The 140088-nt window shown below is 42.2% G+C and overlaps 2 protein-coding genes across 6 annotated transcripts; one reads left to right on the top strand and one right to left on the bottom strand.

The window, feature by feature from the left end:
* Nucleotides 1–2226: 2226 nt before the first annotated feature.
* On the top strand, nucleotides 2227–36656 carry impa1 (inositol monophosphatase 1). Of its 2 annotated transcripts, none has more exons than XM_078540654.1 (9): nucleotides 2227–2247; nucleotides 14001–14098; nucleotides 16436–16569; nucleotides 17091–17195; nucleotides 17443–17488; nucleotides 18445–18553; nucleotides 27659–27767; nucleotides 33610–33761; nucleotides 35971–36656. In XM_078540654.1, exons 2-9 carry the CDS (start codon nucleotides 14018–14020, stop codon nucleotides 36084–36086), a joined length of 852 nt encoding a protein of 283 aa, XP_078396780.1. In that variant the 5' UTR covers nucleotides 2227–2247; nucleotides 14001–14017; the 3' UTR covers nucleotides 36087–36656. The 2 variants fall into 2 exon arrangements, with proteins under 2 accessions (XP_078396780.1, XP_078396779.1); XM_078540653.1 differs by lacking the exon at nucleotides 2227–2247 and adding an exon at nucleotides 2607–2738.
* A 16012-nt stretch (nucleotides 36657–52668) lies between these two features.
* On the bottom strand, nucleotides 52669–122091 carry LOC144679827 (E3 ubiquitin-protein ligase RNF31-like). Of its 4 annotated transcripts, XM_078540649.1 has the most exons (23): nucleotides 121990–122091; nucleotides 119544–119634; nucleotides 117824–117889; nucleotides 116524–116687; nucleotides 115228–115318; nucleotides 111924–111966; nucleotides 110298–110395; nucleotides 106378–106438; nucleotides 104697–104743; nucleotides 98066–98185; nucleotides 96258–96518; nucleotides 93073–93236; nucleotides 87308–87505; nucleotides 84858–85040; nucleotides 84155–84253; nucleotides 82096–82185; nucleotides 75615–75729; nucleotides 74539–74657; nucleotides 69168–69281; nucleotides 68050–68107; nucleotides 66867–66963; nucleotides 57679–57847; nucleotides 52669–54165 (listed from the first exon to the last, which is right to left on the bottom strand). In XM_078540649.1, the coding sequence occupies exons 1-23, from the start codon at nucleotides 122032–122034 to the stop codon at nucleotides 54082–54084; spliced, it is 2577 nt and encodes an 858-aa protein (XP_078396775.1). In that variant the 5' UTR covers nucleotides 122035–122091; the 3' UTR covers nucleotides 52669–54081. The 4 variants fall into 4 exon arrangements, with proteins under 4 accessions (XP_078396775.1, XP_078396776.1, XP_078396777.1 ...); XM_078540650.1 differs by lacking the exon at nucleotides 87308–87505; XM_078540651.1 differs by lacking the exon at nucleotides 121990–122091 and having other exon boundaries at nucleotides 119563–119596.
* Between the last annotated feature and the right edge of the window lie 17997 nt (nucleotides 122092–140088).

Genomic DNA, 140088 nt, shown 5'->3' with positions numbered 1-140088 from the left:
GGCACTTACTCAGAAACAACCTGCTCACTGATGCTCAGTTTGGGTTCCGCCAGGGCCACTTGGTTTCTGACCTTAATACAGCCTAGTTCCAAACATGGACAAAAGAATTAAACTCAAGAGGTGAGGTGAGAGTGACTGCCCTTGACATCAAGGCAGCATTTGACCAAGTGTGGCATCAAGGAGCAACCCATCTACCACCTTCAACATTCACTCCCTCCATCACTGGCGCACAATGTCAGCAGCGTGTACCATCTACAAGATGCACTGCTGCAACTCACCAAGGTTCCTTTGACAGCACCTTCCAAACCCTCAACCTCTACCACCAAGGACAAGGGCAGCAGATGCATGGGAACACCGCCACCTGCAAGTTCCCGGGCCAAGCCTCACACCTTGTTGACTTGGAATTATATCACCATTCCTTCGCTGTCCCTGGGTCAAAATCCTGGAACTCCCTTCCTAACAGCACTGTGGATGTACCTACGCCTCATGGACTGCAGCAGTTAACCATCACCTTCATAAGGGCAATAAGGGATGGGCAATAAATGTTGGCCTAGCTGGCAATGCCCATATCCCGTGAAAGAATTTTTAAAAAATCCTGATTTTAATCACTACACCATTGGTAGCTGTGCCTTTGATTGCTCAGACCACAAACTCTGGAACACCCTCTTATACCTTCCACCTCTCTACCTTACTTTCCTCCTTTAAGACACTCCTTAAACCCTACCTCTTTGACGAAGCTTTTTTTGTCATCTGGCCAAATATCTCTTTATGTAGCTTGGTGTCCTACTTTGTTTTATAATGCTCCTGTGAAGCAGCTTGGGACGTTTCATTACTTTAAAGGCACAATATAAATATAAGTTGTTTTTGTTGTTCTAAGGCCACTCACAGTGCCTTTATTCCCTAAATATGTTTATTTTACAATGTTTTGAATTTAATTTACCTTTCTTAGATGTTCCATACTAGATGCTTAAATTTGTTTACTTGCTGCTGGATATGGGCTAGCTTGAGTCACTAAAAGGTTAATTACTAATTTCAATAGGTGGTGTGTTTATGTATTTTCATGTCAGCTATTTAAGACAGTTTACATTTTAGCTGGGTAAGAAGCAATAATTCTCAAGCTGTAAGAAGTCAATAGTATGTGAAAAGCCTGGCGAATATGGAGTTTAGTTTGTGAGAATAACTGGGACAAGAATACTTGAAGTTTTATTTATTTTACTGTATTTTGTGTTTATATATTTAACCAAATTTAGTTGATTTAGATTTAGTCATGGGGAGCAAAATGATGAAATAAAAGCAGAACATGCTGGAAGTACTCAGCAGTTCAGGGCAACATTTGTGGAGAGAAACAGAGTTAACCTTTCAGATTGATGACCCTTCATGATGAAGTTTGTTGATGACACAAAGGTAGATTGTTTGGCAAATTACGTAGTCTACAAATGACTTCAGAAAGGCAGGTTAGTGCAATGGGCAGGCAAGTGGCAGGCACAATTTAACGTTGATAAAAGCAAAAAACTGCGGATGCTGGAAATCCAAAACAAAATCAAAAATACCTGGAAAAACTCAGCAGGTCTGGCAGCATCTGCGGAGAGGAGCACAGTTAACGTTTCGAGTCTGAATGACCCTTCAACAGAACTAAGTAAAAATAGAAGACAGGTGAAATATAAGCTGGTTTAAATGGGGGTGGGGGGGGTGGGCAAGTAGAGCTGGATAGAGGGCCAGTGATAGGTGGAGATAACCAAAAGATGTCACAGACAAAAGGACAAAGAGGTGTTGAAGGTGGTGTTATTATGTAAGGAATGTGCTAATTAAGGGTAGAAAGCAGGACAAGCAAGGTACAGATAGCCCTAGTGGGGGTGGGGTGGGGTGAAGGAATCAAAAAAGGCTAAAAGGTTGAGATAAAACAATGGATGGAAATACATTTAAAAATAATGGAAATAGGTGGGAAAAGAAAAATCTATATAAATTATTGGAAAAAAAGGAGGGGGGGGGGGGTGGGGGCGGAATCGGAAAGGCGGGGGGAGATGGAGGAGAGAGTTCATGATCTAAAATTGTTGAACTCAATATTCAGTCCGGAGGGCTGTAAAGTGCCTAGTTGGAAGATGAGGTGCTGTTCCTCAATTTAACTTTGATCTGGGTGAGGTAATACATTTTGCGAGGGAAAAAAAACGTGGAATGGAGGCACACACTCAATAGTAAGCTGCTGAATAGTGTGGGTGAATGAAGAGATGGAGGGGATTCAAAAAATAAGTAATTATTTTGTGCAGTTTAGAGTATCCAATTATAGAAGGAATATTAAAGGTATAGAGAAGGCATTATTTTAAATTGTCACATGAGTTTGGGGAAAGTGTTGCTGGAGTGGGGAATGTTTTGCCACATGGATAGACCCCAGTACATCTGTCATGGAAAAATACTAGACTGTGGGAAGTGAGGAGGAGGGAGATGGGATTATTGTGTCAGCAAAAGAGGCGCACAGAAAGAGGATGAACCAAACGACTGACGTTTTATAAGCCTCGACAGTTTTCAAAGCAACTTGTTTCTACCTACAATTTGAATCTTCACAGCTTGCCCTTAGCTTTAGTTCTAGGATGTTCAAAGTTTGTCTCCCGCTGTAAATTTAGAGACGGTCCCTATTTTTGCACATGAGCAGTGAGCGACTCCGGAAGAGGTCGCGGAGCCGGAGCCGGTGAGGAGAAGCGGACAGGCGGCCCGGTGCAGGGGAGCAGAAGCCGGGGTTCTGGGTGAGATGACTCCCTGGGAGAAATGGTTCTCTACCTGTGTTTCAGGCTGGGATGGGCGGGTCTTTAGTGTTTCCTTGTTGCGGGCTAATTGAAAGCTGCTTCATTCTCTGAGCTATAAATAAGTCCTCAATGAAGGCCGCCTCCCCTCTGCTGCTTTTGTTTAAAACGGTCTGTTTGTCCTGGGATGGGGATTATAAAGGAAAAGGGTTGATTCAAAACCCTTGGGGCCAGCCCAATCCAGCCAATGCCCTGTGCATCTGACCATTTTACTCCTGCTCCTGAGAGGTGGATGACCTTGGGCTCTGCAGTGTTTCCTGGGCACTGACATCAGTCAAGTAAAAAAAGGAACACTTGAGATGGCTGCGCCAGTTGGTAATCTTGTATCCAAAGGTAGAAAATTCATGTAACAACTGGCATGATCTGAGGGGAAAAAAGGAGTTATATGTATACTGTTGCTTTCTATTCTTCCATGGGATGTGAGCATTGCTGGCAAGGTCAGCATTTCTTGCCCAAGAATTGCCCCTAGCAGGTGGTGGTAAGCTGTCTTCTTAAACTTCTGTAGTCCTTGTGGTCTCGGCACATCTAGAGTGCTGTTAGGAAGGGAGTTTCAGGCTTTTAGATGGCGGAGATTGTGGGTTTGGAAGGTTTTGTCAAAGGAGTTTTGACGAGTTGGTGCAGTGCATTTTGTAGATGGTATACACTGTTGTGTGGCTGGTGGAGTGAGTGAGTGAATGTTTAAAGTGGTGAATGGGGTGCTGGAGGATGTCAACCTTCTTGAGTGTTGTTGAAGTTGCACTCATCTAGGCAAATGGAAAATATTCCACCAGACTCCAGACTTTTGACTTATAGATGGTGGACAGGCTTTAGGAGGACAGGAGGTGAGTTACCTCAGAATTACAAGTCTCTGACCTTTTGCAGCCATGGTATTTATATGGCTGGTCCAGTTCAGTTTCTGGTCAATTGTGACCCCCAGGATGTTGTTAGTGTGGGATTCAGTGATGGTAATGCTGTTGAATGTCATGGGGAGGTGATTAAATGCTTTCTTGTTGGAGATGGTCATTACCTGGCAATTATGAGTACCAAGTTATGAGTTCCAATTATGGGATCTGAGTTAAGGAGCTGGAGTCCATGCTGCAGACATTGCGCCACACCAGGGAGGGGGATAGTTACCTGGACACGTTGCTGCAGGAGGCAGTCACACTCCTCAGCTTAGGTAATTCAAATTTGGTCTGTGATCAGCAGCAGGAGGGCGTTACTGCAGGTGAAGCAGTTTTGGGGACCTGGAGGTAGAGGTCGAGGATCCTCAGCCCCTGCAACTGTCCAACAGTTACAATGTTCTTGCAAGTTGTGTGGATGAGAGTGGGGACTGCAGGGATGATGAGTGAACTGACCACGGCACTGTGCTTCAGGGAGCCATTCAAGTGGGGGGAAGAAATAGGAATGTAGTTGTGGTAGGGGACAGTATAATTAGGGGAAGAGACAGTTCGGGACCGTGAGCATGAGTCCAGAAGGCTGTGTTTGCCTGCCCAGTGCCAGGGTTAAGGACATCTCCTGAGGGATGGAGAGGAACTTGGAGTAGGAGGGGGGGGGATCCAGTCATCCATGTTGGTACCAACGACATTGATAGGACAAGAAAGGAGGTTCTGCTGAAAGAATTTGAACAGTTAGAGCTAAACTAAAAAAGCACAACCTCCAAGGTAATTACAATGGGATTACTACCTGAGCCACAGGCAAACTGCCATAGGGTAATTAAAGTCAAGGAGTTAAATGCAGGGCTCAAAGATTGGTGTGGGAGGAATGAGTTTCAGTTCATGGGGCACTGGCACCAGTACTGGGGTAGAAGGGAACTGTTCTGGTGGGATGGGCTTCACTTGAACCGTGCTGGGACTAGTGTCCTGGCGAATCGAATAACTGGGGCAGTAGAAAGGGCTTTAAACTAAATAGAGTTGGTGAAGGGTTCTGGAGAGGGGATACGTAGGCTAATAAAGCAAAAGGATATGGTAGCATTGCAGGGCAGCTATTTAGGTATCGATACCCAGAGTGTGACAGGAAGGGACAGAGTGTACAAACATTAAAAAATAGCAGCAAATAGGGTCAAAGGGGGAAAAAGTGGTAAAAAGGCAAAATTAATGGCTCTTTACTTAAATGTGCGTAGTATTTGGAACAAAATAATTGAATTAACTGCAAAATAGAGGTTAATGGGTATGATCTTATTGCCATTATGGAGACATGGTTACAAGGAGATCAAAGCTGGGAACTAAATATTCAGGGGTATGTGACTTTTCGAAAGAACAGGCAGGAAGGAAAGGGTGGTGGGGTAGCTTTGTTAGTACGAGATAGAATAAGTACGATAGCAAGAAATGATCGGAAGATGTAGAATCCATATGGGTGGAGGAAAGAAATAACCAAGGAGAAGAAGACACTGTTTCGAGTAGTCTATGGGCCCCCTAACAATAGTTATACTGTAGGGCAGAGAATAAATCAGAGAAGATAATGAGGGCATGTAAAAAAGGCAGTACATTACTCATGGGTGACTTTAATCTTCATGTAGATTGGGAAAATCAAATTGGCAGAGGTAGCCACGAGCAAGAATTCATATACTGTATTCAGGACAGTTTCCTAGGACAATATGTTGTGGATCCAACCAGGGAACAGGCTATTTTGGATCTGGTAATGTGTAATGAGGCGGGTTTAATAATGATCTCAGAGTAAAAGATTCCCTAGGAAACCATGACCATAACATGGTAGAATTTAGCATTCAGTTTGAGAGTGAGAAACTTGGGTCGGAAACAGCTCTGCTAAACTTAGGTAAGGGTAATTACAAAGGAATGAGGGCAGAGTTGGCTGGAGTGGACTGAGAAGGGAGTTTAACAGAAAATATCTTTGATGAACAATGGCAGACGTTCAAGAAAATAGCTCATGACTCACAATAAAGATATATATCCCAGTGAGAAAGAAGAATTCTAGGAAGGGGATAAACCAACGAATGTTAACCAAGGAAGTTAAGGATAGTATCAATTTGAAAGAGAAAACGTACAATGTGACAAAGATTAGTGGTAAGCCAGAGGATTGGGAAAGTTTTAAAAACCAACAAAAGATGACCAAAAAAATAATAGAGGGAGAAAATAAACTTTGAGGGTAATCTTGCAAGTAATATAAAAACGGACAGTAAGAGCTTCTTTAAATATATAAAAAGGAAGAGAAAGACCAAAGTGAACATAAGCCTTTTAGAGAATGATGCTGGGGAAATAATAATGGGCAACCAAGAAATGGCAGAGAAGTTGAATAAATACTTTGCATCAGTCTTCACGGTAGAAGACACTCATAGCATTCCGCAAATACTAAATAAACAAGGGGCAAAGGGGTGGAGGAAATAAATACAATAACTATCACTAGAGAAAATATGAGGGAAACTAATGGGGCTAAAGGCCGATAAGTCCCTTGGACCTGATGGGTTGCATCCTAGGATATTAAAGGAAGTAGCTACACAAATAGTGGATGCATTGGTAGTAATTTTCAAGAATCTTTACATCCTGGAAAAGTCCCAGAAGTTTGGAAAACTGTCAGTGTAACACCCTTTTTCAAAAAGGGAGGGAGGCAAAAAACAGCTAACTATAGGCAAGTTAAGTTAACATCTGTCATTGGGACAATGTTAGAGTCCATTATAAAGGATGTAATAGCAGAGCATTTAGAAATGCATAATATATCAAGCAGAGCCAGCATGGCTTCATGAAGGAGAAATCATGCCTGACAAATATATTAAAATTATTTGAGGAGGTACCAAGCAGGATAGATAAAGGGGAACCAGTAGATGTAATATATTTGGATTTCCAAAAGGCGTTTGATAAGGTTCCGCACATAAGGCTACTTAAAAAGATAAGAGCCCTTGGAGTTGGGAGTAGTATATTAGCATGGATAGAGGAGTGGCTGACTAATGGAAGGCAGATAGATAAGATAAAGGGGACATTTTCAGGATGGCAACCTGTAACTAGTGGTGTGCCACAGGGATCAGTGTTGGGACCACAATTATTTACAATGTATATTAATGACTTAGATGAGGGAAATGAACGTACTATCGGCAAGTCTATGGATGATACAAAAATAGGTGGGAAGGCAATTGGTGAGGATGGCACAAGGAGTCTACAGAAGGATAGAGACAGGTTGAATGAATGGGCAAAAACTTGACAGATGGAATATAATGTGGGAAAATGTGAGGTTATGCACTTTGGCAGGAAGAATAGAGGAGCTGAATATTATTTAAATGGAGAAAGACTGCAGAAATCTGCGGCACAGAGGGATTTGGGAGTCCTTGTGCATGAATCCCAAAAAGCTAACATATGAGTTCAGCAGATAATAGAGGAGGCAAATGGAATGTTGGCCTTTATTTCAAAGGAAATGGATTATAAAAATAGGGAAGTTTTGCTAAAACTATACAAGGCACTAGTTAGACCACACCTAAAGTACTGTGAACAGTTTTGGCCCTCTTATCTAAGGAATGATGTACTGGCATTGGAGGCAATCCAGAGAAGGTTCACTCGGTTGATCCCAGGTATGGAGGGATTTCCTTATGAGGAGAGGTTGAGTAGGTTGGGCCTGTACTCATTGGAGTTTAGAAGAGTGAAAGGCGACCTTATTGAAACATATAAGATTCTTCGGAGGTTTGACAGGGTAGATGCTGAGAGGTTGCTTCCCCTTGTGGGAGAGTCTAGGACCAGAGGGCATAATCTCAGAGTAAGGAGTCACCCATTTAAAACAGAGATGAGGAGGAATTTCTTCTCTGAGGGTAGTGAATCTGTGGAATTCTTTACCTCAGAGGGCTGTAGAGGCTGGGTCGTTGTGTATATTCAGACAGATTTTTAATCCGTAAGGGAATCAAGGTCATGGGGAAAAGGCAGGAAAGTGGAGTTGAGGATTACCAGATCAGCCATTATCTCATTGAATGGCAGAGCAGACTCGATGGGCCGAATGGCCGCCTTCTGTTCCTACGTCTTATGGACTTATGTGGCACGAATGTTATTTGCCACTTATCAGCCCAAGCCTGAATGTTGTCCAGGTCATGCTGCATATGGGTATGGACTACTACAGGATATGAGGAGTTGTGAATGGTACTGAGCACTGTGTAACCATTAGCGAACATTCCTACTTCTGACCTTATGGTGGATTGAAGGGCATTGATGAAGCATCTGAAGATGGTTGGGTGTAGGACACAACCCTGAGGAACTCCTGCAGTGTTGTCCTGGGGCTGAGATGGTTGGCCTCCAATAAGCACAACCACCTGCCATTGTGCTGGGTATGACTCCAACCAGCGGAGAGTTTCCTCCTGATTCCCACTGACCTTAATTTTGCTTGGGCCCCAAAAGCCACACTTGATTAAATGCTGTCTTGATATCAAAGGCAGTCACTCTTGTTGTGACACCTTTAAGTGGGTATGGTTTTTTTTTCTGTATACATCACTAGAATGACATGATGCAATGTGTAATATGATTCAGACTTAGTTTCACTTTGTTCTGAGGCATGTGTACAGGTTCTCCAACTGTGCAATACTGCTACCAACTTCTCAAATCCTTAATAAATGAACCTATGTTTTTTAGTGATAACCAATCCCTTGTGTGGTTGGTGCCTTGGTGTTTAATAAGTAAGCACAAGGGGAAGAAAAACCCAACAACTCTCACCTCAACTCTCCAATTCAGCACTTTTGTCCATATTTGGAACAAGGTTGTAATGAGGCCAGGAGCCAAGAGGTCCTTATGCTGAGCATCAATGAGCAGGTTATTGCTGAGTAAGTGCCACTTGATATAACTGTCACTGTCACTGACACCTTCCATCACTTTGCTGATAATCAAGAGTAGGGGCGGTAATTGGCCGGATTAGATTTGTTCTACTTTTTGTAAATGGTACGTGCCTTAGCAATTTTCCACATTGTTAGGTAAATGCCAGTACTGTAGCTGTACTGGAATAGCTTGGCTGGGGACCTGGCTGGTTCTGAAGCACATGCCTTCAGTACTACTGTTACTAGACTATTGTCAGGGCCCACAGCCTTTGCTGTATCCAGTGCTTTCAGCTATTTCTTGGTATCACATGGAGTGAATCTAATTGGCTGAAAGCTGGAATAAGAACACACAAGAGATGGGTGCAGGAGTAGATCATATGGCCCATCGAGCCTGTTCTGCCTTTCAATATGATGATGGCTGATCTTGGGCTTCAACTCCATTCTCCTGCCTGCTCCCCATATCCTTTGATTCCTTTAAGAGCCCAAAAGTTTGTCTATCCTAGTCTTAAATGCAGATGGAGCATGCACAGCCTTTTGGCATAGAAAATTCCAAAGATTCATATCCCTTTGAGTGAATAAATTTCTCCTAATCTCTCTAAATGATCCACCCCCTATCCTGAGACTGTGCCTCCATGTTCTAGATTCCCCAGCCAGCAGAAACAATCTCTGTGTCTACCCTGTTAAACCCCTTCAGAATCATATATTTCAATGAGAGCACCTAATTTACTCAGTCTTTTATCATAGGACAACCCTCTCATCCCGGGGGCAAATCTAATGAACCTTTGCTGTACTGTCGCCAATGCAAATGTATCCTTCCTTAAATATGAAGACCAAAACTGTACACATTTCTTTGGTGGGCTCACCAAAGCATCTGTGATGCTGGGGAACCTCATGAGGAGGCCAAGATGGATCATCCATGCACTTCTGGCTGAATATGGTTGCAAATGCCTTGTCTTTTGTACTAAAATGCCGGGCTTCCATCATTGAGATGGAGAAATTAATGTGGAGCTTCCTTCTTTGGTTCATTGTTTGATTGTCCACCGCCATTCATGACTAGATGTAGTAGGACTGCAAAACTTTGATCCAATCATTGCATGTGGGATCGCTTAGCACAGTCACATGTTACTTCAGCTGTTTGGCATGCATGCAAACCCGCATTGTAGCTTCACCAGGTTGGCACCTCATTTTTAGATATGCCTGCTGTTTAGTCTGGCAAGCTTTTTGGACTCCTTGAAGCAGGGTTGATCTCCCTCTTTTTCCCCCACTGCCCATCCACCCCCACCTTAATGTTTGATCTTCATTGCTACCTTTCTGGTTTTGTTTCACCAACATTCTGAAAATAAAATTATTAAATGCTGGAAAGCACATGATGCTAATGAAGTGTACATAGATTACAGGAAGACACAGAAGTATAGAACTTGAATAGTGCTGAAAAGAGAGACATGTTGCTGAGGCTTTTCGTCTTGCACTCATCAGGACAAATGCAAGAATGCCAAATTTCAAGTGATCGCAGTTTATACTACAGAAGAAAAGCATGCTGATTGGTTAGCAAGTAGATGCTGATTGGCCGAGATATTGCCATGGAGAACTGTAGGCTTTCCAAGCTCGCTCGTAATTCAAAAAAAGGCACAAGGCTAAAACAGCATGTTCCTTTGGTTGTTTGTAATAGGCAGAGTACAGACTGTAGTCAACTAATCCACACATGCAAAACCCAAAACAAAATGTCTGCTGTTAGATATGATTCCGTGATTGGGCAGCATTTGCTGAACAATCCTGAATGCGCTGACAGCTACACCAACAACCAATTTATGATAATCAGTTGAGCTCATAACACCACTCTAGACACAACTTACATTCATATGCAGGGATCCGTTCTCTGTAAATAAAAGGAATATGTTCAAGTCTTGTACCTTTTTTGAATTACGTGAGAGCTTGGAGAGCCAATAGCTCCCTGTTGCTTTCTCCATGGCAACACCTCAGGCAATTAGAGTTGACTTGCCAACCAATTAGCACCCTTTTCTCCTCTCGTATAATTTATTGTCAACATTTGAAATTTGGAATTCTTGTGTTTGTCCTGATGGAAGCAAGACGAAAAGCTTTGGCAACATGACTCTCTTTTCAGCAATCCGTCATTGTATTTTTCTTTCTGGAGAAAAGCCTATGATCTTTTTTAGCTAAGAAGTTAATTATGATTATTGACTTAGTTAGGCATGAAATGTAAACATGCAGCTTAACTAATTTCAAAGAGAAAAAAGTGAGTAATTAAAGGTAGGTTTCCTAACCTTGTATTTAGCAGAAGTGCATGAAAGTTCAAGTTGCACTTCAACATGTTTGACAAACAACCAGCAGACTGTAAATTTGTGACTAAGCTTTTGTGAGATGCCTCAGTGCATTCAAGCACAGAATTCCCTGATAGTTTACACAGAACCTATAGGTCAGTTAGTGCATTTACCATTTGATGCTGCAGTCTGTGAAGTCGAGTAACCTGTTTACCTATTGTCAGTGGAGAATGGAGCCGATAAAACAATGTTTATGCTGCTCCTATGTCTGTTGATGGGGGACTCTGGTTTATGTACAATCTCAGCAACTTAGACAAAAGTATAGTCATCACACTTATAAACTGTGCATCAAACTTTTAGCTGTAGGTATGCATGTCCTTTATGTACAGGTAATGCAACCAACACAGACTGTGTCTATATCATAAAAATACCTGGAAAAACTCAGCAGGTCTGACAGCATCTGCGGAGAGGAACGCAGTTTTTCCAGGTATTTTTATTTTTGTTTTGGATTTCTAGCATCCGCAGTTTTTTGCTTTTATCTTTGTGTCTATATCATAGCTTTGCAGATATCACTGCTTACCACAATCTGCACTTTTGCAGTATAGATATTAATCAAATACCCTTTCTGCTGTTATACAACATTTCATTCACAAAGAATGTTATGTACGGGGTGGGTCAGCAGAGCAATTTTCCTGAAACACAACAGCTGTATACAAGCGTTAAACAAAACTATGGAACGGGTTTGTCCAGCCTGTTCACATGACGGTGACAGGGCGGGGTGGGGGGTGGGGCGGCACATCTCAATTTTTTTTTCACTGAAGGAGCCAATGAGCAAATGTTGTAAGATAAGATTTGGCATAAAATTAAACATGAATTTGAAAAAAAGGCTGAGGTATGAAAAGAAACAATTTGTTTTTATTTGTTCAGCAATGTCAAAGCAATAAATTGATCATTTTAAAGAATGAGTAATAAATAAAGATGAACATCAGAGGGTGGGAGTGTGTGTGTGTCCAGCTCACTCCCAGTCTCGGGGTGCTCACTAACTCACCCACACCCACTGTGTGAGTGTATTGGTGTGTGGGGGTGAGGGAGATTGAGAACCCTGAGACTGGGAGTGAGCCAGACTCTCATTCACACTCTCCCTCACTCCCATTCCCTCACACCCTCACGACCCCTCCAGTCTTCTCTCTCACACGCACACACTCTGACAAGCCCCGCAACAGAGCTGGAGAGAGGTGTTGTGGGCTGTGTTCTGGCCTGCGGGCCACCTGTTGGACAGGCCTGGTATGGAATGATACATGAGCAGTCATAAAGTGATTTATAACAGCCCATTGATCTTCCATTTTTATATCTTGGTTTGGTATTTGACTTGCTTCTGACTTCTATTTACACTTATCCATTGGGATACAGCATAAGATTGATGGGTAATGCAGAATCCTATATAGATATGAAAGAATTTAATGACATTTACATAAATATCGACTAAATTATGTATAACCTCAAAATGCAGAAATGGAAGTATGGCCAGTAGATTTTATTTTTGCTGAGACTTGCAGTGCAGGAAACTTGATTGCTCAGTACACAAGCAAATGTGGAAATTTACCGAAACAGCTTGCAATACGAGGATCAGTGGTCCATTACTATTAAAGTTACAGAGAAAGCTTAATATTGTGCAATATGAGTGGAAAAAGTGCAACAGGAGAAACCACTCAAACAACAAATTAACACATTTAATTGTGTGCTTAATTCATTACTGAAGTCCTTGGAAAGGATAGGAACTGTGTAAAACAAAAATAAAAATACCTGGAAAAACTCAGCAGGTCGGACAGCATCTGCGGAGAGGAACATAATTAACATTTCGAGTCCGTATGACTCTTCAACAGAACTAAGGAAAAATAGAAAAGAGGTGAAATATAAGCAGGTTTAGGGGGGGGTGGGACAGGTAGAGCTGAATAGAGGGCCAGTGATAGGTGGAGATAGCCAAAAGATGTCATAGACAAAAGGACAAAGAGGTGATGAAGGTGGTGATATTATCTAAGGAATGTGCTAATAGGTGACATTAAGGGTAGAAAGCAGGACGAGCAAGGTACTGATAGCCCTAGTGGGGGTGGGGTGGGATGGGGGGAAGGGATCGAAATAGGCTAAAAGGTAGAGATAAAACAATGGATGGAAATACATTTAAAAATAATGGAAATAGGTGGGAAAAGAAAAATCTATATAAATTATTGGAAAAAAAAGGGGGGGATCGGAAAGGGAGTGGGGATGGAGGAGAGAGTTCATGATCTAAAATTGTTGAACTCAATATTCAGTCCAGAAGGCGGTAAAGTGCCTAGTCGGAAGATGAACAGCACCTCATCTTCCGACTAGGCACTTTACAGCCTTCCGCACTGAATATTGAGTTCAACAATTTTAGATCATGAACTCTCTCCTCCATCCCCACCCCCTTTCCGATCCCCCTTTTTTCCAATAATTTATATAGATTTTTCTTTTCCCACCTATTTCCATTATTTTTAAATGTATTTCCATCCATTGTTTTATCTCTACCTTTTAGCCTATTTCGATCCCTTCCCCCCACCCCACCCCCACTAGGGCTATCTGTACCTTGCTCGGCCTGCTTTCTACCCTTAATGTCACCTATTAGCACATTCCTTAGATAATATCACCATCTTCATCACCTCTTTGTCCTTTTGTCTATGACGTATTTTGGCTATCCCACCGATCACTGGCCCTCTATCCAGCTCAACCTGTCCCACCTCCCCTTAAACCAGCTTATATTTCACCTCTTTTCTATTTTTCCTTGGTTCTATTGAAGAGTCATAAGGACTCGAAACGTTAACTGTGTTCCTCTCCGCAGATGCTGTCAGACCTGCTGAGTTCTTCCAGGTATTTTTATTTTTGTTTTGGATTCCCAGCATCCGCAGTTTTTTGCTTTTATCATAGGAACCGTGTAATACTGGATAGGTAGAGCAAATGTAATGGCTCATTATTGTCTATGGTGTTTTTTCTTTACTATTGACCCTGCTGAACTGGATAACATTTGCTGTTTGCATTTTGCAACATCTTGGTTATGCTCACACTTCTAAGTCCAGGATGAGTCTGAGCCTACACTTATGACTTTCATTTTAACAGGCGGAACAAATAACCTTATTTGCTTGAGCTGTATGAATGTGCAGAACAAATTAATTCTTTAAGATTGTGACTATTTTTATACAGGGACTCACAGTTGAAAGATGGCAAACAAATGTGCAGCATCAGATCCATGGCAAGATTGTATGGAGGCCGCAGTTGCTGTTGCCCGACAAGCTGGTGCAGTGAGTAAATAATGAAATTGGAAATGTGCATAATTTCTGTGCTCAGTAGATGTTGCCCACAAATCCTAAGCTGTCTAGGGAAGTTTGTTTTCTGCTAAAATACTATTTTTAAATGTTCAGCTGGACAATTTAGCATGGCTAAATCATTTTGAACTCATTCTTTATTTCATAAGACTAACTCGGAACGCATAGACAATCCTCATAAATTACATCAGAAGCCCAGTGTTTTTGATACGAAGATTAAGTCCTTTGTCAAACCAAAAATTCAGTGACTCTCTTGTTCTGAGAGCACAGCTTTGTGTTCCCAAGGGACTGTGTTTTTGCTGAAGAAGGGTAGAGCGTATTTTTTTCCTTCTCAGGAAATGTTGTTTTTATTTTGGTCTTTCTATTTACTGCCTGGGATTTTATGGTTCCTGCCCCCTCTCTCTCTCTCTCTCTCTCTCTCTCTCTCTCTCTCCCCCCGCCCAGGAGTGGGTGGGAAATCTGTTGGGGGAGGGGGCCATCAAATTGTGTGCCGTGCTACGAGTGCTGTTCTCTGTGCCTACCCACCGGCCTGTGGGCCGACTGAGTCCCTTAAATGGCCAAATAATGGTGGTGTAAGGACCCCCTGCTGCTGCTGTTTGAATTTAATCACATGCCAAGCGTCCAGCCTGGCAGCTTCCGCTGCTTGGGCTGGTGACCAGTCAAGATGAAGGATGGTACCACCTTTATGGAAGCCCCGTGCCCTTTGAAGGCTCCTGTCCCCAAGGCCTTCCCACACCCTTCTTCCCTATTGATGAGGCCAGGCTGGCAGACCCTACCCCACCCACCTTTGCAATCAACTACATTAACCATCATCTTTGAGGACTGTTGCAGTCCCAACTGTGGCCACTGCTCCCGGTGGTACTGCTGGGACCAGAGAGCTATGAACTATTTGATTGGCTGGCTATTCTTGGAAGTGGGACTTCCTCCCCTCAGTGCGGGTGCTGATAGCTGTTAAATGGCTGCAGGGTGAGCTGGCCAAGCAGGGCCTGCTCCCATCCTAAAATCCAGCCCACTGTCTCCAAATCCCCTATTGTACCTTAGCAAGAATGACTCTTGCTAAGAGTACCTGCGTTATAATGCCTTCTTGTAACATGACAGCCTATTTCTACACTTTTATAATAAGTCAAATGCTGTGAGACATTATTTCTCAATCTCAAAGTTATAAAGTTGTCCTTTCCACGATACAGCTTACGATCTGGTAGTGGAACGCAGGTAATAGGAACGTTTCCTTGTAGCATTGCTTGATGTGCTGGAAACTTAATACATTGACTAGGTCTAAAAACAGCACATGAAGTTTACTTATCTCCTAGCAAACTACATTAAATACAGAATTTTATATCTCATCTGTGAAAGTGTATGACTTTCATATGAATCACTGGCAATTTGAAAATTAAATTACTATATTATGTTATACATGGCCTTGGTTTGTCTCTTGATATGATTTATGATTAAACATTCTAAAGGACTGATGCACAAAAAAATTGCTAATCTGTAAACTTCACTTAAATGCATTGGCAAATAAAACGAATAGGTATCATGACTACAGCTTTGATCAAGTATCAGTTAAAAGTGTCACAGCTTTTAAGAGTCAGCTGTACCACTGATGATTGGGCGTTATTGTTCTGCATTGCACAACAAATTCTTTGTATTCTCTGCCATTATCCGCCCCCTGGAAATCTAGTCAATTTTTCTTCATCATCCAATTCCTTTTTAACTATGAAACATGAAAAATGTGAACACAAAAGCATATTTATATATGATATTGTTGTAAATTTTCTTCATGGAAGTGAGGGAGGTTTGCATAACTAGCTCACAACCCTGAGAGGTAGCAGCCTCTCACTAATTAAACTGCTAAAACTTTACATGACATGCAATTCGTACATATCCTATCTTCTCTTAGATTCCAAAATGTATTTTGAAAGTGTCTGCTGTTAATATATAAATTTACAGAGGTACCTTTACTTTTAGCAATAGCAAGAAAGCGTGGAAACATACTTTGTGATCAGTTGACTATTTGAATTTTTAAAAAAATCTGTATTTTGTTATTTGAGCAAGTGTTGGTTCATTCAGAATTTTTCTACATTGCACTAGGTTTAGTTTATATCTTTTCTTATTTAACTTATTCAAATTTTTAATTTGCCAAACCTTTAATAGATGCCAAAGTGAGGCAAAAATATTAATATAGAAAGATATATTATATCTTCAAAGAGACTGAAATGCAAATTCTTGTTCCTGTAGGAACCACAAAGTTGAACGACTGAGACAGCTTCTATTAGACTCTCTTTGTTAAGTTACTGATTTTTTTTTTTACAGGTTATTTGTGATGCTTTGAGAAAAGAGCAGACTGTTCAGATTAAAAGTTCCCCTGCAGACCTGGTGACCGAGACTGATCAAAATGTAGAAAAAATGATAATAAGCACCCTAAAGGAAAAATTTCCTTCCCACAGGTAAAGGATTATTGTAATCTTTTGAGTATGGGGTGTAATTCTGAGCACTACTGTACCACATTAATACACCACAAAAATATGCTCATCAATAAATTTCAAAATAAAATTTAGTGTATACATTGTAGTTTGGGATGAAGTGCCTTAATGGTAATGTTAATCTATCTTTGGAATATGCTCTGTGCCCTGAACAAAACTTTGCAATTGTAGGAAGAAAGAGATACTTTTCTAAAGACTATAGCAATCTTTTCCCATTGATTCTTATAAGATAAAAGCCAACTGCTGATGCCATTTCACATTCATCAAAGTTTTGTTTCAGTGAAAAACATTTGTCCTAGTATGGTAGTGAAGCAGTGAGTACTTCTAGAACGGTGTGTGGGCCATAGCTTTTGCAATACAGGATTCAGTATGTGACAAAATAGTTGTTGGTGACAGCTGGTGAAGTGTGAAAATTCTGCGGAACCCAAATAAACTACAAGATGGTTAAGAACTTTATGCCTTACTGTAACATTTGTTTATTTCAGTTTTATTGGCGAAGAGTCAGTTGCAGATGGAGCACCAAGTATATTAACGGACAATCCAACATGGATAATTGATCCCATTGATGGGACCACTAATTTTGTTCACAGGTATGCTATTTGGCTGGGAAAGACTTCATGTTATGGAGAAATGTGTACTTTATAAGCTGTGTAGATCTGATAAATTGAAGCTGATTTTCTAGAGTGTGCTTAGGGAATGTTGTCTGAATATGGTTCTGCATTTCTAAGTATCACAACAAAGCTTTAAAACATTTTTTTAAAGAGATTTGAAAATGATTGGTGTGAAGTTAACAGAAGTGTATATTGTTTATTCAACTTGGAGAAATCTTTTTTTCAGGTTTCCATTTGTAGCGGTTTCAATTGGCTTTTCTGTGAATAAACAGGTAATACAAGTATCTTGTACAGAATTTATTTTTGTGCTCTGAATATAATCTGTTACATTGAATCACTTAATGTTGGGAAGCAATTGAGACAATTGTAAACAATGAGAAAGTTGTAAAGTATGTGCTATATGGTGGGCAGGAATTGTGTTAAGATTATTGAATTGACATTCAATTACTCACATTTTAGAATTTATCTGCTGCTTGCCTACATTGGGCTCTCTGTCCAACGACTCAAATTTAAAATTCTCAATCCGGCATTCAGATCTCTCCATGGCCTTGCATCAAACTATCTCTAAGCGTTGTGAATCTTTGGAAATTTCTACCCAAGAGCCCTGTAGATACTCCATCAGTGAGTATATTTAAAGCTTAGGATAGACACATTTTTGGTTTCTCAGGGAATCGAGGGATATGGGGGAGTAGGCGGGAAAGTGGAGTTAAGGCATGGATCATACTGAAGAGCAGAGCAGGCTCAAAAGGCCATATGGTCTACTACTACTTTTTGTTTTCTTATTTATCTCTGTAAGCTCCTTCAATTCTTAAAAACCCTCCATAAACTTTGCATTCCTCCAACCGCAGCCTCTTGTACATCCCCCACTTCCTTTGTCCCGCCATTGGTGGTCATGTCTTCAGCTGTCCAATCCCTACACTCTGGAATTCCCTCACTAAACTTTACTCTTCCACTTCTCTAACCTTTTATGTTGCTTAAAACCTACCATCATGACCAAGCATTTGGTTACTTGCCGTAATGCCATCTTCTTTGGCTTGGTGTCAAATTCTGACTGATTATTGTGAAGCACCTCGGTGCTTTTGACTATGTTAAAGCCAGTATATAAATGCAAGTTGTTATTGTTGAATTGTATTTCCATATATTTTTCCATTTCAACACAGTTGTAACAGATGAAGCTAATATATTTCCTAGTGTACTGAGTATCTCATTTTCTATATCTTGCATATAGAGTGAAATTGGGATTGTGTATAGCTGTGTGGAGGACAAAATGTATACAGCTCGAAGAGGGCAAGGTGCATTTTGCAATGGCAAACAATTGAAAGTATCTGGACAAGAAGGTGAGTTAGTATCTTTGAATTGCTTTTGGTTGCGAGAATAGTAAATTAGCATGGTATCTTTGATAAGTATTTACGAAGAGAAAGTTTGAAGCTCCCTCATATTGGAGGCCTCAAGAATGAAACTTGGCCACCAGAGATGCCCACATGTGGCTCTGAGCTAAATAGTGGAAAAGAGAGAGTGGGAAGAAGTTAATTAATGACCAGTAATCTTAGCAGTCAAAAATTATGCCAATATATCAGATTTTACTATCTAGCCTTCATAAATTTAATTGTTAGAAACGCAAGTACTTTTATCAATTTTTTAAAAAGATGCTCATTTAAATTGGAATGCTGATTTTTGAATTAACATCCCAGATTTGTTTTGGGTTGTTTCTACTAGGTGACGTGAAAGCCAACAGATACATAACAGCCTGCTTGTGTAGTCAGATCCATTCTTTCTCCCATGTGGTTGTTTGGGGATGCAAAAGAATGTTTTCATTTGAAAATCTTCAATCACCAAATATACAGTCCAGCCAACTTGGATGTACCACTCAGTGACCCATTGTAAATTATCAGAGGCAGAAAGTTGGTGGAATTATGTTTTTTTTTCTCTGTGGTATGGTACCTGGCATTTTTGCAATTTGGGGTGGTGGTCATTGCTTTCATAGGATTTGAATATGTGTTGAAGTCTAATCTGTCATACATGTACATTCAGTTTTTTTTAAGTTGCAGGCATCTTTCATGAACATTATTAATTTGAGTTAATCTGTGCAGATGTAAATGTTCTTGTTCTCTTTTCACAATGACTCTAATACTAAATAATTGCTCGGTCCATAGTTGACCTTGTGGTTAGAGTACACAATTGTGTACTTCTGAGCACTTATGCCAGCATACTTTGCATCACAAATAGAAATTTATTTCAGGTGGACCACTTCCGCAATCAGCCTGTTCAAAAGAAACAAAACCTTGCCTTTATCTAGCACTTTACATGTTCCATGGCATTTCTCAGCCATTTAATTACTTTTGGCGTGCAGTTTTTATTTTACTTATTCGTTCACGGGATATGGGCATTGCTGGCTAGGCCAGCATTTTTTGCCCACCCCTAATTGCCCTTGAGAAGGTGGTGGTGAGTTGCCTTCTTGAACTGCTGCAGTCCATGTGGTGTAGGTACATCCACAATGCTGTTAGGAAGGGAGTTCCAGGGTTTTGACCTAGTGACAGTGAAGGAATGGTGATATATTTCCAAGTCAGGATGGTGAGGGACTTGTAGGGAACCTGTAGGTGGTGGTGTGCCCTTGCATCTGCTGCCATTGTCATTCTAGGTGGTGTGGAGGTCGTGGGTTTGGAAGGTGCTGTCAAAGGAGCCTTGGTGAGTTGCTGCAGTGCATCTTGTAGATTGTACACATTGCTGCCACTATGCATTAGTGTGGAGGGAGTAAATGTTTAAGGTGGTGGATGGGATCCCAATCCAGCAGTTGTAAAAGTCTGCCTTGCAATTATAGACCAGTCAATTAACTTCGGTGGTGGGGAAACTTTTAGAAACAATTATTCGGGATAGAATTAATAGTCACTTGGAAAAATGTGGATTGATTCAGAAGAATTGGCATGGATCTGTTAAAGGAAAATTGTGTCTAACTAATTTGCTGGAGTTTTTTGAAGAGGTAACAGAGATGGTCGATGAGGGCAAGGTTGTTGGTGTGGTGTATATGGACTTCCAAAAGGCGTTCGATACAGTGCCACACAACAAACTTGTGAGGAAAGTTATAGGTCATGGAATAAAAGGGACGGTAGCAATGTGGATACAAAATTGGCTGAGGGATAGGAAACAGAGTGATGATTAATGGGTATTTTTTGGGCTGAAAAAAGGTTTGTGGTGGAGTTCCCTAAGGGTCGGTATTGGGACCCTTGTTTTTCCTGATTAGATATAAATGATCTAGGCCTTGGTGTGCAGGGGACAATTTCAAAGTTTGCCGACAATACAAAACTTGGGAGAATTGTAAACTGTGGGGAGGACAGTGTAGAACTTCAAAAGGACATTGACACATTGGTGGAGTGGGCAGGTAGGTGGCAGATGAAGTTCAATGCGGAGAAGTGTGACGTGATGCACTTTGGTACAAAGAACATGGAGAGACAGTACGAAATAAATGATACTATTCTAAAGGGTGTGCAGGAGTTGAGAGACCTGGGTGTATAGGTACATAAGTCATTAAAGGTGGCAGGACAGGTAGAGAGAGTTGTTTCTAAAGCATACAGTATTCTAGGCTTCATTAACAGTGGCATAGAGTATAAGAGCAGGGAGATTATGGTGAACCTATATACGGTACTGGTTAGACCTCAGCTGGAGTATTGAGCGCAGTTCTGGGTGCCACACTATAGGAAGGATGTGAACACATTGGAGAGAGTGCAGAAGAGATTTATGAGAATGGTTCCAGGGATGAGACACTTCAGTTATGATGAAAGATTGGAGAAGTTGGGACTGTTTTCCTTTGAGAAGAGAAGGCTAAGAGGAGACTTGATAGAAGTTTTCAAAATCATGAGGGGTCTGGACAGAGTAGATAAGGGGAGAAACTGTTCCCGCTCGTAAATGGCTCGAGAATCAGAGGGTACAGTTTTAAAGAATTTTGCAAAGGAAACAAATGCAAGATGAGAAAAAACTTTTTCACACAGCGAGTAGTTCGGGTTTGGAATGCACTGCCTGGAAGTGTGGTGAAGGCAGGTTCGATTGAGGCATTCAAGAGGGCATTGTTTCTATTTGAATAATCATTCAATGTGCAGGGTTACAGGGAAAAGGCAGGAGATTGACACAAAGTTAAAATGCTCAGAGAGCCGGTGCAGACATGATGGGCCGAATGGTCTCCTACTGCACTGTAACAATTCTATGACTTAGAACCATAGAGAAGTTACCGCACAGAAGGGGGCCATTCAGCCCATTTTGTCCATGCCAGCCTGAGGACACCCAGGTGCCCTTTCTAATCCCACCTTCCTTTACCTGGCCCATAGCCCTGTAGCTTACAGCACATAAGGTGCAGATGCAGGTACTTTTTAAAAGAGTTTAGAGTTTCTGCCTCTACCACCAACTTGGGCAGCGAATTCCAGACACCCACTACCCTCTGCTTAAAAAAGTTCTTCCTCATGTCCCCCCTAGACCTGCCACTTATCTTGAATCTATGTCCCCTGGTTCTAGAATTCTCCACCAAGGGGAAACAATTTTATCCTGTCCACTCTATCTATTCCCCTCATAATTTGGTACACTTCAATCAAGTCACCTCTCAGCCTTCTCTTTTCTAAGGAGAATAACCCCAACCTATCCAATCTCTCCTCGTAGCTACATTTTTCTAACCCTGGCAAAATTCTTGTAAACCTCCTCTGCACTCTCTCCAGAGCTATTTCGGGCTTCCTGTAATGTGGTGACCAGAACTGTTGTAGCCTCACCAGTGTTTTATACAATTCCAACATTATATCCTTACTCTTATATTCTATACCTCTGCCAGTGAAGGAGAACATTCCATATGCCTTCTTTACAACCTTGTCTACTCGAACTGCTGCCTTCAGGGACCTGTGTACTTGTACGCCAAAATCTCTCACTTCATCTACCCCTCTTAGTATATTCCCATTTATTGTGTAAACCCTGTAACTGTTTGACCTCCCTAAATGTATGACCTTACACTTCTCTATGTTAAAATCCATCTGCCACTTTACCGCCCACTCCACCAACCCATCTATATTGTTTTGAAGATTATGGCTATCCTCTACACTATCCACTACTCGGCCAATCTTTGTGTCATCTGCAAATTTCCCAATCGTGCCCCCCACCTTCACGTCCAAATCGTTAATATATAACACAAACAGCAAGGGTCCCAACACCGAGCACTGTGGAACACCACTTGAGACAACTTTCCATTCGCAAGGGCATCCATTGACCATTACCCTTTGTTTCCTGTTACAAAGCCAACCTTTTATCCAGTTTGCCACATTTCCCTGAATCGCATGGGCTTTTACTTTCCTGACCAATCTGCCATGTGGGACCTTGTCAAATGCCTTGCTAAAATCCTTGTACACAACATCCACTGCACTACCTTTATCAACCCTTCTTGTCACTTCATCAAAGAATTCAGTCAAATTTATGAGGCAAGACCTTCCTTTAACAAATCTATGCTGACTATCCCTGATTAGTTCATGCTTTTCCACATGACAGTTAATCCTATCTCTCAGGATTGATTCTACTAATTTGCTCACCACTGATGTAAGACTAACTGGCCTATAATTGTTTGGCATTTCCTTTGATCCCTTTTTAAACAATGGAACTACGTTTGCATTTCTCCAGTCCTCTGGTACCTCCCCTGTATCTAGTGAAGATTGGAAAATCATCCTCAGAGCATCTGCTATCTCCTCCCTGACTTCCTTCAGCAGCCTCGGAAACAATCCATCTGGCCCTGGTGACTTATCAACTTTCAAGGATTTCAACCCTTTGAGTACTTCCTCTGTCTTTATGACTATCCCGTCCAATATCTCAGTGTTCCTCCTGGACTACTATATCTACATCCTCCCTTTCCTTTGTGAACACAGATACAAAATATTCATTCAAAACCCTTCCCACAGCCTCTGCATCTACACACAAGTTTCCATCTTCATCTCTGATAGGTCCCACTTTTTCCTTAACTAAACTTTTAGCATTAATGTATTGGTAAAACATATTTAGGTTATCTTTAACTTTACTTGCTAATATTTTTTCATGCCCTCTCTTTGATTTCCTTATTTCCTTTTTCACTTTGTCCCTGCACTTCCTATATTCGTCTAGGCTATCTGCAGTGCTTAGTTCTTTGTGTTTATCGTATGCTTTCTTTTTCTGTTTGATCTTCCCCTGTATTCCTCTAGATAACCAGGGAGGTCTAGAGTTGGCAGTACCACTCTTATTTTTGTAGGGGACATGTCTACTTTGTACAATTAGGATCTCGCTTTTTAGTGCTTCCCACTGGTTTTCCACTGTTTTATCCTCCAGCAGTGCTGTCCAGTCCACCTCAGCCAAGTCCCTTCTCGTTTCTGCAAAATTTGCCTTCCCTCAGTTCAAGACTTTTACTCCTGACTTATCTCTGTCCTTTTCCATGGTAATGCTAAATCTAACTGAATTGTGATCACTGTCCCTGATGTGGTCGCCAACTGTCACTTCACCCACTTGCCCTTCTTCGTTCCCCAGGACTAGGTCCAGAATTGCATCTCCTCTCATTGGGTTTGTCAATAATTGATTGAAAAAATTTTCCTGGACACACTGCATGAATTTTTCTCCCTCAGTGCCCCTTATATTGTTTGAATCCCAGTTGATATTAGGATAGTTGAAGTCTTCTACTATTATTGCCCTCTTGTCCTTGCCCTGGATGGTGTCAAGCTTCTTGAGTGTTGATGGAACTGCAATCGCCCAGTTAAGTGGAGAGTATTCCATCAGTCTCCTGACTTGTGCTTTTTAGATGGTGGACAGGGTTTGGGGAGTCAGGAGGTGAGTTACTCTCTGCAGAATCCCCAGCCTCTGATCTGTTCTTGTAGCCACAGTTTTTAAATGGCTGGCCCAATTCAGTTTGTCGTCAATGCTAACCTCCAGAATGTTGATAGTAGAAGATTCAGTGATGTTAATGCCATTGAATGTCAAGGGGAAATGGTAAGATTCTCTTTTGTCGGAGATTGTCGTTGCCTGGCACTTGTTTGGCGCAAATGCTACTTGCCACTTGTCAACCCAAGTCTGAATGTTGTCGGGTCTTGCTGCATATGGACACAGACTGCCTCAGTATCTGAGTCTCCTGCATAGTGTTTCCTGGAATTCTATATCTAATAACTTCACTTCAGTTCAGAAGAAGAGTCATTCGACTCGAAACGTTAACTCTGTTTCTCTCTCTACAAATGCTGCCAGACCTGCTGAGTTTTTCCTGCACTTTCTGTTTCGATTTCAGAATTCCAAAATCTGCAGTGTTTTGCTTTTATTTTGGATACTAACCTGGGACTTAATTTTAAATTAATAGAGTTGATATATCATAGAAAGAAGCCATTCAGCCCATCAAGCCGTTGCTAGTTCTTTATAAAGCAATCCAGTCAGCCCCTTTCTATTCCCATAGCCTTGTAGATTTATTTCCCTCAAATGCCTATCCAATTTTTTTGGATATAATTGATAATTTATGCGTCCACCACGCTGGCGGAAAGCAAATTCCATGTCATTTCCTCTTGCTGTGTAAAATAAAGCTCTTCCTTGCATTCCACCACCTCCCACCGTTTTTCTTGCCCAAAACCTTAAATCATTGGCACAGAAGGAGGCCATTTGGCCCATCATGTCAGCACTGGCTCTCCAATGACCATTATAACTTAGTGCCATTGCCCTGCCTTTTCCCCGTACCCCTGCACATTGTTTCTATTGAAATAATCATCGAATGTCCTTTTGTATGCCTCGATTGAACCTGTCACCACCACACTTCCAGGCAGTGCATTCCAAACCCAAACCACTCAGTGTGAATTTTTGTTTTCTCACATTGCATTTGCTTCTTTTGCAGATCAATTTAAATCTATGCCCTCTCATCCTTGATCCTTTTATGAGTGGGAACAGCTTCTCCCTATCTACTCTGTCCAGCCCCCTCATGATTTTGAACATCTCTATCAAATCTCCTCTCTGCCTTCTCTAAGAAGAACAGAACCAACCTTTCGAATCTATCCTCATAGCTGAAGTTTCTCACCCCTGGCACCATTCTTGCACTCTCTCCAATGTGTTCACATCCTTCCTATAACGTGGCGCCCAGAACTGTACACAACACTCTAGCTGAGGTCTAACAAGTGTCTTATATAAATTCAGCATAACCTCCCTGCTCTTGTACTTTATGCCCCATTAATAAAGCCCAGGATACTATATGCTTTATTAACTGCTCTCTCCACTTGGCCTGCCACCTTCAATAATCTATGCACATAGACACCCAAGTCTTTCTGCTCCTGCACCCCCTTCAAAATTTCACCCCTTATTGTATATTGTCTGTCCATGTTCTCCCTACCAAAATGTATCACCTCACACTTCTCCACATTGAACTTATCTGCCACCTATCTGCCCACTCCACCAACTTGTCTATATCCTCTTGAAGTTCCACACCGCTGTCCTCTCAGTTCACAACACTCCAATCATTCATAAACTTTGAAATTGCCCCCTGCACACCAAGATCTAAATCATTAATATATATAAGGAAAAGCAAGGGTCCCAATACCGACCTCTGGGGCACTCCACTACAAACCTTCCTCCAACCTGAAAAATATCCATTTACCATTACTCTCTGTTTCCTATTTTTTTAGCTAATTTTGTATTCACGTTGTTACTGTCCCTTTTATTCCATGAGCGATAACTTTCTCACAAGTCTGTTGTGTGGCACTGTATCAAATGCCTTTTGAAAGCCCATGTACACTACATCAATAGCATTACCCTCATCGACTTGCTCTGTTACCGCTTCAAAAAACTCCTAGTTAAACATGATTTCCCCATTAGAAATCTATGTTGGCTCTTCCTTATCAATCCATATTTTTCCATGTGATTACTAATTCTATCCCAATTAATTGTTTCTAGAATCTTGCCCACCACTGAAGTTACACTGACTGGTCTGTAATTGCTGGGCTTATCCTTGCAACGTTTTTTGAACAAGGGCATAATGTTTGCAGTTTTCCAGTCCTCTGGCACCACCTCTGAGTCTAGGGAAGACTGAAAGATTATGGCCAGTGCCCCTGCAATTTCTACGCTCTCTTTCAATATCCTTGGATGCATCTCATCCAGTCCCGGTGCCTTGTCAACTTTAAGCACTGACAGTCAATTTAGCACTTCCTCCTTATCAATTTTGAACCCTTCTAGTGACTGAGTTTCCTCATCTGTCGCCAAGGCCTGGGGAGCATCTACCTCCTTGGTAAAGATGGATGCAAAGTATTCATTTAATACCTCAGACATGACCCCTTCGCCCGCGTGTAAATTCCCTTATAGGTCCCTAATTGGCCCTACTCTTCCTTTTACCACACTTTTACTATTTATTATTTTTACTATTTATATTCCTATATCCACTAGTCTTTGCCCGATAGCTAATGGGAACAGATTTTCTTTATATGCCTTATCTAATCCTTTGATAATCTTGAAAACCCTCTATCAAATCTCCCCTCAATCTCCTTTGCTCCAAGGAGTTCAACCCCAGATTTTCCAGTCTAACCTTGTAGCTAAAATACATCAACCTTGGAACCATTCTGGTAAATCTTCTCTTCGCCCTTTTAAAGACCCTCACATTCTCATTTGAAAGATCACACCTCCAGCTATGTAGCACTGCTTCTGTCGTGCAATGACATGGTAGTGCCTTTTTTTAAGTAAACTGATAACAATATTCAGTTTTAATTTTTTCCCAATTTCTCCCCTCTCTCCTATAAATTACTGTAATTTTTTATTTTTGTTTTCCAGTTTTCTGTTGCTGGGTTATAATTGTCATGGATACAGACAGCTCGCCAGTAACTTGCATAAATGGCCAGTCTTCATGTGCAAGCTTAGATGGCGAGTATCAGCAAGCTGTTTGATAGCTGAGAGCATTACAGCCCATCCAGTCATATTCTCACCTGATGGTTTTAGCTGCACAATTCCAGTATAAGTTTTCTTTCCCTAGCAGAGGGATGTTTAGACCAATTAATTCAACTGAGATCTAAAGCACAGCAGCACCATGAGATCCTATTTTCTGTATGGCTTAGCGCTTCAGTAAATGGTGTCATCATCCATTAAGCCAATAAGGGGAGGTGATCTTAAATTTTCTCTTCCCCTTTTACTGATCTTGATCTGAAAATTGACAAACTTGTCAGCCCGTGATTTTTGATTCTTAGTAGATTTGGTTGCTTGTGGAGGTCAAATTCCACCACAAAAAAAAATCTCAAAAGATGAAGAATCTAATAATTCCACAAGGGAATCAGGGAATGTGAAGTATTGTACTCTTTCTCATATGTCAATTTTCTAGCACTGATACATGATTTGCAAGTTACTGGAGAGCTCCCCTGTATCCATGCCATTATACACTCGCAACAGATTTGCAGTTAGATGATACTAATCATGCCATTGTTTTAGTTGAGTAATTGTTTGTCTTTTACATTTTGTAGACATAAGCAAAGCTCTTATCGTAACTGAGCTTGGGTCTAATCGCACACCAGAAATATTGAGGACGGTTCTTTCAAACATGGAAAAGCTAATTTCTATTCCGAGCCATGGGTACGTATTTTAATTTACGTAAAAGTCATTATGCCATATGTAAATGTGGACCGTTGTTCGTTCAGGTACTGCTTCAGCTGCAATAGGTAAAATGTTTACAATTTCTTTGCTAGAAAGTCTTTGGATGTACTGAGGTTTCACTTCTGGGACCAGTGTTCGAGTCTAGTCCAGACTTGTGCGGTGCAAGTCTACTACTGTCTGTTGACTCTAAAGGCCCTATTTGAAATGTGCTTTAGAAGTCTCAAATCCAATATTTTGGGTATGCATTAAAAATAAGAGGGTAGAGAGCTTCAGTATGTGAGGAAAAATCAAATGGGTGATGTCAAACTTGGATTTTAAAAACTTTCAGCCTGTAAGTTCAATGTTAGAAAGTCTAGAGTTTTGACCTTGGAAGCGGGGGGATGGGGGGGTGGGTGGTGGGGGGGGGGGGGGGGGGGGGGGGGGGGGGATGGGGAAAGTGAGGTGCTGAGCCGAGTGGGAGAGAGAATGGAGTCCATCACTTGATTTCCACCTTTGCTCTTTTTTTTTAAACTTCTTTTTAACCCTCCAAGACTTCTCTCTATTGTTACACTTCCTTTCACTTCTTCTCTACTCTCACTTGTTCTACCTTCCCGATTCCCTTCTCCAATCCTTCAGTGCTCCTCAACCTTCCTGCTCTGTTGCTACCGTCCCTGGCTTGATTCCCTCTTAGATAACTCTAGAATTTCCCTCTGTAACCTGGCATCCTTTGAGGGGCACTTGGCGCTGACGTATTAAGAACAGCAAACCCAATTTTCCCCATCCCAGTCTTTCATCAACATTCCCGCCCAATGTGCCCACTGGGGCTAATCTTGCCAATCCCCTTCCTTTTCAACCTACCCTTCCCACTGCTGACTCGGTGGACTCAGCTCTCACCACCGTGCTCTCCCTCCAGAATGTTCATTCACTCATGAACAAGGCCCTTGTCATCCGTGCACTTATTGTGGATGATTGCATCATGGCTTTAGCAGAAACCTGGCTGAGGAATGAGGACACCTCCATACCTGGCTACATCCTCACCACTTTCCTGTAAAGAACGTCATGATGCTATGTGGCGCTCGTAACCAAATCTCATCTTGGCCTGACCCCCTTCTCTGGCAGTTTCTCCTTCTCTGATCTTTTCATCTTGTTCCACCTTTCTCAACTCTCTTTCAAAATCATCATTCTCCATCGCCCTCCCAAGTACAATAACTTCACTGATTTCCTTCCTCAGTCTCTTCACCAAACAACTTCTCGTCCTCCATGATTTAAACCTCCACCCAAATCCTCTCGCGCTCTCTCTCTTCTTGAGTTCACTGCCTTCTCATTTTTCCTAAATCTCTCCCTCCACATAAATTCCCCAAATCATATTCAAGGCCACCCCCTTGGCCTTGTCATTTCATGTGGTCTTGTTAGTCCCATTATATCAGACAAGGATGAGGCCATTGCTGATCACTTCCTTGTACCATTCACTCCTCACATTCCCCTTCCATGTCCCCAACCCTACCTCTTTCTGTATCTGACCCTGGAAAAAACAATCCCCCAATTAATTTACAACTACATTTTCAAAATCCCAATCATTTAGCCTTTGATCCCTCCTCCCCCATTTACCCCATTTTTTTTCAGCTAATGATTTGCTCAACTACTCCCTCATTTCCACCGTTAGTATCCTAGCCCCCAAAAAATCATTATTATGTCTCACCCTGGCTGTTAACCTGGTACAGCCCTCATTTCCTCTCCCTAAGTCCAAGGGGGACAGACTTGAAACGATATGGTTTAGCGATCCACTGTCACATCAGGCTAGAGCACATAAAGTACTATCGGGTCCCATGCCTGCCTGCTCACCACTCCAGATCTTCCTGGAATGCAAATATAAACTTGGCTTATTTTCTCTACTCCAAACTGTCATTTTAAACCTCCCTCCCCTGTCTTGCACTCCCTCACCCCCAACACACAGTGCGAGAAGGTCATGGACCTTTTTGTCACTAAGGTCGAGAACATCCAGTCAGTTGCCTATGCCATGTCCGTCCCTCCCTCATGCCCAATGATTGCCCCCTGCCCTAGCCCTGATTTTGCATCTCTCCTAACACCCCTCCTGCCCTCCCTGAGCTCATTTTGTCCATGAGACTCTGGCTCCCTCTACCCTATTCCCACTAAACTTCTGACCTTCCACCTTCCCCTCGTGATCCCCATGTTAGCTGATATTGTTATCAGATTTTTCTCCTCAGGTATTGTTCTTCTCTCCTTAAATCTGCAATCATCGCTCCTCTCAAAAAAACCAACACTTGACCCTGCTGTCCTTGCAAATTACCACCCCATCTCCAACCTCTCTTTCCTTTTCAAATCTTTGAAATTGTTGTTCCCTCCCAAAACTGTGTCCACCTTTCCTGGCACTTCATGTTTTAATCCCTCAAATCAGGTTTTTTGTCCCAGCCACAGACTAAAAGAGCTCTGGTCAAAGTCACATGACATCCTATGTTACTGTGACAAAGGATTTCTGACAAAATAAACTATCCCTCCTCATCCTCCTTTACCTTTCTGCAGCCTTTGACACAGGTGACCAAGCCATCCTCTTCCACGCCTATCTATTGTCATCCAGCTGGGTGGAACTGCTGTTACCTGGTTCCATTTTTATCTAATTGTAGCCAAAGTATCCCTTGCAACGGCGTCTCTTCCTGAAAGGCTACCGCTGGTATTCCCGTCAACGATTTATCTTTAGGCCCCTCCACACTCTCTACATGCTGCCCCTTGGCCACATTATCCGAAGGCACGACATTTGTTTTCACATGTACGCTGCCGACACCGAGCTCTACCTCACCACTACCACTCTTGACTTCTCCACTGTTGCTAAATTTGCTAAATTATCAGACTGCTTATCTGACATCTAATATTGGATGAACAGAAATTTCCTTCAATTAAATATTGAGAAGATGAAACCAATTTTTTCAATCCCCACTCAAAACTCTGTTCCCTAGATACCATTCATGTCCTGGGCAAAAGTCTAAGATTAAAACGATCTTCTGTCATATTTGACCCCAAGAAGAGCTTCTGACCACTTATTCATGCCATCTCTAAGGCCTCCTATTTCCAGTTCTGTAACATCTTCCGACTTTGCCCTGTATCAGCTCAACTGCTTGTTCTTGCCTTCATTACTTCTGGAATAGACTATTCTAAAGCACTCCTGGCTAATCTCCCACAAACTACCCTACATAACCTTGAGTTGAGAGTAATATATTAGCAAAGATAGAGGATTGGTTAATGGACAGGAAGCAAAGAGTAGGGATAAATGGGACATTTTCCAGTTGGAAGGCTGTGACAGTGCTGCAAGAATTAGTGCCGGGGCCTCAGCTATTTACAGTCTACATTAGTGACTTAGACAAAGAGACCAAGAATATTGCATCTAAGTTTTCTGATAATACAAAGCTAGGTGAGAATACAAGCTATTAGAGAGGATACAAAGAGGTGGCAAAGAGATAGAGGCAGGTTAAGTGCGCGGGCAACAAGGTGGCAGATGGAAAATAAAAACAGAATTACCTGGAAAAACTCAGCAAGTCTGGCAGCATCGGCGGAGAAGAAATCAGTCAACGTTTCGAGGGAGTTACTAAGATGGGGAAGTTACTAATTTTGGTAGTAAGAATAGAAACAATATTTTTTAAAAGATGTGAGTCTTGTAAATGTTGTGTTCAGAGGACTTGGCTCTTTCTGTGCTGTAACTTTTCTATGGTTCTAAGAATACAAAGTTAGCATTCAGGTACAGTACAGCAATCAGTGAAGAAGGCAAATGGCTTTTTGGCATTTATTGCAAGGGGATTAGAGTATAAGAACAAGGACATATTGCTACATTGTACAGAGCTTTGGTGAGACCACACCTGGAGTATAGTTTGCACTTTTGATCTCCATATTTAAGCAAGGATATACTTGCATCGGAGGCAGTGCAGCGAAGGGTCATTAGATTGGTCCCTGGGATGAGAAGCTGAGTAAACTAGGTCTATACACCCTGGAGTTCAGAAGAATGAGAGCTGATCTCATTGAAACATACAAACTTCTGAAGGCGTTTGATAGGGTAGACACTTAGAGGTGGTTTCTCCAGGCTAGGGAACCTAGAACATGCAGGCACAGTCTCAGGAGAAGTGACCAATAATTTAGGGATAAGGAGAAATTTCTTCACTTAAAGCGTTTTGAATCTTTGGAATTCTCTACCCCGGAGTGAATGGTCCATTGTTGAACATATTTAAGGCTGAGAAAGACAAATTTTTGATCTCTCAGGGAATTAAGGGATATGGGGAGCAGGCAGGAAAGTAGAGTTAGGTCAAATATTGGCCATGATCATACTAAATGGCCGACCAAGCTTGAGAGGCTGTTTGGTCTACTCCCACTCCTGTTGTATCCTTATGTTCTGTGCTTGCTGACTTACATTGGCTACCAGTCAAGCAACATTTTGATTTTTAAAATTCTCATCCTTGCTTTCAAATCACTCCATGGCTTTGCCCCTCTCTATCTCTGTAACACCACAACCCTCTGAGATGTCTGCACTTATCTAATTCTGCCCTCCCCCAATTTTAATCACTGCATCACTGGTGGCCATACCTGTGGCCGCCTAAGCCCTAAGCTTTGGAATTCAGGCCCTTTCCATCTCTCTTTCCTCTTTTAAGACACTCTTAGAACCTACCTCTTTGACCAAGCTTTTAGTAATCTAACTTAATATCACTTTATGTGGCTCGGTGTCGCAATGCTCTTGTGAAGCACTTTGTGACATATTATTACTTTAAAGGCACTGTGTAAAAATGTTGTTGTTGAAACTGTAAACCTTGCTGATCAGTAGTATTGAATGTCAGTTGAGCTGGATAACTTTTATATACTAGTATGTGCAAGATTTACTTTGACTTCAGCCTATTTTTCATTCTTTGACAATATATGGATGTCGCTGGTTAGGGCAGCATTTATTGCCCATCCCCAATTTCCCTTGAGGAGGTGGTGGTGGAGCACCTTCTTGAACCGTTGCAGTCCATATGATGTAGGTATACCCACAGTGCTGTTAGGGAGGAGATTCCAGGATTTTGACCTAGCGACAGTGAAGGAATGGCAATATAATTCCGAGTCAAGGTGGCGTGTGGCTTGGAGGGTAATTTACAGGTGGTAGTGTTCTCATGCATCTGCTGCCCTTGTCCTTCTAAGTGTTAGAGGTCATTGGTTTGGAAGGTACTGTCGAAGAAGCCATGGTGAGTTGCTGCAATGCATCTTGTAAATTGTACACACTGCTGCCACTGTGCATTGGTGTTGGAGGAATTGAATGTTTAAGGTAGTGGGTGGGGTGCCAACTAAGCAAGCACTTTCTCCTGGAAGGTGTTGAGCTTCTTGAGTGTTGTTGGAGCTGCAACTCATCCAGGCAAGTGGAGAGAATTCCATGCCATGAATAGTGGGATGGGTGGTGGTTGTGGGGGGCGGGTTGTCATCATGAGGAGGTGTCCTTGCCCATGTTTGACCTTAATTCATGAGATTTCATGGGTCCCAGAGTCAATGTTGAGGACTCCGAGGGCAACTCCCTCCCACACTGTGTTGGCATCTCTGGTGGGTTTGCCCTGCTGTTGGGACAGAACAGTCCAGAGATGGTGGCGATGTTTGAGACGTTGTCTGTGAGGAATGATTCGGTGAGTATGACTATCAGGCTGTTGCTTGACTAGTCTTTGAGACAGCTCTCCCAATTTTGGCACAAGCTCCCGAATGTTAGTTAGGAGCTCTTTGCAGGGTTGACAGGGCAGGGTGTGCCATTCTCATTTTTGGTACCTAGGTCAATGTCCAGTTTCATTCCATTCATTCATTTACATACTTTCTGAATGTGTTTCAGAATTCGAGCTCTGGGAACTGCAGCTGTAAATATGTGCATGGTGGCAACCGGTGGTGCAGACGCTTACTATGAGATGGGTATCCACTGCTGGGATATGGCAGCAGCCGCAGTCATTGTTACTGAGGCTGGCGGTGTTGTGATGGATATATCAGGTAGTTTTGAGTTATGGATTCACTGTTTTACATGTAAATTAAACTTTCTAGCATAATATCAGCACATGGATTTTCTGGTAAAAGCAAACTCCTTCATATGAATGAATTCAAAACTTTAAAGCATTACTTTCTGATCTAGCACAATTGAAGACCAATTTAAAAGAGCAATGCACACATTTTTAAAATTGAGATAAATTGCCACATTCTTTGCACACCATCTGGTACTACTTTTGGTTTCTTAGAATATGCACACTTTTAGGTTCAAATCCCCTGCACTAAACTAAATTCTGCACATGACAGGCATACAGTAAGCCTCACTTTAAGTCACCCTACTTAAGGTTGTTTAGTTTTAAAATTGATCATTCTTTAGATATTCTCTGATTTACATCACGATTTACATTTTTACATCGGCATCGCATGCTGTGCAGCAGCATCGCCGTCGGCAGAGCAATGGAACGGTGATGTTGGGAGGTTTGTCTGCAAACTCAGGAATTGGTTTGGGAGAATCCCAGATCAGCCCTGCTCCCGCCCCACTACCCATCTCGCTCCTGGCTGCTGCCCCGCTCCCCACCCTGCTTCAAATGGCCAAAAGTGCTATTGATTCGCTATTTCTAAATCCAGGTAAGAGACTGCAGAGAGACTCACTGGGGATCATGGGAGAAACTCAGTGTGGAACCTCATGCCAGTGTATACATTAATTCTTATGGGAAAATCTGGCTCACTTAATGTTGTTTCGCTTAAAGTCACACTTTAAAGAACGCAACTAGGGGGTTAAGTGAGGAAATACTGTATACCTAAATGCATTGAACTGCTGTTCCTAATGGTGGCATGCCCCCCCCTCTCTCTTGCCCCGCTGTCATCAGTACCTTCTCAAACAATGTACCCTTACCCTCTGTCTATGAAAACCACTGCTCTGCTTCCAGTCTCCCTTTCCACTCCTTGAACCATTGTCCCCTAAATCCATGTCTATCTTTCCTGCAACTTGATTAGAATCGCAGAATCTTACAGCACAGAAGACGACCATTTGGCCCATTATGCCTGTGCTGGCTCTTTGATAGTCCCATTGCCCCGCTCGTTCATAGCCCTACAATCCCATTTCCTTTTCTATTTTTATCCAATTCCCTTATGAATGTAACTCCCAGTTTAAAATTCTACCATTAAGTTTCTGACTCTCCCAAAATACCAATACTGCCTTAACCAGTCACAAATGACATTTCTGTAACTGTAACTAGAGTGCATTATTCTTTCTCAACCTCTCTGCAGCCTTTAGCATGGTCAATTAGGCCAATCTCATTCCTCCATTGTCCAGTGGGACTGTTGCTGTCATGTTATTATAATGATATAATACTTTGGGCTTATTTACTGTACAAGACACAAGGTACCAATTGCTCACAAGGGATTGGGTAAATACACGTGTTCACTTATTAAGACTAGGCACATGAGAACAGTTATACATAGGTATAAAACTTGAAGGCATCAGAGCTGTGTGTCTGCTCAAAGCAAAAGTGAAACTAAGACTGGATCACATGACACATTTCCCTTCTGGTGATGTCATGCTGATATCTCTTTAATGTATACTACAACAGTTGCTTGGTTTCACTTCTATGTATATGATCATACACAGAGCATCTCAAACAATGGCATCTCTTCCTATCCCCACACTATTACTTCTGCAATCCTCCAATTAACTATCTTTGGGCACCTCCTGCTCTTCATCTACATCTTGCTCCTTGGTGACATCCTGAGCAGACATCAGCTTCCACATTGATGTCACCCAGCTCTGCCCCTCTCTTTCAATCCCACACTGTTTTTGTGTTGTTGGCCTGCTCATCCAGTCTCCGGTCTTGGATGTGTTGCAATTTTCCACAGTTAAACATTGAAAAACTGAAGCCATCATCTGCGGCTCCCACTTGCATGATGTGCCTTGAGATTTTTTTTTGTTTAAAGGTGCAATATAATTGCAAGTTGTAGCTCGTGTAATACATTAAACAAAATATAAAATTGCAAATCCATTTTCTGATAGTTCTACAGGCAGCACACCCCTAAGTTAAAACTAATGTCACCATTTTATCTTATCAGTTTTGTGTGTCTTTAAAGGTTATGTTGTGTCAACCTATAAAATTAAAGTACAACTAAATGTAAGATGAGAACACGCTGTTAAAAATGTTATCCCTCCTTTGGTCATTGACATTTCACTTTCTCTTATTAGGAGGACCATTTGATCTGATGTCACGTAGAGTGATTGCTGCAGGTAGCAGAGCCATTGCAGAGAGAATAGCACAAGAAGTGCAGATAATCCCCTATCAGAGGGATGATCAGAAGTAATGAGAAAATGTTTTTCTCAGTTTTTTTAAGTTTACTCCAGTTTAAATAGATTTTCAAACTTTCATTTGCAAATATACTAGGAATATCTCTGAGCCTGTCAAGTGAAATTGGTGAACTGGTCAGGCCAATCTCAGTAGCTGATGTATATGGTGCCAACACTGTGTTGATAAAGCTGTAACTTGCACCAATATTTTACAATGAAAGAAGCGGAGGCTGATCACAAATTGATGGATTTAAGTGATGCAACCAGAATTTGGATCATTGCTACCAGTAGTCTTGTGGGCACTTTCTTGCTAACTATAGGGTGTGGTATATAAACACATTCTGTAATTGTTTTGATGATGAATGGAAACGAGTGGATAAATTGAATGCAAGAAATATAATATGGGATAGAGTTTCTGCATCGAGTGCAATTGGCTTTTCAGGCATAAATTTTGCCTAAAATTGCATCCATTTTGAGAACTGTTTTTCTTCTCAAATTTCTGCTCCAACTCCTTTGCATATTGGCAAACCCAAATTTTATCACAATTCAGCAAAATTGGACAGTATTTTAGAATGCAATGTTTTTTATTTAGGAAATATTCCTTTTTATGTATTTAAGAGTAATAACTTTTGCAGTTTGATTACTACTGTTGAACTTGAGTTTTTCACACTAAATAAGCATTTTAATCAGTGTTCAGTCCACATGTGAGTAACCCAAATGTAAAATGCTAAAATGACTGAAAATATACAGAATCATTTCCTAGTTATTTTGGTGTACAGTAGACAGCTTTTTTAAAAAAAATCAATGGCTTTTAAAACCTGATTGTATAACATGTGAACAATGATAGTCAGATAAATATGTTCTGATCCATCCACCCTGTACCCCACAATTAAGATATTTTGTGATACACAAAATATGCATTCACCCCAAACCGAGATATCTCTCAGGCAAGGCAAAAAAAAGATTAAAAACCCAGTCCAAATTGAGGGGAAACCAATTAAAACTAGTCAAGGAGATCACTCCACTCCAGTCATGAATTCCCTACCTTTTGTAAGAGGTAATGTCTACTCTAACCAGGTTCAGCTCTCGCTTGAACAATAAAGCCTATCACTGCCCTTGTTCCCAAAAGATTCAGCTTATTTTTTTTAGAACCTCTTCAAAGGCCTGTAAACAAATACAAATAGCAGAAACTCCCAATAGTAATGGGGGCATGGCCAGTTTTGTGGACATGACTGGTTTCTAGCATGATGTTTTTTAAACTAGGGCATAAGATCACAGAAATGTAATTTGCGCTGAATGTAATTTACACTTAAAATGCAGTGATCTCTTGTGCATTACACTGATTTTGGGTGAATTGTGTCAGGAAAACCAGTGCAACCAAGTGGAAACTCTACCTATCCCTAGATAATAAATGGAGCTGGTACAAGTGTATAATCATTTATTCCAAGTATATTACACACGGAATCACTTGCTATTTTACTCTGATAATAAGACGTATTTCTGAAACTAATGAGAAATGAGAACTTTTTTTAAAGCCGATTTCTCCTTCATTCCATCCACGCCTGTTTGCAAGTTAGAAAGGAAAAGTTGTGTTCTGACTGGAGATGAAAATCAGCCCCACTCATTGAGCTCAGAATCTGATTCCTAAATTGATCTTTTGCTTTTCTTCAACCTAACTCATGCTGCGCCAGCTTGTTAGTTTTAACAATGCCACTCGCTTTTTAGTTATAAGGCTCAATAGCCCAAATATAATTGAGTGCAGTTTTTGCATAGTCTTCAACTTGCATGCATAAATTTGGCCTTCAACCATCTGCCCTTCATAGGGAACATTAAGGATGCTAGGGGCCCCCACTTCTGAGAATTATTAGATAGCTGTTGCAAATTTTATGTTCATCTGTTGTAAGGCATGGATAGTAGAATAACATGGTGTATGTACCAAACCACATTAGCATGCTGGGCCCACATTTCAGAGAAGGCACTGGCATTGCTGGAAGCTATATCTATGTTTTTAGGTTGCAGTCTAAGAAAGGCAATAACTACACCAAATAACAATTCCAACAAATGTAGTTAGAACCAGATATCATCATGACAAGCCAAGCATTTGATGAGGTTAGCAGGGCACTTTTTTCCTTCTGCAATATTAAGCTATTATGCCTGTGTGTACGATACCAGGAGTACCTGTGATATTTTACGTTGGAATGAAATAATTTGTGGTGTACTGTTATGTTTCAAATTGACCAGGTGCTATAAAAATGCAAATTTTAGTAAAAGGCTTCTATTTATAGTTATCCATGTTACAAGGTTAGACTGCTTAGACTGCTGCTGTAACTTCATTAGTCTGGAAGACCTGGGAGAGTGGTTCATGATTATAAACACAATGCAGCAATAAACACCAATAATAACATTAAACACCAATAATAACATTAAACATCCTCTTTTATATTTAGCGGTAGTATGGCACCTTGATTCTTTAGAGCTAAGGGGCTGCATTTTCCTCCTGCTGCTGCTACAGTATTGGGACAGGATTTCTGGGTCTGTTTTCTAGGTCAGGGGTCATTATGCATTTTGAAGCATGCTCCTATCGAGATTCCCATTAAGAAATGGAAATTTGCTAGTAGTGGCCATGAGCATAATCCAGGGGTGCTACATTAGCACTACGGCTGTAGCATTCATAAGAGGTGAGAGCCACATTAAAGGACAGATGAGCTCCAAAGACTACATCAAATCTCACTGAAGGCCTTGCCAGGTAAGTGCTGGGGGAATTACATGAAGGGAGAGGAGATCGCTACAACACCCTCTCCCTACATCCATGGCTTTTTAGTCACCACTGCAGGAACTACTGCCAGACTCCACCTGACTTTTCTGGAGAGTAATGTGAATAGGAGTGGAGAGGGAGGAAATGGGCCTGGAATCCATATTCTCCTTTTTGCAGCTGCATTTGTGAGCAGTGGACTGGGAAGGAGTGGTGAGCAAGAGGGAGAGAAAAACAGACTAGGATGAGAGAGGATTGTCCTGCGTCACCCAGAATTAAAGATTAATCTCCAGACCATTGCCAAGAGGAAAATATCATAAGGATATAAAAAGTGTATTTTAAATTTTGTTTAGACACTTGTTTACTAGTTATAAAATTATTTGAGGTGAAGAAGGCAGCTAACGGTCAAGAATCATCCAATCGGGAAATGAAGAATCTATTTGCCATGGGAATGACGTGAGGGGACATGCTGGATGACAAATGACAAAAATGTGGAGTGAGGTGGATGGAGACAAAAGGTCATGGGATGAAACATCCAAGAATATGTCCAAGCAGTGTTGGCAACTCAGGATGGGACAGTGAGGTGGCTCCCTTTTCCCTGTTTCTACCCTATCCAACATATTAGGGTAAAATTCAGCATTAAATGCCCTTCGGTTTGAATACGTGTATGTTCCTACTAGACCTTCAATCGGAAAATGAGTGAGATGAACTGTAATAGAACAAAAGTGTTAATTCTACAGACACATTAATTTTGCCTGAAGTCAATTAGGTGCTTCTGTTAATGTAAAATAGTATTAACTTACTGTTAAAGTCCAAACAGGGCACCATTGGAGGAATACCCCATGTGTCCCTGATGAGTTAGGCTAACCACTACAAGAATTTGCATTTATATAGCACCTTTACTGTAGTAAAACATCCCAAGGTGTTTCACATGAGTGAAATTTTGACAGTTTGACACTGAGCCACATAAAGGAGATATCAGTACAGATGACCAAAAGCTTGATCAAAGAGCTAGGTTTTAAAGAATATTTTAAAGGACGAGTGTGATTTTGGGAAGGAATTCCAAATCTTAAGCCTTAGACAGCTGAAGGCATGACCAATGGTGGAATGAAGGAAATTGAGGATGCACAAAATGTCAGAATTGGAGGAATGCAGAGTTCTTGGAGGGTTGTGGGGCTGGAGGAAGTTACAGACATTAGAGACCTGAAGCTATGGAAGGATTTGAGCCCAAAGATGAGAATTTTTAATTTGAGACTTTACTGAACCAGGAACCAATGTAGGTCAGCTACATTGTGCATAATTGGGCTGTTAATTGACACATGTAAATGATGAGAATGTAAATCTGAATAATAGCGTAAAAATAATGTACAACTTTTCAATCTTTTTATAGAACATTGAAAATTGTAAATTAAATTATTTTTGCACCTGGACTGTTAAATGTTTGCCTGAATTTATTTAATTTTGTAATCTGTAATGTTTAATTTCTAAAATCGTTTATGTTGGGAGTGGAACAAAAGGAGAACAGGTTCCTTAAAATCCCTAAAATGGGTCAGTTGGGAAATTAACTATTTTACATTGTGACCACAACTTGGCTCCAACACACCCTCTTCCATTGTACCGCTGTTGAGCTTGGATGCTCACTGAAGTCAGGACTTTTAGTGCAGGCAGGCAGGTCCTTATTGCAGTGATTAACATTCTTTGGAGACTGATGAGGTCTTTTAAATTGAATTTAACAACATTTCTAGCATGGGTTTTTGGGCGCTCAAGAAGCTGACAAATAAAACCGAGGTGAGATTAAGCACCGTCAGGTTGGCTTTTAAACTTTTCATTTCCTCATCTTAATTAGAGTTCATTAATGGAATTGAAGTTTCTGCAGGCAAACATCTGGCAGGGAATTCTTGTAGATACAACTTTTTCTAAACTTGGATAAGATCAGGATGAGAGATGCAATGGATCTGTCTAACAGCACATGAGAAAAGAAAGATCATTACCATCCACAGCATCGGCTTGTAATGTGGTGGAATCAGCATATGCACAAGAGGGAGGTTCACAGGGGAGTAGCCAAGGTGAAAGGAGGCATAACCCAAGCAACAGTGTTTACAGACAGGCTCAGACTCCTTGATCTTCTGGAACAGCACATGTTTGTGAAGTCTGAATTTGTCACATCAAGTGGTCCTCAGACATTTGCAACCACCTAGAGGAAGACCTGCTGATCTGTGGATGGGCATTACCAGTGGCTGTGAACGTCACCATGGCCCTTAATTTTCTCTCACCCTTGTTCCATCCAGGGCACTGCTGTAGATATATTGAGGGTCTTGCAGTCTCCCCAGCACATAAATGCATAAGACAGGTGTTGGATGGATTGTTTGTTGGGAATTGGAAACCATGTAAAGTTCCCAAGTTATGACGATAGCCAGGTTCAGCAGGCTCTTGGACTACCTCTCTTGCAGGATCCCATAGGCACGGGGTGGCGTTATTTGCACACACATGGCAATCTGAGCACCACAATGACAACCAGGATTTTTTTATAAGCTGCAAGGGATTTTCTTCCATTAAGGCACAGTTGATGCACAACTATAAGAGGTTCATACAGGTCTCTGCCAGATTTGCTGGGAGCTGTTATAGCGTGTTCATACTACGGCAGGCCAACATTCCGGATCTCCCCTTCCAAGAAGCAGACTTAAGGTTGGTTCTTTGGATACAAGGATATCCCCTTCAAACTTGGATCATGCCACCTGTGAGGAACCCCATTACTGCAGGTCTGGAGTGCTACTGAGCCACATGATCACTGGGTGTGTCATAGAGTAAGCCATCAGAATGTTGAAGATATACTACAGTTGCCTAGTTAGTCTGAAGACACCCATCAGCAAGGGTCTCCTGAATAATAGTGAAGTACTACATCCTGGACAATGTTGGGCAGCAGAGAAGATTGCAAGTGGAGAGAGGCAAAGGGGGTCATCACTCCTCTTCAGAGGAGAAGGATGAAGATAACCATCAATCATCAGACTAGCTATGTACATTGCTGCCTGGAATGTCTTAATAGTGTGAAGGCTCAGCCTGTGTTGACTCACACAGGAAAACATAAATAAAATCCTCTGACCTCCAGCACCATTCAACCATGCACCCAACCAGTCAGTTACAATCATGTATTAACATTCTGCATGAAGCAAGTAAAAAGGCAAATTGATACTGGAATGCAATAATGGCCATGAGGAATTGCTATTAATCAATAAATTTTATGTGGCATAAACTTAATATTCTGTCAAAAAGCCATGTGCTGAATTACAATTGCTTCAACTTAGCCTTTCTCCTGTTTCTATCTGGTTTCTATCTGTGGTTTTTACAGAAGTAGAGCCGGGCTGTTCAGATCCTTGTTCTGACTGCTGAGAGACTCTTGGGCGGAATTCTCCATGCCCGCTGACAGCGGGTGTGATAGGTGGCATGCACAGACAATATGGTGCGATCGGTTTCATGACGGCGGAAAGGCAGGTCGCGATCATCTGCTCAGCCCACCAATGGCGGCTGCATTTCCTGCTAACGGTTGTCGGGGAGCTAATTGTAATACATCAGCATATCATTAAAAGGCCATCCCGCCAGACTTTTGAAACCTCGCTGGATCGTCCGTCCACATCAGTGGGAAAGCACGGCAATGTGTTTCACAACAGCACACAGGCGACGTGTGCTTGACGGCCTTCACTTTGGGGGAACTGGAGATGAATGAACAGCATCTTTCTGCAGAGCTCAGCAGGGTTGCCTGTTGCTTTGCAGGCTTCAGAGGGGTGGAGGTGGGGGAGGCTGTCAACTGCAGCCCTGGTGTTGGATCCCACAAGAAATCGAGGTGGAGGGGTAGAGTAGGCAAAGGAATTGACCACACAGTAGGGACACCTATATAAACTGACCATTCCTGTACAACCGAGGCAGTTCAGGCGCAGCCACAGTGACGTGGTAGGGGTCGGGTTCCTAGACTGCCCGCCCACGCAAGCAACGCAGAGGCACCAAAGTGCCACCAAGTGCTCCAGACCTTAACTCCACTCTGCCCGGCACAGACTGCGAGTCCACGATCACTTTACTGGACTGCGGAGCAGTTGGTCTGCAAACGTTTTACAATCTCCTCGCCAACGCTGGCCATGTAGCAGTCACTGCTGGAGGCACTCACAGCCCCTTGCAATCTCAGCATCCTTGTTAGGAGCAGTCTCCCCAATGTCATAAGCTGACAGGGCAGCCATGCAGCGTACTCGTGTGGCCATCCGAGGGGTGGCCAGCACTTTCCGGAAAGCGTTGAGGGGCCATCACACAGGGCCAGGAAAGATGCTAAGTACACCCATGATAACCATGTCTTTGTTTCATGCCACTGGAGAACCACATCAGGAGCATGGAGTTGGTGACCTAGCTGTATGCCTGATGGCCTAGAGAGAGAAGAGAAGACGGAGGACAGTGTGACTGAGGCACCTGGCTGCGCAAAGGCAGGAGCAGCAACCTCAGGAAGGAGGAGCTGCTGGGACTCCCGCACATGCTGCCCAGGAGTGACAGCGAGCTGTGGCTGGTCGATGCCTAGTGACATCCATGGTCTATAGACGCCGCCTGTCATTCTTGCAGATGACCGAGAACCAGCGTCGCCGACAACTATTCATGTCTAGGGACCTGGTTGCTAACATCTGCCACTTACCCAGTTACTGCAGGACTTGGTGCCAAGGGGACATGGAAGACATCACAGTGGCTGTGAAAGATGGCGGCGCTCAATTTCTACGCCAGTGGCTCCTTTCAGGGCTCCACAGGTGACTGCTGTGGGATATCACAAGCTGCCACCAACAAATGCAGCCGAGGTCACGGATACCGCCTTCAAGGGCACACAACTTTGTGCATTTCGCCCGGGACCGTGACAGCCAGGATGCAAGGGCCATTGGATCCTCCCGGATCTAGGGATTCCCACAGATGCAGGGTGCGATTGACTGCACCCATGTAGCACTCAGGCCCTAGTCGCTACAAGGTAAACTACATCAACCGCAAGGGATTCCACTACTGAATGTGAAGCTGGTGTGCGACCACCAGAAACGCAGGACGCAGGTGTGCGCACGGTTTCCAAGGACTGTGCATGACGCCTACCTCCTCAGTCGATGACAGATCCCTGCAGGGATGGTTCCCCGGGGACAAGGGCTACCCGCAAAGGCCATGGCTGATGACACCTGTGCGGCGGCCTCAGACTGCAGCAGAGCGACGCTATAATGAGGCTCATGCAGCAGCTCACAACTTGGTGGAGCAGACCATCAGGATGCTAAAGATGAGGTTCCGGTGCCTGGACTGGTCTATCGGAGCCCTTACAACAGTCTGCAGAGGGTGTCACCTCTTTACAACCTGGCGCTGCAACGGGGAGTCAAGCTGACTGAGCAGGAGCTGGAGGTCTCCTCTGATGAGGACGCCGACGGGGATGAAGCTCTCAAATTGTCTAGACGAGGCAGGCGCACTCAGGAGGCCCACATAGCTGCCAGATTTGTGGAGGATGATGATGACATGCAGCGAGGTGATCCCATAGATCTTCACACCGCAGTTGTGAACGTTTGACTCCAGTCTGGCTTATGACAGCGTGAATACACTCTGAGAATGCTCCTGTCATGGAGATGCAGTGGAGGCCCTAATAGTCGCTCGATTGCAGGAGGATGATGACGACATGCAGTGAGGACACTCCATAAATCTTCACATAGCCTCTAAGAATGTCTGACTCCTGACTGGCCGAGGGCAAATTGCTTGCGTTCCGTGATCAGGATCATATCATAGAGACGCAGCCATAAAACTAGAAGTTCTGATGCTTTGTCCGACTTCAGCACCTGAGCCCTTTAGGAGCTGGAGCACAGCATCAGTGGTCACAGCTGCTGAAGAGACGGGGGCCAGCCCCTCCTTAAAGGTCCTGAGAGCACACAGAGAGAATGAAAAACTCTGTGGCGCTTGCCCACTACATTCTGGTAGCAATGACAAGCACTGCCAAGGTGCAAGCATCAGTAATGTTTCTAGGGAGTGTGAGGTCGGACTATTACTTTGGTCTGAAGGCTGCACAGAGCACAGGGAAGAGGCCCTGGACTGAGACACCTGCCTTTATCTTGTGCAGAAAGGTTTCACCATCTGAGTGACAAGAACACTGCTCATCAGAACAAGGAGCCACAGGCAGCGAGACATTCTTGGGAGTTTATTGACAATAGTGAACAGTATGTACAAGTGATTACCACCCGTGCTCAGGCTGTGTAACTAATTCTCCTTAACCTTCCTAACCCTGCTGCTACATCTTGTTGCTCCCCGGACATCCACAGCGGAGGTGGAGGCAGCCTGCTGACTGTGACGTCCTGTCTGTGATGACTTTGGCGGGTGTCCTCCAGAGGGCCAAGACTTGGAGGGCCCCGGCCTGCTTTCGGGGTGCTGCTGTGTGACAGTGGCACCCTCCTCAACCTGTGGAGCTAGAGCTGCTGAGGTCACAGAAAGAGGGGAGTCAGATTGGCCGGACACTTGAGTCACCTAGATGGATGGGTCTGAAGTGTGCACCTGCTGATCCTCCTCCCTACGGGTGCCCCGGGGGCCCCAGGCTGACTTCTTGAGGAGCAGGGGTAGTTGGAGTGACATTGAGCTGCCCAGCACTCCTCTCGCATACACACTGTTGGAGGCCAACTATGGCATCAGCAATGGAATTGAGCCCACGCAGCACTGATGTCCTGGACTAAGGTCTCCATGGTGGCTGCCACCCTACTGGTGTTGACTTCGGTGCGTTGGCACGATCACCTCAGCCTGAAGGCGGATGGATTCCTCCATTGGACCTTGCAACCTGAGGGGTGCAGCAGACACCCCTTCCTGATGTTCCTGAGCTTGCCTTTGCAGCTCCAGCAACTGTGACATGACAGAGTCCAGAGGCTCGTCGTCTGACTCGGACTCAGCAACGTTCAGTCCTCCGAGTGCCGGACACCTGGGAAGTCCCTACCGCCGCCTGCTGAAGATCAGACAGTGCGATGTGCTCTCTAGATTGCAATCCCAAGGCTACTCTAAAGCTGGGTCCCACCGAGGTGTGTGTCTCTGTGCTGGTGGGGGGTGTGGGTGAGCACTGTGACAGGACTTCAGGGAGGGTGCCTCCAGATTCCTCACCAAAGGTTTCTTCGGGGCTTGATTGGAGGCCCTGGGTCATGGACTCCATTGGCTGTTTGGCAGATGTGCCTGCTAAAGCAAGGAGAGATAATTAGTGCATGGCAGTGGCGTGTGAAACAGGACACATCACTCACATGATGGTTGATGGCTGTTGTACTGCTGGATCCTCACTTGGTAGAGCAGCGCCGACCTCACTGTCAGCACAGGACCGGTCCCGATTGTGGCCGGCCAGCTGGATGGCTCTGTTTTCAAAGTCTGTGAGGACCTTGATTTTGGGCATTCCGTCACCGGTCTGAGACCTCTCTCTCTTGTTGTGTGCCAGCTTGTCCTGCATGGATAGAGATGGAGAAAGAGTAAGCGATATGCCTGCTAGGCCAGGTGATAAGTATGCCTGGCCTATGTGGATGGTGTGTGGTCCCATGGATGGGATGAGGACAATGAAGTTGTGTGTGTGAGTGAATGGTGATGTCCCTTGAACTGGCAGTGAGTGAGGGCCCTGTGGATGTGTGATAAGTTTATGATTATGTGAGTTGAGTGTGATGAGAAGAGTGACTTACCCTGATGGAACGGAGATCATTCATCCTCTTGCGGCACTGGGTGGCTGTCCTCTTCTTAAGGGCATTGGTGCTGACCACCACTGCCGCCGCCTCCCAAGCTGGATTGGTCACGTTGCTGCCCAAGACATCCCGGTGGGCCTCCACGGCATCCAGCAATCGCTCGAGGGACCCGTCGTTGAAGTGAGGGGCTGCGGTCTTTTTTCCTTTGCTGGCCATATCTTCCATGCAGCAGTGGTGAGCTGGAAGCAATGAGCGCTGTGCTTGCAGCTGGACTTTAAACATGGCACCCGGCTTGATGCGGCAGCGGGGTGATGGCCGACAGGTGAATGAGAGCCCGCCCGCCATGGAAATGGTGTGTTTCCCAGGAGTGCATAAATAATGAGGCGGGTTTGTGAAATGGCGTGAAAACCCGCCATTGCGGCCAGCAGGTAAAACGTTTTACCCGCCCGCTATCGCACTTCGTGCGAATCTGGGAAAATGCCGCCCTTGGTCTCCACCCTCTGAACTTTAGAGCCTGAGGGAACCACCAAAGGGAGCCCTGTGGTCTCCGCTTGCACAGAGGTAGACAAGGCAATATGCCAGGTCATGGCTGAGGTGGAGGAGGGGGAGTTTGGTTGGGGAGGAGGGGGAGTGGGGTGGCAGGGGTGTTGGAAGAACCAATAGGCAAGAAGTGCTTTGAGTGGAGTTCTCACTTTCATGTCCCCTTTCACCATCATCTTGCTGACGGGCAAAGACCACAGAGATCAGCTTGGTGCAGATCATGGACTTATTGTAAGGCAATGGACCGGGTTCCTGTCACCCTGTTTAGGATGGCAGATATATTAGTGTCCAAAGGATGCACAGCCATAATCATGCCCTGTATGGACTGATCTGAGAGCCTCGCTTGAAGCTCCAAAGAGACATGCTCTTCCTCCATGGCACACATTCTCACAATTCCCTGCTCCACCAATCATCTATCGAGCTGGGCTCCTCGATCCTCTCCCCTATTCTGAAGAACATATTTTGATGTACCTCTAGCATTCCTCAATGAACTGGGTCCAGCATCTGTGCCCGGTTGAAAGGAGATTGGACAACTTAGGACCCCCTATGTACACTGTCCACGGCTGTCCCCGCCACCAGTGTCTGCTCATTATCACTTGTGAGGTGTGAATCACCAGGTGAAAAGCCATCTAATTATTTGCACTGGCATGGCTATACATCCTGTAAAGCAATGACATTCTTTGAGAAATCCTCAGCACGTCTAGCAACCTTTTCTGTATGCATGAAGGCCCTGAAAGACAAAAGGGGTTTAATTCAGACACAGCAAGTAACAAAAACAAAAACAGAATTACCTGGAAAAACTCAGCAAGTCTGGCAGCATCGGCGGAGAAGAAATCAGTTAACGTTTCGAGCCTTCATGGCCCTTCGGCAGAACTGGAGCATAGATTAGAAGAAGGGAGAAATATAAATTGGTTTAAGGTGGGTGGGGGGGGGGGGGAAAGGGGGGGAAGAGACACATTGAGGGTGTGGTGTGATGATTGTGGAGATGAGCAGTAATCAAAAGATGTCACAGACAAAAGGGTCAAAGAGGTGTTGAAGGTGGTGGTCTTTGTCTGAGAAAAGTGCTAATTAAGAATGGAAGACAGGATATTCAAAGTACAGCTCTAGTGGGGGTGGGGTGGAAAGACTAAAGGTTTTAGTTTTAGATTTAAAAATAATGGAAATAGGTGGGGAAAGAAGAATCTATATAAATTATTGAAAAAAAAGCGGGGGGGGGGGTGCGGGAAAGAAACGGGGTGGAGATGGGGGGAGGGGGAGTTTAAGATCTAAAGTTGTTGAATTCAATATTCAGCCCAGAGGGCTGTAAAGTGCCTAGTCGGAAGATGAGGTGCTGTTCCTCCAGTTTGCGTTGGGCTTCACTGGAACAATGCAGCAAGCCAAGGACAGACATGTTGGCAAGAGAACAGGGTGGAGTGTTAAAATGGCAAGCGACAGGGAGGTTTGGGTCTTTCTTGCGGACAGACCGCAGGTGTTCCGCAAAACGGTCGCCCAGTTTGTGTTTGGTCTCTCCAATGTAGAGGAGACCGCATTGGGAGCAACAAATGCAGTAGACTAAGTTAGGGGAAATGCAAGTGAAATGCTGCTTCACTTGAAAGGAGTGTTTGGGCCCTTGGACGGTGAGGAGAGAGGAAGTGAAGGGGCAGGTGTTGCATCTTCTGCGTGGGCATGGGGAGGTGCCATAAGTGGGGGTTGAGGAGTAGGGGGTGATGGAGGAGTGGACCAGGGTGTCCCGGAGGGAACGATCCCTACGGAATGCCGTCAAGGGGGGTGAAGGGAAGATGTGTTTGGTGGTGGCATCATGCTGGAGTTGGCGGAAATGGCGGAGGATGATCCTTTGAATGCGGAGGCTGGTGGGGTGATAAGTGAGGACAAGGGGGACCCTATCATGTTTCTGGGAAGGAGGAGAAGGCGTGAGGGAGGATGTGCGGGACACGGTTGAGGGCCCTGTCAACGACCGTGGATGGAAAACCTCGGTTAAGGAAGAAGGAGGACATGTCAGAGGAGCTGTTTTTGAAGGTAGCGTCATCAGAACAGATGCGACGGAGGCGAAGGAACTGAGAGAATGGGATGGAGTCTTTACAGGAAGCGGGGTGTGAGGAGCTGTAGTCGAGGTAGCTGTGGGAGTCGGTAGGCTTGTAATGGATATTGGTGGACAGTCTATTATCAGAAATTGAGACAGAGAGGTCAAGGAAGGGAAGAGAAGTGTCAGAGATGGACCATGTGAAGATGATGGAGGGGTGGAGATTGGAAGCAAAATTAATAAATTTTTCCAGGTCCCGACGAGAGCATGAAGCAGCACCGAAGTAATCATCGATGTACCGGAGAAAGAGTTGTGGGAGGGGGCCGGAGTAGGACTGGAACAAGGAATGTTCCACATACCCCATAAAGAGACAGGCATAGCTGGGGCCCATGCGGGTACCCATAGCCACACCTTTTATTTGGAGGAAGTGAGAGGAGTTAAAGGAGAAATTGTTCAGTGTGAGAACAAGTTCAGCCAGACGGAGGAGAGTAGTGGTGGATGGGGATTGTTGGGGCCTCTGTTCAAGGAAGAAGCTAAGGGCCCTCAGACCATCCTGCTGGGCGATGGAGGTGTAGAGGGATTGGACATCCGTGGTGAAGAGGAAGCGGTTGGGGCCAGGGAACTGGAAATTGTTGATGTGACGTAAGGTGTCAGAGGAATCACGGATGTAGGTGGGAAGGGACTGGACAAGGGGAGAGAGAAGGGAGTCAAGATAACGAGAAATGAGTTCCGTGGGGCAGGAACAGGCTGACATGATCGGTCTGCCAGTAACAATCTTGACAATCACCATATTCAGTGTTAGTTCAGTCATTTATGAAGTCAGCATATGCGTGTCAGAGATATTTGTAATTCTGTCACCAGTTATCTGCGAGCTCCGTGTCTTTCCATCTCCGACTGAGGGGAAAACTGATTTAACACTTATCTCCAATGCCTCCTCCCCTCATTAATTAGCAGGGCTACGTGTGGGCAGCCCACCTCCAGTTCTGTGCGTTTCCCTTGTATTTTGTGCTCTCTTCTACAAGGGGTGAAAAAAAACCTGAGTGAGTAAATGAAGCTCAAGCATTTGCCCAATGATGTGGTACATTCGGTGAGACAGATGCATCACATTGCATAAGGATTGGGGTGAGTGGCAATGGCAAATGGGAAAGCAAAAGCATAGTCCTGCTCCAAGTTGAATGGACATGTGGAGTAATATAACGGAGTATGCTTGGCAAGACAGTGAAAGGGTGGTTGGTGCAGGGGGCACAGTGCTTAAACCACCAGATTTAGGTGAATCGGTAAACATGCTCACTTTTCCTAACCTGGTTAAGTCATTAAATTGCGTCCTGCACTGCATCCAAGATCAGGACACAATTATACATGCTTTTCACCTCCCTCAGCTATCTCCAACATGCCTTTGTGGTGAGACCCACAGGTTTCTTTCTCCCCTTTGTGCAGACAAGTATATCCCTCCTCGTCCTGACCATACCCAGCAGTAATTCCTGGGAAGCATCATTAAATCTGAGTGCTGCCCTTCCTCTATGTGCAGCACCCATTGTAAGCAACTCCTGATTCCTCCAATTTCCATTAGTATGTTGTCTCTTTGGAGTTGAGATTGCATCATGCAGGTGCTCACCATGGTCCCTGCAAACCTTGGAAACATTAGAACCATAAGTCAAAATTTATTGCTTAAGTTCTTGAATTGACTATTGGGTTTCCCCCTCAGAATTTTATCACTCGGCATGCCATCCTCAGATTAATATCAGGGCCACAGTTTAGGAACTCTGATTTTCATCTGGATTCTTGGAAAAATCCAAAAAAAGTCACTGTTGACTGATGTGAATTGTTTCGGGCCATAATAAGAATTGTGATAATCTACTTTACAAGCAGAAGTCTTTAATTTTCTGGTGCAGGCATCAAAATAAAGGGTTATGCTTTTTGAACTGCTCATCTACTAGATCTTGAGACTCTTTTAATGATTTGGTTTACAAGACTCACCTCTAGGTTTTTACCAGATGGATGTGCTAGCCTGAACTCTGGCTCTGCTTGTAATATCTACACTTTCCATGCATGACGCTTGATCCTTTATTGTAAATATGGATCTTGTTAACCACTTCCAATTCTCTTAAACTTTGTGCTCTGGCCATTTAAAAGGTGAAGTTCTGTGCGTGAGTCATAAAGTTTCATCTGTAATATTTCCACGCTGTTGTCAGTGGACTCAGTAGGTGAGTTCCTGATATTTAAAAATAAATAGATAAGCACTAGGCCTTTACTCAGATTGATTTATCTGAACGACCTATGAAAGAGATGGGATGTTGGTTTACAAATTTAATCACTTTACAATTAACATTTCTGTTTAGTGCTAAGGCTGGATGGCACATACATCCTTTCACTTCTTCACTTTGAATCCATTCTAGACTGATTGAGAAAATCTCATTTTTCTGCAATGGTAGTACAGCAGGCATATAAACTTTTATTTGTGTCTATTGCAAGCTCTGGTTATTAACCGATCTTGGCCTTTAACTTCAGGAATTACGTACAGTAGTCCTGTTTGACTTTGTTTTGTTTTAACATCATTAAGTTAATAGGGCCTGTAATCTCTAGCATCACAAGGTTTGTTTTAATGTTGTTTCCCACCTGACCCAATTGGTACCATTTTGGAGTGGCCTTTCCCCGCGTTGTAGCCTCCCCCAACATCTGAGTTGCAGCCTCTTCTCGATATCCGACCTCCAAGGTGCAGCCTCTCCCTGTTCCCCAACCTCTGAGCTGCGGCCTCTCCCTGCTCCCCGAGCTGCGGCCTCTCCCCGCCCTCCGAGTTACAGCTTCTCCCTGCTCTCCAGCCTCAGGGTTATGGCCTCCCACCCACCCCCAACCAATATGACTGTCAAAAGCTGCTCCTGCCTTGCTGTTCTTCTCCTGAGCCCTCACTCATAGCAAGGGTTCAGGAGAGGGAAGCGGCGAGCTGAAGCATTTAAAAAAAAACATGGGATGCAGTAGCCCAAGTCTGCACCATCGGGACTCACACTTCCACAATATCAGAGCTCCAGCTTCAGATTGGATCTGGATCTTGTATGGGACTTAAATCCAGGAGAGGGAAATGACGAGTGGGTGAATCGAAGAGGAGGAGGTTTGGCGAGAAGGTGAGTCGGAGGGGGAAGAGGCTGCAATTTGGAGGTTCAGGGAGTGGGGAGAGGCCACAACTTGAGGGTTGGGGAGGGGGAGGATCTGCAGCAACCAGGAGGATCAGAGATTGGGAGGTTCGAGAAGCAGGATTGACGGTAAGCAGGAGATACTGTACATAGAAAGTTACATTTTTCTTTTAAAATAAGTTTAAAAATATAAAAGTTATTTCATTTACCAATGTAGTAATGTAAAATGTTGCAACTTATAGGGTATAATACTTTAAAATTATTTTTTCTGATAAGAAAGGTCCTACAGAACCCAACTACAGTTTTAACATTAATTACTTTGGGAACCAATGTTTCACTTAAAGTCATGATTTTCAGGAACACAATCACAACTTTAAGTGAGGACTTACTGTACTAATGAGGCTAACCACCAACCCCACCCACAACATTTAAACAAGATAAATTAATAAAAAATATAAATGAAAATAGAACAAAGTTACTAGATTTTGGAGGCTGAATATGATCAACATTGTGTATTGTGGGCAGCTCTGGGATAAAAGTAACACTGGGATAAAAATATTAAAACTTATTTTTTAAACATCATCAAGAGGTTATGATCATGAGATTAACAGTATATAGCAGAACAAAAACAACTTCCAACATACAAAAATATAAAATCTGTAGTTAAATGGAAGAAATACGTCACTAAGACAAATAAATAGTAACACTGTGCAAAATCACTCAAGCAGTGAGTCTGAAATCTTCCCGTGCTCTGTGGTCACATGGCAGCTGTATGATTTACATACAAGCAGGACGCAAATTAATCCTGATTGTAAATTTAGCATAGGGGATTTGATCCAAAGCAACAATGAACAGAAACTGATTTGTTGTCAGGGACCTCATTAGAGTAATATAAGATGCAGAATTGAGTCTATGGTGTTGTAACCCCATCTCCATTACAGATATATGCATGGTGAGGCCTTGCACTGGCAGTAGAGCCTTATAATTTCTGTCCTTATTTGGAAAATTAATTTCATGGTTACTTACTGTAATGCAGGCAAATAGCTGCTCTTGTCTTTTAAAATTATAAATCTAAAAATTGCAGGATAAACTGAAAAATATTAAATTTCCCCATTTCTTTAAAGATGTGTGCAAAACATTTTGAGGGTTGCGACTGAGTTCTGCCACATTCCCCGAGCTTCCTTCTTTCAGATGGAAGATCGATTACAGTTTTCTGAAAAATATATCTCAGGAACCAATTACTGCACTGACATTGCTCTGATGCTTTAACACATTTGCACAGACCACCTATGCAGGCTCTGCTCCTGCAGCTGAGGTCACTGCCACACACACCACACTCAAACCCAGCTACATGCCAAATCCCAATCTTTTCTCTTACACACACAGCCCTAAACTGATTCCTGATCCAAACTGGCTTCTCCATTCTTTCTCTCTAGATAAGACTTTTTTTTCCCCCACCTAGAGGGTGCTGTGGTCTCGATGCCTGAGAATGTGCTAGAGGCAGAAACCCTCATCACATCTGGATAAGCACTTGAGGCACTGTAACCTACAGGGCTAAAGACCAAGAGCTGCAAAGTGGGATTAGATTGCATTGCTCATTTTTGGCTGCCATGGACATGATGGGCCAAATCGTGCCACAAATCTTTCTATGTTTCTATGAAACATTTGACTGTGAGCAATACCACATGAAATCAATTACTGTTTAAACATAATTGACATGTGATAACTAAAACAAATAAAAGTAAATGCAATCTTAACAAGACATCTTGATATAAAGCATTTTCACAGTAGGTTGCTGGCACAGACACAATCGGCTGAATGGCCTCCTTCTGTGCTGTAAATGTTCATTGTTTTTGTTTACAATCTCTGTGTCTACTTGGATATAGCTACTTCTCATTAGACATCGATAGAAGCAAATGATCCTGAATTCTTGTTGAAAACAGTTTGTTGATTGTCCAGCTTTAGTTCATTCAATATTTTCTGTTAAAAATAAACCAGACAACATGTTACTTTCACATGAAACTGTATGTGTAAAATGCACAAAATGACTTGAATGAAAGGTTTACCTCTGAACAAAGTGTTCTCCTCTAATACCCAAGAACTCTAAAATATTTTTAGGCATCACCTAGGACCTATTTAAGCTTGTAACTCCACGGTGAAAGACTCACTTAAACTGCAACCAAATTCAATGGAATTCACAAAATGGTGGCTAGTTTTTACAGTTTATTTCATTTTTAGTTTGGTCTCAAGTTATCCGGGTTATTTCTGTCTTTTCCAAAACCCTAGCTTCTAACTCACATTTGATTTAATTCAGTGGATTTAGTGGTACTGAATGAATATTTAAATTGATAAATTTTAATTCAAAATGTGTTAAGGACCAGTAACTTTTGTGTTTGAGTTTGAAATCCCAGTTATCCACTGACAGAATAAAGTCACAAGATTCCACAAACAAACAAAAAAAATAAACTTTACTGTACAAAGTCAGAAAAGTAAAACACTCTACAATATATATCTTATACTCTAACATTCTGAATTAACATTAGGTAAATGAGAATTAACAGGCAAACTGGTTGAACACACCATTAAATAGCAGATGCAACCAAGACAGATCCCATGGATTTCTCAGCAGCCCACGCAAATGTCAGTGACCACTGTGAGTCACAATATCTTGCTAAAACTTTGTCTCTCTCTCAGGAGGGATTTCAACTCTTCACTTTCGAAGATCTAGCCTCCGAATTCCCTCAAAAGCCACTCCAACTCGGAGTTCCTCAATGACTGCTTGCCTCCCGATGGTTCAATCACTTCTCCTGAATCTGCGTTCCATGGGATTCACAAAGCTGCTCTTCTGCCCCTAATTACTGGACAATTCTAACTCCTTCGCAAACTGCTAGCTTCACTAAACTGGCACTGCCCCTGGGTTTCTCTGAACTCCAGTCTCCTTGCACCGAGCTATAAATGGCTCTCAGGGCTTATCTGAGCCCTAACTGCCTGGCACGGAACCAGTGACCTTCTGCCACCTCCTCAGCTCCCTAGGGCAGCTGTAAGCTCTAAATGCCTGGATATACTAACAGGTTCCAGAGCTTCTCTATGAACTGCAAACCACACAATGTCTAAACCTCAACCAAACCCCTCTCCCAGCAAACATACAGATAAACTGAAACCAGAGAATCTTCTTAAGTGCCATCCATCTCCATGATGTTGTAGCCTTTCAGGGTTCACGGAATGCTTTTAAACTAATTTAGCTCTAACTCCCAAATCAAAACATCTCTTTGGACTGCACTTCTTTGCAAGCAGTGTAGACATCACGTCTCCAGTTCTCTAGTTAAGTAGGCCCACCTGCTTTTTTGTGGCTCTTGCCTTTCTAGCTGTTAACCTCAAGTCAACATGGCCCCAGCCCTTTAAGTGTAATAGGCTCCAAGATGCTTTAGTTGCATTCAATCTATTTTGTATTGAGGACTGATTTTCATAACTTCTGCCACTCATTAAGTGTCTTTGGACCTGAAAATTTGTGATCTGCTGATATGGAGAGATCCTGACCCTGGTGGAATTTCTGGGAGCAGGGAGTTTGAATAAAACAAATGCTGATGTCAGTATGGGTGCATCTTGAGCACCCAGTAGAGGGCAGCAAAATAAAATATGCTGCTGGGAAGTCACTTTCAGTCCAAAGCCAACAGGGCTGGCTAAAATGCCTTGGTGGTCTTAGAATCAGCAGCCCTCCTTAGCTGAAGACTGATTTCAATGTAATTGTTTTCAAACTGCAGGAGTATTCCAGACTAAGGCTTAGATCCTTAAACCCCACTTTATAATTTTACCAACATAACAATAAGTCAGGTACACAGTGTCAAGGCCAGGAAATCTGGTAGGTGATGCTAAACACCTTCCGCCTAACACATTCAGATCTCCATGAAACTTTCACATGCTCCCTGGGAGAATTCCCTGGTTATGACCTTTGTGCAGGGTCCCAGCATTACCGAGCTGCTTAGTCAACTTCTGCCAGACTTTTGCCTCCATTCTATTGCTGGCTGTAAGAAAATTTGAAGTCTGTATATCATCGAAATTAATACATGGCAGGACCAATTTTTCAAATGCTTGCTCCTGACGGTTAAAAAGAGATCTTGAAAAGTTCTCTTTCAAATTCTGCGCTTATCGAGATGATGTACATTGATGCTGCAGGGTAGATCACTAGCTGTTCCAGGCATCAAGCATTTTCATTTCAGGTATCGAATAGTTGGATGCTGAGTAAAGCTCTTGTTACACAATTTCCCAATAATGTGCCTCAGCCTGAACTTCAGGAAAAATACAAGAGGCTGAATTTTTGCATCTGGGGCAGAAAATGGAAATCAGGACTGTTTCTGGGTCCAAAACTGGGGTCAGAAACAGAATTGAGTCACGATTTTCATGGCAACAGCCCCGTAAATTGGCATGGAGACAAATTTGGCAGCTGAATAATGGCTACATTGGTGGGAACAGAGGCAGGCCAGATGAAGGGCATGCTTGATTTAAGGTCACCATGGCAACCATTATTGTGAGTGCTTTGTAAAGGGTGAAGAGGCAGAGTAAATTCCAGTAAAGCAACAATAGTGCATAAAGATAAACTCTGAGGTGAGCCAGCAAAAAAGTCAGATGAGCAACAAAATTGAGAGATGTAGTCATATACATAACTTGATTTTGTTCCAAAAGTATAATAATTTTCATAATATTTTTCTGATTTGTGATAAAGTAGGTTTATGAAGGTGAGTGTGTATGATTCTGTGTGATTAATTACACAGAATTACACCATGGAAGGTGCATTTGGGAATTTTTAGATAAGCGAAGGGATTGTTTAGATTTCAAAGGGATGTTAGTATGCTTACAACTAGCCAGATAAGCAAGGCTAAGCAGTGTGTTTGGAGGACTATGTAAGATCTAACAGGAGTGTGTGAAACAACCTTGAAGAAACTTCCAGCCATTTGTACATAAGTCTGTTGTGTCCAGTAACTGAAGTTGGAGAAAACCATTTGGAATTCCACTGTCAAGTGGGTACTGTGTTAACTTGCTGGGTCTTTTTTAAAACCTGAACTCTATCTTGGACTGTTGCCTTAAAGCAGGTGTGTAACTGTGAGTCAGGTTAATTAGGAATTTTAGGATTTATTATAGTATTAAGTAATTGTAATCTTATGTATGTGCTTGAAATCTTTTACTTTGTTAATAAATATTTTAATTTAATTTTTTAAATCTCTAAACATCTTAGTGGACTCATTACTTCTTAATTCAGTACACACATCATCTTGTAATAAATACAAATTGCAAAAGCGTTGTGATAGCATGGCCAAGTTTCCCTTATGGATTTGGTCTGCCTGGCATACATCATCTGCCGCATCATAACAATTTTGATCATTTGTACAGAATTGTCTGATTCAATTTTAGCTACATAATATATTAATAGATAATGTTTTGACAGCTAAAGCATTTAATCGTATCCAGGAGTTGACTTTGAGATTTTTGATAACTTACGTTTCTTAGTCTTTGTGTGAATTGTTCTTCTAGTTCATTCATATGTTGGTTAGGGATAGCAACACCCCAGCGTTGTAGTTCCATCAACATTTCCTCCTTGCTGTACAGCACAGCTGGGTCCAAAGAATTTTTATTAATAATTTCCACCAAAAACTGTTTAAAATGGATTCTGAAATGAAGATAACAAGAGTTGTGACAAGTATGTCTTTGGACACATTTGCTGATAAAACTTTATATTTTTCTCCCAAGCGCAGTTTTAAACTGCTAAATTTGAAAAGAAATACTTGTTAAAATAAAAATGTCTCATAACAAATACAATGAAAAACTTGGCCAGTTTTATTCTGGTTAGATATCACATTAAGAGAGCACATACTGTTTATTAGAAATAAAATGCAAGCATTTATAAGTTAAGATTAATTCTAAGAGTAGTTCAAATTTATAAAAATCAGATACTTTGAGACAATGGCTATGGTAACAGCAGCAGTATAAACACCTCATTACTTTACAAAGTGAGAGGAGATACTGGGCAGGAGAAGGGGGAAAGATTGAAGGGGATGGTTTGAGTTTCTTTTAAATGGAGAAAGAAGAGACTAGATGAACTGACTTTGAAAAAGTATTTCAAAATAAAAGAATATAATGAGTGAAGGATAAACCTTTGATGCGTAGTGAAAAATCTGTAATCCAGAGTTAAAGATGTGGAGGCCATGGGATGCAGTATGGCTATAAAATATCATTGTGATGTGATCAACATAATAGGAGGAGCAGGAGGCCATATGGACCTTTGAGCCTGCTCTATAATTGAATACGATCACGGCTAACGTACAACCTCAATTCCACCTTCCTGCACTTCCCTCTTCCCTTAATTCATTTAGTATCTAAAAATCTATCAATTTCTCTCTTGAATATGTTCAAAGACTGAACATCCACAGCCCTCTTGGAATTCCAAAGATTCACAACGCTCAGGAACAGAAGAAACTTCTCTTCATCTCAGTCCTAAATACTGATTCTCTAATTCTTAGACTGTGGCTCCCAGATTTCGACTCCCCACCCAGGAAAATAATTCTTCCGAGATCTACCCAATCAATTCCTTTAAGAATTTTATGTTTCAATGAGATAAGTTCTCAATCTTCTAAATTCCAGGGAATGTGGTCTCAGTCAACTCAATCCCTTCTCACAGGGCATCCCCTCGTTCCAGGAATCAGTCTGGGTAAATCTTTGTTGCATTCCCTCCGAGGCTAGTATATGCTTCCTTAGATAAGGAGACAAATCTGTACACATTACTCCAGGCGTAGTTCACCAAGACCCTACATGATTGCAATTAGATTTCTTCACTCTTATACTCCAATTCCTTTGCAAACAAGGCTAATATATCACTTGCTTTTTAATTGCTTGTTTACCTGCATGTTAACTTCTTGTGATTCATATACAAGGACACCCAGGCCCCTCTGAGTGTCATATTTCTCTGTCTTTCACCATTTTAAGAAACATTTGGTTTTTTATATTTTCTTACCAAGCAACAAAACAGCTTATATGTATACAATGCCTTTAACATAAGAAGATATCCTAGGGCGCTTCAAAATTCAACACTAAGCCATATAAGGTGATAAAAGGGCAGATGGTCAAGAGCTTGATCAAAGATAGGTTTTAAAGGATGAAAGAAGCGTAGAAGTGTAAGGAGGGAATTCAAGAGATTGGGACCTAGCCAGCTGAAGACACAGCCACCACTAATGGAACAACCACTCCTGCTCTTACTCCTTATGACTCTTAATTAAAATTTGGGATGCACAGGAGGCCAGAATTAGATGAGCATAGATATCTCAGAGGATTGTGGATCTGGCGATTAGAAATATGCAGGGGCGAGACCATGGAAGGATTTGAAAACAAGGATGAGAATTTTTTTTTACAAAAATTTGAAGCTTTGCTTGACTGGGAGCCAATGTAGATTAGCGAGCACAGGGGTGAAAGGGGAATAGGACTTGGTGTGAGTAAGGACTTGGGCAACAAATGGATGACCTCAAGCTTATGGAAGGTAAAATATGGGAAGCCAGCCAGGAGATCATTGGAATAGTCAGGTGTTGAGGTAACAGGCAAGTATGATTTTAGCCACAGATCAGCTGAGGCAGAGTTGAAGTCAGACGACGTTAGGGAGGTAGAAATAGGTGGTCTCAGTGATGGTGTGGATATGTAGTTAGAGGCTCACCTTGGGGTCAGATATGACATCAAGGTTGTGAACAACCTGGTTTAGTCTTAGACAGTTACCAGGAGGGGGACAGAGCTCATACTAGGGAACAGAGTCTGGTGCAGGAACTGAAACCAATGGCTTCAGTCTTCCCAACATTTAACCGGAGGAATTTTCTGCTCATCGAGAATGGGACATCAGAAAAGCTGCCTGATAAATTAAGCAACAGTCGAGGAGTCGTGTGAGGTAGTGGTGAAATAAAGCTAGGTGGCATCAGCTTATCCGGAACGGATACCCTCACACTTGCCCACATTACATTACATCTGCCATGTTCTTGCCCACTCACCCAACCTCTCTATAGCCCTTTGCAGTCTCTTTGCATACTTGTCACAGCTTACTTTCCCAACTAACTTTGCGTCATCTGCAAACTTGGATAAATTACATTCAGCCCCCTCATCTCCAAGTCATTAATAGAGATTATATATAGCTGAGGCAAAAGCAGTGATCCTTGCATTAGTTTCAGCCTACCAGCCCCAAAATGACTTATTTATTCATACTCTCTGTTTACTGTCATTTAGGAAGTTCACAATCCATGCTAGTTTCCCTAATCACATAAGCCCTCATTTTGCGCAATAACCTCTTGTGATACCTTATCAAATGCATTTTGAAAATTCGAACACACCACATCCATTTGTTCTGCCTTATTTACCCTGCTAGTTACATCTTCAAAAACAGACCTGGCAAATACGATTTCCCTTTCATAAATCCATGTTGCCTCTGCCTAATCATACTATCATTACTTAAGTGCTCTGTTGCCACATTCCTAATAATAGATTCTAGCATTTTCCTTATTATTGGTGCAAAGGATCTGGGTGGGTGCAAATTCACAAATCTTTGGAGGTGGCAAGGCAAGTTGACAAAGTGGTTAAAAATAATTGGAATAAGGATACTTGGCCTTGTAAATTAGGGCATTGAATGTAAAAATAAGGAAGTCATGCGAGACCTTTACAAATTATTGGTCTCAGCTGGAGCACTGTGCACAGTTCTGGGCATCATATCTGAGGAAGGTGGTCAGGGCCCCGGATACGTTACAGAGGAGGTTTACCAGAGTTGAAGGAATTCACTTATGTGGCGAAACAAGAGAAATAGGGATTGTTCTCCTTTGAGCAAAGAAGGTTAAAAGAGCTAATGGAGGTATTTAAAATTACAAAGGATATTTGATAGAGGAAATAGGGAGAAACTGTTTACATAGAAACTTAGAAAATAAGAGCAGGAGTAGGTTATTCAGCCCTTCAAGCCTGCTCCACCATTCATTATGATCATGGCTGATCATTCAACGCAATAGCCTGATCCTGCTTTCTCCCCATATCCTTTGATCCCTTTCGCCCCAAGAGCTATATCTAACTTCTTCTTGAAAACATACAATGTTTTGGCCTCAACTACTTTCTGTGGTAACGAATTCCACAGGCTCACCACTCTCTGGGTGAAGAAATTTCACCTCATCTCAGTCCTAAATGGTCTACCCCATATCCTCAGACTGTAACCCCTGGTTCTGGACTCCCCCACCATCGGGAACATCCTTCCTGCATCTACCCTGTCTAGTCCTGTTAGAATTTTATAAGTTTCTATGAGATTCCCCCCTCATTCTTCTGAACTCCAGCAAATATAATCCTAACCGACTCAATCTCTCCTCATATGTCAGTCCTGTCATCTCAGGAATCAGTCTGGTAAACCTTCGCTGCACTCCCTCTATAGCAAGAACATCCTTCCTCAGATAAGGAGACCAAAACTGCACACAATATTCCAAGTGTGGTCTCACCAAGGCTCTGTATAATTGCAGCAAGATGTCCCTGCTCCTGTACTTGAATCCTCTGGCTATGAAGGCCAACATACCATTTGCCTTCTTTACCGCCTGCTGCACCTGCATGCTGCCTTCAGCGACTGGTGTACGAGGACACCCAGGGTCTTGTTGCACATTCCCCTCTCTCAATTTATATCCATTCAGATAATAATCTGCCTTCCTGTTTTTGCTACCAAAATGGATAACCTCACATTTATCCACATTATACTGCATCTGCCACGCATTTGCCCACTCACTCAGCTTATCCAAATCACACTGAAACATCTCTGCACCCTCCTCATAGCTCACCCTCCCACCTGGCTTTGTGTCATCTGCAAATTTGGAGATATTACATTTAGTTCCCTCATCTAAATCATTAATATATATTGTGAATAACTGGGGTCCCAGCACCGATACCTGAGGTACCCCACTAGTCACTGCCTGCCATTCGGAAAAAGACCCGTTTATTCCTACTCTTTGTTTCTTGTCTGCCAACCAGTTTTCTATCCATCTCAATACACTACTCCCAATCCCATGCGCTTTAATTTTACACGCTAATCTCTTATGTGGGACTTTGTCGAAAGCCTTCTGACAGTCCAAATAAACCACATCCACTGGCTCCCCCTCATCAACTCTACTAGTTACATCCTCGAAAAATTCCAGTAGATTTGTCAAGCATGATTTCCCTTTCGTAAATCCATGCTGACTCTGTCCGATTCTGCCACTGTGTTCCAAGTGCTCAGCTATTAAATCTTTTATAATGGACTCTAGAATTTTCCCCACTACCGACATCAGGCTGACTGGTCTATAATTCCCTGTTTTCTCTCTACCTCCATTTTTAAATAGTGAGATTACATTAGCTATCCCCAAATCTGTAGGAACTGTTCCAGAGTCTATAGAATCTCAGAAGATGACCACCAATGCATCCACTATCTCTAGGGCCACTTCTTTAAGTACTCTGGGATGTAGATTATCAGGCCCTGGGGATTTATTGGCCTTCAATCCCATCAATTTCCCCAACGCCATTTCCCTACTAATACTGATTTCTTTCCGTTCCTCCCTCTCACTAAACCCTGTGTTCCCCAACATTTCTGGTATGTTATTAGTGTTCTCCTTTGTGAAGACAGAACCAAAGTATGTATTTAGTTGGCCAGCCAGTTCTTTGTTCCCCATTATAAATTCCCCTGTTTCTGACTGTAAGGGACCTACATTTGTCTTCAATCTTTTTCTCTTCACATACCTATAGAAACTTTTACAGTCAGATTTTATGTTCCCTGCAAGCTTACTCTCGTACTCTATTTTCCCCATTTTTAATCAATCCCTTGGTCCTCCTTTGCTGAATCCTAAAGTGCTCCCAATCCTCAGGTCTGTTGTTTTTTCTGACCAATTTGTATGCCTCTCCCTTGGATCTAATACTATCTCTAACTTCACTTGTAAGCCATGGTTTGGCCACCTTTCCTGTTTTACTTTTGCGCCAGACAGTAAAAAAACAATTGTTGCAGTTTACCCATGCGCTCTTTGAACGTTTGCCATTGCCTATCCACCGTCATCCCTTTAAGTAACGTTTCCCAATCCATCATAGCCAACTCGCGTCTCAGACCATCGTAGTTTCCTTTATTAAGATTCAAGACCCTAGTATCAGAATCAACTATATCACTCTCCATCTTGATGAAGAATTCTATCATTTTATGGTCGCTCATCCCCAAGGGGCCTCGCACAACTAGATTGCCAACTATTCCTTTCTCATTACACAATACCCAGTCTAGGATGGCCTGTTCTCTCGGGGTTCCTCAACGTATTGGTCCAAAAAACCATCCCGTATACACTCAAGGAATTCTTCCTCTATGGTATTGTTACTAATTGATTTGCCCAATCTATATGCAGATTAAAGTCATAATTACATAATTACAGATGTTCCTTTATTGCATGTGTCTCTAATTTCCTGTTTAATGCCATTCCGAACATCACCACTACAGTTTGGGGGTCTATATACAACCCCCACTAACGTTTTTTGCCCCTTAGTGTTTCTCAGCTCTATCCATACAGATTCCACATCGTCGGAGCTAATATCTTTCCTCACTATTGCCTTAATTTCCTCTTTAACCAGCAATGCAACTCCACCGCCTTTTCCTTTTTGTCTGTCCTTCCTAAATACTGAACGCCCCTGGATGTTCAGTTCCCATCCCTGGTCACCCTGCAGCCATGTCTCCATAATCCCGACTATATCATACTTGTTTACATCTATTTGCGCAGTTAATTCATCCACTTTATTGCGAATGCTCCTCGCGTTAAGGCACAAAGCCTTAAGGCTTGTCTTTTTAACATTACTTGTCCTGTTCCCACTATTTTTCACTGAGGCCCTGTTTGATTCTTGCCCTTGATTTCTCTGCCTATTACTTTTCTTATTCCCCTTTCTGGGCAGAATTTTACCGTCAGCGAGCGGGGGGCGAGGCCTACTCGCCAACGCGTAAAATGACGCGGGATGATGTCGGGCGGAACCCCCGACGTCACCCCACCCCATTTAAATTTCCAGGAAGGCGGGTGCACAGCAAAATCAGCTGCGGGCCCACCGACCTCTCAATGGCCACTTGAAGCCATTGACAGGATCAATTAAGCAATTAAAGGACCTGCCCATCCAACCTTAAGGTTGGCGGGCAGGCCAGGAGCCCCAGCGGCAACTAGAAAAAACATGAAACCTCATTCATCGGCGGGATGAGGTTTCATATAGGGTTTTAAAAATTGTAATAAAGTTGTTATGGAAATTATGAACGTGTCCCAACTCATGTGACATTGTCACACGAAGGGACATGTAAGGGATTTTTCTTTTCTCTATTTTTAATATTTTTAAAAGTCGAGGTGATCTCCCTGAGGATGCACTTAGCCTCAGGCAGATGAGTGCGCTCTTTGGTGCGCATGCACGAAACAGCGCACTCTCGATTTTAGGGATTCCCTCCCGCCCGCACAGGGAGCGCATAGCGCTTCCCAGCAGACATCACGCTGGGCGGGCCTTAATTGGCCCGCCCACGAAAAATGGTGGTGGGGCCCCGATCGCTGGTGGCGATCGGCTCCGCGCCCGCCACCCGACAAACGGAAAATTCTGCCCTCTGTCTTTTGTTCCTCCTAGATTCCCCCTCCTCTGACTCCTTGCATAGGTTCCCAGCCCCCTGCCATTTTAGTTTAAACCCTCCCCAACCACTCTAGCAAATATTCCCCCTAGGACATTAGTCCTAGTTCTGCCCAGATGTAACCAGTCCAGTTTGTACTGGTCCCACCTCCCCCAGAACTGATCCCAATGTCCCAGTAATCTGAAGCCCTCCCCCTCACACCATCCCTTCAGGCACCACCTCTTTCCCCTGGAAAAGTTGGTAATCCGAGATCATAAATGAAGTGAAGTCATGAAAGGATTTCAAGTGAGGAAGGAGACCCCGTAATTGAGTTGCTGGGGAATGGAGTTGGTGTTGCCTAACAAGGAAAGGAATAATTGGAGTAATTTATAGCACAGGAGGAGGCCATTCGGCCCAACGAGCCCATGCCAGCACTCCGCAGAGCAATGCAGTCAGTCCCAATTCTCAGTGCAATCCCAGTAGACCTATTAAGTTTATTTTCTTCAAGTACCCATCCAATTTCCTTTTGAAATCACTGATTCCACCACTCTTGTGGGCAGGGAGTTCCCGGTCATTACCACTCGCTTTTCCTCACATCATGCTGTAATGCTTTGTATTTCCTGAGGCTTGATGATAGAGCATACTAAAAATAGAAAGGCATTCAAGAAATCAATCCTCAAGCTAACTGGTTTTCAGCAAAAATAGTAGTAGGGGGAGATAAAGCAAGTCAAGGAGTATACATATAGGTGATAAAAGCAAAATACTGCGGATACTGGAAATCTGAAACAAAAACAAAAATAGCTGGAAAAACTCAGCAGGTCTGACAGCATCTGTGGAGAGGAAGACAGAGTTAACGTTTCGAGTCCGTATGACTCTTCATCAGAACTGAAGAGAAATAGAAATGAGGTGAAATATAAGCTGTTTAAGGAGGTTGGGACTTGCAGGTGATGTTTGGCAAGTGGAAAGTGCCCGTAAACACAACAAATGAAACAAAATTGGGAGTAAAAAATCTCAGTGCTCAGGTATACTCAAAACATTATGGTTGCACAACACTAATTTTAGCCTGAGCAGCCAGCTTGTAAACTTAATGCTGGAAGACAAAAAGGATTACTTCAGTATATTAACAAAGTGGCACATCCCAAGATTATGTTAGACAGGGAGCTGGGTAGTGCAGAAACAATCTTGGGTTTTATGTTGTCTGTGGACAGATGGAGTTGGGTATTACCAGTAGAGGGATGGAAGCTGACCTTATGCTTGTGAATAATGTCACTGAGCAATTGCATGTAAATGAAAAATTGGAGGGGACCAAGGGTGAAGACCTGGGGCACATAGGAGTTGAAGTAATGCTGCTGGATTGGATAGCAGTGACGAGAAAGTTAGCTGGCTCCACCAAAATTCAACTTCCAAACTACATAGTGAGGCACAGAGATGAACCTCATAACTTTAAATGACACTCAAACTTGGGTACTTACAAATAAATTGGAGTCAGCTCAGTGGTAATCTTTTGCCTCTGAATGATATGGTCTTGGGTTCAAGTCTGCTCCAGAGATGAGCACACATTCTAGGCTGACACTTCAGTGCAGGACTGAGAGAGTGCTGTACTGTTAAGAAGTGGCATCTTTAGGATGAAAAATTAAACTGAGCCCTCATCTGCCTTTTCAGATGGAAGTAATAGATCTCATTGAACTACTACTTCCAGTTTCATGGACAACATTTATCCTTCTGCCAACATCACTAAAATAGATTATCTGGTCATTTATCTAATTGCTATGGGACTGCATTTGCACTAGTGTTGCTGGTTTTCCCCATAGTTTATTACAATGAGCAAAGTTCAATAATACAGCAACATTGATACAAAACAGACATAATACATAGAGGTAAAAAGCCTATATCACCTTTGGGAATGACTTGGTGATTTCTAAACATGAGAATCGCTACAAATGGAGTAATGTTAAGCTTTTAAGTACTGTTTTAAATAAGTAGGAAATACTATAGTTGCCTCAAACATCATTCTTAATGTACGCAAGTTCAGAGCATTGCCAACTAAGATTATCATTTTACTTACTTGCAAAAGCCCAAGTAGCCTTTAACCGAACTGTGTCCACACTGATCATCTTTCAGACCATGCGAGGTTTCTCTCTGCTCCATAACCTTGCATTTACCTAAAGCAGGACAGTATTTATCATGATGAACAAAGCTTTCCAATCCAATGTTGAAGATTACATTTTCCAATATTTAAAGAAAAATCTGGATTAAATTTTACTGCCCATTACCATTAGATGCAACATAAATGCAAATAGGGCTTTCAATTTCACACACAAAATGTTAATTCAGTATTACAGGTGCTTCACATAAATCCACATAATTATTGAGTCAACATGTAAATCCAAATGATCACAAAATTGCATATGTTCAAAAACAGTTTCTCTGTTACAGCTGAAAATCTTGGTATTACATTTTCACTATGCTTCCTTTAGGGCAACAATATCTGTGTTGCTGGGTCACAATCTGCCAACTAAGATCCAATTTATAAGATTTAAGATCCTGAGGGACGTGACAGGGTGAATGTGGAAAGGGTATTTCCTCTTGTGGGAGAATCTAGAACTTGGGGTCACTGTTTCAAATTAAGGGGTCGCCCATTGAGAACAGAGATGAGGAAAAAATTTTCTCTAAGAGGGTTGTGAGACTTTGGAATTTTCTTCCTCAAAGCTCGGTGAGGCAGAGTCGTTGAGTATCTTTAAGGCAGAAGTAGATAGATTCTTGATAAGCAAGGGGGTGAAAGGTTATCAGGGGTAGGCAGGAATATGAGGTAAAAATCAGATCAGTCATGATATTATTGAATGGTGGAACAGGCTCGAGGGGCCGAGTGGCCTACTCCTGCTCCTAATTCGTGCGTTCGTTTAATTTCACAAAAATTAAAAAATGATCGTTCCTTTCTCCATCTGTGGTAAAAAAAATTCTGCAGAGCTACTACTGGGGTCGGAAGCAATGATATAAATTGAACAGTTCACTTCTGTCAATTGTATAGTTTATCTTAAGTAGTGAGTCCATAGATACACACACACACATATTATATATATTATGTACGCAAACACTGATAATCTATGCTAAACTATGTGTGAGCAGCACCATGGCCAAACTACTCCTAATTTCAAAGGACAACCAAGATTAAGAATGCACAGATATTTATACAGCCTATATTTTTATGCAGTATATCATCCCCATTATTAAAAGATGATAGTTATTACCTTCTAACTGTCCTAGACTGTTATCTGTTCCAAGGGCAGTCAAGGAAATACCCGCTCTCTGTATGAAAGGAAATCAGACATTAACAAAGTGCTGAAAAAAAAGCCAATTGTCTTTGTGTTCAATAAATTATAATGGCTCAGATTTTGGGGGTTTTTGATAGCGAACTGTCAGTGTTCACAGTCATTCCTCCTCTGAAGTTGACTGCAACATCAGATTATTACTTCAATCCCGAAGTTACAGTCTGTCATTCACTGCATCACCACAGGCTGCTTTGTGAACAGAACCAATCCCACTGCCCACTGCCAGAACCAGCAATCAATGACATCAGTTGATATGGTGAGAACTTCCTTTTCTCCTTTCTCAAATTGCTGTTAGAAACCCCATAAGAAGTGACACATGGTTCAATCCGATCTGGCCCTGAATGTTTTTTTTAAAATTTGTGTAGCAATGTTAATTGTTTGCGTTATAATTAATTACTAGATTTTTTAAACTAAATTTTTTATAATTTTTTCTGTTAATTTAGCTTCTACCTTCATTTTGTTTTGCTCTATGTAAAGTATTAAAACGTGATTTAATTTTAGTGCTTTTCATTTCCTGGTTGCTGTCTGTTGGAATTATTTAATGTGACTGGCTGCATGGACAGTTTGATAACATCACTGCAGCTCCACAGTGGGAATTCCCAAAGATTAATGTTACCTAATTCACTCACTGAATGACGAGAGGTGGTAAAGCTCTTCCCACAGAAATTGCTAAATCTCTCAGCGAAGTTTTTTTCGAGGTCAGCGGTGAGCATCCTTGCTTTGCCGCTGACCACAAAATCCAGCCTGACTCAAGAATAGTATATTGGAATAGAAGAGACAGCTTTCATTATAAAACTGGCTATTGTATTTTTAAAAAAGTGTTTAAAAAAGTAAAAAAGTTTCTTCATGTTATCCACTATAACTAATGGTGGGCTTGGGATGGAGGGTGGTGATGGTGCAGGGTTGGAAACCAAGGAGTCGTTTGTATTGAAAGTCCTCCCTCCATGATAATGTTCCCCCCTGTTGAATTATTTGAAATGCATTTAATCAAGTACTCTAGGCAGAGTAGAACATCCAAGATATTAGATATGACTCACATGTAATAGTTGCTGCAGCCGTTCCACACTCCAGTCTCTAAGGTGATAGAAGCAGTCCCGGGGATGATGTGCATGCAAACCCTTAGTATGGCAGTTACTCATGAACGCACAAGCCTGTTGTAATCAAATACATTTAAAATGTTTGCATTATTATATAAAGCAATCTGTTTCTATTATATGGCTATGGCTATTAGCAAAGTATATATAGAAATATATGACACAGTAACATAGGGTACAGGAACACAGGAACAGAAGTAGCCCCTCGAGCCTGTTCTGCCGTTCAACGGCTGATCTGCGACCTGACTCCATTTGCCTCTTTGCTCCTTATCTCTAAATACCTCCGATCATCAAAAATCTATCAATCTCAGATTTAAAATTTACAATTGATCTAGAATCAATTGTTATCTGTGCAAGGTAAAAATATTTAAATTTAATTCAAAATGGATCAATGAGAGAAACAAGATTAAAAAGGAACTAGCTGAGTGAAGTAAACCTACATTGGAGGCTACAACAAAGCCAGATCTCAGAGAAAACTAAGCATGGGATAGAAGACTGTCAAGGTGGGATTGGGCATAGATACTGTATATAGGAACCAGATCAAGAAAAGGCAGCACTAGAGACCATGGAATGAATTAAACAGACATCAAGATTTATTTACACAAATTAGACATCATCATGGCACGTTGTGAAACTGAATTGAATAAATCTAGTCATTTTTGAGTCATCATCAGAATAAAAATGACAATGGATACTTTTAGAATATCATAAAACATCAAACAGATCATTAATGCCGTTCTGGGAAGGAAACCAGTCACCCCTACTTGCTACTCCAGTACCAGACCATCCGGCTGACTCTTTAAGCCCTTAAGCTATAACTGCTGCCGTGCTGATTTAATCCAGAACAAAGAACACAAAAATACATTAGAATTAAGATGTAGAAACTGGAGACTATTATGATTAGTACAGTGCAGTGAGCAGGGCGAGAGCGAGGCAGCACGCTGGACAGAAACAGGGTGGGAGCGAAGCAGGGCAACAGTGGGAATCATAGTGAGGATAGTACAAATAAAACATACTGGTGTATAGACAGAGTGAACAGAAAAGAAGGCATAGTAGCCCTTTATGTCAGGACATGGATAGTTAAAAAAAGCAAATTCTGCAAAAGGTAGCATGTTACACAATGAATGACACTGGTTATACAATAAGGCCTTGCTTAACATTGTTTCGCTTTAAAGTCGTTTATTCTTTTGGGCCTTTTTCTCCGATTTATGTCGCATTTCCCTTTTTACGTCGTCATCATGTGTTGTGCTTCATCATGCCCATCGGCAGAACAAAGCAATGCTGTTGGGAGGTTTGTTTGCAACCTCAGGAGTTGGCTTAAGAGATTCCCAGAACAGCTCTGCTACTGCCCTGCTCCTGCTCTGCTTCCGCCCTCGCTCCTGCTCTGCTTCCGCCCTCGCTCCTGCTCTGCTTCCGCCCTCGCTCCTGCTCTGCTTCCGCCCTCGCTCCTGCTCTGCTTCCGCCCTCGCTCCTGCTCTGCTTCCGCCCTCGCTCCTGCTCTGCTTCCGCCCTCGCTCCTGCTCTGCTTCCGCCCTCGCTCCTGCTCTGCTTCCGCTCTGCTCCCGCCCTCACTCCTGCTCTGCTCCCGCCCTCGCTCCTGCTCTGCTCCCGCCCTCGCTCCTGCTCTGCTTCCGCCCTCGCTCCTGCTCTGCTTCCGCCCTCGCTCCTGCTCTGCTTCCGCCCTCGCTCCTGCTCTGCTTGCTCCCTCGCTCCTGCTCTGCTTCCACCCTGCTTGCTGCCTTGCTCCTACCCTGCTCGCTGAACCACTCGCTGGCTTGCTCACCGCCTCGCTCCAAATGGCAAAAATTAGTATCAAATTCACAGTGTCCACATCCAGATAATGGAAACTGGGGAGAGACTTGTTGGGGATAAGGGAGAGACTCGCTGGAGACCAGGGAGACAATCGCTGATGATTGGGTCGAGGTGGGAGAGAAATGTTGAGGATCAGGAAGAAACCTGCTCACTGTGGATCAGGGGAGAAACTCGCTGTGGAACTTAACTTCAGTTTATACATTAATTTTTATGGGAAAAGCTGATTCATTTAAAGTTGTTTCACATGAAGTTGCACTTTTGAAGAACGCAGCTGGGTTGTTAAGCGAGGAATTATTGTACATGTTTATGTGAAAAAAAACTAACCTGACCTTAGTAATGCTACAGACTAACCAGGTTATCATAAGGAGGAAAGACAGCTTGCTCTATGATGTGATAGGAAGGAAAGGAAAGTTAACTTAATGTACTATTTAATTTAATGAAAACATCAGAAAAGTGAAATTAAGAGCAAATATAACTTTTGCAAATCCCACATGAAGAAAAGGGGAAGGGGTACTCATTGCAGAAAATATTAAAACATATAGGCCTGAATTTTCCCATCGGCGATTTGGGGGCGGGGCCCGCTCGCCGACGGGAAAATGACACGGGATGACGTTGGGAGGAACCACCGACATCATCCCGCCCCATTTAAATATTCAGGAAGGCGGGCAGACAGCGAAATCAGCTGTCTGCCCGCCAACCTGTCAATGGCCAACTGAGGCCATTGACAGGATAATTAAGGTAATTAAAGGCCCTGCCTGTCCTGCCTTAAGGCTGGTGGGCAGGCCAGGAGCCCCAGCGGGCTTCTGATAATACATGAAACCTCATCCACTGGCAGGATGAAGTTTCATGTCCGTCTTAAAAATCTTAAATAAACTTTATGTGAGATTTATTAACATGTCTCATCTCGTGTGACATTGTCACATGAGGGGGACATGTTAATAATTTTTTTATTGTTCTATTTTTGATATTTAAAACACTCTCAGTGATCCCCCTGAGACAGCACTTAGTCTCAGGGAGCAGTGCGCTCTTTTGCGCGCATGTGCGAAAGAGTGCACTTTGACAGTTGGGGAATTTCCACCCCCCGCACCGCACAGGAAGCGGATAGCGCCTCCCATGAGGCAGACACACTCAAAATGGCGGCGGGGCCCGCTTCGGTGGCAGAGTTCGGCTGCCCGCGCACCGCCGAGCCGGTGGGGCCTGCTCGCCAACCTAGGGCAAAATTCTGCCCATAGAAACCTGTTTAAAACATAACCAGAGGGTAAAGGAGAAACCAAGAAAAAAAAGCATTGTTGCAGTTTACTTACAAAATCACAAGAAATTATTTCAGTATTTCTTGTGATTTCAGTAGTCAGAGGACAGTCAGGGAAAATGTGAAAACCTATAAGATGCAAATAGATTTGAAACGGAGCATAAGACAGTAAATATTCTTAATTATTACCTTCTCCCCAAGTGTTCCCTAAAGGCAGCACAAACGTTATTCTATTCACAAATAGAGATGATCTAACCAAAGGTAATGCCCAGACTTCCAAAGGGTATTTAACTAACTTTCACATGGAATCTTGTCAAACAGGAATTTGGGAGAATTCAAGATGAATCTTCAGAACATACTAGAAAACCTGGTGAATACTAGAAAACATTAGGTACTTGTTAGAGGAGCTATATTGAGCAGGGACATACTAAATGGGGGAACCCCAGGGATCAGTGTTGGGACCACTACTGTTTCTAATTTACATTAATGACTTGGATCTAGATACTCAAAGCAATGTGGTCAAATTTGCAGATGAAACCAAACTAAAATTGGGTAGTGGAATCAGCCGAGAAATTACAACTTTTTTATTCATTGGGATGTGGGAGTCGCTGGCTAGGGCAGCATTTATTGCCCATCCCTAATTGCCCTTGAGAAGGTGCTGGTGAGCTGCCTACTTCTTGAATCGCTGTAGTTCATGTGGTGTAGGTACACCCATAGTGTTGTTAGGGACGGAATGAGTTGGACAAAACATGTAAGTTAGCAAAACAAAGAGAAATAATGATTAATATGGGCAAGTGTAAAATACTGGGCAACGTGCATTGAAATAGCTCGGGAGGAAGTTGAAAGATACTTAAGGGTCTTGACAGATTTCATGTTCAAAATGTCTAATAAATGGAGAACTACAATGAATAGTCAATGGTGAACAGTACAAAAGAAGTTAGAAGGAATTGAGATCGAACCATAGGGTGCTGTGATCAGCTCAAATTTTGAGTAATGTGTGCAGTTCTAGTCACCAAAACAATAATATATTTTAGTGCTGGAGTTCATACAAGTAGGAGCCATGAGGATCACCCCTAGATTCAAAGATACACGAGGTAAGAGGAACAACTGATGAAGTGAGGGCTTATCACCCCCAAAAGAAGGCGTCTGCTCTTAGAGGTACAGAAGACAGTAACCCATATGAAAAAGGTAAGCATGGAAAATTCTCTGATAATAAATGCGAGTAGGATTAGTAAACTAATAAAAGTTTACGAATGATATTAAAAAAAGTTTTCAAAGAGTGATCAATAAATGGAATGGGCTCTCAGATACAACAGTGAAAGCAAAAACTTCTGAATCAGTTAAGAGACAATGGAGCATGAGAGCTTTAAAGGTTTGGATGGATGAATGTGAGTGAAATGACCACTGTTACAATATTGGGATTTTGCCTTGGATGTTCTCCATCTATGTAAAACATTGCTGTAAACAGTCTGAATGTTTAGGTGTTTTGCCTGTACTGTCCCTTATTTAACCATACAAAATTGTAACTCAAAGGTGCGGCAATTGTAATCCTTTATGATTTGAACTGGTGGTCTTATCCCATACAGGCATGCTTCTTCTCTTTGTAACCTGCTTTATTTCACAGCAACATACAAATGAGTAGTCAGGATCAAGATAGTTAAATCAGTGCAAAATATCTTTGTGTGGCAATACAAGAAAACAAAAATGCTCTGCTTCCTCACATCGGTGTGTTATCTTACACAACCACCCACGTGCTGAAACCCCTGAGCGAAGTCAAAGCTGGTCTATGCAGCTTTCTCTTTAGGGCTGACTGGAATCACAGCTCCTGCTGGACCTGATCGACTGCTCTTGTCCCTGGTCTTATAACACTCGGTGTTCACAGCCAGTAAGGCGCAGAGATTTTCCAGCACAAGGATTGTGAAATAGGCTAAGGAATTACTTATTTACAATCTATAGGAAAGCAAAATCAAAGTTCAGCTCACCGTGATTTTAATTAGCTTTTGCCTATTTTGAGAAAAAACACTTCTGTGAATACATTTGTCTTTTAAAAAGCAACTTTTAAAAGGGACTGTTTTTTTTCCAAATCCTACTTGGGGGAAATTGGTCAAAAAAGCTCTTAAAATATGATAGCTGATATGATTTTGGTCCTGAAAAAACTACCTTTATATTATAGATAAAAGTGAAAAGCAAAATGAAACACAAGTATATATTATGAACGAAAGGACATTCAAAGATCTGGAAACAACGACTTACCGATCCTAATTTAAAGGGTCTCTTACAGCCACCACAGAAGTCATAATGACATTCCGTGCAATTAAAATGTATACACCCTCCTCTGGCCAGGTCAAATCGAACTCTGCAATTAGGGCACTCTAAAGCAGACACAAAATATACAATGAAAGAAAATAAGGACTCACAAAGCAGGCTAAAAATGCCTGCATATCTATCAGTTAGATATTGTATCATGAACTGAAGAACACAGCTATTGCCCATCACACAAAGGAAGGATTTCTGCTGTTTGCTATTTACAATACAGAGAAAATCCATGCATGCAGAACATACTTATATCAATATAAATCAGAAAAAAAGAGAAATCTGTTGCCATAATGGTGAACAACAATAGCTAATTTATTCCACCTAGGAAACTCAAAACTATTTGTATTGGGAAATAATCTCATCACTTTGGTGTTCTAACAATGATTTTAGCCCTTAGCCTAGCAACAGTCCAGGAAAATTCCTGACTTTATAGCCAATAGTTTCTGTAAGGTTTCAGGTCACACACTGAACAAGACTGAAACAAATGTTATTCCAATAATGAATGCATAGGTCACAAATTGTTTTATTATTTAATGAGAATAAATTATGCAGTTTAAATAAATAAAACAATCTTAACACATGTAACGGTATCCTTTTCTCTTCTATTTTCTGTCATATTTTAAATAGTCTTTGTCTAATATAATCTTTTCCAACGTAATTCCTAAAATTTTTTACAAATGTATTTGTCTTGAATCTTCTCATGTCCTGCTCTAAGCATTCATTTTGGGAATAGGACCAATTTAAAATAAATGGCAAATTATTTGACCAAAAAATGCCTCCAATGGACAATTTTAAAAGCTAATTGAATGGCAAGCATTGACCCACCATGACATCATAGTTGCACCCTATTGTTTTCTTATGCAAATAAAATTCTTAAACAATAAAATTCTGCCTGAGGAGCAACTTTGTCAGTAGCCCACAGAATAAAGGCATAATTTGGTGACTACAGTTGTCTGTGGCATGCTAAAAAAATTCATCTATAATCTCAGTTGCTCTCAAGTGCAATTAATTACCTATTCCATTCTTGCAGAGGTAGATGTCTAATTTGCTCGCCTGATACTCAGGATTATTCTGCTGCTTCCATAATTTAAACTTTTCACAGCTGATTCCTTCATGCTGTTGCTCCCACTGAGGAAAAAAAAAACATGAAGCATCATTGTTCGTGCTATTGGGGAGGATTTAAACTAGCTTGACAGAGGGATGAGAACCTGCGCGTAGATTCAGAAATGAGAGGAGTAAAGCTGGAAGGAAAGGTAGGAAATTAGTAAGCAACTGTTGAAAACAGAGGAAACAAAAGCTAGAAAATGGACAAAGGAGTTTGGCAGTGTTTAATGGTGTATCTATCAACTCAAGGAATCTCATGAATAAGGCAGGTGTGCTGAAGGCACAGATAGGCACTAAAAGATTTGTGATATCATAGGTAATACTGCAAAATGGCTTAAAGGAGGACAGGAATGGCAGCTCAACATTCCTGGTCAGAGGGCTTTCAGATGAGATAGAGGGAGGGGTAAAAGAAATGAGTGGAGAGGTCACAATATAGGTTAAAGAAACAGTTACAGCCTCGAGGAGGGATGATCTGCTGCAGGGATCATCATACAAGGTCATATGGATTGTAAAGAAGAACAAAAATGGAATAACCATACTGCTGAGAGTATACTAAAGACTTCCAACAGCCAGAGGGAGATAGAAGAGCAAATGTGTGTTCAAATTTCTGAGAAAACACAAAAACAATAGGACAGTAATAGTTGAGGTTTCAACTGTCCTAATATTAACTGGGACAGAGTTAGTGTGAAAAATATAGAGGTGGCAGAATTCTTAAAAAGCTATCAGGAGAACTTTTTTAGCCAGCCCACAGCAAGCGCAACAAGAGAAGAGACAGTTCTGGACTCAGTTTTAGGAAATGAAGCTGGACAGGAGAAAGGAAGAACATTTTGGTGATAGAGTCACTTTCACACAGAAGGAGGCCATTTGACTCATTGGCCTGAATTTTCCCGTCGGCGATTTGTGGCGGGGCCCGCTCGCCGACAGGAAATGATGTGGGATGACGTCAGGAGGAACCCCCTACGTCATCCCGGTCCCTTTAAATATTCAGGAAGGCGGGCAGACAGCGAAATCAGCTGTCTGCCTGTCGAACTGTCAATGGCCAATTAAGGCCATTGACAGGATAATTAAGGTAGTTAAATGTCCTGCCCATTCAACCTTAAGGTTGGCGGGCAGGCCAGGAGCCCCAGTGGGCTTCTGATAATACATGAAATCTCATCCACTGGCGGGATGAGGTTTCATGTCCGTTTTTAAAAACTTTAATAAAGTTTATGTGCTTCTTATTAATATGTCCCATCTCGTGTGACATTGTCACATAAGGGGGACATGTTAATAAGTTTTATATTTTTCTATTTTTAAAGTTTTTTAGAATGTCAGTAATCTCCCTGAGACAGCACTTAGTCTCAGGGAGCAATGCGGTCTTTCGCACGCATGCGTGAAAGAGCGCACTTTGACAGATGGGGAATCCCTCCCCCCCCCACCCTTGCAAATGAGGCGCATAGCGCTTCCTGTCGGGCAGGCCAGTGGGCGGGCCTTAATTGGCCCGCCCACTCAAAATGGCGGCGGGCCTTGGTTCGGCAGCCGAGTTCAGCTGCCCAACCGCCGCCGAGCCGGTGGGGCCCACCCGCCAACCAAGGGCAAAATTCTGCTCATTGAGTCCATGTTGGCTCTCCGCAGAGCGTTCCAGGCAGTCCCACTTCCCCATTCAATCCCTGTAGCCCTGCAAGTTTATTTCCTTCAAATGTCCATCCAATTTCCTTTTAAAATCATCAATTCCACCACCCTCGTAGGCAGCAAGTGCTGGGTCATTACCCCTCACTCCATTTAGAAGTTCTTCTTCACATTTCCCCTGCATTTCTTGCCCTAACCTTTAAATCTGTGTCCCCTAGTCCTTACACTATCAGCAATTAAAACAGGTTTTTCTTTCCTACCTTATCCAAATCTGTCATAATCTTATACTTTTCTATCAAATCTCAGTTCAATCTCCTTTGCTCCAAGGAGAACAACCCCAGCTTTTCGAACCTAATCTTGTAGCTAAAATCCCCAAACCTCTTCTCCACCCTCTCAAGGACCCTCACATCCTTCTTAAAGTATAGTGACCAGAACTGGATGCAATACTCCATCAGGGGCCTAACCAGAGATTTATAAAGGCTCAGTGCTCAATGTAGTTTTGTACTCAATGGCCTGGATTTTCACAATGACAGAGAGCCTCTAAGTTATTGCAAAAATGGTGGAAGAGGCCAAAAATCGAAAGTCCTACCCCAGAACATGACGTCTACGATTTTTGTGGGGGCAGGAATGGGCCTGGATCAGAATTTGTGCATGCGCGTTTTGTGGAGGCAACTACCCATATAAAACTGCAGCAGCCTCCACTCATGTCTAATTTTGGCGACTCAGGTGTGTGAGGCACAACATGCACAGGTTAGACATGGTAGCAGCAGGTCTTTGTGCAGTCCTTTGGAGTGGTGGAATACCCTTTTGGAGAGTTAAGCTCGGCCTTATGATATGGTCCCGGGACACCTTTGGGGGAAGTCAGGTGCCCTTTGGCATTGTTAAAAGTAGGCATGAATATACATTAAAAAATGCATAGTCTCATTAACTTTCAAGCTCAATGCAACTGTCAAAAGTGTCCAAATGAACTGTAAAAGGAATCTTTCAAGTTGTCAAGACAATTAAAATTCCTGCCCTTTGAATCTTTGAAAAGCAATGTTTGGATTTAAAAACCAAATCATTGCTTGCCATTTCACTCTGTCTGTCGACATAAGCTTGAGTGTTACCATTACTGGATTAGTGCTGCATGGCTGATTTCACAACCTTCCATTATCACAGTAGGGTACCTGCCATCTCACAGTTTGATAGACAGTTCCATGTGGGATTAAGAATTCCAATGCTTGTTTTCATAAGGGAGTATGCATTTGGATGAAATGTTTGTGCTTGTAAGGGTTTATGTAGTTGAAGAAAGGTCAATGTAGTAAGGGGGTTTTTTAACAATGAGAGTTTTAAAAAAAATGTTTGCAATAGACAATTAGAACGTTATGATAAAAACAAAAAGCTAAAAGCTACTGCGGATGCTGGAAATCCAAAACAAAACAAAAACAGAATTACCTGGAAAAACTCAGCAAGTCTGGCAGCATCGGCGGAGAAGAAATCAGTCAACGTTTCGAGCCTTCATGGCCCTTCGGCAGAACTGCAGTTTTGCTGAGTTTTTCCAGGTAATTCTGTTTTTGTTTTAATTAGAACGTTATATTGTTTCATCTCAGCATGGCTCCTGAGGTCTGCCCACTGTGGATACTGGGTGAGTTAGCATAGTAGGGTGGGCAAAGGGTGGCAGATGGAGGGCATGGGTTGGCACTAAGTTAGCATATGGGCTATAAAGGGCTTTGGGGGTGGCAGATGGGCATGAGGTGTCATGGAGAAATGAGGGACAATGGGGATGGACAGAGTGGCATAGGTTGGCATGGATAGGGCATGGGGAGTATGTGGGGGCATGAGGGGTGTGAGGGCTGGAGGGCTGTTTTATGTTTTATTGTATTTTAAAACTTCAACAGTACCAGGACACTGAAGCAGATCTTCCATCAAGCCTGCCTCCACACCTGACAGCCTCTGTGCTCATTCCAGGCTCGCCTGGCCTAACTCCCAGAGAAACCCACCACCCCAGACTGAAAATCCCAACTTCTGGGGCACTTTCTCCCGGGTAAGGTTTCTGGAGTCAGGAATTGTCTCAACCTCACGCCCCCGACTCGGGAGTGAAAATCCAGGCCAATGCCTCTATTTATGAAGCCCAAGATCCCATATGCTTTGTTAATCACTCTCTCAATATGACCTGCTACCATCAAAGATCGATCCCCAGGTCCCTCTGTTCCTGCACAATTCAGTTAAATTTAGTGTAGTTATGGAAAGTGACAAAGGTAGACCAGGAGTAAAAGTTCTCAATTGTGGAAAGGCCAATGTTACTGAGCTGAGATGTAATTTAGCAAAAGTTGACTGGAAACAGCCACTTGAAGGTAAATCAATGTCAAGCAGTGGGGGGCATTCAAGGAGATTGAGTATTCAAAACAAATATGTTCCCATAAAAAAAGGGTGGAACTCCCAAATCTAGAACCCTTTGAATGTCAAAGAGAATACATAGTAAGATAAAAGCAAAAAAGGGAAAGTTATCTCAGATACCAAGAGTTCATGCTACAGAAAGCCCAGCATATAGAAAATGTAGGGATGCAAGGTGTGCAAAGAGAAGGCATGAGAAAAATTGGCAAGTAAAACCACCGATGTTTTATACATACAAAAGGAGCAAGAATGGGGACTATTACACCTAAAAGGTAACCTGTGGAGGCAAAAGATTTGGGAATCATTCGTAATGAATGCTTTGCATCTGACTTTGCAAAAGAAGAGAACTATGCTATCATTGTAGTTGAGGAGGAGGAATGTGAAATATTCAATGGGATAAACATAGTGAGAGGGATAAACATAGTGAGAGAGGAAATATTAAGAGGGATAAGCATCTGTCAAAGTAGCTTAATCACCAAGCCCAGATGAAATGTATCCTAAGCTGTTAAAAGAAACAAAGGAGGAAATAGTGGAGGCTCTGACCATCATTTTCCAATCCTCTCTGTCAGAGGATGGAGAACAGGTAACTTTGCATCATTGTTTAATAAGTGAGAAAGTGATAGACTGAGTAATTACTGGCCAGTCAGCTGAACCTCAGTGGTGGGCAAATTTTTGGAAAAAATTCTGAGGGACAGTTTATATCATAATTTAGAAGGACACAGATTAATCAAGGGCAGTCATTTGTTAAAGGAAGGTTGTATTTGACTAGACTCGATTGAATTTTTTGAGCAAACAAGGAGGGTTGATGAGGATAATGCATTTGGTGCAGTCTACACAGATTTTAGCGAAGCTTTTGACAAGGTTCCACATGGCAGACTGGTCAGCAAAGTAAAAGTTTAAGGGATCCAAGGGAAAGTGGCAAGTTAGAGCCAAAATTGTTTTTGTGGCTGGAAGGTTGTTTCCAGTGGGTTCCGCAGGCTTAGTATTAGGTCTCTTGATGTTTGTGGTATATATCAGTGATTTATACTTAAATGTAAGGGCCATGATGAAGACATTTTCAAATGATACAACTACTGGCTGTGTGACAGATAGTGAGAAAGAAAGCCGTAGATTATAGTAAGGTATCAATGGACAGCTGAGGCAGGCAGAAAGTGGCAAATTGTATTAAATCCCGAGAAGTACGAGATAATGGGTAGAATTTTCCTGCCTGCCTGTGACGATGCCCACTAGTGTTGGGCCGGAAAATCCCGCCCTATGTATTTGGACAAGGCAAACAAAACAAGAGAATATACAATAGGCCATGATTGTACAAGGAGAGGGACATTAGAGTGCATGCCCACAGAGCCCTCAAGGTAGCAGGACAGGTAGAAAAAGTGGTTAAGAAGGTGTACGGATACTTTTCTTCTATAGGCTGAGGCATAGAATATATGAGCAGGGAGGTTATGCCAAAAAACTGTATAAAAACTGGTTAGGCCACAGCCTTTAGTACTGCATACAGTTCTGGTCACTGCACTAAAGGAAGGATGTGATCACACTAGGGAAGGTACAATAAGGATTTACAAAAACGTTGCCAGAAATGGAGAATTTTAACTGTAAGGAGAGATTGAATAGGCTGGCACTGTTTTCCTTGGAATGGAAGAAATTGAGGGGAGATTTAATTTAGGTTGAGAAATTATGAGGGGCCTAGATTGAGTGGACAGGAAAGTCCTTTTTCCATTAACAGAGAACATATGAACATACAAATTAGGAGCAGGAGTAGGCCACTAGGCCCTCGAGCACGCTCCGCCATTCAATAAGATCACGGCTGCTCTGATTGTAACCTCAACTTCACATTCCCACCTACCCCCGATAACCTTTCATCCCCTTGCTTATCAAGAATTCATCTACCTCTGCCTTAGGAATATTCAAAGGTTCTGCTTCTACTGCCTTTTGAGGGAGAGTGTTTCAAAGGCTCACGACCATCTGAGAGAAAAACATTTCTCCTCATCTCTGTCTTAAATGAGTAACCCCTTATTTGTAAACAGTGATCTCAGAGAGGTCAATAATCAGGGGGCAGAGATTTAAAGTAATTGGTAGAAGCATTAGAGGGGAGATGAGGAGAATTTTTTTCACCCCAAAGGTGGTTGGAGTCTGGAAATCACTGTCTGAAAGGGCAGTGAAGGCAGAAACCCTCACAGTATTTAAAAAATACTTATTTATGCACCTGAAGTCCAGGAATCTACAAGCCCATGGACCAAGTGGATTAGGGTGGTTTGTTCTTTTTTGGCTGCCTAACAGACATGACTGGCTAAATGGCCACCTTCTATGTCACAGATTTCTATGATTAGTCATGTTCTGTGAAATTTCCACGAGAGCTGAAATGAAGATCAATTAAACATAGAGAATTAACCAGTCCAATAGATTACTTACCGGAATCTTGCACTGGAAGCATGTGCTTTTTTTACAGGAAGGGCAATCTATTCTCAATCTATCCATCTCATGCAACAGTCCAAAGGAACACTGAAAGAAACAAGGTAACATTTAGCATAGAAACCATGTTCTAAATAAAACTAAGTTTAGTGTTATTTCAAAAATGTTACTAATCCAATTTGTGTTTTGACTCAACCACATGGCTTCCATATGACTTTGGTTTCTCTGATAATCAGGAAATTAAGGAAGTCAAGAACTGTGATCCACATCGATTACTCACAGACATGCCTATCTACACAGCAGTTCATCATTTGAAGCCACAATGGTTAATGTTTTGACAGCCTCCACACATTCGATGGAGAGACCATGGAGCAATTCAAATACAACGCCCAGGTACTAAGAACCACCATAACTAATCTTGTAAATAAACTGATCTAAAAAGATGCAAGACAAGCATGGGGCAGGATTTTCCTGTAGGCAAGCAGGGGGCAGGGCCCGCTCGCTGATGCGTAAAATGACGAGCGGTGACGTCGGGTGGAACTCCCGACGTCACCGCACCCCATTTAAATTTTCCAGTAGGCGGGGGCACAGCAAAATCAGCTGTGCGCCCGCCGACCTGTCAATGGCCAATTGAGGCCATTGAAAGAGTCATTTGGCTAATTAATGGACCTGCCCGTCCAACCTTAAGGTTGGCGGGCAGGCCAGGAGCCCCGGCAGGAATTAGAAAAAGCATGAAACCTCATCCACAGGCAGGATGAGGTTTCATGTAGGTTTTTAAAATTTTAATAAAGTTTTTTTTAAAATTATGGGCATGTCCCAACTCATGTGACAGTTTCACGAGGGGACATGTCAGGAATTTTTTTTTTCTATTTTTAATATTTGTGACAGAACAGCCGATCTCCCTGACGCAGCACTTAGCCTCAGGGAAATGAGTGTGCTTTTTCGTGCGTATGCGTGAAAGAGCGCACTCTCGGGTTTAGGGATTCCTCCCCCGCCCGCACAGGGAGCACACAGCGCTTCCGTGCGGATGTCACGCTGGGCGGGCCTTAATTGGCCCATCCACGTAAAATGGCGCCATGCCCCCGATTGGGCACCTGTGCGCGCCCGCAATTCAACTTCGCCCCCAGGGGGTGAAATCCTGCCCCATGGTTTTTTAAAAATAATTCTGTCATTTTGTAACCATTAATTGCAAAACTGCAGCTGTGCCTTTCAATGGCATGATGTGACACAGAGTTAGATGGGCTCACTATTAAATCTGCAACTGTACCTAACTCTAGAGTATTGTAGAAACAGTGGAATTTTCTGAAATTTAAAAGGGAGGTGCATGGGAACATGTGGGAAATAAATAATACATTTCAATGGAGAAATTAAGTCCAGAGTTCCACTGAGCTCGGTGAATAAACTGGGCTATTGCCCAGTTTAGTACAGAGTCACATAAACTAGAAAGGTCCCGAGTTTGCACGTAGTTAGGTGAACTCAACCAAGACAAACTGGGGTACTATAAAGAGCTTCTAGACCCTAGACAAGGGAGGAATAAATGAAATATTCAGGACTCCTGCCCCTGATGATTGTCCAGTACTTCAAAACGGAATCCAAGTGTCTAGATATTGGGTAAATCAGCCAAACAATCTACCAACACTCAAGTCTTGTGGTCATGAGCAAGGTATTTGAGGACAACTAACAGCACAAAGAATACTGAATACCATCAATAGTCATCGCTTTCAGGAGGGGAAGGAAGAACACAGGAACAGGAGTGGCCATTCAACATCTCAAGCCAGTTTCAAAATTCAATTAGATCATTGCTGATCTGTATTGTAACCCCATCTGCCCACCTTGGTTCTCTAATATCCTTGCCTAACAAATAAAATCTATCAAATCTCAGCTTTGAAATTCTCAATTGGCCTACCTCAACAGCTTTTTGGAAGATAGATCAGAGAAAAGAAGTAAAAATCCAAAACTGAAAAGTACAGATGATTACAAAAATCAAATCTCTATTTATGTCCAGTTTAAAAAAAAATCCTTTCCGGATTGAAATGGGACAGTTGCAAAACATTCTTACATGTGCACACCATCTGAAGTTTGGCATTTCCATCAGAGTTCGGTCTCGAAGCTTTCTTTGAAACAACTCATGAATTTCTTCATCAAGATAGTGGCGAATCTATCATATAGATGTAAAAATATATATACACACACATATTTCAGTTAATCAAAATTAACATATTTTCTATAAAGACCTAAAAGGTACACAGACAGGGATTTAATTATTAAAAGCACAGAACTAATCCTCCCAAACCTTTGTTTTCATACGTTAAGTAAGAATAGTCGCATCTGAAAATTTCTCCCATTTCCACCCTGAAGAGGTTTGACGACAAATTTTTTAAAATGGATAATGTTCGCATTTAAGTTTCAAATCACTAGTAAGCAACTGAGTATTAAATGTTTTACAGTTTACAAAATATCTGATGAGTTTAAGTCAAGTAGATCGGTTTCATTTTGAAATAAACGTGACAAACACTTCAGCCCCTCTCTTACAAAAAAACTGCATTAACAAAAAAAAATGGATGACTTATATTTATTAATTCCACTACTATAGCTGTGGCTTTCTGAAGTCTTTTACTATTCTGCATTGTTTGTCGTGCCGTCTCCTCTGGTGCCTTCTATTTGTTACTCGTATTAACATAGTTATCCAACTTACTTCCTGAACTAAGCTTCTGATGCTATTCTCATGTCAGGACTTTTCTTCCCAGATTTTAAACTCTAACCTGAATATCCAATAAATTGAAGTATTCCATGTTATCCTCTTGGAGATGGTGGCTTTTCAGATCAGGTGTACTGCACATTGGGCAAACGATGTTCACAATATTTTTCTCCTTTATGACTGATGAAAAATAGTTCTTAAAACAGTCTTTACAGAACGAACAGCTACAGTGCGTCATTGTGACAATCTACAGAAATAAAAATCAGGATTTTAATCCATTTAATCCACTTAACAATAAACCAAAATAATTAATCTAGTTTTATTCAAGTCATTTAAATTAAATAAACTAGAGAAAGACAACTCTCACTATACCATATTCACAATCAAAGTTTGAAAAGAAATCCAGATTTTAAAAATTGCATAATGTATAGATAAGACGCATTTTATTATGTTAGAATAGCAATGTCTGCAGCTCTAAATCATACACCAAACATAATTGATAGGTACAAGTGATTATTTACCACCAGTCTAACTTGGGATTTAGAGGATGCTTAGAAGCTGCTGTAGATGTCACTGAATACTCTTACTTCCACTGCTCTATATGTATATTTTTCAAATGCTTGGAAAGTAACCATGTGCATTTTAAAACAATAGCAAATTACAATCTTTGCATCACAATGAAAAACAGAATGCTTTACAAACTGATTGATTAGGCCACTATGAATAAGCAGAGGTCTCTCAAATGCAATGAAGATCTGAAGGAAGTTTACTGATACATTCTGAGCACCTCATTACCCCATTAAATGATCTGGTGATTTTTAGTTTTAAGCAATGCAACAGATGTCAGAGCAATGAAGCTATCAATATCCTCATCACGAAATTACAGATTGGGTACAGCATGTCAAGTGTAGGTACAGTAGCTCTATTATGCCTCAATAATTTACCTTACGGCCAGCATCTTCTGGTCGGCGAGCAGGGGGGCAGGGCCCGCACGCCGATGCATAAAATGACGCGGGGATACATCAGGCATGCTTCCCGACGTCACCCCGTGTCATTTAGATTTTCAGTTTGGCAGGCCAAACTGTCAACGGCCTATTAAGGCCATTAATAAACTAATTAACCTGATTGATGGACCTGCCCGTCCAACCTTAAGGTTGGCGGGCAGGCCGCGAGCCCAGGCGGGCCTCAGAAAAAGCACAAAACCTCATCCACGGGCGGGATGAGGTTTCATGAGGATATTTAAATTTTTATCAAACGCTTAAATAAAAGCTATGGACATGTCCCACCTCATGTGACAGTGTCACATGATGGGACATGGAAGGGAAATTTTTTTATTACCTTTATTTCAACTTTTGAATCGGAGCCAATCTCCCTGAGGCGCGTATGCACGAAAGAGCGCACTCCCAGCTGAGGGAATTCCCCCCCCACCCCACCCGCAATAGCACTTCCTGGCGAATGTCATGCTGGGCGCACCTTAATTGGCCCACCCACCTAAAATGGCGGCGATCGGAGGCCTGCTCCCCCACACCTGCTCCCGCACTTCCCCCCCCCAAATGGGGGGGGAAGATTGCCCTATGGCTAAACTCAAAAGACCACCCCTAGTGCACCAGTGTCAGTGTCAATTTCTGTATTTCCTACATAAACCTTTAAAGTGACCCTGCTAAGTGGAACTGTTGACACTGTTTTTGTTTTTGTGCTGAATGATCTTGGTTAGCTTCTCTAACATTTTCATACCTAACATAAATTTTATCAAGTAAATTCACTATAATCTGATACTTTCAGTAATTATTTCGCTGGTGCCTACAATGCACAATTGAGATACATAAACCATAACAAGCAAATTACAGGCTGTGACCAATCAAAATCATTCATTTTCCAAGTCAATATTCCAACATCAGCGTAAATGAACAACTTAACAATTAGAGCAGAACGTGTGCTCTATCGTCTCAGACTTAAATATCAAAGCTGGCACTCGTGAACAGGCATTTTGGGGCTTTTTGCAAACAGGTAATTATATCAATATGCCTGGTCCCAGGGTATTGCAGCCTGGGGAAGCATTACTGCATAATGTCACACAACAATCACAGAAGGTCTCAAGCACTGTGGTGTGGTGAATTAAAAGGGGAAGGTGGATCAAAAAAATCGCCTAAAGGACTGTAAACAACTGGTGGTTTCCAATGAGGTGGTTTCCTAATGAGGACAACTTCCAGCTTTAAAGGAATTTCAGATTGCTGACCTGGCTACGTGATTTTCCTCTAAGCAGGAGGGAAGGGGATGGTTAGTGCCCAGAAATTACATCAGCCGACTGATGTGAGCAAGCACGTATGGGACTGATGATCTTTTGTATGTCCTGAATATGTAAATACATAAACCATAATGATAGAACCTAACTACTTCAGTTCTGAACAGAGTAAAAGTGTGCTGCATGGGTCATAGATTTTGCAAGAGCAAGAGGGTGTATGTACTGCTCTGTACTTCACATCAGCGCCAAGAATTCTATACATTATACCATACCTTACTAAAAGATACATGATCGCTGCAAATGGGACACTCATGAGAAAGATACCGCAAAGCTGATTCATAATTTAAACCAGACTGCACAACTTCCATCACATCCTCAGCATTGAAATTCTGGTCTTGAAGGCTCAGTAATCTCTTGAAAATTATCGATTTTTCCCTCGGCAGATCAACAGGAATCGATGACAATTCTACCTGCGAATTGAAAAAATAAAATCTTGCCGTGATTAGGAGGAAGAACTTCCTTTATAGCATAAGAAAGTCGATCTCACAATGATCCATATCGAACCTTCTATATCAGGGGTGGGGAAACCCCGGCCCGGGGGCTGGATCAGGCCCATTGCACTTTTTCATCTGGCCCGTGGCGAGATTTTAAAAAATATATCATGTGTGTATGACACATCTGTCTCTGCCATTTTACACCTCGCACTTCCCAGCCCATCTCCTGAAAGCTGTCGAATTTTGGCTCAGCCACTTTGAATCTTGGGAACCAAGGAGCTTGAGCTCCAGCCTTTGAGTGGGTTGAAGGTAACATAGCAACAAGCCCCAGTTGGTGAGGACTTTCTCCATTCCGCACACACCATTCACGCCATTTTAGAAGCAGCTCCCGCTCACCAGACACAATGAAGCTCAATCTCGTGGGTTCATTTTCTGGCTTCACTTCTCTCAAACAGCACAATCGTTGGGAGATATTGATCATGGATGGTTGATTTCGGCATAATTGTGGAAGGCAGGCAACTAGCTGTATTCTCCCTCTGACGGAGCAAAATTCGGCGGAATCGAGGTTAGTGCAAATCCCTCGGGGAGCCTGAGAGTAATCTGCCAGGAATACTGGGCAATCCTCATTACAGGTGGAATTTCTTAAATGTCCCACTGCTTCCTTCCATCTATTTTCTCCTGACAATTTGTCTGAAATCCTTTGTTCTCACACAATACACGTGTTTGGGGTTTTGTTGCATATGGTGTTCTCACAGTTTTAAACATAAAAATATGGCTATTACCAACAGAAGAAGAAAAGTGGATGTGGAGTGTCATGTCTTTCATGAAAGATGGACAAACGATTATTTTTTTGTGGAGGTGAAAGGCAAACCCATTTGCGGAGAAGCGATTTCAATCATGAAAAACATCAACGTAGAAAGACACTACAGCACGAAGCACATCAAATATGAATAATTTCAAGGACAAGCGCAAGCAGACAAAATTAAAGCACTTAAAAAGAATGTGAGCGCGCAGCAAGCCATTTTCACAAGACCGAAAAGGTGATGAACAGTGTTATGCAAGCCAGTTATGTGGTGAGTGAACTTATCACAAAAAATCTTAGGCCTCATTCAGGAGAGTTTGTAAAGGAGTACATCATTTCGACCGCAGCTTTACTGACTCCAGAGAAAATAATTTGAGCATGAGCTTATCTTGCAGGACCGTGTCAGATCGAAATCATTGAAAAGTCTCTGAAAGATTCTCCGGGTGACTCATGTATGTCACTGCATCATTCATCAGGAGAATCGCAGTCTGTGCGACTGAGCAACGTAATGTCAATAGTAGTATCGCGTACTAACTTCATTAATCGTAGAGGGTTAAACAGCCGCCAGTTTAAGGAGTTATTGAAAGGTCTTCAATCAGAGTTGGCGATTTCGTTTACTATCGTGAAGTGTGATGACTCAGCCAGGGGAGTATGCTGATTTTACGAACAGAGGGACGAAGCGAAACTTTTCATGGAGACGAGAGAAAACCTGTGGCCGAACTGAGTGACAACAAGTGGCTGCGAGACTTGGCTTTCATGGTTGACATTATGCAGCATCTGTCTGAGCTCAATGTCAGATTGCAAGGGCCTAACCAGCTTCTTACTTCTCTTTCAAATGTGAAATCATTTGAAGTCAAATTAAAGCTGTGGCAAATGCAACTGGAAAAGGGCAACATGGTGCATTTTCCCACCCTTCAGAAACAAAAATCTGCAACAACAGTGGAGAATGCCAGGGAGCATGCAAATTTACTTCAGAAATTTTGTGAGCAATTTCAAGACCTAAAAGTGAAGGAACTGGAATTAAACATTTTTGCCACACTGCTCAATATTGAAACAGCTGATGTACCTGAAACCTTCAACATGAAGTTATAGAACTGCAAAGCAACCTTGAACTTAAGGCTAAACACAATAACCTGCCTCTGCTGGAATTCTACAGACTCCATGTCGGCGTTGATTAACTTCCAAAGGAGGAGACACACACTGAAAATTGCATCGCTGTTTGGAGCTGCATACTGCTGTGAGCAGTTTTTATCAAAACTTTCTCTTGCAAAGAACCGTCTGCATGCCAGATTAACAGCGTGAATTTGGAAACCCAGTTGTGAGTAGCAACACCATCAGCGCCAGCAGACATAACAAGGCTCATTAAGGAAAAGCAAACTCAGCCATTGCCTTGGAGCAGTGGGCAAGTTGAACGTTTCTGTATTCACTCTAAAAAAAAGTAAATTATTGTGGCCCACGACTGATTTTGACTATGTGTGAGTGGCCTTGATAAGAAAAATGTTCCTCATCCTTGTTCTGCGTGATATCTACTATCACAGTAAATAAGTAGGTGTTAAAACACAATGAATTAAGGGAAACTATTACAAAAACAGAATTACCTGGAAAAACTCAGCAGGTCTGGCAGCATCGGCGGAGAAAAAAAGAGTTGACGTTTCGAGTCCTCATGACCCTTCTGCAGAACTGAGTAAAGTTAGGAGAGGGGTGAAATATAAGCTGGTTTAAGGTGGGGGTGGGGGTGGTGGGGGGTGGGGGGGGGGTGGTTGTAGGGACAAGCAAGCAGTGATAGGAGCAGATAATCAAAAGCTGTCACAGATAAAAGAACAAAGAGGTGTTGAAGGTGGTGATATTATCTAAGAGAATGTGCTAATTAAGAATGGATGGCAGGACACTCAAGGTACAGCTCTAGTGGGGATGGGGTGGAAAGACTGACAGGGCATTACAGGTATAGATTTAAAAATAATGGAAATAGGTGGGAAAAGAAAAATCTATATAAATTATTGGAAAAAACAAAAAGGAGGGGGAAGAAACGGAAAGAGGGTGGGGATGGAGGAGGGGTTCAAGATTTAAAGTTGTTGAATTCAATATTCAGTCCGGAAGGCTGTAAAATGCCTAGTCGGGAGATGAGGTGCTGGTCCTCCAGTTTGCGTTGGGCTTCACTGGAACAATGCAGCAAGCCAAGGACAGACATTTGGCAAGACAGCAGGGTGGAGTGTTAAAATGGCAAGCGACAGAGAGGTTTGGGTCTTTCTTGCGGACAGACCGCAGGTGTTCTGCAAAGCGGTCGCCCAGTTTACGTTTGGTCTCTCCAATGTAGAGGAGACCGCATTGACAGCAACGAATGCAGTAGACTAAGTTAGGGGAAATGCAAGTGAAATGCTGCTTCACTTGAAAGGAGTGTTTGGGCCCTTGGACGGTGAGGAGAAAGGAAGTGAAGGGGCAGGTGTTGCATCTTCTGCGTGGGCATGGGGAGGTGCCATAGGTGGTGGTTGAGGAGTAGGGGGTGATGGAGGAGTGGACCAGGGTGTCCAGGAGGGAACGATCCCTATGGAATGCCGCGAGGGGGTTTGAAGGGAAGATGTGTTTGGTGGTGGCATCATGCTGGAGTTGGCGGGCCCTGTCAACGACCGTGGGTGGAAAACTTCGGTTAAGGAAGAAGGAGGACATGTCAGAGGAACTGTTTTTGAAGGTAGCATCATCAGAACAGATGCGACGGAGGCGAAGGAACTGAGAGAATGGGATGGAGTCCTTACAGGAAGCGGGGTGTGAGGAGCTGTTGTCAAGGTAGCTGTGGGAGTCGGTAGGTTTGTAATGGATATTGGTGGGCAGTCTATCACCAGAAATTGAGACAGAGAGGTCAAGGAAGGGAAGGGAAGTGTCAGAGATGGACCATGTGAAAATGATGGAGGGGTGGAGATTGGAAGCAAAATTAATAAATTTTTCCAGGTCCCGACGAGAGCATGAAGCAGCACCGAAGTAATCATCGATGTACCGGAGAAAGAGTTGTGGGAGGGGGCCAGAGTAGGACTGGAACAAGGAATGTTCCACATACCCCATAAAGAGACAGGCGTAGCTGGGGCCCATGCGGGTACCCATAGCCACACCTTTTATTTGGAGGAAGTGAGAGGAGTTAAAGGAGAAACTGTTCAGTGTGAGAACAAGTTCAGCCAGACGGAGGAGAGTAGTGGTGGATGGGGATTGTTGGGGCCTCTGTTCAAGGAAGAAGCTAAGGGCCCTCAGATCATCCTGGTGGGGAATGGAGGTGTAGAGGGATTGGACGTCCATGGTGAAGAGGAAGCGGTTGGGGCCAGGGAACTGGAAATTGTTGATGTGACGTAAGGTGTCAGAGGAATCACGGATGTAGGTGGGAAGGGACTGGACTAGGGGAGAGAGAAGGGAGTCAAGATAACGAGAAATGAGTTCCGTGGCGCAGGAACAGGCTGACACGATCGGTCTGCCGGGACAGTTCTGTTTGTGGATTTTGGGTAGGAGGTAGAAGCGGGCCGTCCGAGGTTGGGCGACTATCAGGTTGGAAGCTGTGGGAGGAAGATCTCCAGAGGAGATGAGGTCAGTGACAGTCCTGGAAACAATGGCTTGATGTTCAGTGGTGGGGTCATGGTCCAAGGAGAGGTAAGAGGAAGTGTCTGCGAGTTGACGCTCAGCCTCCGCGAGGTAGAGGTCAGTGCGCCAGACAACAACAGCACCACCCTTGTCAGCGGGTTTGATGACAATGTTGGGGTTGGACCTGAGAGAACGGAGTGCAGTATGTTCAGAGAGAGACAGATTAGAATGGGTGAGAGGAGCAGAGAAATTGAGATGATTAATGTCATGCCGACAGTTCTCAATGAAAAGATCAAGAGAAGGTAAGAATCTAGAGGGAGGGGTCCAGGTGGAGGGAGAATATTGGAGGTGGGTAAAAGGATCCGTTGAACGGGGAGAGGACTCCTGCCCAAAGAAGTGAGCACGGAGACGAAGATGGCGGAAGAAGAGTTCAGCATCGTGCCGAGCCTGAAATTCATTGAGATGAGGGCATAAGGGTATGAAACTAAGTCCTTTGCTGAGCACTGAACGTTCAGCATTGAGAGGGGAAGGTCAGGGGGGTATAGTGAATACACGGCCAGGGCTGGGATTGGAAGATGGGGTGGGGACGGAGGGACAGGCAGGATGGAGGGTGTTGGTGTCGATGAGTTGTTGGAGTTTGCGTTCCTTAGCACTTGAGAGAAAGAGAAAAAGTTTCTTGTTGAGGCGTCGGATGAGACGAAGAATAAAATGAAACGGGGCACGCGCAGCTTTGAAAAAGGGTGTGGCGGTGCTGCTGGAGGGAGAGGTCGAGTGTGTTCATATGGCGGCGCATGGCACTGAGTGTGGATCTCAGAATGCGACGGGAACAGCAGTCCGAGAAACGTTTTATGTCCCGGAGATACCTGTAATCCTGGGTGGGTTCAAAACAAGAGGGATGGAATTTCAGTTGAAATCCACGTGGGGTAAATCGGAGAAGGAGACAGTCACTGAGAAAGGAAATATGGCTGTGAAAGCAGGTTTTAGTAAACACCTTGTCAAACACCAGGAGAGAAATGGAAAGCAATGAAGGTGAACAAGGCAGAAGAGAGATACGGAAATCCTGTCGGAGTGCAGAGCAGTACTTCTTCAAGGTAGGCATTTCTTGAAGAGAACCAAGAGAAACTAAGGGAAACTACTGTTCTAGTTCACAAGCACCAATATGTTGGTATTTAAAGTTACCTACCCAAGTTTCACAGGAATGCACCATATCCACAGGAAGAATTTTAGCTCCAATGTCATCTTTAGCTAACACATCATCTTTCTCATCATACAACTTCAACGTTATGGGGAAGTTTTTATTATTAATGGTCATCACATGACGTTCCTGTCGGGCAACTCTTTCTGCAACTGAATAGGAAATAAATATGTTCAATATATTTTTGGGTCAGTGAATAGAGCATAATTTTTCAACATCCAGGATGGAAAGAGAAGTTACTCTGTTCCTGTATTATTGTTTAACCTTGGTGTGCATATTAAATTTTATGTGATTTTTCTTAGTGGCTGGAACCAAAGACAATTGGATTTCTTCACATTTGCTTTAAAGTCAGTTTTCCAAGGTTATTAGAACAGTTTCCGAATAACATTACCAAACTGCCATTGTGCAATTAGATGTTTTTGCAATTTGCGTGAGGCAGTGCAACACTAACTTACATGATTAGGAAGTTGTTGAAAAAAATGCAGTTTCTTGGTGGAAAATATCATGCATGCCTTATTTATAATTCAAAAACTTTTATTGACACTTTAAAGCATATGTGTTCTTTGAAGGATAAACCATGTTCCGCAACCTTTTTAAACAGTATTACAGGATCCATTTTTGGTGGTTTATTCTTAAAAATCTTAGCTTAAAAAGTGAATATTACTTTATTATGTTACAATATTATTTAGCTTTGAGGAGTTATTAAACTAGTTGAAATAAAGAGTAGGGCCCATAAAGGACCAAGGGGGCAATCTATGGGTGGAGTCAGATGACATTGCTAGAGTGTTGAATGAATACTTCACATCTGTCTTCACCCAAGAGAATGAAGATGTAGGTATCAAACTTGGGGAGAGAGACTGCAAGGTTCTTGAGCAAATTGATATAAGGATTGACAAGTTATTGGAGGTGTTGGCAGGCTTAAAAGTGGACAAATCTCCAGGTCCGGATGATTTGTGTCCCAGACTCCTGAGGGAGGCAAGGGAGGAGATCGCAGGGGCTCTGACCCAAATTTCTAATTCCTCTCAGGCCACGGGGGAGGTGCCAAAGGACTGGAGAACAGCTAATGTGGTACCGCTATTTAAGAAGGGTTGTAGAGATAAGCCAGGGAACTACAGGCCAGTGAGTCTCACATCAGTGGTAGGGAAACTATTGGAGAAAACGCTGAAGGAGAGAATCTACCTCCACTTGGAGAGGCAAGGTTTGATCAGGGATAGTCAGCATGGCTTTGTCAGAGGGAGGTCATGCCTAACAAATTTGATTGAATTTTTTGAGGAGGTGACCAGGTGTGTAGATGAGGGTAGTGCAGTTGATGTAGTTTATATGGATTTCAGCAAAGCCTTTGACAGGGTCCCACATGGGAGACTTATAAAGGCAAATGCACATGGAACACAGGGTAATTTGATAAGGTGGATTCAAAATTGGCTTCATTGTAGGAGACAGAGGGTGATGACGGAAGGATGCTCTAGTGACTGGAAGCCAGTGTCCAGTGGCGTACCAAAGGGATCTGTGCTCGGTCCCCTATTATTTGTCATTTATATGAACGCCATAAATGACTATGTAAGGGGTAGGATTAGTAAGTTTGCGGATGAAACAAAGATTGGCCGTGTGGTTAACAGTGAGGTTGAGTGTCTTGGGCTACAGGAAGATATAGACGGGATGGCCAAATGGGCAGATAAGTGGCAGATGGAATTTAACCCTGAAAAGTGAGAGGTGATACACTTTGGAAGGAGTAATTTGACAAGGAAGTATTCAATGAACGGCATGATACTAGGAAGTTCTGAGGAACAAAGGGACCTTGGCGTGTGTGTCCATAGATCTCTGAAGGCGGAGGGGCATGTTAATGGGGTGGTGTAAAAGGCATATGGGACACTTGCCTTTATCAATCGAGGCATTGATTACAAAAGTAGGGAGGTCATGTTGGAGTTGTAAAGAACCTTGGTGAGGCCACAGTTGGAGTACTGTGTACAGTCCTGGTCGCCACGTTATAAGAAGGATGTGATTGCACTGGAGGAGGTGCAGAGGAGATTCACCAGGATGTTGCCTGGGATGAAACAGTTAACTTATGAAGAGAGGTTGGATAGACTTGGGTTGTTTTCATTGGAGCAGAGAAGACTGAGGGGCAACCTGATCGAGGTGTACAAGATTATGAGGGGCATGGACAGGGTTGATAGGGAGCAGCTGTTCCCCTTAGCTGAAGGGTCAGTCACAAGGGGACATAAGTTCAAGGTGAGGGGCAGGAGGTTTAGAGGGGATGTGAGGAAAAACCTTTTTACCCAGAGGGTGGTGACGGTCTGGAATGCACTGCCTGGGAGGGTGGTGGAGGCGGGTTGCCTCACATCCTTTAAAAAGTACCTGTATGAGCACTTGGCACGTCATAACATTCAAGGCTATGGGCCAAGAGCTGGTAAATGGGATTAGGTAGGTAGGTCAAGTATTTCTCACATGTCAGTGCAGACTCGATGGGCCGAAGGGTCTCTTCTGCACTGTGAGATTCTGTGATTCTGTGAAATACTGGAAGCACCCAAGGTTGATCATGTTCTTTACATAATAGTTGTTAATACAACTTCTTCAGCTTGTAGAATTATGGTGCTATTTTACGGCTGTTGGTACTTTTTTTTAATATGCGTTCATGGGATGTGGGCGTTACTGGCATTTATTGCCCATCCCTAATTGCCCTTGAGAACTGTTAAACAAAACATTTCAGGAGCATTTAAGAGTCAATCACACTGCTGTGCATCTGGATTGACATGTAGGCCAGACCAGATAGGGCAGCAGATTTTCTTCCCTAAAGGACATTAGCGAACAAGGTGGGTTTTTACAACAATTGGCAATGGTCATCATCAGAATTTTAATCCCAGGTTTTTATTGAATTCAAATTCCACTGGGATTCGAACCCAGGTCCCCAGAGCATTACCCTGGGTATCTCAATTACTAGTCCAGTGACAATACCACTACACCACCGCCTCCCCATACTCAGAGGTATATTCCTGTAGCATCACAAGAGGTATACAACACACCTTAACTTTATGCTCAAAGGATAAAATCTTATTCTTTTGAAGAAAAAGTAAGATATTAAGGTAAAATTATGTGGATGAGTGTACAAAAAGTAAAATTCTGCATTATTGTTTAGAAATGCTTTGTAAAAGCTAAATCATACTTCAGGAATACTGTACCTTTGGCATCATCAAATGTGATAACAGCATTCCCTGGAATTCTAGTTGGATACTGAAAATCAACTATTTCCCCGCCACCGTTTATGGCTCTTTGGAAAAATATGGTAAGCTTATCTTTCATCCTGTGGCATGGAAATTCAACAGGAATGTTGAGCACGTGCACTCTCCGTTTATCTTTATAAGTGCTTGAATTTTGAGCATCCCGTAAACTCAAAGGTTTTGCATCTTCTGATTCAATCCAATCAGAAACATCAGCCACACCTTCAAGAAACAGCATGTTACTCTAAAATCTGCATGACACAGTGTTACTAGATTTGACACAGGTAAATTCATAATGGAAAACTGTACACCTCTACACTAACAGTTATTTTTCAAAGATTCGCTTCATCGATGCAAAACTGGCAATATGATTGGCAGTCAGATCCCCATCTGACTCCAGTGTACACAATAGGAGGAAGCATTACACAAGTTTTAGTTTGCAGCAGATGCAGTATAACTCCAAGCTGATAAAATACTATGTTTTAGAATTCCCCAGGATCCTTTCACCATCTGGGCACTTTATAGAGTTTTCAGCATTAAGAAAAGGGTATTCCCACCTAAACTGTCTTATTATTGAAAATTATGAACCAGGCAGTAGAGCTCTGAATATGCATTCAAATGCAGCTGCATAGACGTTTTTTTCTGACTGACCTTAGTGCAGCCCACAGTCATGTAGCAGCTGAATGCCAACTGCACACTACATTCCATGGATACTGGTCTCAGGCTAGTGGCTGGAGCATAAAAACAGCCAAATAATTTCTGAGTATAAATTATTTCACTGGTAGGAACTTTCTAACTATTTAATAGCAATCAGCAATATATTCTGAAAGCCAGTAGTGGAACTACTTTAAACATGAAAAGGTGTTGGACCAAACTTTAACTCCAAAAAGCGAGTAGGTTGGGATTGTGTCAGAGGTTAGAATGCAAAAAAAGTTCAACAGGAGCTGAATCTGCCTCAAACTCACCAACCTCCGGCTTTAATCAAGGTGAGACAATTAATGCGTGAAAAATCGGCATGTAAGAAGCAGGTTGGTCATTTAATTATAATGACACTGTCTGCCTTTATTTTAATAATCAATTCTATTTTTAACCACAGGCAGCTGGGTTTCCAGGCTGCCAGAAATTTGGTAGCCTACTGCAGGCAAAAAGAGCTGAATCCACAACTTAAGTGTTTTTACAGCACTGCTTGTGGGCCAGGAAGAGCAGGAGTGTTTCCTGCACGGTCAACAAACTGCCCAGTTAACCATATGCCCCCATTCCTAAATGCCACTGAACACACCACCACCATAGAATTCATCCATGCTGCCTCTCTCCCTCCACTCCACCAACCCAATCAGGACCCTCAGGCCAACTCTGGATTCCCCAACTCTGTGCAATTAGGACCCCCCTGACCAATAACAGACCTCCCCAACCCCTCATTTATTATCTCTCTGACTCCCCCACATCCTCGGCCTTGTGAAGCAGGCTTCCCGTCCAAAAGGCCTCCACAGCCTCTCAACCAGGCTGGCTGTAGATGGAAACCCCACAGAAAAAAATTAAAAGGAGCCCTGCAGTTAAATTCGGCAGGACAATCCAAAACTCATTCTTCCCAAAGTCACAACAGGCCACTTACACAGAACTTGCCTTCAAGTTAAATGCCAGGCCATTAATTCTGGAACAAATATCTTGTAAGGAAATAAGCTACAATGCAAGATAAGATGAAGATAAGGTAGTTATTTAATTTAAGCACTTCAACTTTCAGGTTGATTGTTGTAATCTACAAGTGCTACCTTGTTTGTTTTTGGAAGATGTCGCCAAGTTAAACGCATTAAGCACTTTGTCCAAATGCAAGTCTTTAAAGAGATCTACAGTTTGTTCTACAGAATCCATCTTTTTCTTTACCGCATGATCTAGCAAATAAAGGAAACAAGAATATAATATTTCAAGCAAATTATTCAAAATGCAATGAAGAGTAACAGCACAGACATACTGACAATCTCATATTCAAAACTGTGTCTGTTGACACAAAGGCTTGGATTTTTACACCTCTGTTCCTGTTGGCCTGTAATTTTTCTCCAATTTACTATAATACATGAACATGACAGGCCAGCAAGCAAAAAGACAAAAAATCCTGGCCATCGTGCTGGTGCATTGCACTGTGGAGTAGCAAGGCACAGGTTCACATCCCAGATTCCCAATTTTGTTCCAAGTGCGAACGAGCCTATTTAATGAAGGTATGGGCCACACAGGGACAGGGGAAAAATACAACAAAGAGGCATAGTCAACCTCATACCACTTCCCACACCAGTCAGACTCAAACTGGCAAAATACAGGCCTAGAGAATGGCAGCCTTCCCAATCTCTTGGTCTAGCAAGCCTTATTAAGATAAAGTAAAAAAGAAGCATCATTAATAAGTTGTTTAAGGGAGGTGTCTTCTTCCCCATTTTGGGGGAAATTGTGATCCTATAGGCTATTAAAACAAGAAAAATACCTGCTAAATAAAAAGCAACACACTGGAGCCTGAAACAAAAACAAAAAAGCTGGAAATAGCAACAGGTCAAACAGCACCTATGGAGATTACAGTCAAAGTTTTGTAATTTTTCTCATTAGAGATGAGCAAGTGCACTAATAGCTACAGAATAAGGGCAGGGAGAAACAGAGAAGTATCAGTGGAATGATGCAACAGATCTTCTCAGTAATGGAAAGAAAGAGAAAACAAGTTTCTTTCCTTTAAATAAATTAGACTACTAAATGAACAAAGGACATACCAATAGCTAAGGGAGTATAAGGGATAGGGAAATGCTAAGGAAATGAGAAAGATGGAAAACACCTTGATGATTAGGTTTGATATTAAAACATAAGATGCTAGAAAAGTACAGTGGGTTCATTGGCTCTAAAAGGGAAAAAACAGAATTAACAGCATTATGTTCTAATGAAGGAGTACCACAGCCAAAACACCAACTGCTCTTCCCTCCCCACACACTAACAGCTCCAATGTATATCATCTGTATAGGAAACGGAGGATAGAGCGGAAGTATGAAACCTCTCCACTTGGCTACACCTTCCACCAGTTACTTCGCTCAGACTGTTAACTGTTGCAGTGGTGATGTGTCTCATCACCAAATCACATCTTTGTCTGTGCCCCTATTCCTCTGGCACACTCTCCTCCTTTGAGCATCTCACCTTGTTCAACCACTCTCGCCTCATTCAAAATCCTGCTTTTTTACTGTTCACCCAATGCCATAAGAACTTTAACACCAAGATACCTTCACTGCTTTCCTCCCTCAGCCTCTACAAAGAGCGACTTTTCATTCTCAATTCATCATATTCCTTCTCCTCAGAGCTCGCTGCCCTTCTATCCTTTTTTCTCCCCCCATTTAACTCTCCAATCCACATTCATGGCCACCTCCTTCACCTTGCTATTTCAAGCAGCCTTGCTACTCCCATTGAGTCAATCACAGTTAAGGACAATTAGAGATGGGTAATAAATGCTGGCCTGGCCAGTGATGCTCATGTCCCAAGAACAAAAAAAAAGCCATCTCTGATCACTTCCTTATAATGATTTCCACCCAAATTCACCTTCATTGCCACAACCCTAGTTTGACCACCCCTTGGGGGAAAAAAAAAATCATCTCCCAATTCACTTACAGCCATGCTTTCAAAATCCTAAATATCTAGCCTTTGGCTGTCTATTCACCATGACACTTCTGCAGATACCAATTTACTCAACCACACCCTCATCTCTACCTTTGATGCTCTAGTCCCCACTAAAACCATTACTCTCATCTTGGCCACTTCTTCGATAGAGCCCTCCATGTCCGCTCCCTGCAGACCTGAACAGATATGAAGCAAAGAACAAGTTTACCCCTTCATCGTCAGATCTACCTGGATCATCTAAAACATCGTCAGATCCTGCACTCGTCTGCTGCAACTGCTTACTGGTCCAGGATCATTCTGGAACGCAAAGCGAACTCCTAGATGGTAGAGGCAGAAACCCTACTGCATCTAAAAGACACTTGGATATGCATCAAGGTGCCTGGGAAGGCACAGTGAATGAGTTGACATGATGTGGGCAGGATGTAATCGAGTGTGCCATTGTACCCACCTTTCCTGCCCTGATTAGATTATTAAACTGCTTCCAGCATGTATCCAGGAGCATTGAACCACACTCCTTTTGCTTGGTTCCTCTGCAATCTTCAGCTACTCCTTTTTGCTCACTGCGGCAGGCTTCTAACCCCCATTGGCAGTGAAGAGGATCTCCCCGAGGGCCCTTATAGACTGCAAAATCAGATCTGTGCAGACTTCTGAGAAGTGCGGCCCAGCCTTGCCACACTGGGACTCCACAACACCAGTTGCTTCTGCTATTCCCCTACCTCCGCAATCCATCAACAGTATAGCTTTAAATAGTTCCATTGTAATTGGCTCACGCAAATTGTCATCACGCCCATTCATACTAACTGGTCGGGAAACCCTGAAGTCAGGTGCAATTGTGGTGTCTGGATTAAAAACCACTGCCCCTAGTGTGTCACCATGTTATAAGCTCCCCCAGATGTTATCCATTATAAATGTCAGAATTTATAATGGAAAATTCACAAAGAAGGACAAAATGTGTGACTTTAAAATGAAGACTGAATTATGTTGACACACTCTGAAATCATTTCCTGACCTCCAAATATAATTCACCTGAAGACTCCCTATGTGAACACCATGGGACTATTATTAGACCAATGCAAGGAATTTCTTACGTGTACCAGTTCTGAAATTTTGGCAAGTTGTACTTTCTACAAATAAACTACATAACCTGCTGTTTTAAGATATGATGCTTTGACAGAAAGGATCAGGAAAAGAGTTACATTTAAGGGTTATATTTTAAAGCACTGAAACAAAAGATGGTTAAATGGTAATTTACCCCAAAGATTGTTGACAATAAGCAATTTATTATCCCATATCCTTAATAGATAAGTATCTCACGTGCATACAGTCAGGCCGTCCTTGATTCTGGGTGCTTGGTAGGGGCTGTCTGGTATAGGCCCCGTCCTCAAATTGTGAACACTGAGTTAAATGATAGGTCAGACACATATATGGTCATCAGGCTCAAGGGAGAATGCAGCTGGGTGGTTAGGAGTTATTTTTGGACTCTATATATAGTTGCCTTGGAGGAGGTGCTACAAGGGTTCACTATATTGACTCCTGGGATAGGAGAGTAGTTCTATGAAGGGAGATTGTATAAAATGGGCCTATAATCTGAGTAAAATGAGAGTTGATCACACTGAAATATTTAAGATTCTGAGAGGGCTTGACAGGGTAGATGCAGAAAGGCTGATTCCCCTATATGGAGAGTCTACAACTAGCAGGCATTTAGGATTAAGAGGAGAAGAAATTTCATCAGAGGGTTGTGAATCTTTTAATTCTCCATACTCAGTCAGTGAGTAAATTCAAGGCTGAGATTGTCAGATTTTTGGAATCTAGTGGAATCAAGTTATATGGGAATTGTGTGGGAAAGTAGAGTTGAGTTTGAAGATCAGCCAAGATCTTACTGAATGACAGAGAAGGCTCAATGGAATATACAGTAAGACCTCATTTTAAGTGGCCCCGCTTTAAGTTGTTTCATTTTGATATTGTTTTTGTTTTAGGTCAGTTTTCTCCAACTTAAGTCGCGATTTCCACTTTAGTGACATTTCATGTCATCGCCTTCTGCATCATCATCAGGTAGCATTGCAGGTCACCACCATCCTCACGTCCCATTTTCATTGCCTCAGTGTGATCATGTGTCATCGCCGCATGTCATTGCACATCAGCTCCTTTCATGTAACATCAGGTCCTGAGGCCCAATTGGTACCATTGTTAAGGAGCCTGTTTGAACCATTTTCAAGGCAACATTGATTTTTTTTAAAACCCAGAGTTGTTTTTGTTTAAGCAAAAAGTTGGATTTAAATTTGATTTAAATTTTGGAGTTTCAAGAGTGTGTGCCAGAAATGCCCACTAAGTGGCAGTAGTGTGCCTGCTGCTGCCAAGCAAGCAAGAAAAGCCATCAGCCTATCAGTGAAATCGGATGTTTTCAAATGTTTTGAGGCTGGAGAATGAGTAGTCGATATTGCTAGAGTGCTTGGGCTATCCCCTACGTCAGTGCAAACAATCCAAAGCAACACTGGCAAAATTGTACAAAATATGCAAAACGTCACACCTTGTGTTAACAGTGTGAGTCGGACTAGAAGCAGCATAATGGAGTACATGGAAAGACTCCTGGCAGTCTGGATCAAAGTCCAAAACAGCCCCAGGTGCCTCTTAGTTTGATAGTCATCCAGGAAAAAGCCAAAAGCCTGTATGAAGACCTACAGAATGAGCAGGGTGAGAGTTCTCAGTCAGAAAGTTTCAATGCTGGTCGTGGATGGTTCCAGCATTTCAAGAGGCGTTCCTATCTGCACAACATTGAAATGTCTGGCGAAGCACCTGGTGTTGCTACAGAAGTGGCTGATGAATACCCTGCCTGTTTGAAGAGAGTTATTGAAGAAGGTGGCTACTCACCAAAACAAGGTTTTTAATGTTGACGAGATGGTTTTTTTTTTTGGAAACGCATGCCACAGAGAAAATACATGTCAAAAGAGGAGAAGACGATGCCAGGATTTAAAACTGCCAAAGGTCATCTGACTGTACTGCTTGGTGGAAACGCTGCAGGAGATTTTAAGTTTAAGCCCTTAGTGATGTACCAGTCCGAGACACCATGGGCATTGAAGGGTTATTCCAAGGAACATCTGCATGTCATTTCGCGTTCAAATAAGAAAGCCGGGATGATGGGGGAACTCTTTCGAGAATGATTCTCTTTGGAGAGCATGTTGCATCAGAGAAAATCTCGCCTTCAAGATATTGCTCCTCTTGGATAACTGCCCAGGTCATCCCATCATCCTTGATGAATTGTTTGAAAATGTGAAGGTCACTTTCCTGCCATTCAACACGACTTCATTCATACAACCCACGGATCAGGGAGCAATAGCAACATTCAAGGCTTACTATCTATGCCATACCTTCTCCCAGCTCTTCAAGGCAGCAGATGGTGAGAATCATCTGTCAGAGAGATTTGGCGTGGCTATCAACACCCTCAAGGGTATCTACAATATCACTGATTCATGGGATGAAGTCACGTCATCGAGTCTGAATGTTGCGTAGCAGAAATTGTGGCCTGAGTGCGTCAGTGGCCAAAGAGAATTTCACAACACTGTCCCTGAGGTTCAGCTTGAAATCATCACCTTGCTGAAGGAAGCTAGCTTTGATGAAGTGGATGAGGCTGATATGGTGGAATTGCTTGCATCCCATGGTGTGGAATTGTCCAATGAAGAATTAGTGCAGCTAGAGAGAGTCAATAAACTGGAGGAAGACTGCTCTGAAACATCATCACCTCGAGCTTTGTCAACAAAACAACTGTCAAGAGGCAACGGAAATCATCATGGAAGATGACCCATTCAGAAAGTGCAGTGCCAAAGTGAACAGGGTGATCAATGATTTAATTAACTGCTACAAAGATATCTACTGGGAGAAGCAAAAGAAAACTGTCCAACAGTCTTTGGATAAGTTTTCAAGGTTGTTGACTATCCTGGCTCTTCATCCCATTAACTCCACCAGGACCTGGCTGTTGCACACCATCTTCAATTCAAAACCAAATCACTCCCACAGTCATTGAGCTTCTCAGAAGAAGAGGGCCAGGATCCCAAAGACTTAGGTCATGGTACCATGCAGGCAGCTCAAAGCACCACCTGCAGTGTCTTCCAAATCAAGTGGTAAGAAAGACAGTACAACAGCCAGGTCTTCCTCCAAGCCAACATTCCCAGCATCAAGGCTCTAAATCTTTCCTAACCACCTCTACTGAAACGCTTTAAAGATGTACTCAAATCATCCCTGAAGGGGTCAAACATCTCCCTAACCCATCAAGTTAGAGTGGAAGCAAGCCATCCCTGAACCCGAGGGACTGCCTAAGAAGATAGAGACTGGTGAGTTTAATCTAATTTGAATTTATACAGGATTTGTTTTATATTTAGGGATTTATTTTATTTTGCAAGTTATTTCAGCTAGGAATGAGCACTGCTGCACATGTATGGAACAGTATTTCAATTTGTACATTGATTTTTCTGGGCGAGAGGTGTCCGTCGGAACCTAACTCCAGCTTTAACATTGATTCCGATGGGAAACCATGATTCGCATAAAGTTGTTTCACTTAAAACCAGGAACATAACCACAACTTAAAACTAAGACTTACTGTATGACCTATTCCTGCTTTTTATATTTGTTTAAGCCAAGGAACGTGACCCACTGATGTGGGTAAACAAAGTGTGTTCATTATTTTCACATTATTACACACAGACAAGTTGTACTGTGAATTAAATGTATCTGATCAAAATAATTGTTGGATTATAAAATGCTAATACATACCAGATTTTCCCTTGACAGCTTCACGCAAAGATCTGGAAGGTAACAGGCTACAACTATATAAGAAACAAAAATAAAACATTTAATGCTACAACTTCAAATCTATTATGCAACTATACCAACAATTTTAACAAACTATGAAAAAAAATGAACCTAAGGCCTTCACTGCACTACTTACAAAAAGATTCCCTAGACTTAATCCAGAAAAAACAAACTGGCCCCAGTGTCCAGATACTCTTGCAGCTAAAACTTTACTGATTCAATCCTCTGCTGAATACTGTTTTCAGCATCTTCTTTAGAATCCATTGACATTACTTTTTAAAATCTTTAAATTAATTTTTGTTTCATGATACTGCCAGTCATATAAGAGGCACTTATTTTAAAAAAGGCATCAATAGGCTTGCTTACACAGATTTCCCCACCCGGAGGTCAGCCTGATTGAAAGACTTGGCTGCCTGTTGCGCGGGTAGCACTTGGGATCAGACCACAGGGTAAGGTAGCTCAAATTCCTGCCAACGGGTAGAGTGCACAATCCTGGCAGGATTCTGATCATCAACCTCAGGGTGGGGGGATGGGGTGGGTGGGTGAATGGATGGGGGGTGTGCAGGAAAGATATTGGGTGGCCATGAGGAAGCACTCCTGCTCCTCCTTGCCTACAAGTGCTGTAAAGGGTGCTAAAATCCAGTCTGTTAACTCTGTTTCTCTCTCTACAGGTCGTGCCCGACCTGAGTATTTCCAGCAGTTTCTGTTCTTATTGCTCCAGAATACTAATTCTGAATCATATGAGTTTGCAAATACAATAACTAAAAGGAAATATTTTCAATATACTTATGCTTCTCTTCTAATGCAGTTTCAGTGGCATTGGGAAGAATCGTATTCCCTTTGAAAAATTTCAGACATTAGGACCATTTCTGGGCCCCAACCCAGAGCAGCTCAGAGGTGTGTCGACAGGTGGAATCTTCCAGGAGTTAGCCAATTCGTTCCGTGGGTTCCCGATGTAGGGGGCCCAATGATAAGGCCTGCAGAACTGTGCAGATGATGGCCCCACTGACAGAGGTGGGCACTACTGAGGCAGATAGGGGAGCGCAAAGGGATGAATGTGCCCTTGAAAGCCTGCTGAAGATTTAAACATAAGGAAGGGTCATAACTCTTATGGCCATCTAGGGAAATCCCTCCACAGGAATGGTCATGGCTCAGGGTACAGTCTTTGGATTCATGTGGTTCAAGAATGAAGCCAGTGAATGAGGGACCTATAGTCCTCCAGCCAGCCGCCAGAAGGCTGTCTCCTGAACAGGGGGTAGGGGTTGGGGTCAGGGGGGGTGGGGGGACAGTTCAACATTGGGAAAATCCCAGTATCATCTGCACTTTGGCCTTAAATGGGCCCTTAATTGACCCTAATTGGCTACCCATAGCTGCTGGGCAAGAATACATCAGGGAGCTGATCTGATGCACAACTTTCAAAATTTTCTTCCCACCCTGCCTCCAAAGCTGCATCTCCGGGGCTGGGAAAATTCCATCCCACATAAATTGTTCCCTTTAGCTAAAAGTCAATTTCCCTGGAGATAAACATCAAATGACCCAATAATTCAAATTAAGCAATTAAATGATACAATATAGGGTTGTTAATGCACAATTCTAATTTGAATTAACATGTAATATGAAAATTCTTAGTACCAAATATTACCTTGGAGAAGTCCTTGCAGGAGACACAGAATAACCACTGCCCTCATGTTGGTAACCAAGAGCTGTAAAAGTTAAATTGTAAAAAACATTAACATATTTGAACATATAATGATCTTAACAAATTTAAGTACTGTCAAAAAGTTACTATATATACTCGTATATAAAGAGTAAGCAAACTCAATGGCTGAATTTGCGAGTACACTATACAATGTAACACCTGGCTATGTGCAGTTGGACTGAATTAACTGAACTGGAGTTCAACAAGATCCTAATGTCAGGGCTTCATTTGTACCTAAATTCTCCAACCAGGAGGTTACGTATGTGGACATTGGACAAATAATATTTGGCCAGGCAGTGAAGCTATAGCCCATCACTAAGAGCCCTGTTAACGTTTAATGCTCAGATCAAACAAAGAATGGCCATTTGCACAAGTTACTGGAAAGTTGCTGGTACCCATCCAATGATATGCTAGCGTTAGTCACGCCTTCAGGAGAGAAGAGAAACCACAAGACAAAAAAGGATAATAAATCTTTCAAATCTAAACGGCACTAAGTTTCTGATTTTTTTAAACTCGTTGCAGAACTATTTGTTTTATTTATTTAATTTATTTAATAGTTTGAGTCTACTTTCTTTGTCAAACCAAATTAACTTGGGATTAACTGTACTATGTACTCATCTTCCTGCCTTATAATGCATGAAAGTTTGCTGTAGCTTATCTGAGTCCCATTTTACAATTTGGACATGAAAGGCAGGGCAATATTGTATTGAATTGAAAGCCTGAGGTAGGATACTTCAGGTGAGATATTGAAATGAAGTCCGAATGCTTTTTCTGATAAACGTTACAAAGATTGCATGGTGCTATTTGAACTGCAAAGAGTTCTGGCGATTTCCTGGCCACCTTACCTCCCTCAAGCATAAAGACATAAGGAGGAGCAAGAATAACCCATATGGGCCCTCAAGCCTGCTCAGCTATTTATTAAGATCATGGTTGATTGTTGACCTCATGTCCACTTTCCTGCAGAACCCCATATCTAAAATGCAGAAATCTACTGATCTCAGGCAGGAAGGAACTTTTCCCTTTGGTGGAGGGATCAATAACCAGGGGGCGTAGACTTAAGGTAAGGGGCAGGAGGTTTAGAGGGGATGTCAGGAAGAATTTTTTCACAGAAGGTGGTGGGAATCTGGAACTCACTGCCTGAAAGGGTGGTAGAGGCAGAAACCCTCATAACATTTAAGAAGTATTTGGATGTGCACTTGCAATGCCATGGCATACAAAGCTATGGGCCTAGTGCTGGAAAATGGGATTAGAATAGTTAGATACTTGTTTGACCAGTGCAGACTCAATGGGCCCGGTCTTTATCTGTGCTGTAGACCTCTATGGCTATGACTCATGTGACAGTCACATAAGAGGACATGTTTAAATAAATATTTAAACCTTTTATTTAATAATTTCAAAAGCCCTTCAATCTCCCTGAGGCAGCTCCGTGCCTCAGGGAGATTGAAGTGCTCTTTCGTGTGCATGTGCAAAAGAGCGCTGGCCCCAACTCTCCCTCCTCCCCCTGCCCACACAGATAGCGCTACCACTCGCATCTTACGCTGGGTGGGCCTTAATTGGCCTGCCCATGTAAAATAGCAGCGCGGAGCCGATCGCGGACCCCACTGAGCCCGCCCACCACCTGAAAATTTCAGGCCAGTGTTTCCAGAAGAAAACCAAGGGCTACAGCTTTAAAACTCCCTCGGCCGTGAACAACAGCGAAAGACTCAAAAATCAGTGAACTCTTTATATCTTTGACTTTTCTCGTTGAATCTTATTTTGACCAAAAGTTAACATCCTCTACTTTGTAACTTCTATTTTTCCATGCTAGTGTGTGTGCACGTGTTTAATATTTTAATATATTTACCGGGTGAGTTTTGGCACAATATAAACTAACACCTCATGTTTAAATTCAAGAAAATCTGTCTGACTGAGTTACTTGTAATCAGCATATTAAGTATGCCTTGTATGAATGTGTCACTAAATTGGCACATTCATCTTTCCATTTTAAAAAAACTTTACCATCAACTGAGAAGTGGAAAAAGGGGGTAGTCCTTGCACCTTTCCTCACCTAGTCATAACAATATAAAATATTTGCTTACGTTCTGCCATTTCCTTATTTCCGATTATAATTTCTCCTGTTCAGCCGCTAAGGGACCCGCATTTACTTTTGCTACTCTCCTTTTTTCCATACCTATAGAAGCTCCTTTTTTATACCTCTTGCTAGTTTACTCTCATGTTCTGTTTTCTTCCTCTTTATCAGCTTTTTTGGTCATCCTTTACAAGTAACTGAAATACTCCCAACCTCAGGCTTCCTACTCTTCTTGGCAATTTTTAAAGCCTCTTCTTTTAATCGAATGTTATCCAAAACCTCTTCAGTTAGCCATGAATGGAATGTAGATTCTTTAAGAAGTACAAAATATTTTTTTAAAGTTTGCCATTGCTCATCTACTGTCGTATCTTTTAATCTCATTCTCAATTTACCTTAGCTAATTTCTCCCTCTTATCTATGCAATTGGCTCCTCTTACCTCTGTAACTGGCTTTTATTAAAAAGTTTAGTTTCTAACTCTAGTTTTAGACTTACGTACATCATTCTTAAAGCAATGTGCAATTCTATCTTGTTAAGGTCACTTTTTCCTTGAGAATCCTTACTATAAAATCATTAATTAATCCTGACACACAACACAGAATGGCATCTACACTAATCTCTTCCCTGGTTGTTTCCAAACGTATTGCTCAAATACATTCCATGAACTTGTCCTCCAAATTACATTTGCAGATTTAATTTGTGCAACCGATATGAAGATTATAGTCCTTCAATGCCATTGCATTGCATTTGCTACAAGTTCCTTTTATTTCCTGATTAATACTTCGACATCAGATTAACTGGTCATTCATGTCACTGCTACTTGTCATAGATCATTGTGCACAAAAGAGTAACTGCATTCACCTATGAAAATATGACTGAACCAGGAGACAAATTTATGTGTGTGAAGCATTTTGGAACATATCTGAGACATTGGGCAGTTTTTTCCGGTCGGCAAGCGGGGGTGGGGCCCGCTCGCCGAAGCGTAAAATGATGCAGGGTGACGTCGGGCGTGCGTCCCAACGTGTCCCCTCATCATTTAGATTTTCCGGTCGGCGGGCGCGCAGCCAACTTGGCTGCGTGCCCGCCGACCTGTCAACTGCCTATTAAGGCCATTAAAAAAGTAATTGAAATGATTAATGGACCTGCCCATCCAATCTTAAGGTTGGTAGGCAGGCGAAGAGCCCAGGCAGCCTTCTGAAAAAGCATGAAACCTCATCCATGGGCAGGATGAGATTTCATGAGAGATTTACAATTTTCGGAAAATTTTAAAATAAAAGTAATGGTCATGTCCCAACTCATGTGACAATGTCACATGAGGGGACATGTCAGGAAAATTTTTTCTAACCTTTAAAAATTTTTTATAACTTCAACCGATCTCCCCGAGGCGGCACTTTGCCTCAGGGAGATCTGTGCGCTCTTTCGTGCACATGCACAAAAAAGTGCCCTCCCGGCTCAAGGAATCCCCCCCCGCCCGCACAGGGAGCACTCAGCGCTTCCGAGCAAACGTTACGCTGGGTGGGCCTTAATCGGGAACCCCCCTGCCAAGCCCATTCCTGCACAACCCCCACCGACGAGGGGAAAATGCTGCCCATTAAAACAATTGAGGGTGATCAGCGAAAGAAAATATAAAGTTTCTAATGAGATAGAAAGATTTTGCACACTCCAATAAAAGTTATATTTCCTTTTTGAACCAAGGTGCCTTTCAGTTGGCAGACATTAATATTTAATAAAATTACTGAAGATGCATTTACTAATTAAAATGACTTATTATCCAGTTATGTTAACCCGCTTACTTACACCATACATTTGAATAGGCAGGCAGGAAACAACCAGAATTCAAAGGCTGAGGAATATTCTGGAGACTCTGACAACTATTTCCAGTGAAATGTAGAATGCTACAATGGAAAAACAATATACTTTGTCAGATTTTACCTTTTAGAGAAGACATACATAACCATCTGTACTGCAAAGCCTTTTATTTCAGTCAGTGATGGAGCTGAAAAACTCGTCTGTCCTGCAGAAAAACTTATATCCTCCAAACAACTCTACATTTCTGCTTCCTGTACTTTTACATTAAAACTTGTAATATATAAATAGTCTTCAACAAGAGTTGCCATGTTAGTGGCACATTGATATTTAATGTAGCGTATTACTGTAAATTCTGCAATTAACTGCAGTTTAGTGCACCATTAACATCTATAACAATACTAGGTTTTGTCTGCCCAGACTGTTTTCACTGGTCAGTTTAGGGGATGCATCGGCTGGTAGTTGGGTTGTGCCTGGTGCACATGGAACACACAAAGGACTAGAGCGTGTGATTCACATGCAGCTACCGACAGTTGGTGGCAACGGCGATGGGCTGTGAGGGGGCAGGGTTAGTGGAAGACAAAAACAGCGGAAGATAACAACTAAGTTACTCTGGCTGCAGAGATTGTTTCTGTGAGGGGAAGTATGGATGGGAGGGTTGGGGATGGCAAGAGAAGGACAGGCTGACATTGGAGAATGACATAGGAAGGATGGAATGTTATCAGATGGGGATGGCATTGGAGGGATGGATGAGATGATAGAATTGGTTAGTGTGCCAAAATGGCAGGGATAATTATTTGATACAACTTATCATTCAAAAGCTATTCTTTGTGCTAAAAATTAAGATGCACTAGATTTGAATGAGAAAGTTTAAGAAACGCTGTCAGGTGATCAAAACATGTACATCAGCTTTGATTCTATAGATGAAGGTGATGAAATCCTCCAGAGTTTCTGCACAGTCTAATTCCACAGCATGCCACTGCACAAACTTGGACTCAATGAAGGAGCAGTTATGACGTTGTTATGAAACTTGAATTCTAAACAAGGACTGCATCATGGAACAAGATTGGTAGGAAGGAAGCTGTTTTCTTTGATGATAGATGCTAAAATTATAACATATATAGTTCAAGGAACTAAGTGTCTATTCCCTGAATAATATTGAGCCCATTAGATGTAAACCAATCTTTTCAACTCAGGAGAATAGTTCCTAATTAGACCTTCATATTCTATGATTATAAATATGTCACAAAATGAGGCTCTTGACAAAATTTGTATATATATTTCTCGGCCTATTTTTATATGTGGATAGTTTTATGTAGCTCTTTGCAAGTTGAAAAGTTTTGAATCTGTTAAAGTCTTTGGTGAAAGAATAACTAGATTTAAAGAAGTACTGTTGCAATTAAGAGACTAAGTTGACCTCAAATGTTTTGAAGGTTGTTGCTCATTTTTACACATTCTACTGTTTCATCACTTGCTGAGCACACTTTGTAGAAGTATGTTGCAATTGCAATCAATAAATCTTCATTGCAGTAATAGTCAAATTTACATTAGTTTCACAAAGTATTTAACTTCTAATCATCCATAACTTAGCAGCAATCACCAGCAACGGGGACTTACCTTGGCTGAGGAGGCACAGCAAGAGAGTTGGGGGAATGACGTGCTAAATTCAAAGAAAAATAATTAAAACATGTTCTCCTAAAGTACCATCTGCAAACACCAATTCTAAAATTCCCTTCCACATCATATCTATTTTTTCTCGTGCTTTAACAAACATTAAAATATTGCATATATTTTCTCAACAAAATGAGGAAACTAAATTAATTGAAGAATTCAAATTGCACAAAAGGAATCACAGAATTGTTACAGTGTAGAAGGAGGCCATTCAGCCCATCATGTCTGCATTGGCTCTCTGAGCATTTTAACTTAGTGCCAATCTCCTGCCTTTTCCCCATAACCCTGCACATTATTTCTATTTAAATAATCATCAAATACCCTCTTGAATGCCTCAATTGAACCTGCCTCCACTACACTTACTGGCAGTGCATTCCAAACCTTAACTACTCACTGTGTGAAAAAGTTTTTTCTCACCTCGCATTTGCTTCTTTTGCAAAACACTTTAAAACTGTGCCCTCTGGCTCTCAATTGATTTGCCAGATCTTTGTCCACTCACTTAACCTATCTATGTCACTTTGTAGCCTCTTTACGTCCTCTTCACAATTTACTTTCCTACCTATCTGTGTCATCGGCAAATTTTGCAACCATTCCTTCAGTCCCTTCATCCAAGTCATTTAAATAAATTGTAAAAAGCTGTTCCTGTTAGCTAGCCAATCTTCTATCCATGCCAATATGTTACCCCTACACCACAAGCTTTTATTTTCTGCAATAACCTTTGATGTGGCACTTTATCAAATGCCTTCTGGAAATCTAAGCATAGTACATCCACCAGTTCCCCTTTATCCACAGCAGATCCTTCAAAGAACTCCAATAAATTGCTTAAACATGATTTCCCTTTTACGAAACCATGTTGACTCTGCCCAATTGCCTTGAATTTTTCTAAGTGCCCTCCTATAACATCTTTAATAATAACTTCTAACATTCTCCCTGTGAGAGATGTTAAGCTAACTGGCCTACAGTTTTGTGCTGTCTCCCTCCCTTTTTAAATAAAGGAGTAATATTTGCTATTTTCCAATCTAATGGACCACTTCTTTCAAGACCTTAGGGTGAAGCCCATCCGGACTTGGGGATTTGTCCACCATCAACCCCAACAATTTGCTCAACACCACTTTCCTAGTGATTGTAATTTTTCCAAGTTCCTCCCTCCTTTCCATTTCCTGATTTACAACTATTTCTGGGATGTTACTAGTGTCCTCTATAATGAAGTCTGAAGCAAAATATCTGTTTAATTCATCCACTATCTCCCTATTTTCCATTATCAATTCCTCAGGCACACTTTCCATAGGACCAATGCTCACTTTGTTAACTCTTCTTATTTAAATATCCATAGAAACTCTTACTATCTGTCTTTATATTACTAGCTAGCTTTCTCTCATACTCTAATTTTTCCCTCCTTATTAATCTTTTTGTCATTCTTTTCTGTTCTTTATATTCCTTCCAATCTTCTGACCTGCCACCCGTCTTTGCATAATTATATGCTTTTTCTTTACGTTTGATACTGTCTTTAACTTTTTTAGTTAACCACGGATGGTGGGCCCTCCCCTTGGAATTTTTTCCCTCAATGGAATGTATATATTCTGCGTATTCTGAAATATCCCCTTAAATGTCTGCCACTTAACTTCTATTGACATATCCCCTAACTTCATGTGCCAGTTCACTTTAGCTAACTCTGCTTTCATGCCCTCATAATTGCCCTTATTTAAGTTTAAAATTCTAGTCTTGGATGCACTCGTTTCTCCCTAAAAATAAATGTCAAATTCAATCATATTATGATCGCTGCTACCTAGGGGTATCTTGTATTTGCATGTACTCTACAGAAAACCTTACTTGCTGCTGTCAATTTTTCCCACTATAAATTGTTATGTCCACATATTAATGGAAATTTCCAATGTAAACTGATCATGCTATATGCACTCCCCCCATCAGCGGTCTGCCAGGACAGGCATTGCTTTTATAAATGTAGACTGAAAAATTTATAATGACATTAAAATGGGATCTGAATTATGCCTGGATGCTTTGCTCCAATTATCCCACATCCATTAACCTTGCTTCACCTAAAGACTATAGACTTGAGACAGGATTTTGAGTTTTGGGTTGGGACTCCAACTTCAGGGTCAAATTGGGGTCACAACCCCACACAGCATGGGACACAGTCACTTGCAATGATTTCCCCCGAACTGGTTAATGGCCAGAGCGCAAGCTCGCTTTCGGGCAGTCTTTTGAAGCTGGAAGGCCAGAGGCCAGTTCAGAAGCAGCAGCAACAACCTGCAGTTCAGTTAAGAAAGAGAGGATGCCTCCATCTTGAGGGGGCTTCTCTGCCGGTTTTAAAAGTTTTAAATGAAAGAATGGCCTCAGCAGCTTGTCCACCATTGTGAAAGGGCACTCCTTCATAAGGAAGCCTGTGGCCGTAACTCTAACCAGGTAGGTGGGGAATGCCTCGAAGCCTGCCTGGAACATTGGAGGCTGCCTCCAGGCAGATTGTCTAGTTCCCAAGGCTTTGGGTGGGTGGTGGGGGCTGCTGCAGGCTGACTGGAAAACTCCAGTCAGCATCTGACATTAGGCCTGAATAAGTTGTTAAGTCCCCTTAATTGGTTACCAGCTGCTTGCTGGAGGTAACCTTTCCAGCCTCAATCCTGCCTCTGGAAATATGGCCCGGAGGTGACTTCATGCCAGCAAACGGGCACACTGGCCAGCTGCGTGAATTTTCATGCCTGCTTGCTTCTGAACTCATTCCCTCATAGGAGCATATACCCTGCCCTTGGTTTTTAATTCACTATGTGCAATGCAACTGGAAATCAGCCAATCTCTATTGTAAATACATTATATATGCTCCACATTTCATTGAAGAAACTTTTTCTTGATATATTAATTACACAGATACATCAAGAATAACAATCTATAAAACTGAAATTCAAACCAGTAATGCAGTGCAATGTGCTAATTGGAGTCCTAACATTGCACTGTTATTAGGAAGAGGCTAAGTAGAATCCTTGTGTTTTCCACAGGAAGGCGTTGGCAATAAAAGATAAGAGAAAATTTACGCCTAGACATCCTTTTTTGTTGTGTGCAGCATAAGGCCTGCGAGCAGATTGCCTTTCTTCTCAGCCATTGCTAGTGTATTGTATAGGAAGACCAGCGAAGGGAAAAAACTGTCACAAAAAGCTCAAATTTAAAAAGGTGTAGGAGAAAATGGATTCTGCCAAATCTTTCAATATAAAAATATACTGACAGTAAATTGACAGTTTACCTTGCGAAAGAGCAATCTGTGTTGGATTATTTAAGCAGTTCATAAATGATGTTCTTATGTCTTCAATAAGACCCACCAAATGTGATGCCGGCTGAAGAAAGCAGGATCATCCAATGAGAAAGAAATAACAAAGAAAATCCTCATTACCCAGACCTCAAATTTGTAATTTTGATACCTTTGTATTTTTACTTCCCAGCAATTACTTCACTACACTCTTCTTAACCCAAATTAAACTTGTATTTTTAATTTTCTCATTTAAATACACTCTAAAACCACTCACACCAACTTTGTAATTAAATATTCCTAAACTTCCTAATAATCCTGTTCTACTACTGCTCCTACATTGCACTTTCACTCTTGTATTCTATTGTACTAGGAGAAATTATAATATATCAAACGTAAAGGAAATATTTGGTTGCTTTAAGAACTTTGCAGTTCAGCTATAAAACAGCTATTCAGTAGCAAACAAAAACAGTGCCAGCCTTTTCTTTATCATCATTCTAAGATATGTATTTGATGGACAGAATTAGTTGGTCTGCTATTTTTATTGTGTGTACATAGAGATAACAAAAGATTAAAAGAGTGTGTTCTGAGGAGGTTGAGAGAGGGGCTCAAAGTGGGAAAGGGAAGAAGAGTTTGCATCAGAATAAAACTACTGGCTCATAACTTAAAATGTTTGCCATAATCCTGATTAATATATTTTAAAAAAATAATATTTCAATTAAGTTATGAAGGCATTTGAGAATGAGGACTGGTGTAATGTGGACTTCAGAATTAATCCTACATCTACCAATGCATGCATAGCTGAGAACTAATTCGAGCCACTGGGAGGGGGAAAAATCCTGCTACCCAGTTTCTTTATTTAAAAACATTACAATTCATGAATTTACAAGTGAAAAAAACCTGATACATTATTTTAAAGCACATTCTTAAACTCCCCTCACACCCCTTCTAAACACAATGTTTATAACAACTTTAATTGTCACTTTTACATAATTTGACATGGTCTGATCGTTGAATAATATATCAGATGTGTGCTTAACACCAATTCTCACGTTCAAATAAGACTAGGTTAGGCACTCTACTAGAAACTTGTTAAGTTAAATTATTGAATCTGGCAATATGTTTATGTCCTAACACAGTCATAAACCACCACAGTCTTCTGCATTTTTGTGAGTAAATTTGTCAAAATCAGTGTGTTTCAAACATTTCATCTCATCTTTACTTAAAGAATCATCCTTGCTTAAGTTTGTTTTTTGCTGTATGAACAAAATTATAAAATGTATTCTTGCTTACGTATTTCCATTTGCTTAAATAATTCGAAGAAACCATGCCGGTGTTATCCATACGGATTCCAAGGTTTTGGCATGCTATTGGTAGCCCCTTCACAAAAAATTTTGGTGGATACTGGGGGTGCGTGTTGTGCAACCAAATGCTTATTGGAACATTATAAATTAAGCCTGAATATAAACAGATTTACACACTGTTAATAAAACAGGAATAAATTTTGTGCAAACACAACAAATGTGAGATCCATGCTTGGGAGCGGGGTTCTACTTTTATAACTTTGGCACTAAATTTAAAAGATTTTTTAAAAACAAAGCACTTGTAAAAGTAACGCTCTAAAATCAATATTGTTTTTAAAGGTTTTCCATCCCATCAAGCTTTTCTGTCCCTCATCCACACTGCTGTTCATCAGTAGGAAGGATACAATTTAACCTACAATTAGTTCCATAGACACCATGAGCAGGATTTTTCCCCTTGGCGGGGGTGCTCGGTGGGGGTGGGTGAGGATGGTCAGGAAGCCGCCCGCAATAGGTACCGCACCACGGTTTAACGTGAGCAGGCCAATTAAGGCCCGGCCAGCGTGGAAAGTGAGCGGCAGTGCTGAGCGCTGCCTGTGCGGGCTGGGGAAAGGAGGGCCTAGCGCGAACTTCGCGCTCCCTGAGGCACAGAGCTGCCTCAGGGAGATGAAGCGCTGTTTAAAAAAACTTAATGAACAGAATAAAAATGTCATAAAACATGTCCGCTCATGTGACTCTGACACATAAGCAGGGACATGTTTTTAATTCAAATGTAAAATTTTTATTTTTATTTGCTTTAGGAAACCTCATCCCACCCGTGGATGAGGTTTCTTAAAAAGTGCAAAGGCCGTTTGGCGTTTTTGCCTGCCCATCAACCGTTAAGTTGGACGGGCAGTGTAAATTAGAATTTAATTACTTTTTAAATGGCCTTAATAGGCCTTTTAATTGTCGGCGGGCAGGCAGCCGGCTCCTGCGCGCGCCCACCAAACAAAATATCGTGGGACTACACGATGACATCAGGATGCTCGCTCGATGTTATCATGTCATTTTACGCTCAGCCGGGTCGGCTGCGCGTCCGCCTACCAAGCTCAATATTCTGCCCCATTAGTTTACCAGGAGGCACAGTCCAGTGCTTGTGAAGGTAAAACCAAACTTGACTCTCAGCAGTGCTTCTCAGATAAATTTTCCCAAGACTAGAAAAGCACCTCCACAAATGGAATTGAACTGTTTGTCCAAATTGCCATCTAATACAGATCTAACACTCTTATGTAGCTGCCAGACTATGCTCTTACCTCTGCATGGCACAGGAATATTGCCGTTCAAATTAACAAGCTTATTTTTAACTCCAGTTCCATCACCTGGAAGGGAAAGGAAACAAAAATGCATATAATAGATTAAAGAATTATTTTGACCTAGAATGATTTGACTCGGCTTTGTTCACTCAGACATAAAGGGCTGGATAACACTAAAAATAGGTGGTTAGAAATTAGGTCAGAGGTTAAAATTTTTAAAAATCCAACCTAATCCACCTCCAAACCCAACCACTTCCTAGCTCATTGGAGTTGGGATAAAAGTGAGGCAGACTGCTTCTAGAACACGGGTTGGCAATGTAAATATTTTAATAAGATTGGCAATTTCCTGTTTTACTGTTTAACCTTAACCTGAAAGGATTGCCAGGCCTTGGAAACCCAATAGCTGGAGGGGGACGAGGACAGCTTTGGGGAGAAGGCAAGTGCCTTTTCAGCACTGCTTTGCGGGCCTAGGGGAGCAGGAGTGCTTCATCTGGCCCTCCAAGTCCCCTCCATCCCCCCAATATAAAGACCCCAGCATCTGGTTTGGACCTCCCTGGGATCAGATAAGTTGCCCCACTGCACCGCTGCCCACTTTTCGAGGTCAGTCATTAGTATTACAGCTGCTCTGAAGTCTTCCCTGCTGACTTCTGGACAAGGAACTTGTCAAGGATAAAAGATACACATTAACCCAGCCTCCCTGGTTTCCAATCTAAAGTTCCACCCCCACCTCATATGTAGCCTGTCTCTTTTAATATCCAGGCAATATATTCTAATATCAGAAACCTAAGTCCAACAATGTTAGAGGATACACTTTTTTGAATATATCAGGAACACCGATTTATCATGAGATGACAAATTGTACTTTTATTATAGAGTCCTGAGAGTGTGCTAGTGGTATTTTCTGGCTAACTGATTGATTGAGTATAATGTTTGAACAATGCAGAGTAGATGATATGGTGTAATGAAGATGGCAATGGCTTTATTATCTAAGGACACAAATTTCTGATGCAGCCTGTGCCTTCTCCCAAACAAAGTTCTGGACATATATGAACACCCTTCTTTCCAACATTCACTAATAAGTCATGCTCTAGTTAAGTGGACTCATCTTACATGTCCTTATCCCCACCCTACTTTAACAATTGCCTCTTGCCTTTCATGTACTTCACTTCCCTAAGACTGGGCTTCTCTTTGAGCCCCATCAATGGCTACTCATTTATACACTATGCTCTTGCACTCTGAAATACTTTGCCCAGTTTCCTCCAACCTGTAACCATCCTCCCTGCTTTCAAAATTTCAGGACTCACTTTGACCATATCTTTTAAGTTCTCCTCAAATCTCCTTTAATCCTTTCAAAGTGAAAGCTTGCATTGATATGGAGACCTCAGGGTGTCCAAAAGCACTTTACAGTCAATGAAGTACTTTTTGAAGTGTAATGGAGGAAAGCAAATTTGTGTACAGCAGGGTCCCACAAGCTGCAATGTAGCAATGACCAATGATGTCTTCCTGCAACTGATGAGTGCTACTGAATTTCAAGTTGCTGTTTTTGCCTCACCAAAATTTGCACTCTAAGCAAAAAGAACTTGCGTTTTATAGTAAATATATTCCTGGAACACTCTTTTCAAGCTAAATAAATGTGGAGTTATGCATTTTAATCAGGAATAGGAGAACAATTAAATGTAATTTATCTATCTCCCTCTGTAAACATTAAACTATTACTTACGATAATAGTCAAAACATACAGAGAGGTTTCTGTACATTGCTTGTACATTTTTAAGTTCCTTCATAACCTCTGCTGGATAACGGTATGAACACTGTAAAAGAAAAACAATAAGATTACTTGCATCCGCAATATTTTGCTTTTATCTAGATTACTTGCAACATTGCATAAGATCAAAACATAATTTCCTGTTACTATTTAATCATTCCTAAATATTTGGAAATCAATTAAAAAATAAACCTTAAAAAGTAAATTTTAATTTGAAAAGGCTTTTGTTTGAAATGGGAAGTGCAGCAGGTAAGGATGCTGCTCATTGTTTTCTGGGACGTGATACTGAAATAACCCAGACTCCCAAGATAAGCTTCCTCTATCAGCTTCAAACATCTTTTGTGAATTTTTGAATATTAATGGCTTCATCTTTATTCCTAATACATATCAGTCCCCACCAGAAAACTAGTCACTATAATAAATGAAGCTTTTAAAAATCTAATGTTCCCCGAGAACCATGGGGCCTGTTCCTTCTTTGATTGGATTATGATAATTATGTGCTGAGGCTTCCGATACTTTTCCAGTAACATAATTGGGCTGTGCAAACCAGAGGCAGGAATTTCTTTTCTTCAATCTTGGTGCCATTCCCAGTCCAGGTTAAGTCCTAACCCTTAAGCACTGCAGCTGAGTAACAGCTTCAGAGCACTGGATCTCTTACTTTGGCTCTAGCATTGACTGGTTGCACCACCTTACTCCATATCCATGAGGGGTGCCACAGAGGCAATCCCTTGTTCTTACTTCTGTTGCAACACCTCCACAAATTTGACTGAAAATTCAGGAGTTCTTAATACTGCAGATGTTCCTACTACTCATCTTCCTGCTACTGCCTGCCTGTTTTTGTTCTCTCTCTTCCTCCAATTCAAGTGGCCATCCTAAGAGATTTGAATAAAGAACTTCTGAAGCACAGTCACTTTTGTAAGGTAGTGAAGCAAGGCAGTCAGTAGGTGTAGAGCAAGGCCTAATGAACAAAAATTAGTTATGAACAGCTAACTGTTTTAGTGATGTTAGTTGAGGTATAAATACCAGTGTCCGGTTGATGTAATGTGTCAAGTGTGTTCGCCTAGTGGCCAGTCGGCTTGTCACCTCTTGCTTTCAGTTCCCACCACTGGCTAGCAGTATAGCTACTGTGAAACAAATCTGAGTGCATAGGTCTCTTCCTCCAAGACATAGCCTTTTCATCAGCAAGCCCTATGTAGGGCCTCCATGTGATGATAGACACATGACATACAGGGTTACCTGCGTGCGAGTACACCCTGGTGCCCACAAACCAGACCACAAGCTATGGGTAAATAGCCACACTGGCTTGTGAGTGTCTCAGGAGAGAAGGCGGCTAAGGTAGTAAACCCTGACGGAAAATCCAGAGTGGCATCCCATAGGCAGCAATCTGTCATCTATCAGGTAGTTTTCTGGCAACTCCTACAGCAGAGCTGGTACAAAACAGTACTGGATTCATCCTCTCCTATGGACAATACTAGCAAAGCCAAGACGGGGGCCCTGATGCTGGGGCAACTCAGGGTCTCCATTTTATTTGTCCTGGAGAGGACACTGCAGCTTTGTGGTTGACAGAACCCAATATACCGTAAACCACTATGTGCAGTAACTCCGGGTCCCAGTGCAGTGTAGACAGTTTTCACTGTAACTCTGGATCCCAGCGGGGTGTAAACACTCTGCACCTTAACTCCAGGTCCCAGTGTGGTATAAACACTCTGCACTGTAACTCGGGATCCCAGTGTGGTATAAACACTCTGCACTGTAACTCGGGATCCCAGTGTGGTATAAATACTCTGCACCGTAACTCGGGATCCCAGTGTGGTATAAACACTCTGCACTGTAACTCGGGATCCCAGTGTGGTATAAACACTCTGCACTGTAACTCGGGATCCCAGTGTGGTATAAACACTCTGCACTGTAACTCGGGATCCCAGTGTGGTATAAACACTCTGCACTGTAACTCCCGATCCCAGTTCAGTGTGAACAGTCTGTCGCACTTTAACTCCAGGTCCCAGTGTGGTATAAACACTCTGCACTGTAACTCGGGATCCCAGTGTGATATAAACACTCTGCCCTTTAACTCCAGGTCCCAGTGTGATATAAACACTCTGCACTGTAACTCCCGATCCCAGTTCAGTGTGAACAGTCTGTCGCACTTTAACTCCAGGTCCCAGTGTGGTATAAACACTCTGCACTGTAACTCCGGGTCCCAGTGCAGTGTAAACACTCTGCCCTTTAACTCCAGGTCCCAATGCGATGTAAACACTCTGCACTTCAACTCGGGATCCCAGTGCAGTGTAAACAGTAGATCTCGGCTGTAACGCCGCTCGCTCCCCGAAGCCACCCGGCGCAGTGCCAGGGTCTGTCTCTGATCTCAGCGAGTGTTAAGAGGTCGCCGGGTCCTACTCACTTCAATCAAGCCACGGTTGAGTGGGTTTCCGGGAACACTCATCATTCCTCGAGCGGCAGAATCCACTGTTCAATATTCAGAACGAAACCGGAAACCAATTCCAAAGCCGCATGACGTAGCACGCAGGCGAGCACGTGACAACGCGCATTTGGCAACAGCAGCGAATTGTCACACCTAGCCCGGTGCACGTGACCCAGGTGGCATGGTGCCACTCCGATCAGCAACATAGGAGCTACTTACATCCACTCATATTTAAAGACAGTGAAAGAATTGACATTTTCCGTGGCTGTCCTCTAGAGAGCAGAATACATTTAGGGGAGATTTAATGAAGGTGTTCAAAATCATGAAACAAAAACAAAAATAGCTGGAAAAACTCAGCAGGTCTGACAGCATCTGCGGAGAGGAACACAGTTAGCGTTTCGAGTCCAAATGGCTCTTCATCAGAACTAAGGAAAAATAGAAATGAGATGAAATATACGCTGGTTGAGGGGAGTGGGACAGGTAGAGCTGGATAGAGGGCCAGTGATAGGTGGAGGCAAAGAAGAGATTGCCAAAGATGCCATAGACAAAAGGACAAAGAGGTGTTGACGGTGGTGATATTAGCTAAGGAATGTGCTAATGGTGACATTAAGAGTAGAAAGCAGGACGAGCAAGTGACAGATGGCCCTAGTGGGGGTGGGGTGGGGGGAAGGGATCGAAATAGGCTAAAAGGTGGAGATAAAACAATGAATGGAAATGCATTTAAAAATAATAGAAGTAAGTGCGAAAAGAAAAATATATTAAAAAATGTATATATATTAAAAATATATAAATTATTGGACCTTCTTCCTAGCTTCTCAAAGTGGCTGGACCTTTAAAGCTACCTGCTTTATGGCAGCTAGTGCTGTAAAAATGGAGACGTAATTTCCTTTCCTCCAATTTTGCTGCCCTCGACACAAGGCTGCTGCACTGCACCTTTTTCACCCGGCCCACATCGGAGGTTTGGGCGAGAAAGGTGTGGCTACATTTCAGGGTAAGTAACTAGGAGCAGAGTGGCAGTCTGACTGTGATTACCACTCCATGGAAGTGGAGTCAAGAGAACCCAAAGCAAGTTGAGGAGACTGCCTGAGAGCTTGTAGGAAGTCAATCCCATGGGAAGTTTTAAATGGAAATTGGATGAAGTGCTTGGAGTGGAAAATTTGGAGGGCTATGGGGAAAGGGAAGGGGGAATAGGAGTAATTGGGTAGCTCTTTCAAAGAACTGGCACAGATATAATTGGCTTGAAAGGCCTCCTTCTGCTTTGTATCATTCTGTGATTCTGGTACCTCAAGTAACTAGTGCATGTGACAGGAGCCACATGCAATATGTAACACAAGACCTACAGAAACAAGACATTTGAAAGCATATGATAAATGTTTGGTAGATGTCATCTGATGTGGACAAATGCAGGGTCATACCAATTGGGGTAGGAAACTCTGAGCACAGCTATAAGCTTTGGGCTGCATTCAGTGCTTAAGTTTGAGTTTGGTGAGAGAGGGAGTTTGATGAAGAGGGGAGGAGGGATCCTTTTATTTTCTACCCTTCCTCAGTAAAAAGAGCAGTGGCCTTGGTAAGTAGGACCTGGTGAGTATTTCTTCTGTCCTTAATATTCTGTAAACTAGAGGAAGTAAAAGTAAAGGGAGTTATTTAAGGGTAAGTCATGGCAGGACAGCTGGGCCATATGGAATATTCCTTCTGTGCGATGTGGGAAGTCAGTGACACTTCCAGGGTCCAGGCTGACCACGTGTGCAAGAAGTGTCTCCAGCTGCAGCTACTCGAAATCCGTGTTTTGGAGCTGGAGCTGGAGCTGCAGCTGGAGTCACTGTGGAACACCCACACGGGTGAGATCTTCGTGGATAGCACGTACAGTGAGGTGGTCACACCACAGGTAAAGAGTGCAAAGACAGAAAGGGAATGGGTGACTGCCAGACAGAATAAAAGCACTAGGCAGGTTGTTCAGGAGTCTCCTGGGTTCCGCTCCCTCTCCAACAGATTTTAAGTTTTGGATACTGTTGGGGGAGATGGTTTCTCAGGGGAATGCAGCAAGAGCCAAGTCTGTGGCACCACAAGTGTCTCAGCTGCACGGGGTGCGGGGGAAAAAAAGTGCAGGAGAGCAATAGTGATCGGGGATTCTATCATAAGGGGAATAGATAGACTTTTCTGTGGCTACAGATGTGACACCAGGATGGTAAGTTGCCTCCCTGGTGTCAGGGTCAAGGATGTCACTGAGCGGCTGCAGGACATTCTGAAGGGGGAAGGTGAACATGGTCATGGCCAGTGGTCATGGTCCATATCGATACCAATGACATAGGTAAAAAGAGGGATGAGGTCCTGAAAGCAGAGTATAGGGAGCTCGGAAATAAACAAAAAAGCAGGGTGTCAAAGGTAGTAATCTCAGGATTACTCCCAGTGCTACCTGTTAGCGAGATCAGGAATAGGAGAATAGATAAGATGAACGCGTGGCTGGAGAGATGGTGTAGGAGGGAAGGATTTAGATTCCTGAGGCACTGAGACCGATTCTGGAGAAGATGGGACCTGTACAAGCTGGAGGGGTTGTTCCCCAGCAGGACTCGGTACCAATATCCTCACAGGGGTATTCACTGGTACTGTGGGGGAGGGTTTAAACTAGGGTGGCAATGGGGATTGGAACCTGTGTGGGGAGACACAAGAAAGGGAAACAAAGATAAGAACGAAAGAAAGAAAGGTAGAAACCAAAAGAGGAAGGCTGAAGAAACAAGGGCTCATAGATAGGGCCATAGTACAAAAAAAATGTGTAAAAATGTTAAAAAGACAAGTCTAAAGGCATCGTATCTGAATGCATGGAGCATTCTCAGTAAGGTAGACGAATTAACAGTGCAAATAGGTAGACACAGGTACAATATGATTGTGATTATGGAGACATGGCTTCAGGGTGACCAAGAGTGGGAACTGAATATCTAAGGGTACTCAATATTCAGGAAGGACAGGCAAAAATGAAAAGGAGGTAGTGTGGCGTTGTTAGTTAAGGATTAAATCAATGAAATAGTGAGAGACGATATTGGCTCAGAAAATCTAGATGTAAGATCAGTCTGGGTGGAGCTGAGAAGCAACAAGGGGTGGGAAACATTAGTGTGAGTTGTCTCTAGGCCTCCATACAGTAGTGGTAAGGTAGGGGACAGCATTAAACAGGAAATTAGAGATGCATGTAACAAGGGTGCTCCAATAATCATGGGTGACTTTAATCTACAGTTAGGAAATAGAAATAGTTTTAGTAAGTTATATGTGTATTTGGGTGTGCTAAGAATAAGGTATATCTTTATGTTTAAGCTTAATTGATATTTATTTTCTATTTGTGGGTTAAAAGGTGAAACCTGGGATCTAGTTTCATTTTTGAGTAGAGACAGCAGGTCTAAAGTTTTGTTTGCCTGCATTTCTAATGAGATTTTTACGACTCTTGAAGGAGAGTTAAAGCAAACACGTGGAAAAAACTGTGCAGTTGCCTAGCAACAGAGGTCCAGTGTGGAAAGCCCCATACACACACACACACACACACACAGGAAAAACTAAAACCAAAAACAATTTGAGTTCAAAAGATAAAAACAAAAAACTGCGGATGCTGGAAATCCAAAACAAAAACAGAAATACCTGGAAAAACTCAGCAGGTCCGGCAGCATCGGCGGAGAAGAGCAAAGTTGACGTTTCGAGGCCTCATGACTCTTCAACAGAACTAAAACGAACTTTTAGAACTTTTAGTTCTGTTGAAGGGTCATGAGGACTCGAAACGTCAACTTTGCTCTTCTCCGCCGATGCTGCCAGACCTGCTGAGTTTTTCCAGGTATTTATGTTACAGTTTGAGTTCAGTTGGAAGCAGCTGCCAGAGAGACTGGATAGGAGAAGGACAGATAGCAAGTCCCAAACTGAAGTTGAAGCCAGGATTCCAGAGGGAAACTGGATTCTGGAAGAGAGAACTGCAGAGAGAACAGATTTCCCAAAAGAACCAAAAAGTTCCAAGGCCAAGGAGTGAGGCAGAAAGGAGGGGTCCTAAGAAGACATTCTCATCAAAGGAAGAACAGGAGTCTGGAAAAGGTCCTGTTCTGTGGAAGTGACAGTAAGGAGCAGAGATGAAGGCTTCTAGCTTAAAGAGAGAAAGCTGCAGGAAGCAGACTTAAAGTGATATAGGTATGTTAGAAGCCAGAAGGTCCAAGGACACAGCTGAAGGTCTGTAGCTCTATATTGGCATGTGAAGCAGTGGTGTTCTGTTGACACAGCTGAGTAAGTGAGAGAGAGAGAGAGTGCGTGGAAGAGAGCTTTAATGCACGTGATAATCCAGGGGAGAGGAACATCAGAAGGATAGTTTGAAACCCTGGAAGTGGACTCCTGTGGAACGTGTCTGAGAGAAAGTGTCATTTGGGATAAGATTCCAAAGCAAGTTCTTGGAGAGCGGAGATTGGAAACCCTCATGTGAAAGACAGAGCTCAGTGAGACCAGTTGGCTCACGATGTGACAAGCATCTGGGGGAAGTTGAGGAGAGATCCATAGCATCTGTTTGGGGTGACATCTATCACTTGCTTGCAGAGTGCGGTGTGTCTGACTACAGATTACCTATTGGTTTACATGGACTGTGTACTTGCTGTGAACATTAAAGTATAAGATAGCTTTGTAACTTCTGTTACCCTTACAAATCTGTATATGTCTGTAAAGGTATAGTTGTGGGTGAAGGAGTATTGCAATACAGTTCATCTTTTCTTGTTCAGTAAATGTTTCATACTTTTGTTAAAAGTTCATCAGCTGACTTCTGTGACTCTGTTCAGTAGCTACTCTCCATGTATCTAAACAAAAATTAAAAGTTAGGACCTATCTAGCCGGGCTCCCCCCTGGGATCTGGCCTGTCCAGTAGTAACACTAGCTGGAATCATAACACTACATATAGACTGGGCAAACAAAATTGGCAATAATACTGTGGTGGATGAATTCCTGGAGTGTGTATGAGATGGGTTTTTAGACCAGTACATCGAGCAACCAGTTAGGGAACAGGCTATCCTAGATTTGGTATTGTGCAATGAGAAGGGATTAATTAATAATCTTCTTGTGCGGGGTCCTTTAGGGAAGATTGACCAAAATATGATAGAATTCTTCATTAGAGTGGAAAGAGAAGTAGTCTGATCCGAAACTAGGGCCCTAAATCTAAACAAAGGAAACTATGAACGTTTGAGGCATGAGTTGGCTAAGATAGATTGGGGAACCTCATAATATGTGGATAGGCAATGGTGAATATTTGGGGAACGAATGTATGCATTGCAACTGTTATACATTCCTTTCTGGTGCGAAAACACAACAGGAAAAGTGCTAACAAAAGAAATTAAGGATAGTGTTAGATCCAAAGAGGAGTCATATAAAGTGGCTAGAAAAAGTAGCAAGCCTGAGGATTGGGAGCAGTTTAGAATTCAGCAAAGGCGAACCAAGAGATTGATTACAAGGGGAAAAATAGAGCATGAGAGTAAAGCTGCAAGGAACATAAAAGCAGACTGTAAAAGCTTCTATAAGTATGTAAAAAAAAAAGATTAGTGAAGACAAATTTAGGTCCCTTACAGTCCGAAACAGGAGAATTTATAGTAGAGAACAAGAAACTAGCAGAGCAATTAAACAACTACTTTAGTTCTGTCTTCACGGAGGAAGACACAAAAAACTTCCCAGAAATGCCAGGGAACCAAGGGTCTAGTGAGAAGGAGGAATTGAAGGAAATTACTATTACTAAAACAATAGTGCTGAAGAAATTAATGGGATAGAAAGCTAATAAATACCCAGGGCCTGACAATCTGCATCCCAAGGTACTAAAAAAAGTGGATATGTTGGTTGTCTTCTTCTAAAATTCTGTAGTTTATGGAACAGTCCCGGAAGATTGGAAGGTGGCAAATGTAACCCCACTATTTAAAAAAGGAGGGAGGGAGAAAACAGGGAATCACAGGCCGGTTAGCCTAACATCAGTACTAGGGAAAATACTAGAGTCTATTATAAAGGATGTGATAGGGGTTAGACAAAGTCAACAAGGATTTATGAAAGGGAAATCATGTTTGTCAAATCTACTGGAGTTTTTTGAGGATGTAACTAGCAGAATGGATACAGGAGAACCAGTGGATGTATTTGGATTTTCAGAAAGCTTTTGATAAAGCCCCATATAAGAGGTTAGTGTGCAAAATTAAAGCACATGGAATTGGGGGTGATATATTGGCATGAATTGGGAATTGGTTAGCAGACTGGAAACAGAGCTTAGGAATAAATGGGTCTTTTTCAGAGTGGGGTACTGCAGCTATTCACAATGTGTATCAATAATTTGGATGAGGGAACCAAATGTAATAATTCTGAGTTTGCTGTTGACATGAAACCTGGTGGGAATGAGAATGGTGAGGAGGATCTTAAAAAGCTTCAAGGCGATTTAGACAAGTTGAGTGAGTGGGCAAATACATAGCAGATGCAGTATAACGTGGATAAGTGTGAAGTTATCCACTTCAGTAGGAAAAATAGAATGGCAGAGTATTATTTAAATGGTGATAGATTGGGAAATGTTGAGGTACAAAAGGACCTGGGTGTCCTTGTACACCAATCACTGAAAGCAAGTATGTAGGTGCAGCAAAGAAGGCAAATGGTATGTTGGCCTTCATTGCAAGAGGACTTGAGTACAGGAGCAAGGATGCCATACTGCAGCTGTACAGGGCCTTGGTGAGACTATGCCTTGAGTGTTGTGTGCAGTTTTGGTCTCCTTACTCAAGAAAGGATATACTTGCCATAGAGGGAGTGCAGTGAATGTTCACCGGACTGATTCCTGGGATGGCAGAATTGTCGTATGAGGTGAGACTGGGTCGACTAGGCCTATATACACTGGAGTTCAGAAGAATGAAAGGGGATCTCATTCAAACCTATAAAATTCTGACAGGCTGGACAAACTAGATGCAGGGTGATCTTTCCCCTGGCTGGGGGGGTCTAGAACAAGAGGTCATAGTCTCACGATACAAGGTAGACCATTTAGGACTGAGATGAGGAGAAACGTCTTCAATCAGAGGTGCTGAACATATGGAATTCTCTACCACAGAAGGCTGTGGAGGCTAAGTCACTGAATATATTTAAGAAGGAAATAGATATATTTCTGGACTCTAAAGGCGCCAAGGGGTACAGGGAGAGAGCCAGAATATGTTGTTGAGATAGAGGATCAGCCATAATCATATTGAATGGCGGAGCAGGCACGAAGGGCCGAATTACTACTCTTGCTCCTATTTTCTATATTTCTATCATGTTAAGAGGAACAGACCTGAAAATAAACTGGGGCAGAATTTTGCCCTTGGCTTGCGGGATCGGCAGGGGCAGGCAGAGGCGGTCAGGAAGCCGACTGCCGCCTGCCATTGACAGCACTCCACAATTTTATATGGCCAGGCCAATTAAGGCCCGCCCAGCGTGATATGTGAGCGGCAGCACTGAGCACGGAGCTGCCTCAGGAAGATGAAAAATATATTGAAAATATTATTAAACAATGGAAAAACATTAATAAAACATGTCCCCTCATGTAACTCTGTCACATGAGCAGGGACATGTTTTTAATTAAAAAGTAAAATTTTTACTTCATTTGTACTTGCTTTGTGAAACCTCATCCCGCCCATGGATGAGGTTTCCAAAAAAATGCAAAGGCCACTTGGCTTTTTTGCCTGCCCATCAACCATTAGGTTGAACGGGCAGTGAAAAATTCAGAACAATTGATTACTTAATGGCCTTACTAGTCCTTTTAATTGATGGCAGACGTGCTGCCAGCTCTGACGTGCTCGGCCGACGTTAACGCGCATCATTTCACATTCGATCGGGTCGGGTCAAGCTAAAATTCTGCCCCTGGTAATCTTTTGTTAAAAGTTCTAAGTTATACTAATATAATCCTTAAATTTAAACCAAAAGAATTATTCTTAGGCGAAATGTGACTTTACTATGGCTGCAATGGAAATTTTTTAAAAATTCATTCATGGGATCTGGGCATCGCTAGCTAGGCCAGCATTTTTTGCCCATCTCTAAATGCCCTTGAGAAGATGATGGTGAGCTGCCTTCATGAACCACTGCAGTCCATGTGCTCCAGTTACACCCACAGTGCTGTTAGGGAGGGAGTTCCAGGATTTTGACCCAGCAACAGTGAAGGAACGATGATATATTTCCAAGTCAGGATGGTGTGTGACTTGGTGGGGAACTTCCAGGTGGTGGTTTTCCCATCTATCCGCTGCCCTTGTCCTTCTAGATGGTAGCGGTTTTGGGTTTGGAAGATGCTGTTCAGTACTGGGCACCACACTTTAGGAAGGATGTAAAGATATTAGAAAGGCTGCAGAAAGGATTCACAAAAGTTGTTCCAGTGATGAGGGACTTCAGTTATGTTGATAGATTGGAGAAGCTGGGGCTGTTCTCCTTGGAGAAGGGAAGTTTGAGTGGAGACTTGATATAGGTATCCACACACTCAAGAGGGCACTGGACAGAGTAGATAGAGAAAAAACTGTCTCCATTGGTGGAAAAATTGAGAACCAATTGAAGATAATTGGCAACTAAACAATGGTGACTTGAGGAAAACCTTTCTTACACAGCAAATGTAGGAAATGGAATGCATTGCCTGAGATTCAATCATGGCATTTAAAAGGGAATTGGATCATCACCTGAAAGGAAAAATGTGCAGGGCTGCAGGGAAATGGTGGGGAGTGGCACTAGGTAAATTTCTCTTGCAGAGACCCAGCACAGATTTGATGAGTCAAATTGGCTCCTTCTATTTTGTAACCATTCTAAGTTTGGGGGATGGAATTCTAAATTTCCACTATCCTTTGCGTGAAAAAGTGATTCCTGATTTTGTTCTAAATGACTTGTTCTTGTTTTTCACACCAGTAGAAAAAGTTTCTCCATGTCTACCTTATCAAATGCTTTTAACATTTTAAACACCTCGATTAAATCCCCCACATTCTCCTATACACAAGGGAATACATGGTACAGTTTCTCAAATCTGGCAATCCAAAAACCGGCAAGATCTGAAAACTGGACACTATTTTAAGCTTCCATGCATGAATTTTAATTATTATTAGATGGATAAAATAACATAGTGGTGTCATGAAAATATAACAATTTTCATAATGTTATTGTGATTTATTGTAAAGGTAGGTTAATAGTGGGGTTTGGATTACTTTCTCTGTGTGTATGTGTGTATGTGTGTGTGGGGGGGATTTAATTGAATTGGAGGCAGCTGGTCTGAAGCTTTTGAGTTATCAAAAGGGAAGCTAGGTTTGAAATGCTAAATACATATATTAAACATGGCTAAAGTTTTAGAATGTGAGGTGTGAGGAGCATTTGCATTTTTAGATAAATTAGGTTAATTTGAATTACAAAGAGATGGTAAGATGTTACACCTAGCCATAAAAGCTCAGCCCTACAGTGCTTGTTTTTACCAAAGGTTACTGATAATATGAGTACTATGAAAGATTTATATTATGAGAAAAGTAAAGCTGCAAAGACATATTGGAACAATTGAATTTACATTAAAATGGGAGAAACATGCATAAAGGAGATAAGGTTATGTGTAAGGGAGAAGGCATTCTAAGATCTAACACAAGTGTGAAAAGCCTTCAGCCTCTATGCATCAAGTTGCGATCTACAGCAACTGAAGCTAAGAAAACTCAGTGTGAATATCACTGTCCAGTGTATTATGTGCTTTGCCTGGGTCTGTTGAAATTTATTTGTTTTTATTGTTGCCTTAATGGAGGTGTAACTGGGAACCAGATTAATTAGGGGTGTTAGGAGTTATTATAGTAGTAATTTGTAGACATATGTTTGCGCTTAAAATCTTTTCTTCTTTTAATAAATGTTTATTTAGTTTTGTAAAAATCCTCCAAGCCTCGGTGGACTTATTCCTTCTGAATTCAAGGCATATATCTTGAAATAAAATACAAATTGAAAAACAGTTGTGGCAGCTGTTTCAAGTTTCCCTCTGGGATTTGAGCAGCTCAGCATTTACCTTCTGCTGTGCCATTATGGTGGCTTGTTCAGCCAGGTGTTGCGTTGGCATACTGATTAGTTATCGGCTTCACGCATCTAACTTTTCCCACACTCCAAGTGGTCTGAGCGACCCTTGACCCACACCTGACCTGGCTCGGCCTGATCTGCCTGACCTGACCCAACCCAAAAGCTGGCAAGATCCAAAATCTGGCACAGACGCAGTCCTGCGGTTACAAGCTTTGAGGCATTGCTCCTGACAAACCAGACGTATGCAACCAATCTTCATAATTCAGCACTTTCAGCCCTGATTGTCAAAGGTACCTTCAACTGCCTAGGCCGAGCTCACCAAACCTCACCGCTTCTCTAAATTTTTCTCGTCCTTTAAGATGCTCCTTAAAACCCTACCTCTTTGACCAAGCTTTTGATCACCCATCCAGATGTTTCTTTCCATGTCTCAATACCATATTTTATTTGACACCACTCCTATGAAACACCTTGGGATGTGTAGGGATTTGGACTCTATACTAAACCCAAAGTAAGAAAATTCTTGTCGAGGAAAAGCCATATTGGCAAAAAAGAAAATCATTCATTTAAAATGCTAACTAACAAGGTTTATTCGACAATAAAGATTGATTTCATTAGCAAGGCATGGCATGATACACAAGTTCACCCCATGTCAGAACTCTAAGTTAGAGTCATACGGACTCGAAACGCTAACTCTGTCTTCCTCTCCACAGATGCTGTCAGACCTGCTGAGTTTTTCCAGCAATTTTTGTTTTTGTTTCAGATTTCCAGCATCCGCAGTATTTTGCTTTTATCAACCCATGTCAGTCTGTCTTTCCCATGGATCCCAGGACTTTTGGGGTCTTCCCTTCTTGGTTTCTTTAACCTGGTCTCTTGACTCGCAATGCCCTTCAAAGTTTTAATTTAGCCGACTTAACTCTGGCATCCATAAAAATCCCTTTGAATCTTTAAGACTTCAGCTCTAGCTGATCCTTTTCCAATCCACAGATTCCAGTCCATCTTAACTGCTGAAGCTACACACTCCACAGCTGGCTGCTGAGCATTCTCTCTTTCTTTTTCTGGTGGAAACAGCTTTCTAACAAAGACTGTGGCTTTCCCAATATGACTAAGACTGTACGTTATTACTGATTCTACCAAGCTAGACTTTAACTGACTGAATGATTTATTGGCAGCTAAGTGGTTATACATTTTCCATCTCCCGCTCTCTTAAGGAAATTACTTTAGCCCTGACAATCTTGTCCATACCGTATCCATTGATCTCTAATACTAGATTCTTAACAGCAATTCTCAACCTGTGACAATTACTTTAGTCACTAACTAAGCCAAATATTGGATTCTTACTGAAAACCCTCAACCCGAGACAAATACAGCCGACTGGCAATGTCCTACGCAAATGCTAACTTTCTAGCAAGTTCCCTGCTTGTGGCAAGTGCTTTCCTGGCAAGTGCCCTACTCCTAACTCTCTCTTTCCCAACAAATTCCACTCAGCAAGTGTCCTGTGACAAGTACTAACCCTTGGCAAGTGCAAAGATTTCAGTGATGCACCCCTATTTTTATACTCTTTTGGCAAGTACCTTTGCAACATTTAGCCCAAGTATGTGCACCTGGATCAACACAACTAACAACTACTAAGCCAATATTTAAAACTTTTGACCAATGGGAAGAGCGCTCCTAGTGTCTCCACAACAATCTAACCTTAATATGTATCTCTAACCAGAGGTCCTCTGAACTTCTAGGCCCAAGACCATTCTTCTAGCCAATCAGCTTTGCAGCCTTAGCGTCCCTTGTAACTGCTAGACTATAACTTTTATCTTTGACCGAAGGCCCTGAAACATCTAGTTCTCAAGCCACCTTCTTGACCAATTAGCATTATAGCTTTGGCCTCTCTTTGCTCCTAAGCTAGAACTGCTGGAACCCAAATGTGCAAATGCGTCCTAGTTATAAGTTCAGTTCACTCCCACCTGTTCTTTCTTAAAGCTACATCACAGTATTTGGCACTTAATGATTTGTCAACTTTAAAACTTTCTTAGCAACACATCAGAAAATTCATGAATCATCCCAATAATACATACAAATTAAGACTTTTCATCACTAAGCTTATGTACAGTTTAATTTGATAACTTAAGCTTTATTAAACAAATGTGCAAATTAAGTGGAGTCTAACAGATGTTTTACTTTGTTAAAAGGGCTGGATCAAGTTGCTGTTGTTATTGTTGTTCTATCATTCTAGAGAATCTGGGCTGCAACCCCTCCTTCCTGAGGTGCTATTGTTAAGCAGCCCAATTCTAGTTTTTGCATTATTGTCTGGCACTGGCTTCTTACTTCAACCATATACATGCCACAGGCAGATTCCCAATTATTTGGATTTTGGTCCCTTTTAAATCCCCAAAATTCCTTTGGCCTAACCACACCCAGCACAAACAGTTGAGAATTCAGTAAACAAAACAATAGAGTGTAAACAGAATGCGAGGCTTCACACCAATGAGATGCCGTGAGCCTGCTGCTCATTCTGCCAATCCCACAATGTCCCTTGTTCTCATTCAAAATCGGGCCTTTAATTTGAGATCTAAATCCAAGCATCAGATCAGTACCTCACCTCTGAACTGTGCTACTGACAGTGCAATATCCAAACATGAACACTATATTCTGAACACTATCTTATTATGAGCTCCAGATGTTTAACTTGTTTCATTTTATTATTCATGCCCCTGAAATCTTTTCTTACGTTATATCTTTTTTGGAATTTTACTAATCATTATCAAAGTTGTAATTTTTTGATGTACTTAAACCTATATGATTTTCATATCGAAACTTTTACTTAAAAATGAACATTTCTAAGATTGTTCCAGGTTTTGAAAAGTAGCAATTTAGTTTTGTTTTAACTTTCTTTATGACCACTTGGTGTCAGTAAAGAGCCATAGCAATATCCCATCCATTGATATTCTCTCTTATGGAGCAGAATTTTCCCACAATTGCACTAAGTGTGGGAGCGGCCAGGTAAAATGGAGTCCTACCCGCCGATGAAAATGGCGGGTTTTCACGCCATATCGTCCTGAGCCTGGCTCATTATTTATTCACCCCAGCAAAACACGCTGTTTCCATGGCAGGCGGGCTCTCATTCACCCACCTGGCATCATCCTGCTGTTGCATCAAGCCAGCCGCTATCTTTCAAAGGCAGCCAGCAGCAAAGCGTTCATCGTCACCAGCTCACCACTGCTGCCCAGGAGACATGGCCAGCAAAGGCCTCATCCCGTCACATGGCCTCATCCTGTCCATGGGACCACTCACCACCCACACAGGCCAGGCATACTTATCATTTGGCCCGGCAGGCATCCTGATGCGCTCTCCCCATCTCTATCCATGCAGGACAAACTGGTGCACAACAGGAGGGAAAGGTCGCAGACAGGCAGAGTGTTGCCGGAGGTCAAAGTTCTGACAGAATTTGAAAACAGAGCCATCCAGCTGGCCGGCGATGACCGGGACTCATCCTGCGCTGATGGTGAGGTCGACACTGCTCTACCAAGTGAGGATCCAGCAGCGCAACATCCATCAGATAACTATACCGTGAGTGATATTTCCTCTTTCACAGACCACAGCCATGCACTAATTATTGCCCCCTGCTTTCGCAGGCACATCTGCGCCAGGCATCAGTTTCCCCTGCCCCCCAGCGCCCCTGAGGCCTGTAAACAACGGGCGAGCTGTGGAGAACGCTGCTGCTCACTCACCTCAGTTTCCTCAAAATGAAGGCCGCCAAGTGCACGTCGCCTGTGTGTTGTTGTGAAACACATCAGCGTGCTTTCCTGCCGACATGGACGGACGATACAGCAGGATTCCAAGAGCCTGGCAGGATGACCTTTTAATTATATGCTAATGTATTACAATTAGCTCCCCGTCCACCAATGGCAGGAAACGCGGCCCACCGTCGGTGGCTGAGCAGACAATCACGACCTGCCTTCATGCTGTTGTGAAGCAGGTCCTGCCATATTTTCCATGCACGCCACCTATCATGCCCGCCACCAGCGGGCTTGGAAAATTCCACCCATGGACAACCATTTTCTTTTGTAGTTCTTGTACAGAAATCTTTAAAAACATATATTCTGTTTGTCCTGCCTTCTTAAATCATTTTTTCTCTGATATTTTAGGTTTGCTGTCCGATAAAGGGTTTTGGACAGACAACCTATAGTTGAGTTACTGCCTGTTCTACATTGCGACAACATTCACACATTTTAACTTAAGTGAAATTTCTGCAGTGGAGAATTAGAAATTGAGAAAGAGTCTGGAGGGAGCTTAGGAGAGGTAATTGGTGAATAGGTAGGTATAAGGAGGCTTTTAATAATTAGGATAAATGTGAAAAGATGAAAGATTTCAACAAGGGAATTCCAGAGTCCTGGATCTAGTGATTGAAGGCTTTGCCACCATTAGTGGAAGGGGGAAAGGAATTTACAGAAGGTCAGAGTGAAAGGTGCAAGCTGGAAAAAAAAGGGTTAGAAGAAGTTGCAGAGGTAGGGGAGGACAAGGTCATGGAGGCATTTCTAAGCAAAATTCAAATGGGTTTTGAAATCACCCAGAAGAAGAAAACAGTAAAAACTGGGAAAAAGAATACTGGTCCGAACTGGTCTTGTATACCTCAAAATGGAACACCAGTAAAACTGGGAAATAAGAGCACTGCCTTTTCCTTCAGGGCAGTCCACTGGCAGACAAAAACCCAGTAAAGCATAAAGCCATAAAGGAACAGGATATAGTGCAGAATAGGCTGAAAATGGTGGAGTTCTGAATTAGTAGGATGGATAGGATGAAGCTTGGAAGCCAGCAAGGACACCTTAGAAAAGTAAAGTCTGTCTGGAAAAGTGGGAAAAATGATTGTGGGGAGCAGAGAAGGTATGGAGGTGAAAGCAGGCAGCTTTGTGGATGGAATAGGTACAAAATTCAAAGCTCAGCTTGGTTAAAAAAGACACCAGGATTGCACAATGTTAGGCTTAGGTTGCATAAGAAGCCAGAAGTTGAGATAGTGTGTGGACAGAAGTGTGAAATTTCTGCTAGGAGCTGAAAGAGATTTGTCAGAATCACAATTGTACCTGGTCATACATGATTTTAGCATGGTGAGGATGCATGTCATCAGCATACAAATGGAAGCTGAACTCATGTTTGCAGCGAATGTTCCTGACAGATAGCATGTAAATGAAATATAGGAGACTACCAGATGGAACCTTATGACATGCAGGTGATCATGCAGGTATGTGAGGAGTAGCAATTGCAGAGTGCACGGCCTATAATGGAATGCAACATTGACTGGACAATGTTACTAGTGTAGACTACAGGAAGGAGCTGGTGGAGGATGATTATCCACACTGTCAAAAGTTGCAAATCAACTAAGAAGGGCAGGGAGAAATAAAAGGCTGAATTTTCATTCTCCGCCATTAACCCAACAAAGTCAGGAACAGTGGGTAGTAGATGGAGATGAAGTGCAGCAAAATACCATTGCGGCCTGTGTGTTAGTGTAGGGATGTCGTTCCTGGAATTGCCAATTTTGGGGGAGCTGAGTTCTCGGCCTTGAAAGCCCTTCCACCCCCACGAAGCGGGAAGCCTTGTTAAGGGTAAGCTTTTAAGCCCAGCTGGGTTTTTCCAGTTGACCTCCATTTTCCTGAAGCAACAGAGGAAGACCAACTGCCTGGAGGCAGGCGCCCATTGCAGGCTGGGATGCCAGCACTCCTGGTGGACCCACAGGTCCTCCCTACCTGCCTAGAGTGAAGGTGCAGCCAAAGGCATCCCTGTTCAGGGGTTCCCAATAACCCCAACCCCCATCCCTGACCCCACAAATATAAAATTTTGTTTCTACTCACAGAATATGAGAAAATGTGAGCTACATTTCATAGTACATCCCTCAAAACACAAGTTCAAACCTCTGACTATCCTATAATTTCATATCAAGTCTCTTTAGTGTTCCAACTCAAATAGGGCTTAATTTGATTTATTGGAATTGATAATTAGTCATAGTGCAGTGATACCACCACCACAGTCCATCAGGCACTGCACATGCCAGTGCCAAAGTAAATTCCCTTCTAAAAGAGAAATTCTTGTCTGATCATCTTAACTAAATTCTTTGAGGAGGTAACAGAGAGTGTCAACAAACATAATGCAGTATCTAGATTTTCAAAAGGCCTTTGATAAGATACCACATAGTTAAATAATGATTAGGTCAGAGCATGCAGAGTCAGGGGACAAGTCGCAGAATAGCTCACTGGTTGTTCGACAAAAAGCAGAGTAGGGGTAAAGAGTGGCAGAAGACAGACAGTGGGGTCCCGCAAAGATCACTACTAGGACCACAGTTCTTCACAATTTATAATAATGATTTAGACTTTGCAATCAAAAATAGAATTTCTAAATTTCCTAATTGGGAGGGATAGTCAACACTGAGGAGGACTGCAACCAATTACAAGAATCCATTAATATGCTTGAAAAATGGCAAATGAATTTCAGCTAAGGTAAGTGTTAGGTATTACATTTTGGTAAAGAAAATAAGAATCAAAATGGGATAGAGGAGAAAAGGGATAACAACAGAAAATGCTGGAAAAACTCTGCAGACTGCATTCTGCAGTGCAGACACTTGTTCTGCTATTAACACATTCTGCTATCTTACCTTTATGCCATTACCAGCACCTTCCTTAGTCTTTAATACTACCATTAACATTCCCTTTGTCCTGTGTCCATGACATCTTTGTCAAATTTCGCCTGAGCTCCCACCTATCCCTGACCTTCTATTTTGCTCCGTAGCTGTGAAGAAGTCATGTGGGTTCAAACGTTAATTCTGTTTCTCTCTCCACAGATGCTGCCAGACCTCCTGGTTTTTCCCAGCATTTTCTGTTTTTATTTCAGATTCCTGGCTTCTGCAGTATTTTGTTTTTATTATAGTGGAGAAAAGGGATCTGGAAATGCACAAATGACTGCAAGTTGTTATGCAGGTTAATAAGGCCTTAACAAAACAAAACAAAGCACTAGGGTTTATCACTAGGGGATAGAATTGAAAAGTATAAAAGCAGAGAAGTATGTTAAATTTATATAATGCCTTGGTTAGACAATACTTAGGATACTATGTGCTGTACAGTCCTAATCGCCATACTATAGAGGCACCAGGGTGGACAAATAAAATGTACTAAAATTACACCAGATTAAACAGGTTATATCTGTCAGGAAAGAATGGACAGGTTGGATCTCTTTTCTCTTGAAATGAAAAGGTTAAGTAGTGGCCTAATAGAGGCCTTTAAAATTATGAAAGGTTTTGATTGAGTAGACACAAAGAGTGATTTTTTTAATTATGGAGAAGGGCAAACCAAAAGGTCATCAATATAAGATTGTCACAAAGAATTCAAAGAAAGAATTCAGGACAAACTTCTTTAACCAGAGAGCGATGCAAAAGTGATGTTAAGCCATCTTTTTGAACCACTGCATTCCATAGTTGAAGGTACATGGTGCTATTGGAAAGCAGTTCCAGGATTTTGACCCATTGCAATGAAGGAAAAGTTATAAATTCCCAAATAAGGATGGTATGGACTTGGAGGCAGTGGTGGATTTAGCCTTAGTGGAGGTCATGTGCACAGCTTCATTTTCAGGGCCCTCCCCTTGGGACCCAGCCAAGAAAAAAAACAGAAGTCAAGCAATGGCATTAAACCTGATTTGGCAGAGTGTGTGAATCATCTCATACAATTTACACCAGTTGTTAATGCTGTGCCAACTGCAAGGACCTCATCAAAGATTTGAACCATCAACTAATTTGCCCTAATTTAAACTTGTCTGTTGCAAGAGGACCAGTAATATCACACTTCAGCCTTGTTTGATACAATGGCTTGTACATGTCACACATGTCTTGATAAATTATTGGCTATATTTACTTTCAGATTGTTATATCGTGACCTCGATCTGTTCCCAGTACCATTTTGCTGAAGAATACTTGTTTGCACATTCACCAGTAAGATTCCAGTCCTAAACAAGCGCGAACAGGCAGAAATCTTCTATTATGTCATATTTCTTAATTTTACATTTTAATCAATTCCTCTTTTCTCTCTACTCAATAGATTTTTTTTTAAA

The sequence above is a fragment of the Cetorhinus maximus genome, chromosome 4 (assembly GCF_964194155.1).
Source record: "Cetorhinus maximus chromosome 4, sCetMax3.hap1.1, whole genome shotgun sequence".
Taxonomy (NCBI): Eukaryota; Metazoa; Chordata; class Chondrichthyes; order Lamniformes; family Cetorhinidae; genus Cetorhinus; species Cetorhinus maximus.
Note: the sequence above shows the minus strand (reverse complement) of the source record. Positions and strands in the feature narration are given on the sequence as shown.

Excerpts from the sequence above, each read along its gene's own strand:
- LOC144679827 (XM_078540649.1), bottom strand. The coding sequence starts at position 122,034 with ATGATGAGTGTTCCCGGAAACCCACTCAACCGTGGCTTGATTGAA. Across the intron at positions 111,967-115,227 it reads ACAGATTGCTCTTTCGCAAG|CACGTCATTCCCCCAACTCT; the intron begins GTAAACTGTCAA and ends CTTTGAATTTAG. Across the intron at positions 84,254-84,857 it reads TCAATTTATTGGATATTCAG|ATTCGCCACTATCTTGATGA; the intron begins GTTAGAGTTTAA and ends TCTATATGATAG.
- impa1 (XM_078540654.1), top strand. The coding sequence starts at position 14,018 with ATGGCAAACAAATGTGCAGCATCAGATCCATGGCAAGATTGTATGGAG. Across the intron at positions 14,099-16,435 it reads TTGCCCGACAAGCTGGTGCA|GTTATTTGTGATGCTTTGAG; the intron begins GTGAGTAAATAA and ends TTTTTTTTACAG. Across the intron at positions 17,489-18,444 it reads GCTTTTCTGTGAATAAACAG|AGTGAAATTGGGATTGTGTA; the intron begins GTAATACAAGTA and ends TCTTGCATATAG.